The 121,589-nt window shown below is 58.8% G+C and overlaps 12 protein-coding genes and 2 long non-coding RNA genes across 25 annotated transcripts; 9 read left to right on the forward strand and 5 right to left on the reverse strand.

Annotated features, from left to right (window-relative positions):
• Positions 1 to 823: 823 nt before the first annotated feature.
• On the reverse strand, positions 824 to 6,222 carry LOC121060560 (histone H2A.V). The gene is made up of 5 exons (XM_040538465.1): positions 6,073 to 6,222; positions 2,803 to 2,880; positions 2,176 to 2,289; positions 1,675 to 1,804; positions 824 to 1,154 (listed from the first exon to the last, which is right to left on the reverse strand). Exons 1-5 carry the CDS (start codon positions 6,073 to 6,075, stop codon positions 1,093 to 1,095), a joined length of 387 nt encoding a protein of 128 aa, XP_040394399.1. The 5' UTR covers positions 6,076 to 6,222; the 3' UTR covers positions 824 to 1,092.
• A 5,467-nt stretch (positions 6,223 to 11,689) lies between these two features.
• On the reverse strand, positions 11,690 to 14,170 carry PURB (purine rich element binding protein B). The gene has a single exon (XM_040538425.1). It carries the CDS (start codon positions 14,168 to 14,170, stop codon positions 13,139 to 13,141), a length of 1,032 nt encoding a protein of 343 aa, XP_040394359.1. The 3' UTR covers positions 11,690 to 13,138.
• A 1,248-nt stretch (positions 14,171 to 15,418) lies between these two features.
• LOC121060597 (cytochrome c oxidase subunit 5B, mitochondrial) lies at positions 15,419 to 16,506 on the reverse strand. The gene is made up of 4 exons (XM_040538525.1): positions 16,346 to 16,506; positions 16,173 to 16,246; positions 15,824 to 15,923; positions 15,419 to 15,711 (listed from the first exon to the last, which is right to left on the reverse strand). The coding sequence occupies exons 1-4, from the start codon at positions 16,437 to 16,439 to the stop codon at positions 15,599 to 15,601; spliced, it is 381 nt and encodes a 126-aa protein (XP_040394459.1). The 5' UTR covers positions 16,440 to 16,506; the 3' UTR covers positions 15,419 to 15,598.
• A 1,648-nt stretch (positions 16,507 to 18,154) lies between these two features.
• KCNIP3 (potassium voltage-gated channel interacting protein 3) lies at positions 18,155 to 22,194 on the forward strand. 6 transcript variants are annotated; one of them, XM_040538532.1, is made up of 8 exons: positions 18,155 to 18,462; positions 19,889 to 20,013; positions 20,093 to 20,162; positions 20,257 to 20,327; positions 20,812 to 20,919; positions 21,093 to 21,197; positions 21,269 to 21,331; positions 21,526 to 22,105. In XM_040538532.1, exons 1-8 carry the CDS (start codon positions 18,360 to 18,362, stop codon positions 21,571 to 21,573), a joined length of 693 nt encoding a protein of 230 aa, XP_040394466.1. In that variant the 5' UTR covers positions 18,155 to 18,359; the 3' UTR covers positions 21,574 to 22,105. The 6 variants fall into 6 exon arrangements, with proteins under 6 accessions (XP_040394466.1, XP_040394465.1, XP_040394463.1 ...); XM_040538531.1 differs by having other exon boundaries at positions 21,269 to 22,105; XM_040538529.1 differs by having other exon boundaries at positions 18,380 to 20,013.
• A 400-nt stretch (positions 22,195 to 22,594) lies between these two features.
• Positions 22,595 to 42,487, forward strand: GMCL1 (germ cell-less 1, spermatogenesis associated). Its single transcript, XM_040538156.1, has 14 exons — positions 22,595 to 22,803; positions 23,662 to 23,785; positions 26,330 to 26,426; positions 27,201 to 27,298; positions 27,777 to 27,889; positions 28,512 to 28,577; positions 28,743 to 28,827; positions 29,038 to 29,128; positions 29,921 to 30,061; positions 34,426 to 34,495; positions 38,845 to 38,920; positions 39,724 to 39,869; positions 40,075 to 40,162; positions 41,115 to 42,487. Exons 1-14 carry the CDS (start codon positions 22,610 to 22,612, stop codon positions 41,241 to 41,243), a joined length of 1,518 nt encoding a protein of 505 aa, XP_040394090.1. The 5' UTR covers positions 22,595 to 22,609; the 3' UTR covers positions 41,244 to 42,487.
• A 729-nt stretch (positions 42,488 to 43,216) lies between these two features.
• On the reverse strand, positions 43,217 to 65,250 carry HK2 (hexokinase 2). Its single transcript, XM_040538155.1, has 18 exons — positions 65,070 to 65,250; positions 58,006 to 58,168; positions 54,028 to 54,176; positions 53,581 to 53,700; positions 52,452 to 52,547; positions 52,247 to 52,346; positions 51,803 to 51,986; positions 50,993 to 51,148; positions 50,611 to 50,844; positions 50,167 to 50,471; positions 49,508 to 49,656; positions 49,069 to 49,188; positions 48,861 to 48,956; positions 48,304 to 48,403; positions 47,920 to 48,103; positions 47,584 to 47,739; positions 47,013 to 47,246; positions 43,217 to 46,607 (listed from the first exon to the last, which is right to left on the reverse strand). Exons 1-18 carry the CDS (start codon positions 65,130 to 65,132, stop codon positions 46,463 to 46,465), a joined length of 2,754 nt encoding a protein of 917 aa, XP_040394089.1. The 5' UTR covers positions 65,133 to 65,250; the 3' UTR covers positions 43,217 to 46,462.
• On the forward strand, positions 62,156 to 68,667 carry LOC121060401. Its single transcript, XR_005814813.1, has 2 exons — positions 62,156 to 62,294; positions 67,949 to 68,667. It is a non-coding gene; the product is annotated as an uncharacterized LOC121060401 (long non-coding RNA).
• Positions 68,668 to 72,480: 3,813 nt separating this feature from the next.
• LOC121060552 lies at positions 72,481 to 76,639 on the reverse strand. The gene is made up of 3 exons (XR_005814861.1): positions 75,767 to 76,639; positions 74,547 to 74,687; positions 72,481 to 73,788 (listed from the first exon to the last, which is right to left on the reverse strand). It is a non-coding gene; the product is annotated as an uncharacterized LOC121060552 (long non-coding RNA).
• Positions 76,246 to 78,148, forward strand: FIGLA (folliculogenesis specific bHLH transcription factor). 3 transcript variants are annotated; one of them, XM_040538450.1, is made up of 4 exons: positions 76,248 to 76,645; positions 76,827 to 76,979; positions 77,404 to 77,550; positions 77,816 to 78,148. In XM_040538450.1, the coding sequence occupies exons 1-4, from the start codon at positions 76,424 to 76,426 to the stop codon at positions 77,834 to 77,836; spliced, it is 543 nt and encodes a 180-aa protein (XP_040394384.1). In that variant the 5' UTR covers positions 76,248 to 76,423; the 3' UTR covers positions 77,837 to 78,148. The 3 variants fall into 3 exon arrangements, with proteins under 3 accessions (XP_040394386.1, XP_040394384.1, XP_040394385.1); XM_040538451.1 differs by having other exon boundaries at positions 76,252 to 76,645; positions 77,407 to 77,550; XM_040538452.1 differs by lacking the exon at positions 77,404 to 77,550 and having other exon boundaries at positions 76,246 to 76,645.
• Positions 78,149 to 78,246: 98 nt separating this feature from the next.
• ADD2 (adducin 2) lies at positions 78,247 to 86,409 on the forward strand. 2 transcript variants are annotated; one of them, XM_040538453.1, is made up of 16 exons: positions 78,247 to 78,453; positions 79,049 to 79,218; positions 79,891 to 80,083; positions 80,690 to 80,828; positions 81,052 to 81,203; positions 81,296 to 81,376; positions 81,463 to 81,612; positions 81,699 to 81,842; positions 81,933 to 82,031; positions 82,715 to 82,891; positions 82,996 to 83,253; positions 84,076 to 84,195; positions 84,294 to 84,383; positions 84,484 to 84,640; positions 84,746 to 84,850; positions 85,745 to 86,409. In XM_040538453.1, the coding sequence occupies exons 3-16, from the start codon at positions 79,901 to 79,903 to the stop codon at positions 86,050 to 86,052; spliced, it is 2,163 nt and encodes a 720-aa protein (XP_040394387.1). In that variant the 5' UTR covers positions 78,247 to 78,453; positions 79,049 to 79,218; positions 79,891 to 79,900; the 3' UTR covers positions 86,053 to 86,409. The 2 variants fall into 2 exon arrangements, with proteins under 2 accessions (XP_040394387.1, XP_040394388.1); XM_040538454.1 differs by having other exon boundaries at positions 79,900 to 80,083.
• Positions 86,410 to 89,081: 2,672 nt separating this feature from the next.
• SNRNP27 (small nuclear ribonucleoprotein U4/U6.U5 subunit 27) lies at positions 89,082 to 91,739 on the forward strand. Its single transcript, XM_040538190.1, has 6 exons — positions 89,082 to 89,197; positions 89,772 to 89,892; positions 90,049 to 90,161; positions 90,297 to 90,376; positions 90,633 to 90,697; positions 91,375 to 91,739. Exons 1-6 carry the CDS (start codon positions 89,161 to 89,163, stop codon positions 91,427 to 91,429), a joined length of 471 nt encoding a protein of 156 aa, XP_040394124.1. The 5' UTR covers positions 89,082 to 89,160; the 3' UTR covers positions 91,430 to 91,739.
• A 1,050-nt stretch (positions 91,740 to 92,789) lies between these two features.
• On the forward strand, positions 92,790 to 97,348 carry LOC121060418 (proline-rich protein 36-like). 2 transcript variants are annotated; one of them, XM_040538189.1, is made up of 4 exons: positions 92,790 to 94,201; positions 94,295 to 95,038; positions 95,143 to 95,642; positions 95,715 to 97,348. In XM_040538189.1, the coding sequence occupies exons 1-4, from the start codon at positions 94,111 to 94,113 to the stop codon at positions 96,828 to 96,830; spliced, it is 2,451 nt and encodes an 816-aa protein (XP_040394123.1). In that variant the 5' UTR covers positions 92,790 to 94,110; the 3' UTR covers positions 96,831 to 97,348. The 2 variants fall into 2 exon arrangements, with proteins under 2 accessions (XP_040394123.1, XP_040394122.1); XM_040538188.1 differs by having other exon boundaries at positions 95,143 to 97,348.
• A 3,958-nt stretch (positions 97,349 to 101,306) lies between these two features.
• LOC121060417 (nascent polypeptide-associated complex subunit alpha, muscle-specific form-like) lies at positions 101,307 to 106,164 on the forward strand. Of its 3 annotated transcripts, none has more exons than XM_040538186.1 (3): positions 101,307 to 103,126; positions 103,181 to 103,571; positions 103,676 to 106,164. In XM_040538186.1, the coding sequence occupies exons 1-3, from the start codon at positions 102,644 to 102,646 to the stop codon at positions 105,361 to 105,363; spliced, it is 2,562 nt and encodes an 853-aa protein (XP_040394120.1). In that variant the 5' UTR covers positions 101,307 to 102,643; the 3' UTR covers positions 105,364 to 106,164. The 3 variants fall into 3 exon arrangements, with proteins under 3 accessions (XP_040394120.1, XP_040394121.1, XP_040394119.1); XM_040538187.1 differs by having other exon boundaries at positions 101,307 to 102,734; positions 102,828 to 103,571; XM_040538185.1 differs by having other exon boundaries at positions 101,307 to 103,571.
• Positions 106,165 to 108,524: 2,360 nt separating this feature from the next.
• Positions 108,525 to 119,769, forward strand: MXD1 (MAX dimerization protein 1). The gene is made up of 5 exons (XM_040538191.1): positions 108,525 to 108,872; positions 112,498 to 112,527; positions 115,531 to 115,645; positions 116,795 to 116,954; positions 117,037 to 119,769. The coding sequence occupies exons 1-5, from the start codon at positions 108,550 to 108,552 to the stop codon at positions 117,225 to 117,227; spliced, it is 819 nt and encodes a 272-aa protein (XP_040394125.1). The 5' UTR covers positions 108,525 to 108,549; the 3' UTR covers positions 117,228 to 119,769.
• The last annotated feature ends 1,820 nt before the right edge of the window (positions 119,770 to 121,589 follow it).

A 121,589-nucleotide genomic window follows, 5' to 3' on the forward strand; every position in this document is an offset into this window, starting at 1 on the left:
CACACCCATGTGTTTAGGACAGACGGACACCCCAGACCCCCTATATTTAGGGCAGACAGACATCCTGAACCCACGTGTATAGGACAGAGACACCGCAGACACACGTATTTAGGACAGACGGGCACCCTGGACCCCCTATATTTAGGGCAGAGGGACACCCCAAGCCGCGTATTTAGGGCAGACTCCCCGAAGCCCCTATAATTAGGGCAGACGGACACCCTGAACCCACACGTTTAGGGCAGACGGACACCCCAAACCCCCTATATTTAGGACGGACGGACACCCCAGGCCCACACATTTAGGACAGACGGACACCCCAGGCCAGTTCCCGCCCCACCCCGCCAGCTGCACAGGCTGGGGGGCGGAGCCTCTCGCCCCGCCCGCGCATTTGCATAGGGGGCGTGGCCACCTCTGTTTGCATTTGGGGCGGGAAAGCGCTGCACCCAGACCTCCGCCCAGGGCCGGGGGGGCCCCTGGAGGCCCCGGTGCCAGCGGAGGCCCCTGTGGAGGGGGGGAAATCTGGGGGGACACGGGGACACCCGTCCTCTGGGGACGCAGGGGGGGTGCCCCGCTTTTCCTGACGCCCCCCCCCCCGCGGGTGCTGCAACTCTCGGAGGCTGGAAAGGAGCCCCGGGTGGTTCCTGGCGGGACCTGGCTCCCCGTCCCGCTTCTCGGCGCGTTCCTCCAGCTCCGAGATAACGCTCTGGGGGCGTGGCGTTATCTCCCGCGGAAACAGCCCCACCTAAACCCCCCCCCCCCCCAGGGGCTTCCAAGAGCCACGGTGCACCCCCCCGGGCCCTCAACACCAGACGCCGACAGCGGGTTTTGTAAAAAATGGTTTATTCCGTTCCATTTTTGTATAAAACACACGGGAGAAACCTAGCCAATCAACACACGAATCGCCGCACGTGACAAGGTAACTTTTTGTCAAACTTTGAACCTAAAGACCATACAAATGTTTGCTCCTGTCTACAGTCAATTGTCTATGCTCTTCCATCGAACTATTCCTTAAAAAAAAATTCCACATATCCCCGGCTTTCTTCTGTCCCGGTTACAGCACGACAGGGAGGACGCGGGCTGGTTACGACTCCTTTACGCGGTTTTCTGCTGTCCCTTCTTCCCGATCAGAGACTTGTGGATGTGGGGGATCACGCCTGCGGGGAGAACAACTCGTCACGACGTGCTTAGCCGCCGGGAATTTCCTCTTCCCTCCCGTCCTGCCATAAATCTGCTGTCCTGGAGGGGGAGGCAGCTCCCCCCGCGCTAAAGGACGCGGGGTTTGGGGGGAGAGAAGCTGAGCGCTGAGGCCCACGCTTCGGGAAGGAGCGAGGCTGCCCCAGCAGAAGCCTCTCAGAGAGGTGGTGCGAGGATCTCAGCAGATCGTGGACCCCGCCCGGCACGCAGCGGGGCAGGCACGCCGCTCGCCACGCACCTGGGAAAGCCCGGATGGGAAAAAAAAACAAAAAACCAATCCAACAGCCCGTGAGGAGCAGCAGCGAGGAAGCCCGGAGCTGAGGGGCGAGCTCTTAGTAGCTCCCCAGCGCCGCCCGTCGCTGCCAATTCCAGCCCAAAGCGACCGCGCTGGCTAAGCGGGCTGAATTCCGCCCCAAATCACCCTCCTGCCTCTCCGCACGGCCAGGGGAAGGAGCGGAGGAGCCCCGCGGCCCCGCTTACCTCCCCCAGCAATGGTGGCTTTGATGAGGGAGTCCAGCTCTTCGTCGCCGCGGATGGCGAGCTGCAAGTGCCGGGGAGTGATCCGCTTTACCTTGAGATCCTTCGAAGCGTTGCCTGCCAGCTCCAGCACCTGGCGAGAGACCAGCAGCGCCGTGAGCCTCGGGGAGGCTCAGAGGGGGCTCAGAGCACCTCCAAGGGCCAGGAGGAGCCGAAAGCTCTTCCCTCTTCCTGGAGCCGGCGGGCGTGCGGAGCACTGGCACCGCGCCCGCCCGTCCCCGTGTCACCAGAAGTTTTTCCAGAAAAATCTTCCCGATTTTTTTTTTCCCCTCCCCCCCCCCCGTTACAAACCCAGCGGGAACCCCAGCCGCCTTCCCAAAACTAAAATCAGCGCAACAGAAGAATTGACGGGGAATAAAAGCAGGACAAAACCCGACGGCTTGGGATTAAACGCCCTCACAGGTCGGCCGGCTCTCGGAAGGCGAGCGGCCGCCGCGTCCTCACCTCGGCAGTGAGGTACTCGAGGATGGCCGCGCTGTACACCGCGGCGGTGGCGCCCACCCGCCCGTGGCTCGTGGTGCGCGTCTTCAAGTGCCTGTGGATGCGGCCCACCGGGAACTGGAGAGGAAGCAACGGAGACGGGGTGAGCACCAGGTACTGGATCCCTGCCCCGTGTGCGTGCCGGTACCGGGCTGCACCAGGGCCACTTTCCCCCAGACCCCGCCCCGGGACAGAGTTCCTACACCGAGATAAATTTTAGCCCCCATTTAACGACGAGGAGCGCTGCGCGCAGGGGAGAGGGGCACAGAACTGGGTGAAAGGACCAGCAGAGCCCCCCCCACGCGCTCGCTATGGTACCCCACGACCCCCAAAGCCTTCCAGGCCAGCCCCGGGACGGATCCTTCCCGCTGAGAGCCGGGAACGAGCGCCCCCGCCCCGTGAGGGCCTCCCCACCCCGCCACAGCCAGGGCGGCGCTGGAAGAAACGACAACAGCGGCACCCCCCCGCCGTCGTTGTGATAAAACAGGGGAAAACAAAAAAGGGGCTGCGGCACCCCGCCCCTTGGACGCGGGAGGTTCGTTACCTCCGCGATGTTTCACAGCCCGGGACCGCGAGGCGGCCGCACGTTACCTGCAGCCCGGCTCTCTGGGAGCGGGACACCGCCTTGGCCTTGGCCTTGCCGCTGTCCTTGCCAGCTTTACCTCCAGCCTGCGGAGACAGAGCCCTCGTTAGTCCTGCCCCTGCGAGCGCGCTCGCTGACGAAGCCACCTCGGTTCTCGCCCCCCACCCCGGGATAATTTTCCGCGCTTGCTGCCGGGCCCGCTGCTTTCAGAGCGGCCCCGGGCACGTTTCCGCTACCAGGCGAGCGGAATTTTCACGTTTCCTGTTACCGCTAGTTCCATTCTTTTCCCAGAAGGCGGCAAACGGGGGAAAACCAGCAGAGAGCAGTTGTTGTTCCGCAGCAGCAGCTGGGAAAAATCTAGGATTTGGGGTCGGTTCCTGTCAGGCACGCAGCAGCACCTTTCTGAACGCCAGCATTCGCGGCTCAGCACTGCGCGTTTCCAGGGCGATCCCTTCTCCTTGGAGCTTCTCCCTGCCACAGGCGCCCTGCAAAGCCCCGAGCGCGGCTCTGGGAGCCAGGGGGTGAACGAGGAGGAACCGGCCACATGCGGGCAGCTCTCTCACATCCGCCTAAACAGGATCACGGGAGCGAGGCGCTAATTAAAGCCTGAAGTCGCTAATTTTGACGGGAAGAGCCTCCCGGAGGCTGTGAGGGGCGCAGGGGAGGCAATTTTTAGTTAAGGTGAGGGCAGGCCGGGCCGTCCTGACCCCAACGCCATCCCATTCTGAGAAAGGATGGGAGCAGGGCTGGCTGCAACCGAGCTGTGGCCAGCCAGCAGCCGCCCGCCCCGCTCTGCCAGAAGCGGCCACAGGATCCGGAGCGCCCCAGGAGACGAAGGTAACGCTAACTGGGCACGCAAATCCCCGCAACAAGGTGCTGCCTTACCACGGGAAAGGCTTCGCTGTGCGGCACACTCGAGGTCCGTGTCCCCGCGCAGCGAGGCCGGCGTCAGAGCAGCCCGGTTCCACCACCCCGCAGAGCGGCTCCCTTTGGGCTCCAGCACAGAGCACAGAGACGCACGCCAAGCTGCACGGGGAAGGTGTTTAATTTGGAAGCGGAGCGGTGCTGGGCGAGGTGGCGGAGCCGGGCCAGCTTCCTGCAGCGTGAAGCAGGAGGCCACGGCCGCTCCTCCCTGCTCAGGGAAAGCTGGCACCTGGCAAGCGCGCGGCGTTTTGGCAGCCGGCACCGAAACGGGGCTTCCTCGGGGAGCGGCCAGCTCCGGTTCCTTCGGGAGGGCAGCGAGAGCGAGATTCCTTACACCGAGGGAGCTCAGGGAGACCCGTGCGAAGCATTTTGAGGCGCCACACTTGAGGATCCCCTCGCTGGTGCGGCTCTGGGAACCCCGAGCAGGAAGCGGAGCTCCTCGTGTCGGTGCAAGGCCTCCAAACTTGGCGCAGAAGACTCAGGGAAGGATATTTTCGGCTGGACTTCTCTTTCCTGGCGAGGCAGCTTTGGAAAAGAGCACTGGGTGCTCGCACTGCGAGCTTTTATTGGCCAGCGTCGCGACTTCCCTGTCGGGTCCCCCAGCTGGCAGCTTCCTGCTCGCTCATTATTCGAGCAGGAGGGGAAGGGGTCGGACACGAGGGGCCACGAGTCCCGAGCTGTCCCCATCCCGGGGAGGAGAAGCCTCGCGCCAGCTGCCCACCATCGCAGCTCATCGCAGCCTTCCTCCTGAGCCCGGGGATTTCTTCCTCTGCTCAGGAAGCGAGGCCGGAGGAGGCTGGCAGGTTACGCTGCCTGGCACGCACTGTCCAGAAAATCCCAGGCATTAACACCTGCGGTGCGTTCGGCTTTCACTTGAGTCCCTCACCCCAAGCAAACCAGGTCGAGCTGGCAGCCCCTGCCCATCTGGGGGGAACACGCTGGCCATCGACATCCCTGAACCCTGGAGTTTTCCTGAGGAAAAGCTCCGCGGAAGGCCGCAGCACTCATCACCCAGCGCAGGAGCAAAGTGGGGAACGCAGCCTCGCTAGTTTACTAGCAGAGAACCAGATTAATTAAATCTATCACCACTGCCTTTCTCTTCAGAGGAGTCAGGACCCGTTAAATCCAGGACGAGCCCTGGCCCCAGCAGCTTCACTCCCCCAGCGAGCAGGGGGAGGGTACACAGGTCCCTGTCGCCCCAGGGAGCCACTCGCTGGGAGCCCCCACGCACCTCGCTCTGTTTCTGAGGCAGCAGGGAGCTGCTGCCATCCCTTCTACAAACGTGTGCCTCCACGGTTGCGTTTTCAAGGAGAAAAACAAACTTTGGCTGCCGTTCTCAGCTTGGTTTCGCAGCACCACCGGTGGTGTTTACTGACAGCGCCCGTGTGACACCCGGCCCCACAGCTCTCCCTGCCGATGCCGCACTGAGCCGTTCTCAGAGCACGTTCCCCTACCTAAACTTGCCAAAAGAACAAGCTTCTCGTCCGCAGCCACCGGTTACAGGGCGCCCAGCAGCGCAGGGAGGCGAGGGTTGCATAATTTCACCCGGCACTTCCAGCTCAGCCAGCGCAGGCTCCTCCTTAGCCTAAGCCGCTCACTCTAAGTTACAGACCCCGGCACCGAGAGGCGGAAAGGGAGGAAAAAAAAAACCCAGGTTGGCAACCTCCAGCCCGGAGCTGCCACCCCTGCGTGTGCTTCGGGAAGAGCCAAAACCCTGACGCCCAGCGCGAGCTCCGGCAGCCGGGCCCTAACCCGGCAGCAGCACGGCCCCACGGGGAGTAAACAAGCACCGGGAGCAGCAGAAGCGGGACCTTCCCCACGAGTTTCAGGTGCCGCAGGGGGTTAAACCCCCGGCTGCCTTCCCCAACCCTCCCCGCCCCCCCCTCAGGAAGCCCCCGCGGAGAACGAAGGAGCCCAAACCCCGGCAACCAGCGGGGGCGGCAGGGCCGGGGCTGCCCCGTTCACCCCCCGGTGTGACGCGGCCCCGGGGGAGCCCGGGGGCACCGCGCGGGGCCTCTTCACGGGACCGCGGGGGGCTGGGAGCTGCCAGGAACCCGTGCGGTACCACGGGGCAGGCCGCCGCCGGGCCGGCGTCCCCGCGACTCCAACCGGGAGGGGACCGGGGGCGCTGCGAGCGACAACGGGACCGGGGACAGAGCCCGGAGGTCGTGACAGGGCCCGGGGCCTCCTGACAGGGCCGGGGCCCCCCGACAAGGCCCGGCCCCGGCCCCGGCCCCGGCCCCGGTCCCCCCGCGGCTCCTCCCCGGTCCACCCCCCGCCACCCCCGGGCCCACCGGAACGTCCCCGGGTCCCCCGGGAACGGGCCGAGCCCGGGGGCCGCCGTCGCCCCTCACCATGGTGCCGCCGCCCGAGTCCGCGCTGGAGCCGCCTCAGGAGCCGCCAGACAATGACCCGCCCGAGCGCGACGCCCGCCGCCGAGACCCCCGCAGCCAATCACGGCGCGCCGTGCTTATTTGAACGGCCCGCTCGGACCAATCGGCGAGCGGCTTCTTGCTACCCCCTCCCGACCAGCTCCCTCCGCTGGCCCCGCCCCTCGACCCGTTTAACGGCCGGTGGGGTTTTTTTTTTTTTAGCTTTGCACACGGCACGCAGGGCTGAGGGGAGGGGGCGGCGCGGGGGAGTGACGTGTCGGAGAGCCAATAGGAAGAGCCGATCCCGCTGAGGGAGGCGGGGTTGGGAGGATAGACATGCGGCGGAGCCAATGGGAGGGGAGAGGAGGCTTTCCCGCCCATTCTCTCTCCCCGCCCCCCGGGTTGTTTGTTTGGGGGGGGGGGGAGGGGGCGGCTGCGGGGCCCTGAGGGGAACCGGGGACGGGAACCGGGCAGCGGGGGCGGCCTCTGGAGGGCCCCGGTCGTGATCCAGGCCCCGTGGCCGTCGTCTGTCCGCCCGCCCGTCCCCTTGAGGGGCCCCAGCGCCGCCCCCGTGAGGAGAGGCCGCGGCTCCCAGCCCGGCCTGAGGGGAATTCACCCCCGGGACGCCGAGGGGGCGCCCTTGTGTGGTGTTTTTTTATTTTTTTTCGCAGGAAATTCCCCCAGTAAAAGCCGGTGATGCCCTAAAGGGGAGCACGGTGGGGCTGGGGTGGCCCCGGTGCCCCCCCCCCCCCGGTGCGGGTTTCGGTCGGGGCTGGGGTGCTGAGGGGCGGCTTTTCGCCCAGGGGGCTCAGAGGGGAAGGTCGCTGCTAACGGCCGGGATCAGTGCGGAAAAAGCCCCAAAATTCCTCCCGGGAGCCGCTGCAGGTCGTTGGGGTGGCTGTGATGGTAGGGGGGGAAAAAAGACTTCCCTGTTCCGTTGCGAAGCCAAGCTCCGGGCACGCACCGAGAGCCAGGGAGGGGAATTTTGTGGGGAAATTTGGATTTTAGCGAGCAGGACTTGGGATCGCGTGAAAGCTGCGTCGGGAGCGCAGCACAGGCCCCTGTGCAGAGGAGCTCTGCGTCGGGCTGGCTGTGGCTGTGAATTCTCCAAACGGGAAAAAAGAAAAATGGAAAGAGGCAAAAATCCCCCATGGAAAGAGCTGCGGAGCCGGACCTGCCCTCACGAGAGGGGGCGCCCCGGCTGCCTCCCCAGGATGTGCAGGACGGACACTGCCAGGGAGGATGGGGGAGAGGTAGGGGAGCCTGGGCCGGGGAGGAGGAGGAGGAATAGGAGAAGGAGAGGCCCCCTTATGCCTCAGTTCCCCCCCCCCCCCCCAAGCACTAAGCATCATGCCTCTTAATGCACCCACAGCATTTTTGGGGTGCGTGGGGGGGGCTCAGCAGCGGATCTGCCCCCCCCCCCCAACCCCACTGCCTGCACCTGCCCCGCAGACAACAACTGCTGCCGGCGCCTGCGGCCCCCACAGCTGTCCCTGGGGCTCGCCACAGCCCCCCGCAGCCTCCCCCGGCCCCCACCGGAGCAGCTGGCACCCGGGGGGGGGGGGACGCCACCGCTTCCTTTTTACGAGGCACCAGCACGGATCCGGCTCTGTGGACGGGGTCACGCCAGGTCCCCGAGCCCGGGGGGCTGCGTGCGGCGGTGGCGGCGGCGGTGACGGCCGCGGCTCTCAGTGCGCAGGCGGCTGCTGCCCGTGTCCTCAGATGAGCCCGCGCCCGCAGGGAGCCGCAGAGCTAAATGCGGCGCGGGCTGCGGCGCCTGCGTCACCGTGCGCGGGCCCGGCGTGGGCTGCAGCGCTGCTGGGGTGGGGGTGGGGGGGCGAAAACGGAGGGGGGGGGGGGGAGCACAGCCGTGGGCACCCGCACGTGCCACACGTATGCACCAAGCTTTGCGCCAAACCCTTTTTGCCCTCCCCCTCCCTCGACGGGGGCGATTCCTCGCACTTGCGCCCGCCAGCTGCACGCGATGCGCCTAACCCCCCCCCGCAGCCCACCCCAGCTGTCCCCACGCCTCGGGGGGGGGGGCCCCCCAAGGGGCTGCGCTGCCCCCAGAGCCCAGCTCGGGGACGAGGCGGCCGTCGGGGCGCTTCCGCTGGCACCAGGCACCCCACAGCAATCAGGAGCCCCTCACTCCCACCCCCAACCCCCCCCCCCCCAAAAGAGCGAGACGGAGGCCGGGTGGGTTTTTTTCATTCACTTTTCCGCATACTTTTTATTTGTTACAAACATACAATTCTTTAAATATAGACTGTAAAACTCCATTTGCAAAAATCTGCTACGGTAAGGAGTGCTCGCTAGCATGAGGAGTTCGTCACGTCGGGCGTCATCTTTGCTAGTGGTAAATCCAGGACCTGCCTTCGGCAACCGCCGGCCGCTCCCCGGCGCCTCCCGAAGCCGCCCCGCCGGCCGCAGAGGAAGGGAATGAGAATCGGCCCCGCTGCCGTGGGAGAGGGGGACGGGGCCCCTCCGGGCGCCGGCAGCCCCGCGCTGGGCCGCGTAAAGTGCATGGTTTGCTTTATTTTTTTTTTCTTTCATTAAAAAAATAAGAGGAATAAAACTTTCTTCTTTCGTCAAGGTACTTCGGGGTGAACGTTTTGGTCTCTCAGCAGATATTGCGGAAGCCAGGCCCGGCCCTGGCGCCTCTCCCTCTCTCTCTCCCTCTTTCTCTCTCTCCCCCGCTTTCTGCCTCCAGCTCTTGCGGAGTATCTGCCTCGCCCGCCCTGCGCCGACGTTCCACCTCCTCAGCTCTGCCCTGGGCGCGGGATGACCGCGTGCCGGGGACGAGAGCGCTCACCGTTCACCGCGCCGCGTGCAGGACAGACCCGCGCTCGTCCCCTCCGGCGGCCTCGTGCCTCCACGCCGCATTTTCGAGGCCGGTAACGCGCGGCCTCGAGCCTCGCGGCCGCCAGCGTCACCGCCAGCTCCCCGAACCGCGCTGCCCCGGGCGCGGGGAGAGCTCGGCGGGGGCCGCGAGCCCGCCGGCCTCTGTCGCCCTCTCTCCCGGCTCTCCGCGCGCCCGCTCCCGTCCGTCCCAGCGGGTGCCTTCCCGAGCGCCGCTCCCCAGCGGGGCAGAAGCCGGACGGGAGGTCCCGGCGCGCGCCGGGAGCTTACGCCAACACAAACCCCGAGCTCGCACACCGCGCTGCCTGACCGAGCCATCCGGCTCCGGGAGGAAGACGAGGGAGCCTTCCTCCCACAGCCTCGTCCTCGCGGCACGCCTCGCGCTCCCGTTGGAACCCCGCACGCCTTTCCCGTCGGGAAACCGCTCCCGGCCCCGCGGCGCGAGCCGAGGCCACGCTCCTCGGGCGAATATCTGCTGAGAGATTCCTTTGTGCATCGGCTGAAGTACCGTCATCACTCGCTCACGGTTCTTTTTTTTTTTTTTTTTTTTTTTTGCTTTTTTCTTTTTTTTTTTCTTTTCTAAAAGAGAAGTTGGCGAGGCTCTCGCCAACGAGAGGAACCGCCCCTCCCCGGAGAGCGGAGCAGCTCGGCGGCTCGCTCGCTCCCGTCCTCGCGAGTCATCCGAGGGCCGCTCGATGAGGGGATCGCGGCCGCCAGCCTCGTGCGCCCGTCGCCCTGTGCGGCCGGGAGTGTGGCGGGGACGCTCCGTGGTTTTTCCTTTTCTCTCAGGAGGGAGCGGGGAAATTGAAGCAGTTTTGACTTTAGTGGAGCCGCGGGGTTGGTTTTTTGTTTTTTTGGGGGGGGGTGATCCCCACAGGGACCCCTCTGCGGCCGCCTCGGGCTCCGGGCGATCGGCCCAGACGTCTCGGGTATTTACACGAAGTTTTTTTTTGGGGTGCTATACAAGATTTACATTGCCTTTTGTACAGCAGATGCTCTGATAGAGTTGCGCTCTCAAACCGTCCCTTCTGGGGCAACAGAAATCTGGAAGCTCCACCAATTTGGGATTTCCCCCTTCCGGAAAAAAAAATAATAAAATAATACAAACAACGTTTTGCCCGTTTTCTACCGAATCCAAACCGTAAAGAAAAAAGAAACAAACCCCAGCCCCCTGTGCGCACCCCTACGGGTGCGTGTGTCCGTACGAACGGCCGAACCGCCCGACCCGCCGCGCGCCGCCTCCGCCACGGGGACGATTTCGGGAGCGAGCTCCCGGAGCACGAAGCGGCCGCCGAAGCCCACCACGAGGAGCGCCTCCTCGCCCGCCCGCCTCTCCGAATCGCTCTGGCCGGCTGCTGGCAGGGTTAAAAAAAAAAAAAAAAAAAAACTGATTTTTGTTAATCATTTTGTTTTTCCTTTTTTTTTTTCTTTTTTTTTTTTTTTGCTGCGAGATTTCTTCCCCCGACGCGCTCTGCTCTTCTCACCTGTGTGCTGGAAGGTCAAATGGAGCTGCGGAAGGTTTCTGTACATAGATACATCGCTCGGCCGGCCTGGCGCCGGCAGGAGAAAGGTTTCCGGTTGCCAAAGCGAACGCCGTCTGCGGCGGTGGGTTGGACATTTTTTTTTTTTTTGGCGTACGTGATATTTGCCTCTTGCCTCTTCCACGTGTTTCCTAGGCAGCTATCGACAGCGTAGCCGGGCCCGCGAAGCCCGCGCCGCTACCACAGAGTAGAAAGGTAAGGCTAGTTACTGCAATTTCAGCCAAAAAAAAAAAAAAAAAAAGAAAGAAAGAAAGAATATATATATTTATATATATATATATATAATCCTCTTCAAAAGGAGAGGTACCGCCTGCATCTTTGCAAGAACCAAACTGGCTCACAGCAGCTGAGCAACAGAAAGTCCATCACCACCGAAGCGAGGGAACGAGATGCTGGTCTGCGCGCGGAGCCGGCGTCCTGGGCGGCGAGCGGGGCCGTGGCCGCCTCCGGCCTCCTCCTCCTCCTCCTCGCCGCCGGCCCGCGGCGCTGCGTTCTCCGCGGCAAAGAACTGAACGCGTGTGAACAAAACACATCGGTAAATACAGCAGGACATTACTGGAAACAGCTGCCTTACAGTACAAAATACAGTACAAGTGTACGGATGTGATTCGGACATCGAGAAATACTATTGCTCCCGTTATGATTTAGGAAACCGAGTTCTTTGCGACGGAGAAGAATTAAAAACAGGAAAAACGGAAGGAAAAGAAAAAAGTTCTCGTTAAAAATCCCTTAAAAAGACCCACGGACAACGGGAGGGCGGGATCGGGCGGCGAGAGGCGACGGCGGTGGCTGGCGGGCGGCCGCGCGGGGCCGTCCCCGTGGCTCGGGGCGGGGGACGGAGCCGATCCCCCCGTCGGGCCGCGCGGGGAGTCGCCGTGGGCCGTTCCTCGCCTTCCAATAAATACGGAGCGAACAGAGAGCGCGGAGAGGGGGACGCCAGCAGAAGGGATCGCCACAATAAATTAACAAGGCAGCTCAGAGGGCAGGCATGCACAGTTTCCAAAAAATAAAAATCATGAGAGGAAAAAAATTAAAAAGTCCTAGAGACTCTAGAAGGTGTCACACAGTAATACCTGAAACTTTGGAATGAACAGCGGGCTCCCCATTCAGTTCAAAGTTACTAGGATAACGTGGCTAAAAAAATACCTTTCTGGAGGGGCAGGACTGACCCGATTAGCTAAAAAAAAAAGACCATTTGAGAGTGAAAATCCATTTAATAACAGAGGTGATCGCTGAAAGGACCCCACTTTGATTCCGGAGCAGCTGGACGAGTCGTTGGCAGGAGCCAGTCTCTGGTGAAACGGCGAGGTGGTAAAAAAAAGAGGGAAAAAAAAGAGGGAAAAAAAAAAATCCAACGCCCCGGCCGCCGGGGTGTGCGGTCCCAGCGCTCGTCGGAGCTCCCACAGGTTGCGTCGCGCTAACGAGCCGGCCGGCGCCGGCCCCGCCGTTCACACGGCGTGAGGTACTGAGGAAACGCATCGAGTTCGTGTTAAAAAGCCGCGGGCGAAGACGCGCGGGTTGGGTTTTCTGCACCTGAGGTCGCCGGCGTCGCGCGGGCGCGTGCCCGCCGAGGCCTCCAAGTCCCCCGCGCGCGCGTGCGCGGCCGCCGCTCCTCCGCGCTCTCTCCCGGCCGAGCCAGGGCTTGAAAAAACCATCCGACGGCGGCGGCCCCGCTCGCGGCCGCCCGGGTAATCCTGCCTGGCCTTCCCGCTGCCAACCCGGCGCTCGCTCGAGCCCACCTTATTTGGAGAGGAGGGGAAGATCTCCAGCGAGCAGCAGCCGATCCGTCGAGCTTGCCTTGTGCTTTGTGCCTGCTTTTTCTCTAGCCTACCTCTCTTTGCAACCCCCATGTTAAAAAGAAGGGAGGAGGAAAAAAAATAATAATAATAATTGTCAAAAAAATCAAAACAAGAGAAGTGTTCCTTTATCTTCAGAAACCTGCCAGCTTTTCACTAGCTCAGTTACGGGTTCCAGTTCAGGCGCCTGGAGTTTTAACAGTTCGCATCCCAAAAACCAAAACGATTCTGTAAAGGGGGAGAGGAAAAAAAAAAGAAAAAGAAAAAAAGAAGAAGAAAAAAAACAGACAATGGACGTTGGTCCAGAGACGGCCCCCCCACATCGCATCTCGCTGCCGAAAGCTCGCCGGCTCCTTCGCTCCCCCCCGGCCCGGGCGGCGGTGACGGCTCCGGCGTGCGGCGGCTCCCCGGGGGGCGCCGGGATGCTGGTTTCGGTGGTGGCGGGGGGCACGACGCCGACACGGACAGAGGGGGTCGGGACGGGACGGGAGAGGAGAGAGGATCCGGGCGCCCCCGGCCCCAAAAAGCGCGGAGTCCTCGGGCTGAAGCAGGCGGGGGGTGGGGGATGAAAGGTGGGGGGGGGGGGGGGGGGGGTCCGGGCGCTCGTCCCGGCGGCGGCGGCGCGGGTCGGGGCGTGCGCGGAGGAGGGAGGGACGCGGTCGGTGGCTGCGGTCGGGCCGGTTTCTCTCTCCTCTCTCCGGCGGCGGAGCCGGGGGCCAGGGAGGGGGACTTGGAGGCGGGGGCGGGCTCGGGGCCCCCTTCTCCCCGTCGCGGCGAGGAGGGGAAGGGGGGTCCGGGGAGGACAGGGAGGGAAGAGGAGGGGGGAGGCCGGCGGGCGCTGGCGACGGGGGCTCAGTCGTCGTCCACGTCGTCGCCGTCGGAGTCGTCGCCAGCGCCGCTGCCGCTGCCGGGACCAGGGGGCCCGGCGCGGCGGTCGTAGAGCTTGTCCCGCTGGCGCTCCTGGATGTCGCGCATCTCCTCGGCGTAGCGGCAGAAGGCGCCGCCGAACTTGGCCCAGGCCTTGTAGGGGACGGTGATGGCGTTGCGGTAGGACGGCTTCACCTCGCTCACCCGCAGGAAGACGCCGTACTTGTTGCAGCCCACGTCGAAGAAGAAGCGCTTGGAGTCCACGGTGATGGAGGTGCCCTCGGGCAGCTCCCCGTAGAGCCCCCCGCCGCCCGGCCCGCCGCCCCCGGGGCCGCCCAGCTCGTCCTCCTCGCCCCCGTAGTCGTCGATCAGCTTGGCCAGGGCGTCGCGGAACTCGATCAGGCCCTGGGCGGGCAGCGCGATGGTCTGCCCGCTCTGCAGCCCGGGGGGGCCGCCGGGAAAGCCCCCGGGCCCGCCGGGGCCGCGGTTGACGGTCTGGCGGATGCGGAGGAAGCGCCCGCGCTGGTTCTCCTTCAGGTCCAGGTAGTACTTGCGGTTCTCCCGCACCAGGAACTCGCTCTTGAGGGCCCGCCGTGGCCCGGGCCCGCTCCCCTCGTCGCCGCCGGGGCCGGCGGCCTGCGCCAGCTGCTCGGGGCTGGAGGGCCCCAGCTGGGCGTAGTGCTCGATGAAGTCGCCCAGGTAGTCGCGGAACTCGGCGGCCACGGCCATGGAGAGCGTGAGGCGGCTCTTGGAGCCCCCGGCGCCCACCTCGGCGATCTTGAGGAAGCGCCCCTTGGCGTTCTGCTTCACGTCCAGGTAGAAGCGCTTGTTCTGGATGTCCAGCCGCTTCGACGCCAGCTCCTGCGTCTCCTGCTCGGGGCCGGCCCCGCCGCCGCCCCCGCCGCCGGCCCCGCTCCCTCCTCCGCCTCCTCCCCGGGGCGCCGCGAAGCCTCCGCCGCCTCCCCCCCCGCCGCTGCCGCTGCCGCCGCGCTCGCTGCCGCTGTCGCCGTCCGCCATCTTGCCCGCCCGCCCCGCGCCGGCCCTTCCGCGCGCGCCGCCCGCCCCGCTTCCGGCGCGCGGCCCCGCCCCTCTGCGACAGGGGTGACGTCACCGCCGCACTCCGCCGCGCCTCACGTGCTACCGGGGGGGGCGGGGGGAGGGGGGGAGCGGCTCCGCCCGCCGCGTCCCCGCGCGCCCTCTGCCGCCGGGAGGCCCCGCCCCCCGCGCGTGGCCCCGCCCTCGCCCCGCCCCTAAACCCCGGCGTGACGTCACCGCCCCCGTCCCGCCCCCTCCGCGCTGTCAATCACGCCCGCCGGCAGCTCCCATTGGAGGAGGCGCCGCGGAGGCCCCGCGCTGCCTCAAAGCGGGGCGGCCTGACGTCATCAGCGGCGCGCGTGACGTCACGGGCAGGGAGCACAGCGCGGGGGGGAGCCCGCCTGGGAGCCCCTGGGCCTGCATCGGCCGCACCCTTGGGTGCCCGAACCCGGCCTCTGCAGCCCCGGAGGCCGGGGGGAGGCCCCGCAGGCAGGGGCTGCACAGCGCCGGGAGCAGCGGGGCCGCAGCGAGCCCCTGGCAGGGGGCGCTGGGTGGAGGCCCCCGGGACTCCCGCGGGGATGAGGCCGCCCCGGTGCTGCCCCGCGGCTCCACCCCGCCCTGGGCCCCTGCCGGAGGCTGGGAGGAGCGGCACGGGCCTGGGGGACAGCGCGGTGACCTCCGTGGAGGACAGGGCGGCCTCACCTCCGTCCTCCCTGGGAAGGTGCTGGAGGAAACCGCCCCCCCCGGGAAGCGCCTCTGCCAAGGCCAGGAGAGCGGCCAGCAGGGGGGGTCCCCCTTGGGGGCCGCCCTGCTGAAACAACGCCTGCAGGGAGGCGGCCTCGCCACGGAGGGGACAGCGGAGGACATGGTCTGGGCGCTGGTGACGCAGCGGCACAGCCACAGCCTCCACAGGGATCCACCAGGGGGATGCTGAGGAGACCCCCCCCCACGCTTCCACCCCCCCCTCCCAAAAGGGTTTGGGGATAGTGACGGTGGTGTCACCACCCCACGACCTCGAATGTCACCTTCCAGGTCGCAAGCAAGCACCCAAGGGTGCCCTTCCCGTCCTCCCCCTTGCAGCTGGGGCGTTCCATCACCACCCCCACCACAGGGGGAGCACCCAAAGGCGAGCGACACCCCCTCACTGCCCCCACCCCAACACCCTGCAGCACCCTCCCGCACCGCACCCATGGGTGCTGCCCCCTGGTACAGAATGAGCGGGGCCAGGTCTCCACACACAACTCGTTTTTATACGAGGGGGGAACACAAACAACACAACAAGCGCCGTGGGGGCACGGCGCGGCTCCGAAAACTCCAGATGGGTGCTGGGGCCGGGGCGGGGGGGGGGGGGGGGGGGGCATCCTCAGGGTGCTGAGGCAGGTCCGGTGCGGCCCCCCCTGGGCCGGTCCCTCAGTGGGGCAGCTCGTGGGGGATCAGCTTGTAGTGGGCGCCGCAGGAGGGGCAGCGCTGCGCCTCCCCCTTGTGCAGCCAGAACCAGATGACGCAGCTGTTGTCCTCTTCACCTGGGGGGGGGGGAGAGAGCAGCTGGGACGGACGGACAGGGACAAGGGGACAGGGACAAGGGGACGAGGTGGGGGGGGACACAAAGGGATGAGGAAGGGGGGGGGGACTTACAGACGCAGCCCACGATGCGCTTGTCGCCGATGGAGGGCACGAGGTTGGGGTCTTCCTTGGTCCCCGCGTAGCGCTTGGGCCGGAACATGCTGTAGGGGTCCTGGGGTGGGGTGGGGGGGACAAAAATGGAGGGGGAGGGGACAAAGGGTGAGCCACCGGGACAAAGGGTGAGCCCCCGGCCCCATGAACCCCCCCCCCGGGCATTCCGCCCCCCCTCCCCCACCCCACATCACGGTGTCCCCCCGCTCTCGTGCCCCCCCCCCGACCCACCGGTCCCGGCCCCCCCCAAACCGGCCCCAGCCCCCCCCCCCCGGTCCCGGTCCCGGTCCCGGTCCCGCCCCCCGCTCACCAGGCCCTTGTTCATGGCCTCCAGCACTTTCCGCTCCAGCCCCGTCGCCTGCTCCTGGTCGCTGGCGAGGTCTCCTGCGGGAGGGGCGGCGCCGTCAGACCGGGAGCTCGCGGCCTCCCCCACCCCCGCCCGGTTCCCGTTCCCTCCCGGTTCCCGTCCCGGTCCCCGCTCACCGGGCGCGGCGAGGTGCCGGACGGGCGCGGCGCGGGCGGTGGCGGCGGGCAGGAGGCGCAGGGCCGCGCTCACCCGCAGTAACCTTGAGGCCATGGCGGCGGCGGCGGCACCCGGCACTTCCGGCGGCGGCGGCGGAAGCGGAAGTAGCGGCGCGGCGGAAGTGGCCGCTGGGCGCGAGTTGCCCGGGGCAACGAGCCCCGCCTGGACACGCCCTTGATGTTGTGGCCACGCCCCCTAGCAACGGGACACGCCCCTCGCAACTGGCCACGCCCTTCGTGGGTGAGGCCACGCCCCTAGCAACGAGGCCTGGCCTTGGCAACGGGCCCTGAGGGGGCGAGGGCAGAGGGTGGCCGTGGGCCTGCTTGGGGCCGGGCCCCATGGCAGTGGGGACGTGTCCCCTGGGTCATGGGGACATCATGGCCACCCTGCGCCGACGGGGACATGTCCCCATAACCCTAGTGACGTGGTGGCATGGTCCTGGTGCCAGACAGACAGACAGACAGAGCTGAAGTCCCCACAAACACACTGTGCCTCAGTTTCCCCCCATAACTCAGTTTCCCCCATAACTCAGTTTCCCCCCATAACTCAGTTCCCCCCATAACATAGATTCCCCCCATAACTCAGTTTCCCCCTGTGCCTCAGTTTCCCCCCATAACTCAGTTCCCCCCATAACTCAGTTTCCCCCCATAACTCAGTTTCCCCCCATAACTCAGTTCCCCCCATAACTCAGTTACCCCATAACTCAGTTTCCCCCCATAACATAGATTCCCCCCATGCCTCAGTTTCCACCCCCCAGCAAAGCCCAGGCTGGGTGCCAGCGGCCGCTCCCCGCACTGCTTACTCATCCCCATTGATCCCCCGTCAGGGCTCGTTAGCCACCGCTGCGCTAATTGCGTGTTGGCAAGTTGGCGCTTGCCAAGTTGGCTCCCCCCCTTTCTCCTCGGGGGTCCCGTGGGGGCACGAAGCCCTGGCCCCCGCGGCGGGGGCGGCCGCGCTCTGCTGAGCACGGGCTGTGCTCATCGCACCCGCGGGAGCGGCGGTAATGGCTCGCCCTTGGTAATACTGCAGGCGGGGATCGATGCCTGCTGGCAGCCATGGGGGCCGTGGGGGGGGCTGTTAATTACCCTGCTGGGGGGTAATTACTGCCCGCCTCGGCCCGTTGGGGGGTGAAAGAACCTTTTTTTGGCGTGTTTTTAATGGGGGGGGGGATGCCAGGGCAAAGGGGACACCCATGGGTGATGCGTGGGGGAAGACAGGTAGCAGCCGTTTGGCCCTCCAGCTTTGTTCGGGTCGAAGGAAGAAAGGAGAAAGTGTGGGGAAAAGGAGAAAATTAAAAAAAAAAAAAAAAAAAAAACAGAAAAAAAAAAAGAGAAAATATCGGGAAAGGAAAAAAAAAAGAGAAAATATTGGGGAAAAAAATGAGAAAATATCAGGATAAAGGAGGAAACATGGACAAAAGGAGGAGTTATTGGGGGAAAAAAAAAAAGAGGAACTGCTGGAAAAAAATGAGGAAATATTGGAAAAAGGCAGAAAATATGGAAAATAATGAGAAACTTGAAAAAAAAGAAAACGTTGGAAAAAAGGAGAAATTACTGGAAAAAGAACGTGGGGGAAAAAGGTGAAAGTATTGGTAAAAAGGAGAAAGTATTGGAAAAAAATGAGAAACTGTAGGGAGAATGATAAAATATTGGAAAATAATGAGAAATTACTGGAAAAAAATGAGAAGCTGTTGGAAAAAAAGGAGAAAGTATTGGGAAAAAGGGGAAACTATTAGAAAAAAAAAAGAGAAATTATTGGAAAAAAAAAAAGGAGAAACTACAGGAAAAAAGGAGAAAGTATTGGAAAAAAAACGAGAGACTATTGGAAAAAAGGGCGAGCACCGTGTCCGAAGCTGTGGGCGCGTGCCAAGGGAGGAGGGCAGGGCCGGGGGGGCGGAGGGCAGGGGACGGCCCCGCCGCAGCACCCGAAGGCGCCGCCGCTGCCGCCGCCACCCCGGGGTGCCCCCGGCCCGCCATGGCCATGCAGGGCATGGAGCTGTGCGCCGTGGCCGTGGTCATCCTCCTCTTCATCGCTGTCCTCAAGCAGTTCGGCATCCTGGAGCCCATCTCCGCAGAAGGTAACCCCCAGCCCCCTCCCCGGGCCAGGTTTGGATGCGGTTCGGTTTTGGGGTGCCCACGGCGAGGACGTGACCCCAGGGGACGCTCCTCATGGAGGGGCTGCTGGTGGTGTGGGTGCCTCTCTGGGAACCTCCATGGTGGACCCTGGAGGTTTTGGGGTGCCCTTCACCGCCGCGTCACGGCCCCGATGAGCACGCTGTGGCCCTGGTCTCCCCCTTGAGCACCCCAAAATGGGCTGCTGGGGGGCTCCGAGCACACGCCGCCCCCCAAAACCCTCCCGAGTGGGGTGCTGGGGAGCTCCAAGCCCGTACTCACCCCTATAGCGCATGGGGCAGGGTGCTGGGGAAGCCCCCTCTGATCCCCAAACCTGCCCATAATGGGTTGCTGGGGACCCCCCAAGCCCACCTCGACCCCTGAAACCCCCTGAGATAGCAGAATGGGGACCACCAAGCTTGCAGAAACCCCTAAAAACCCCCTGAGATGGGATGCTGAGGATCCCCAATCCCGCACTGACCCCTCAAACCCCCCCCCAAAACGTCCGTCTGAGGACTCCCAGGTCCGATCCCACCCCAGCCAGGAGGACGGGGGGCTCCACACCACCCCTCTGCACCCCAACGCCAGCCCGGCAGCCCAGTAACCCCCACGGCAGCCCATGGGGGTCCCCAGGGTGTCCCCCCCCAGTCTGGGGACACGCAGCACGACCGGGGCTCTCCCCAACCCTATCCCACCTTCCCCATCCCGAAGTTCCTGCTGTCCCCGCTCAGCATCGAACGGCTCCACGGGGGCTTCCTGGGCTGGAAACATTAACGAGGCATCATTTATTAATTACCTTCCGGCAGCACGGAGGGCGCAGAGAGCCGGGGCGGGGGGAGCAGGACGCGAGAGGCGGCCGTGGTGCGGGTGGGAGCCTGGGCACGGGATGCACCGGGATGGTTTGGGATGCTCCGGGATGGCCGGGAATGCTCCGGGATGCTCTGGGACATGTGGGGATGATCTGAGATGTTCCGGGACGCTTTGGGATGCTCCGGGATCATGCTGCCGGAGCGGGCACAGTCCAGCAGCTCCCGTGAAGCCCTCCGAGCGCTGACGGAGCCGTTTCCTCGCCCGGGCGGTGAAACCCGGAGCTCGCAGCAGATGGAGCCGCCCCGGGTGAGTTCCCCATCGTGATGGGGAGAGCTGCCAGGTTTTGCCAGGTTTGGGGGATTCCTGGTTTGTTCCCGAGCGCGGCCAGGTCCAGGCGGGTAAGGTGCGGGATGCCGCGATTTTCTCACCATCGCGTCCCCTCCCTGGGGACCACGGGGCGCCCGGCGTTCACCCCCAAAGCCACCCAGCTGGTGCCTGCCCCAAAACCCCCCGAAAAAGTCCCGAAGCTGTCGGTGAGGGGGATGCCGGGGGGGCCCCGCTCAGCCCCGCGCGTCCCCGCAGACAGCAGCGACAGCGACCTGGAGCTCTCGGCCGTGCGGCACCAACCCGAGGGGCTGGAGCAGCTGCAGGCGCAGACCAAGTTCACCAAGAAGGAGCTGCAGTCCCTCTACCGCGGCTTCAAGAGCGTGAGTGCCCGGGGAAGGGTCTCGGAGAGCGGCCGCGGCCCCGTGGGGCTCACCTGGCGCCCCTTCTGCCCCCCCCCAGGAGTGCCCCAGCGGCCGGGTGGACGAGGAGACCTTCACGCTCATCTACGCGCAGTTCTTCCCGCAGGGCGGTGAGTTGGGGTGCCCCGGGGCGGCATCACCCCCCCCAAAAAAAAAAAATGGGGTGCTCCCTCACCCCCCCCCTCACCTGCCTCCCCTCCCCAGATGCCAGCGCCTACGCTCACTTCTTGTTCAACGCCTTCGACGCCGACGGCAGCGGGGCACTCTGCTTCGAGGTGAGCAGCGGGGCGGCACCGCGGGGGGGACGCTGGTGCCACGGGGGGACGCCGGTGCCGCAGGGGGACACCGGTTCCACCACCCTCGGCGGTGATGAGGCTGCTCGGCTCGATGCGAGCGTGCCCAGCAGCGTGATTCATCAGATACGAATCACGGGGAGGGACGCGCGAGGAGGGATGCTCGGGCAGGGGCTCGGCGAGGTTTTGCGCGGTCGGGATCAGCCGGTCGAAACGGTGCCCCCCAAAAATCCGCAGCCCCGTCGCCGGCGGGTGCCGGGGGGCTGCGGGGAGCCTGCGGCAGCGGCTGGCACATCCCAGGCGATTAAAAATAGATAGGAGCGAGAATAGCAACGGGATCGATAGGAAAAGTCCCCGCGGTCGATGGCCACGCTGCGGTGCCTTTTGTGGGGTCTGGAATGGGGTCGCCTGCGGGTGGGATGTGTCCCGGTGCGGGGACCGCTCACGGCCACTGTCCCTCGGGCAGGACTTTGTCGTCGGCCTCTCCGTCTTGCTGCGGGGGACGGTGCAGGAGAAGCTGAACTGGGCTTTCAACCTCTACGACATTAATAAGGACGGCTTCATCACCAAGGAGGTGCCCCGGGGGATGAGGAGGGGGTTGGCAGGGGTGGTGGCACCCACGGGGACGTCCAGAGGGGGACAAAGCTGAGGGAGATGGGGCTGGGGGACGGAGGTGTCCTTGGGAAGGAGCACTGGGGGGTTTGGGGAGCTTTTTGTCACCCTGGCCCCGCTCTGTGCCCTCCCCAGGAGATGCTGGAGATCATGAAGTCCATCTACGATATGATGGGGCGCTGCACCCTGCCCGCCCCGAGGGACAGCGCGCCCGCCGAGCACGTGGAGCTCTTCTTCCAGGTGAGCCCGGCCTCCCCCCGGCACGCCGCTAACGGGGACGGGGACGTCCCCGCTGAGCTCTTCCCTTGCAGAAGATGGACAGGAACGGGGACGGCGTGGTGACCTTCGAGGAGTTCCTGGAGACGTGCCAGCAGGTGGGGCACCTGGGGGGGGCTTCGGTGCCACCTCCTCCTCCTCACCCCCTGTCCTCGTCCCCTCCAAAGGGACGTCCCCGTGGGTTTGGGGGGAGAGGAGGCTGCACCTCATGGGGTTTCCTGGGGGGGACACAAAAGCGCTGGTCCCACCAGGGGGCCTGGGGGCTGTGACCTGTCCCTCTCACCCCTCCCAGGACGAGGACATCATGAGCTCCATGCAGATCTTCGAGAACACCATCTAGAGGCGCTGCCGTGGGGCGCAGGGGAGGAACGGTTTTGGCCCCTTCAAGACACAGTGCGAGGCTAATAACGCTGGAGGTGCAAGAAACATTAAAAATAAGCAGGAAACGTTAAAAACAAGGAGAACGTTGCCAGCTTGTCCCCCTGAGCAGCCAGAGCCGCCCCTGCCAGCCACTTTTGGGGCAGAACTCCCCAAACCAGGGTCTCCCTGCCCCAGGGGACGGCCAGCGGTGCAGAAGACCTTGTCACAGCACAGAAACGGACACCTCGAGGATTCCTTAAAAAAAAAAAAAAATGTGACTTTGGGGAGGGGGCGGTGGGGAATGCCCCTGGGAGGGGATGGGGCAGGGCGAAAAACCCCAAAACATCCTGCTGAATGTGGGAACCCTCCTCAAATCCACGTGGGCTGGGATTGTTTTTTTTTTTTTTTTCCTTTTACTTTAAATAAACCAAGCGGTGACGACTGAGGGACCCGACACCCAGCTGCACCCCTCCAGCACCACCAGGGGCGGCTCACACACGGAGGCGAAGCCATTTGCCGGCTGTTTTCCCCCAAAAGATGGGGCTGGCAAGTGGGCGCCTACACCAAAGCGGGGCTGGCTGGGAAGGGTGACAGGGGGGTCCCTGTGCGGGTGGGGAACGGCCATTTTATTGGAGGAGGAGGAAGAGGAGGAGGAGAAGGAGGAGGAGGAGGAGGAAGGCCCCTGCCCTCCATGGAGCCCGCCTCCAACATGGAGCCCAGCTCCAGCACTGCGCATGCGCAAGGGGAGGGGCGCGCAGAGGGAGAAGGAGCAGAGGGAGGGGGCACAAAGAGGCAGCTGCGCATGCGCAAAAGGAGACGGTAGCAAAAGGAAGGGAGCACCGCGGTCGCGCATGCGCAAAGCGAGCGGCGCGCCGGCTCGCCCCGCGCATGCGCGCAGGTGCGCGGGCCGGCTGCTGCGCATGCGCAGAGCCGCCGGGGCCATGGCCGCCGCCGGCCGTTGCTGAGGCGCCGCCGCCGCCCGGCCGCCATGAGGAGGAGGCGGCGGCGGAGCGGCCATGGGCTCGCTGAGCAGCCGGGTGCTGAGGCGGCGGCGGGGCGGCGGCGGCTCCTCCTCCTCGCCGGGGGCTGGGGACGGCGGCGGAGGGGGCCGAGGGGGGAAGAGGAAGCGCGGCGGGGCCGAGGGGCCCGGGGACAGCGACAGCGAGGGGGAGGCCGAGCGGGAGGAGCGGCTGCTCAACGCCCCCCGCAGGTCCGGGGGGGTCCTGGGGGGGTTGGGGGAGGTTTGGGGGTTCTTGGGGGTGGGGCTTTGGGGGGTTCTGGGGCGGTTCGGGGAGGTTCTGGGAGGTTTTGGGGGCGTTCTGAGGTCCTTTGGGGGTGTTCTGGGGGCTTTGGGGAATTTTGAGGGGGGGGTTCTGGGGTTTTTTAGTGGGTTGGGGGGCTTTGGGGGGGTCAGAAGTTTGGGGAGGCTTTTGGGGGGGCTGAGGCTTTTTAAAAGGGGTTTCTGGGGCATTTGAGGGTTTTGCAGGGGTTCTGGGGCCTTTGGGGTGTTCGGAGGGGTTTTGGAGGGGCTCTGGGGCTTTTTGGGGGAGTTCTGGGGCTTTTTGGGGGGTTGGGGGGCTTTTGGGGGGTCAGAAGCTTGGGGGGGGTTTGCAGGAACTCTGAGGTCTTTTAAATGGGGATTATGGGGCTTTGGGGGGGGCTCAGGGCTTCTGGGAGGAGTCTGGGGCCCCTGGGGGGGTTTCTGGGGGCCTTTTAAAGGGGGGTGGGTTCTTCTGGGGCCTTTTAAAGTTTTTTTTTCAGCGGCTTATTGGGGCAGGGACTGGAGGTTGGGGGTGCAGGGGCTGCTGCAGGGTTTGGGGCTGAGGGGATGTGGCTGTGGGGCGTGTGGGGACCCAGCGAAGCTGCGGGGAGGTCGTGCAAAAAGGGGGGGTAGGGAAAAGGGCTGGGGGTGGGGGGGTTGTTTGGGAGCACCTCGGGGTAGGGGCAAACTCGGGTAGTGTCAAGCGTTTTGGGGAGAAAAAAGCCCAAACTGCGAAGTGCTCTGCTTAGCGTTTGTGTACAACGGGAAGTTTTCAGGGAGCGTGCCTCTGTTTGCTTTTCCGAACAGGAAGAAGCTGAAAAGCACCTCCAAGTACATCTACCAGACGCTGTTCCTGAACGGCGAGAACAGTGACATCAAGATCTGCGCGCTGGGAGAGGAGTGGAACTTGCACAAGATCTATTTGTGTCAGGTGAGCTGCTCGCTTACGGCACGAGCTACGATAAAGGGAGCTGATGAAATAATACCTCAACAACCCCTAAAACGATACCGCAGTACACATGGATGGAGGCTTTCCTCTTCTTTTCTGTTTTCCTCTGTTTCCCGCTCCGCACTCGTTCTGTGGTGGGTTCGAGCACCGTGCGTTGGGCTTTGGGAACCAACCTGAGGGAGCGCGGCTGTGGCCCCCTGTCTGCAGACAGCTTCTTCAGCTCCCTTTTGCCGTTAATTTTTTAATCCGCTTGCTTTAACCTTGGCCTGTCCTTTGTGAAAACTGCTGGAAGTTGTCTCTTGATGTCCTGAGAACCTGTTCTCGTCTGTTAAACGAGCAGCTGGGGGTCTCCCGTGAGGCTGCTGTTACTGCAGATCAAGGAAAGCGCCTCCAGGAGGGGTTTGTTCGTAGAGCACCCTCCTCGATTCGGCGTCCCTCGGGGAGGGACCCGCAGCGGGGCTGCAGCTGCGTCTCCAAAGCTGCCATCGAGCGACCTGTGGAGGTCTGCGCGAACGCCGCACGTGCTGTGCCCTGCTGATCTGGGTTTTGGTGCGAATAGCCATGGTTTTCTCTGCGCAGTGCTTCCCTTTGCTGCTGCTTTTCCTGGGACAGAAGTGGGGACCGAGCTTGGCTTTTGCCTCGAAGCCTCTAGCTCGGCTGCAGCCTTAACTTTAAAGCAGGAGTCTGACCTTGGGAGCAATTTATTTGAAGCCAGACGAGAAAATAGCTCCAGGTGCTCTGCCTGAAAACGTGTGTGCCTGTCTGCTAGGTGCAGTCAGACACAGCGCAGGGCTCTGAGTTACGAGGAGGTGTCAGAGTGGAACGCTCGGCAGGCTGGGTGCAGTTTTCCTGGCGTCACAAACGACAGCAGGAATGAATTCTGGCTTTTTTTTCTGTTGCGTTAACCAAATGTGGTGCAGGTACAACAATTCCTTACGTCGGCCAAGGTGGCGAAATTCCATTGTGCCCTTGGAGGAGGAAGCCTTTAGTTTGGCATGTGTTAGAGCATTTTAAAGAGCACCAACGAGGGAGGAGAGCCCCGATCGCTGGATAGAAGAGAAGGTGTGCTTTGTTGGGGCGGACGCAGCCTCAATTGCCAGCTCCGTTTTGACTCTACAGCTAACGAAGGGAGGATGTGAGCGGGCTGAGCGGCCGGACTCAAACAGGATAGACACACTGCTCGTTAGTCTGCTGGTAATTATGGGTGGTTTTAATTGTCGCTGTGATTCTGTTGGTGCTATAGCACGAATTCGTGAGGCTGCTCCTCCAAACCTGGTGCGAGTGGCTGCTGGCGATGTTAACTCACGTCCCTGGGTGCTTTTAGCAGGCTTTGAAAATGGCAGCGTTGTTCTGTAGAGGCCTCCTGCACGTGAGGCTCCTGCGAGGAGGAATTTCGTGGCTAAGTCGCCGTTCTTACAAGTTAGGTTTGTCTTGGAATTGATGCTCTGTCACTGGGAAATAGTTTTGGAGCTCAGAAACACCTCCGTAAATTACTCTTAACGAAGTTGTCTCCTCGTCTGCCTGGTTGAGCGGGCTGTCTCTGTCCGAGTGTTTCCCTGGTGTCTGAAGCTCCTGACTGACAGCCGTAAGAAACGGAGGGTTACCTTTTCCTTGCGCTGTTTGCTAAAATAATGAACTCGTCCTAAAAGCGAGGAGCCGATCTACGTGGCGCAGCTGAGGTAGCCTCGTGAGGTGATCCTGGCTCCGAGCGTAGCGTGGTTTCGGTGTGTGCGGTCAGCGCTGCGGGGGGCGCCGAAGGGGCAGGAATATTTCCGTCGTCAGGCAGTTGGGTGCTGTCCGCTGCCCCGGGCTGAAACGCTGAGTTACGAGGTCAGGGGATGCGGCACGGGACAAATAGACTTCATCTTTCTGGTGTCTCAGGTAAACTTCAGGGAGCGAAAGCATCTCAGGATGCGCGCGTCTGCCGCTGAGAAGGACAGTCATGAGCCCTAGCAGAGCAGTGTATTTCACCCCATTTGGGTGGAAACCAATCCAATTCTAGTTTTTTATGCCTTCCGCGTTATTATAAAGGTATATTTCCATAAGTGGTGTATGTGTCTGTGTCCTTGGTATGAGACTACAGCCTTGTACGTTAATTTGTACGTCTTGCGTGCTTCTTTTTTTTTGCTTTAATACCCAAACTGGCATTGCCTGATGCCTGCAGGATTTGTTGCCCACTGGTAACGTTGAGGACTTAGTTCTTGGACTAATTATATCCCCATCGGTGCTGTGGTTTGTAGGAGAAATGCTTATGCGGCTTTTCTGGCCCTCTAAAGCTCTTTACTTTGATTGTAGCTGTGCAGTCCAATTTTTCTGGATGCGTTTTCACTTTCAGGAATAAAGCAATTACCCGTAGCCCTTTCTCGAGTATGCCGGAATGTTTCAGCTTGTGAAATGTTCCCCTAACGCCTTTTGTTCGGCGTAGAGGGAAACGCGAACGGTTTGGGTTCCTGTGCTGCTGTGGGTGTTTTAATTTGAATGGAATCTCTTACCTGAGGTCTTTGTCTCCCGTCTCCCCTCATGTAGTCAGGCTACTTCTCCAGTATGTTCAGCGGATCCTGGAGAGAATCGAGCATGAGCGTCATAGAGCTGGAGATTCCTGACCAGAATATTGATGTGGAAGGTAAGAGGGAGCCTTTTATCTTGACCTGAAGGTAGCAGTTAGCTTGAACCTGACAAAAAGAATGAAAATAAAGCCCAGAAATTTAAAACTAACAGAAACTTGAGAGAGAGAGTCCGGTGCTCGTTTGGATTTGAGCTGAATTTGGGTCACTGGTAGGGCTGAGCTCACGTTGGTGCCTGCTGCTGAGGAGCTCGCCTCGGCGTTTGGGCAGCAGGGAGCTCTCGGGAGCAACGTACGTGACTTGTGGGAACCCCAGCGGTGGAGCACATCGCCTCCTCATCCGCCAGCTCTTGAAAAGCGTGGAGTGGAGTCCTGGCGGGGGACAGAGGCGAGCTGACAAAACATTTTCCTGCGCTTCCGAGCCCCGTGCAGTGAAGCAGCAGAGTTCTTCAGAAGAACTGCGGAGAAATGTTTGATGTGATAGGAGTATCTCTGCTTAACGCTGCTGATCGATTGCACGGAGGGATCGTGAGGTTTAGGTTCTTCTTATCTGGTTTTATTGCTCTCCGCATTGCTCCGTGACGTGACGTGGCAGCTATTTTGGGATGGATATTTTGTTGAGATAGTGAAATGGGCTGTATTTCATTACTTAATGGCGTGTTTTGTGTGTACCGTGTGTGTGCGCTTGGCTGGTAAATATTAGCTTTTTAGCTAAAGAGCAAATAAGTATGGTTGTAGAGAGCGTGCACTCGAGTGCCGTGGTTGTATTTCAGGCTTCTTTCAGCTCTCCAGGTTCAATGTCCTGTATTTGTTTGACAGCTGTCCTTTTTCCAGCTCTACAGGTGGCTTTTGGCTCGCTGTACAGAGACGATGTGTTAATAAAACCCAGTCGGGTAGTTGCACTTTTAGCAGCAGCCTGCATGCTGCAGCTTGTAAGTAATAAATGCGCGGTGTTTGTACGCTCTCCTGTCAGATAAACAGCTCGTAACACACACACACGTTCTGTTTCAGCCAGATAAATGAATAATTCTCGTATAGTAAGTGGAAAAGAAAGCCGAACACAATGCACTGGTTTTGTTTCAAAATGCTGTGGCTGAGACTCGGTTGGAATATTAAGTGAGATTTTGGGGATCGTATCTGGAGGTAGATTAAAGTAGGTTTTCCCAGCTCATTTGTTCTGCCCTGGAGGTATTCATCAAGCTGTTCTTTCAAGTGAGAGAGCCTTGAGAAAAACTTAAGCTATTTTTCTGGGGAACCATCTAGATAACGCAGCACAGGTCACTGTGGGGCGTGTGATTTGGGCGATAGCTCAGGCATGAAAACTTGTACGAACTGCATAATCTCTTGCACTTCCTGTTTGGAAAATTACACCTTGAATATTTGTGGTTATTTTTTTTTTTGTCTCTACAGGATGGCTTAATCCAGCAATGTGGTGAAACGATGAAGGAAACCATTAATGCAAAAACTGTGTGTGGTTATTATAATTCAGCGGGGACATACGGGTTAGACTCTGTGAAGAAAAAGTAAGAATTAACTTTCTCCATGCTGCTTTGTACGCTGCTAATTAGCAATGCGAGGTTATAAACAGTAAAATAATGCTCAAGTTAAATTCTGGTTTTTTAAAGCTGTCTGAATTGAGCTCTGCTCATCCTATTTAGTTTTCCAGTTTCTACTATAATCATCTGCCTTAATTTTAACGTAGATTGTAGTAGATCGATTGCCCTGTGCTGTAAATGAGTTAATTACTGAAGCATATTAGTAAAGACAATCTATTTTATCTTCAGCGTGGCAATAGAACAGTATTTGTGATTATAGACCGTTTTAGAGCGAAGCTGCTCTGATATTAAAAATGGAAGGTTAACTTTATCTTAATTGGGAGGGATAATTACGTGGTTGGGAGCAGAGTGCTGAGGTTAGAGCTGACTGCTCCCTTCTGCGGTGAATCGGAGCTTTTTGTGGTAGCTTTTGAGCTTCTGAATTTTGAGTTTAGCTTTTGCTGTACCCCGGGGGAAACTGATCCAGTGGGTGGCAGCCCTGCTGTGCAAAATCGGGTGTCGTGACCTAGAGGAGCCCGAGCAAGCGTTGCAGAAATGTTGGCGTGCGTAGGAAAAAACCGAAGGTACTAATTCCTTGCTTTTAACCTAGGTGCCTTGAATGGCTCTTGAATAACCTGATGACTCACCAGAGTGTTGAGCTCTTCAAAGAACTCAGGTATTCAGGCTTCAGTTAACTTTCAGTGATAAAGTACAGGTTTTACTGAAGTGTGAATCTCGCTGCACATAACCTCCTAGGCTGTTGATGCTTATTACCTAACCTTTCTTGTCTTTGTGCTGTCTCACAGAACTCTTACGATGTTTTGTGGTTTTTTTTTTTCAGCATAAACCTCATGAAACAGCTGATCAGCTCTTCTAACCTATTCGTAATGCAAGTGGAAATGGACGTGTATACTGCCCTCAAAAAGGTACTCAGCAAAGGCTCGTGCTCCTGTAGCAGCTGCTGTACGAAGCTGCCAGTTTTAGCCCTTTTGGTGTTTACTGCAGGTATTTAATGGGGCAGCCGAAACCGTTGTAGGAACGACTGCGTTACGAAAATGTCACTTTGATCATGAACGTGTTAATAATTCTTTTAAAAATTCTCCAGTGGGCTTACTGAGTTTGTCTGTTTCACCTAGTGGATGTTCCTTCAGCTAGTGCCTTCTTGGAACGGGTCTCTGAAACAACTCTTATCCGAAGCTGATGCCTGGTTTGCCAAGCGCAGGAAAGGTAGGACGGGGTGGATTGCCTGGGGTGGCCTTGGGCTGCCGCAGACGTGGGTTAGAAGTAAAATGTGACGGCCTGCCTCCATCTCCAGGCTTTCCCCTGTTTGCTCTGGGAAGGCTCGTCTCCGCCAGCAGTCCGAGAATCATGGGGTGCTTTGGGTTGGAAGGGAGCTTAAAGATCATCCTGCCCGACCCCTGCCCCCAGCCCCATCCAGCCTGGCCTTGAGCACCTCTAGGGCACCCACAGCTCCTCTGGCAGCCTGTCCCACTGCCTCACCTCCCGCATAGCAAAGAATTCCTTCCTAATATCTAATCTCAGCCCACCCTCTTTTAGTTTAAAGCCATTCCCCCTTGTCCTATCACCACGCTCCCTGAGAAAGAGTCCCTCCCGAGCTTTCCTGCAGCCCCCGTTAGGTCCTGGCAAGCTGCTCCAAGGTCTCCCCGGGGCCTTCTCTGCTCCAGGCTGACCAACCCCAGCCACTTCAGCCTGCCTGCTCAGAGATGGCTTTGTTGCTTTTGCTGTGGTACCGTTAGGGTGAGTTTCTGTTGCCTTCTCACTAGAAGGCACCGGTATTTTTCAAAAGAGGAAAAGTTTGGTCTGACGTTCCTGCTGAAAGGATTTGTGTGCGCGTAACTTCTTCAAAATAGAAACACCTGTCACCTTGATTTTTGGTGCTGTACGTGATTCTCCTGTCTGTTGTAACTTTCCCAGATCAATAAATTAAAACTCAAACAGAAATAGGACCTGGAAAAGACTTAGGAAAGCAAGTCGTAATCCGGGTGTGCTGCCTTGCAGATTTTGAGGATGACATTGCATTCCTGGAATCAGAGCAGGGGAACGCGTTCCTGTCGGTGTTCACACACCTGAGGCTGCAGTACATCATCAGTGACCTGGCATCGGCACGAATTATCGAGAGAGACTCCCTCATACCCTCAGGTGAGTGAGCACCCAGCTGATCGAGTTCCCTGTGCTTCTCGTCTGCCTTACCCCGGAGTAACCGGGGAGATCCGGGTGCGCTGCCTTGCCTCATCGCTTCCCGGTTGGTCTTCAAAGCCTAAATTGTGGCTGCAGACTCAGCAGAAGCTGAATATTTACATGCCTAAATGTCTTAATAGGCGCATACGTAGGTGTGTTAAGTGTTCTGTCAGTCTGTCAGGTTATCAAAATATGCTGTAATCAATACTCAGTGCATTACCAGGGTCTAAGTGACTCCAGAGACCCAGATGTGGAAAGAAAAATCCTCTTAAGAGAGCAAAACTTGCTGTGGCTCAGTTGTTTTCTAGCCAGTGCCTTTCTAAAAAGAGTTGGGCAGTTTTTAATAGGTTTTGGAATAATACCTGGCGATGAAAACAAAAAACACAGGACACTGTAAGCTCTTCTCCCATCTCAAAAGGCAAATGTTACTTGCTAGCAGATATTTAGGGTATTTTTAGAGGAAATAGGACAGGTAACTCCTCTGCTCTTGTTTTTTTTTCTCTTTGCACTTTGCCTGGTGTAAGTTATATCCCGTTTCCAGATCCCGGTGCTTTTTGAAGCCTGTAGAATGGATTTCCGTGTAAATGTTGCTGTAGCTTCCTGCTGTTAACATTATCAATAAATATCAAACGATCAAAAGGCCCCCCTCTCGCCTTGCTGCTGAAGTCTGAGTTCACGGGCAGGCTTTGCTCTTGGAGGCTGCACAAACCTGGCTGCTGACGGACAAATAAGGCTGGAAACGAGTTGCCAGGTTGGGGTCTCGCTTGGAAGTGCCCTCCCACTGTCATTCCTTCCTTTACCCTGTGAAGCAGCTGCCCCCTCCCCACTTTCTCTTTTTTTCTTCTCGGTTTAACGTGCTCCCTGTAGCAGTGGCCTTCTGGTGCTCTGCCTTGGAATTTGCCTCCTGGTATCCTTGTTCTGTATTTCACTCTGGTCTCTTACCCTAGTTGATTCCTAGCATTGAATTTTGCATCTTAACTCCTGGACAGGTTTTTTTTCCCCTCTCTTTCTTTTACACAACTTTGATTTTTTGTGCCTGCCCCTGCTCTACCTGTCCATTCACCTGTACCTCGGTGTGTCTGGAGGTGCAGGTGCCAGACATCAATTAAGGCCGCTTTATTGAGCTGTTTATCACTCTTCATTATTTGTACCTTCTTGACATCCGCGTTCTTTCTGTCCGTACTTGTAGCCCTGGGCTTGCTCTGGGCTTTTGCCACCCGTAAATATTTAACCCGTCTTTCAGTTACACTGCTCTTTTCCTGTAGAATTAAAAGGATTTCTTGATCTTAATCTGGCTCCCTCCTTCGTGCCTCCACAGATGGCAGCACCACGATACCTCGGTGCCAAAACGGGCTCAGTGGGGTGTTTGTTGTGAAGCCTGCTGGCCTGATCAAATAGTTTGACCCTTCTCAAACGTTTCGACCCTTTCCTTGTCGCTGAGATGACGCAGCGAGCGTCCCTTTACTTGGTTTGCCTCCCTTGTGCTGCTGTGTCCTGTCTTCTGCCAGAAATAATGGTTCAGTTGCTCTTCTAGCTGGCAGTCTTCCCTCACCAGGCAGCTTTCGATGGAGTGGATGTGGACATCTGCTGCTGCCTGAAGGCTCTGGCTTTCCCTGCTCCCAGTTCTGGCTCGGGTTAATACCTTAAGAGGTGGAGAAGAGACTTGTCTTCTACCCGAAACCTGACAAAGTAAAATACGGAGCAGCACGATTGTCGTGTGCTCCAAGTGTCTCTTAAAAAGTGTTCTGGGGCCAGCAGGGGGAGGCAGCGCACTACAGAGAGCTGCGGTGAGCTGGGGGCCGGGCTGGGGACGGTTTGGTCGGTTCTGCCCGGCAGGTGGGGCAGTTTTGGGGCAGCAGACGATGAAATTTTGCATTGTACGTAAAAACGTCCGAAGAACAGATCTGTTCTTCTGTTGCGGGATATTTGATATGCCTAAGTGATTTGGGAAGCAAATATGATCCGCCCTGCTAAGTGCTTTTAAGATTGATGTTGGCAGAGGTTAGAATGCAGGTGCAAAACCATTTTCGTTCTGTAACAAAAAATAAAACAGCGTCGGGCGATGACCCTGTAAACCCTCGCCTGCTTTACTGGTGACACGGCAGAATTGCAGGCCACTTGTGTGGGAAGTGTCGCCGTTGGCATGTGAGTAAGAAGGAAAACCAGAAAAACAAAAAAAAACAGAACCAGAAATCTGCCGGTGTCAGGCTGGAATTCCCTCTCTTCGTGTTGCTGTTACCATTTCCCAGAATGGCAGTGCTCAGCCTTTCCTTAATGTTCTTCTGGGGATAAGCAACCGTCTCTACACAAAACCAGCAGCCAGCTTTCTGTGCACGTCAAAGCAAGGGCGATCCCTAAATCGTTACAGTTTTAATTGCAATTGTGAAGGCGATTGCTTGTGCCTAATGAAAAGCAGAAAGCAATTTTCACGTAGTCACAGGGAAGGAGAGAACAAAATGTTTACATCTTCAGGGCTGAGCTGTGATGAATGCTGCAGCAGGGGCTCGGACACTTGGCAGTCGCACAGAGGGAAAGGCAGCTGATAGGTTTTGGGTGTGTGGTTAGTGCAGGCAGAGTATCTGGTGTTTGCTCTAGCTCTGATTATTAATTTAAGAACAAAAGGCCTGAATTCCAAGGGAGCTGGGAGCACGGGAGGGAGGGACGACAAACCCTGGAGCTCTCTGCGTGCACGGTGAAGTCGTGCTGCTGGGGCTCGGTGCTTGAGAGCCCTTGTGATCCGTTGATCTCTCTCCTTGCAGCCAAAACCTGTAGTAAGACGAGGAACTTTTGCTCATCAATTAAAAAGAGGCTTGGATAAGTATTGGTGGTGCCCTCTCGAGCAGAGAACTGCCCGGCAGCGGGCAGCGCGGGGGTGGTTGTGTTGTACCTGGGTAAACTGCCGGCTGCTCTGTGTTGTGACGTGTGAGCCTTCTAGATTATTCCAGGCCAGTGTTCTTGGGGAGGGAAAGAAAGAAACCGCGTGGTGAGTAGTGGAAAGAAACGGTGCAGTTCCTTCTTTGTGCTCTGTACGTGCGTGTGATACCGTACCGCAGGCTCCCAGCAGGGTCCGTTCTTGTTTGCGTGGAGGGAATGTGAGAGACACGTCCGTCGTGGGGCTGCTGAGCGAAACGTTCCTCCTTCTGTTCCACCTGGTCACATCTGAGCGTTTCCTGAGCGCTGTTTTCTCTCTTAACGTTTACAAGCTCACAGATGAGCTGCGGTTGAAACATGAAGCGGGAAAATGAGGGGTGTACGTGCGCATATATTAAAGAACAGAGAAAATGCCCTGCCTCCGGATTTTTTTCTCCCTTTTATCTCACTCATTCTGTTCCTTAACTGTGTAGTTTTCCATAAGCCATTTTTACACCTTCTGTTGTCCTTTTTGATCCCGTGGAGTCCAAATCTTGGCTTTTTAAGCTAGCAGGACAAGGGCTGGCTTAAAACTTTGTTGGGAACATCCAAGGAGAGCTCAGCAGCGATCTCGCTTCTTCCCCTTTTTATCATCTTCATCAGCTATCTGCTTTGTTCCGTGCTTGGGGTGGCTCTTGCTGTTCCTTTCATTGCAGTCCTTCCTCCGCAGCTTGTTCTCCTACGTGACCTTGCATACTTGCCCCTTTTGTTATCTCGACTAAGGACTTGCACACTGTGCTTTTGGGTGCCTGTGATCCCTTTTGTGTAACTGCCTCACAGACTATTAATTTGTGTTTTGCTTTATCTCTTGGTTGCAATTGTTAAATTACCATAGCTGATAAAACCTTCCCAGTGCGCTCAAAGCCCTGATTCAGGTTTATTCCTAGTAGAGGGCAACTTTCTCTTTTTCACACTTACCTGGGAAGAGTCACTGTTCCCTTTCCCTTTTATTTGTTTTTCCTCTCGCTCAGCTGGTGCAGAGCTGTGGCGGCGGCTCAGGAAGCAGCATTGGACCCGATGACCTCTCGAGGTCCCTTCCACCCCCTTACAGTTCTGTGGTTCTCCTTGGGGCTTCTTAACGAGCTCCTCTGCTTGACAGAACCGCGCGTGCCGAGCAAATCTATTCGCTTGCCTACTTCCTGGCGCTCACGAGTGCTTGATCAGACAAACGCCGTGCTGAGCGACTCGGTGGTAGGTGCTGGATCATACCTGTGCTGCTGCTGCTGTGGCCGGGGCCTGGAGGCGAACACCACGAGTCCCTTACCGCTGGTGGGTTAGCTCAGGCTGCTCAGTTAGCAAGCGTAAGCTTATTATTTCAATGTAACCTCATTTCTCTATTTCAAATGTTTGTGAACATCCCCCCCTTCCCGGCTCCGAAGACAACACCAAGCTCATTTATGTTTTTTTAATTTTAGAATGGCTGTCCTCTGTTTACAAACAGCAGTGGTTTGCCATGCTCAGAGCAGAACAAGACAATGATATTGGGTAGGTATATTACAGGATTTCCTTTATTTATTTCTTAAATCGGAAACCTTCCTCTCGTGTAAACTCTGCCATGTTCAGCGTTTGGAGTTGACGTTACAGAGGGGTGGGGGGGAAGGATATTTTGGTTTTAAACTGTTGTTCTCCGTGGAGCCATCTGTTCCTCGGGCTGGCTGACCTCCTGGCCTTTACGCAGTAAATTATAACATTTCTAGAGGTAAATGTTTGTGGTTTTTTATGTACTTTTTTCTTTTGTTGGTTTACACGTATCCCTTGCTTTGAAATACACACTGAGGCTGTGAAATAGTAACTTCTTAGTTTACGTTTTAAGGGTGATTTTAGGAAAAGTCCTGCAGATGCAGAAGCCGCCTTTCCTCTTCTGCTTCCCGGCTCCCTGGGCGAGGTGCACCAGCGGCTGTGGCGCGGGGTGAGCGGCCGTCTCGGTGCAGGAGGCCGTTTGTCACGTCGTGTTTGTGCAAGGGGTGGCTGCACGCTCGCCTTTGCTCCTGCCTCTGCCGTGCAGCGAGCGTGGGCTCAGCGCCCCGCCACCCGCTCGCCTCGTTCCCGTCTCATTTCACAGCCTTCCCCCTCCGGCGTCCGGCCGACCGCTCTCCCCGCTGCCAGCACCTCCAGCTTTTTCCAGCTTTTTCCCTTGTAGCCATCGAGGAAGCTCCACGACGTGCCACCAGCGTGCACGTGGTGCTTCTGTGCCCTTCGAAGGTCTGCGCGTGGCCGTACTTCGTGTAACTCCCCGACCCCGTGGGGTTTCTGCAGCCCCTGGTGGCTTGGGCAGCGAGGCACGCTGACTTTGTGTGCGTTACACCCGCGGGGGGGATCATGATCTGTTTCTTCTCCTTCAGCTTGCTTTTTGCCACGTGGAGCGGGTTCCTTGATCTCCTCTAAATATCGAAACGGTGGCGAGATGCAGCGGGGCACTTGTTCCTGCCTTTGTCTTCTGGTCTAGGTTTGAGCATGCTTTGTGGCAGACAGATGTCAGGTCGGGGAGCTGCGATACGTGTATTATTGCCTCTCAAACACCCATAAACAGCCTCGTTCATGTTCTTCCACCGGTTCTGTTAGCCCAGCCTTTGCTGTTCAGATGAGCACGCTTGATCGCGGAGCTGGGCTTAATTTATTAATTGCAATGTGAAGAGCGTAAGAGCCGGTGTCCTGAAGTGAACCAAAGGCTGTGCAGTCTGTGGCGGCGCTGAGTGGCCGAGTTACACGCAGGAGGATGGAAGAGTGGTACAAGCGAAGAGCAGGCGCTACCTGGATGCATTTGGCAGTGAGCCGTTAGGAGTTTTCCACCTTGGAGGTCTGGCCTGGGTCCTTACAGAGCGACCAGCCCCCAGCAGCCCTGTTCTTAAATACCTTTAGTCTGAGGCACTTCACCCTTTAGCCCTGTGGCAGTGTCTTCCATGGCTTAATTGTGTATTGTATAGGAGGTATTTCCGTAAGTTATTCTGTTCAATGTAATCACGTAACAGGATAACAACTCCCCAGAACTCTGGCTGGGGTCTTTTGACCAAGATCTTTAGGAAGTGGTTCTTTGGCAACAGCAGCGCTTTAGGAAGTGGTGAAGGACGTAGCTGTGAGTCTCTTCAGCTCCTGCAGTTTAAGGTAGGGGGGTCGTAGCTGAGTTCTGATACGCCTGTTGTCTTGAGAAGCCTTTTACTGTTAGATACATCAACAACTGTACAAGAAATGGTCACGCATCGTGACATCTGGCCTGCGCATTTCTGACTTGCAATATCAGAAACCGCAGGTAACGCGAGAGTGAGCACTGACAGTCGTCAAAACCCAGTCACAGGATAAGGTTGTGTTTGCTGCGTTTTGCTGCTGGCAGTGTGACCGTATGGATTGCCAGCCGTCAACATGTGCCGCTGGAAAGGCAGATCGTGCACGAGCTGAAGTGCAGCTGACTGGGATCACGGCGGCTCAAAACGAGAAGCTTCCGCGCTCGGCCGCGGTGCTGGCCATCTTGGTGACTCTTGGAATGCGCAGGGTGTTCTGTCAGGTCCTTCTTGTTTGTCTGGCTTTCTCTTTTGCAGCTTTTTTTTCGTGGCTAAAACTGCAAATCTCAGGGGGAGAGAGCTGCGCTCACAGAGCAGGTACCTTTCCACCCGAGTCTGTCATTCTGGCGTTCATCGCCGAGGTCTCTGTTGGCGGCAGCGGTGAGCGGTGGGTGAGGCGCAGCGTTTCATCTCAGTGCACCTCAGCTTCTCATGAACCCGCTGGTTTGAGGTGGCGTCCAGGTTGCTGTTTGTTTAGTAGCCAATAATGGCTAATTGTCTTTGAACACGCTGCTCTCCGGAGCCGTGTGGGAGGGAGATGTGTGCATGCAGAGCGCTCCCCGGGACCGCGTGGTGTCTGACGAGGCCGAGTCTCGCCCAAGCTCCTGCGACCGCTTCTCTGTTCTGCTGGCAAGCCGTGCTGACACCTCTGGTGAGGTGCCTGTGGTTAAAACTCGTCTCAGAGGGCAAGACGTGCGGCTGTTCCTTGTGTCAAAGCAAATAGTTTGGGCGTTTATCCCACCTGTAGCTAGAGGAGAATGAAGGTTCTGTAAGGCCCTGCTTTTACCCAGCTCTGCTCCCCTTCCTCCCACAGCTCCTGCCTGTCTCAGGCGTGTTTTTTCCCATCGAGGTGAGGATGAAGACTTGGTAAACTGGACAAAATGTGAGGTCTGGCTCCCGCTGAGCTGGAGTGAGGTCCCATTTTGGTGCCTCACCGCGTAATTCCACCTGCTGCTTCGGAGACTGCCGCTGCAGCGAGGTTAGGGTGCTTTGAAATACGTGCTGTGGCTTGCTCTTTCAATAACAGAGAGGAAAAGATGATGTTCCTCTTCTGCTTTGGTAGGTTGTATTTTGAAGGACTAAACGTTTTATTCCCTCTTTTAGAATTTGAGAATTTTGGAGGATAATACTGGAGTTTGTGCCACTGAAATGTGGCTGCTTGAGGTTTCCTCCTTGTGCCCAAGTGGATCACGTCTTTTTAACTTAACCTTTGTTCTGGGACAGTTGTGAGAGACATCTCTCAGGTCTGCGGCTGGAATCGTTGCTAGTCCCCTGGTCTTTTGGCAGCGTTCTAGAAGGAAATAGAATAACTTGGCTGCTCGCTAAGTATACAGTAGGCCAGGGGAAGTGGTTAAAGCTGGAAGTTTTGCATCTTCTGAGGCTGCTTGAGGAATTGAGGGGGGAATACTAATGTCTGTCTGAACATTATGTACGAATGTTTTTGAAATCTGTCAGTAATTAAACAGAAATAAATCTTTTATCATCGTTACTGGATTTAGGTCAGCTACATAACCAGTTCAGCCAGACAATGTGGAAGAAGCACGCAGGAGGCTCTTGGGTGAATTTGGTTAACATGACTAGCTTATTTGCTTAACTTGTTCATAAAATACTTAATCTTCCCGGATTAGATTTTACAGAAACAGGTAAAGTTTGTTCGGAAAAGCTACAGCTGCAAGTTCTTGTGGTGTACACACAGTAGGAAGAAAGTGCTGCTTTTCTTCTTGCTTCTCTGGCTGACAGCATGTTGTGTGACACCGGGGGGTTACAAGCACGTGGGGGTTGCCTTTCATTTGATTTATATCCTCATTTTGGGCACATTTCATCAGCCTGACTGCAGGCCTTTCTGGCAGCGGCTGTTTGTTTGGTTAGTGATGTAACCGTGTTTCACGTTCCGTGAGTACCATACCCCTGGAAAACTGCAACTGATTTTCCTTGGGCTGGATCTGCGAGGCTAGAGAATGTGTTCAAGCACCAGTGGAAGCTGCTGGGTGAAATAAGTTCACGTTTGTACAGGAGGACGGAATCGAGAGGCTTGCAGCGTGCTGCGAACACCAAGGGTAAACTTTTTTTAGACGAGTTGCATAACCAGCCACTTGAGAAATCTTTCAGGATGTCTCTTTGGGCGCTTCTGCATCGTGCTGCTGCTGAGCCGAGCTTGCAGCTGTTGCCCAACAGCGGCACTCGGTTCTGCGTGCGCCCAGCAAGCCGGACTGCTGCCTGTGGAAAGGGCATGTTAAGGGGGAGTGGAGAGCGTAATTCATCGCAAGAGCTAGACACAAAATGTCCTTATCTCGAGTGGTTCTTTCGTAAAAGTCCTGCCTAACCGAGGCGTAACAACCCGGTCTCTGTTGCAGGTTTGAAGTAGTTTGATGTTTGTGGGGTAACTCAGGTAGGAAAGGACCCTGAGAAGTCACCTGCACAAAGCCTCTGCTCAAACCAGGGGCGGCTGTGGGGTCAGGCCAGGTCACTCAGGCCTCTTCAGCTTTCCCATGCTAAAGTAACAAACAGAGCTGTTCGAATGGCCTTAAAGATGAACTGTTTTTTTTTTTTTTTTTGCAGGCCTCAAGAAATAAATAAAGAGGAACTGGAAGGAAACAGCATGAGGTGTGGTAGAAAGCTTGCAAAGGACGGTGATGTAAGTACGGCGTGCGGCTTAGTTAGTGCATAGCTGACATGTCTCAGACATGTTAGGTATTTTCAAAACACGTAGGTCTTAATTGTCAACCTGCATCAAGAAGGTGGAATGGAGGTGAAAGAAATTCCTTTGTTCTTCCTAGAAGGCCGAAAATGCTTGTTGTGTGTGAGATGAGTAAGGAGTTAGTGTTTTAATTGTGCTGGTGCACTGCAAGCAAGCCCATGTTTGGAGAAACTTGCAGTGTGTGAGGAGAGGGAACGTTGCCGTGACTTGTCATCTGGGACTCGTAAAATGCACGTGGTAAAAATAGAGCCATGTTCACTGACGCCTTTTTTTTTGGCGTGGAAAAGGAAGCTTTCTAGATCCAACGTGTAAAAACCAAAGTCAGAACCCCTGTGCGTTCCTTCTGTGTGTGTGTGTCTTTAGGTAAAAGGTCTTGTGGAAAAGTCTGAAGTCACTGAACTTGAGGGTGTTGCACTCAAAGGAGCATTTTGGGTGTGAACGGGACCCGCGGCTAAGTGCTACGCAGAACCGTGGCGCTGGTTTTGAGAACATAGAAGCATTTTATACGTGTGTGTGCAGCATGCTTCTGTGTGTCTGGAAGGCAGCTGCTGCTGAGCTCGTCTCCAAGTCATCAGTCTGCCCGGGCTGCCCGCTGACACCTGATGTTTCGGGTGGCTGTTCACAAGGCTCTTCTTAGCCTGAGAACCCCATTCCCACCTCTGACCTGATGGCAAGCAGCTCTTCCCCTGCCTGTCACAGCAAATGCTCAGCCTGCTTTGTTCTCTGCTTCTGTCCTTCAGTACTGCTGGCGATGGACTGGCTTCAACTTCGGCTTCGACCTCCTCGTTACGTACACCAACCGTTACATCATTTTCAAGCGGAATACGCTCAATCAGCCGTGCAGCGGGTCAGTCAGCCTGCAGCCTCGGAGAAACATAGCCTTCAGGTAACAAATAGCCAAGAATTCAGACCCCGTGGTGTGTGCTAAAACCTGTTGCCTCAACCAAGTCTTGCTGCCTGTGCTTGCGTTTAATTTTGTTGCCATAATGTTGGTTGTGTTTGAAAATGGTATTGTCTCCTTGGGAGAAACTTTGTGCTGGAAAAACAAAGTTCTGGGAAACTAAGTAACGTAACTGTTGTTATATCCTCAGGTTACGTCTAGCCTCTTTTGATAGCAGTGGGAAAATTATTTGCAGTAGAACAACGGGGTATCAGATCCTAACCCTAGAGAAAGACCAGGTACGTTTGTGGATTTTTGAGCTGTTGAACTTGAATTGCAGAGTCCAAGGCATTAAAAAAAAATATGCTGAGAAGTCAAGAGTGCTTTTGAAGAGCTGCTGTTCTTTTTGTTGCTGATGTGGAATGTAAAGTGCTGCTTTTATAGGGAGTGGAAGATCAAGCTAATGCAGGAAGCGTAAGTAGAGTAGGATATTGTGGATTTCATTAGTGCTGATATAATGAAATTAGTTCCCATGGTGCTGCTGAAACTACCTGCTGCTGGTGTCGTGCTCGGATGGCAGCTCGCTTTCCCAGACTTCCAGCACTGGTGCGATTACCCTTCTGAATAATAGGTCCATCAGACTGCTGCTTATTTAGAGGCAAATCTGGGGTTTATTTAAGGAGACTTGTATTGTAAACTGAAGACCGTTAAAAGAATGTCTGTGTGTTGTTCAAGGGTGGTATTTATTATTCTGTGCAAGAAAAATAAACAGAAACCTCAGAGAGGAGTTTTCTTAAGAAAATATACCCGTTTGGCTACCGCCAAGCCAATTCTTAGAGTAAAACAAAAAGAATTCAAACATCAAAATAGTTTGTTTTACAGAATGGGCTGTTAAGGATTGCCTGGATTGTTAAATCACCTGAAACCGAGAGTGGTAGAAGTGTCTCCAGCTTACTGGAAGTCTTCTCAGCCACTTCTTGCAGTTTCATTATGCCTGATGCAGAAGGATGGCAGCACTGGGACAAAGGACAAAGGCTTACAACCATTTTGAGAACATCTTATCAGTGTTAGCGTTATAAAATATCTGAAAGGAATGATTATCTTGATTTTTTTTAAATATTTTGATCTTTTTATACACAGTCATTAAAATTTATAGAATGATTGTTAGCATCCATCTTGTGTGCTCTTTGTACTTCCTTCTAAGGGAAGTTTTTGCTCACTATACAAACATCCTTTGTGTTTGCTTTACAGGAGCAGGTGGTAATGAACCTGGACAGCAGGCTCCTGATCTTCCCACTCTACATCTGCTGTAACTTCTTGTACACGTCGCCAGAGAAGAAGACGGACAGTGAGGCACTGCTGGAAAATTTGGAAAGCTGAGACCTCTTCAGTGGAACATAGTAGCACTCGTACGACTCTGTATACCTGCTTTAAGTTAATGCCCTGCTGACGCACAGAGCTTTGACAACAAAAAGGCCTTACACTGTAGCAAATGGTACATGGCCTTAGTATACTCCTATGCATATCTGAAGAGAAGATCAGAAATGATATAGGCCAAAACTAGTTACCCTGTATTCGTTTTTGTTTCTGTTCCGCATCTTCAGACAACAGCCATTCCATGTTTGAGAGATGTTCCGCTCTTATTTTTTTTTCTGGGTAAAAACTGAGCCAAATTGGAAATAGGGAATTTGTGTGAATGACATGTCGCTAACTTACCTGTCAAATTCTAAGCACACGCTGTAGGATGTATGGTTAGTTAGTGTGATTTTTTTTTTTTTTAATAACTGGTTTGTAAATACCAGATCCATAGTCAGCTTGCTTTTGTGGTCCTTTTCCAGAAGGGCCAAACACATCTGTGTAGTTGATGCCTGTCAACTTCTGTTATTTAACTGGACAGATTTCAAACCTGCTTGTTTTTTAAGCCATTACTGCATCTCATATAGATACTTTTCTTTCTTGTTTATCCGCCTTTTTTAATGTTGCAGCAAAAATTTCTCTTCCAGTTTTTAGCATGTGAATTTGCTAATTTGCTCATAAATGAATTTTTTTCCACCTACTGAACATAATCTAATGTACTAAGCATCATCTGAGTCTGTTATACAGCAGCAGCTTTCAGCTAGGATTCTGCTGAATCCTTGGATTCTGCTGAATCCTTCCTGTACTCACATAAACCAAATACCAATTTTTAAACATTGTTTTTTTTTGTGACTTGTTTTAACTGTTACATTGGGAATATATCCCCATTTTAGCTCAGGAACTTGTGACCTTTGAGTGCCTTTTGAGTAGTATGTGTTCACACAAACTTCACATCAGTTAAGCAAGGTCACAGGATCCAAGGTAAGAGCTGGGAACAAGGGATTCACTTTGAGTTGGTTTGATGAGCGAGTCAAGTATAAGAGGTACGCTGTATTTGTTTCTTGTGTGTGCTGGGTTTTGTTTGACTATTACAGTTTTGAATTCTTACATCAGGATTTTTGGATTCAAGGTGGGAATTTTGCCTCTTAAGTAGCCTATTTTTTTAATGTCAGAAAAGTATAAAACCATTTGTACTTTATAATGAGGATGAAATTATTAGGCAAGATGGAGAAACATGGCAACTTGTCAATAAATGACTTGAAGTGGAAGACTCACTGGTGTCTGTCCTTCTGTGCCAGGAATTGTTTTTTTTTCTATTGGATTCAGCCCATGGGTGCGCCTCTCTATCTTGCGTTCTTATTTCTTTGGACAAGAAGCAGAAGAATTTTAAGGCTTTCATCTGCTAGAGCATCCAACTTGGATTTTAGACACTCGAGCACTTTAGTAAAAAGCTTTTAAAACCATCACTGATTCAGCAGAAGGAAATCTGGGCTGCTCGTTACTGCCGGAAGAGAACAGGTACATTAAAATACCTGCTTTTCCAGGCCTGGCTGGTGGGTTGAGCTGCCCGGGGGCTCCTGCTTCATGCTGAGGGCTTGCCCTGCTGCAAGGTGCAGGACCGGATCCTGCTCTGCCCGTACACCCTGCTGGATCCCGGGGCTGGTTGCACCCACTGCCCTGCCCGCTCGGCGGGCGGTAAGATGGGGCAAGAGCTCGCACAGATGTGCGTTGATTTCTTTTTCCAGACATTGATGACTCCATCCCTTGATCTACAGGTCTCCGGGTCCCACCTCCACTCTCCTGGCTGTGTTGGGACTGTCAGGGTGAAGAAATCCCTGCCCAAGCGCTGTCTTTTGTCCCAAGGGATGAGGTCAGGGCTTGGTGATGGGGTTGGTGGTGCAGGTGCCCTTCCCAAGGGGTTGCTACAGAGTGGCAGGAACACAGAAATCCAAACACAGCACAACTTAGCCCAGAAAATGGGTGTGTTTTTTTTTTTCCTCTTTTTTATTTGTCACTGACTAGGAGCAGCAATTGTGGCAAAGGGGAGCTGAGAAGTACAACACCACACTCACGAAAACAGTATGAAAAGTACAAAAATAAGGAAGCCTATATATAATATCATTGCAGTCAATTACTAAAAATAAATATTGTAAACACGAAATAACATCAGGTGAATCTACAGTCACTCGTTTCTGCTAGCAGCCGGACAGTCTTTGGCTTTATTCAACTCCCCCTGCCCTGCATGGAGCCAACGTCTGCATTAAGATGCATTTTCTTTGTTTCAGGTTTGAAAGACAACAGCCTGAGAGGGATGTCACTTGGTGATTAATTTGATTCTCTCCTGCTCCAAGCTCCCTTGTGACCAGGAGTCACCCCTTCAGTGCCCACTCCTCTGCCAGAGCAAGAGAAGCGATGTGCTAAGAGGATTACTCCTCTATCAGGAGAGGAGAGTGTGGTGAGGTGGGGCACCGAGGTTCCCTGTTCCAGTGTATTTGGTCGCTGTTTTACCACAGCACCCGTTGCACGGGGACACGTGGATTTGGGGTATTTCACACCCATTACTGTGCACCCAGACATTGTCACCCTCCTTTCTCTGGCCGACAGCCTGGGCACATCCTGATTGCCTGGGGGGAGGCAACGTGGCCCCGAGCCACCCCAGGACAACCCCCTCTGGTTTGCCCCCTGCCAGCTGCTTCCAGGCCAGAGCTCTGCACCTCGGGAACTTTCAGGTCCTCCTTACAGCTCAGGTGACAGGAGATGATACGCGGCCTTTGGCCCCGAGAAAGGAAGAGGCAAATTGCAAGGCTTGATAGTCTGTTGCTTATAAAAAAAAAGCAGTAACAATAAAACCCTGTCCAAAGTACCCCAAGAACGATCCCTGGGGAGGAAAGGGTGGCATCCTGCCATGGGAGATGCCATTCTGTGCAGCCAGAGGAGGTGCCAGCAGGAAGGAGTACAAGGAAAATGCATCTGAATGGGGACAACCAAGCAAAACAAAACAAAAGCCATCCTACATCCGCAGAGCAGCGCGTCTCGCCGGAGGAGAGACGGGCTGGTCAGCCTGTCCGCCTCCGTACATAGATTTGATCTTCCCTTCATGTCAATAATTACATTTTCAGCTTCCCTTCTTCATTTTAAACACATTCACATAACGTGCCACAGCAACATTTTGGTGTGAGCTTACAATCAGACCACACAGCGAATGACCAACAGAGCCTGAATCCGCCACAAACGCAGGGCTGCCTGTGGTCCCCATCCTCCCCACCCTGTCCCCAAAACGACACTTGCAGAAAATGTAACCCAGACTGATGAAGCTGCTACGTGTCACAAAAGGGGCACAGCGGATAAGTCCCTAGGAGGTTAAAAACACCGCTGCTGTGGTACCCTTCTGCATGATGGAGCAGGTTAAAAACCTTTCTGTTCCAAGTTTTCAGCAGGTAAGACGTCAGTCTTCTCAGGAAATAACCACACACAACTGCTTGGTATCCGATTAGAGGATTTCTATAGCATCTTTAAAAAAATTATTTAATATCTTCTAAAACTTCCACTAAACTTGGTTTCTTAAATCACTTCTATACACAGTCAGATTCCGTTATAATTGTCTTGAGGTTCATAAAAAAATAAGCATTTAAAATGTCCAAAGAGCAATTTTGCTTTAGAATTGTGCTACTGAACTTGACCCCCCAACATAGAAGAGATACTTTTGGTAATAAGGTGACCCCAAGCAGTATAAAAATATACATAAAAATACCCAAAAACCTCTGTCCTCCAAACTGAAGGTCTGTTCATGGGAATTATTATTATTATCATTATTATTATTTTTGTATATCGCTGGATTTCGTTACCTTCCACTAAATATTTACAGAAACACACGTGCCCCTGCTCATTCCCTTCACCCCCAGGCTCTCCTGCTGGTGAAATTGGGGGCTGCTCTGCACCATGGTGCACACAGCCTTGGGAAGGGGCTGGGGTGACAGCCCTGGGTGGCATTGGGGTGACACTGATCAGTGGCATTGGGGTGGCACCACATCGATCAGGCCCTGGGTGCTGGCAGGGGATGAGGCTGCCGTGAGCTGGGGGTGACAGCAGGGACACCCTGCGAGGCTGGGGCCGGCTCCTTCGTCCCCTGCCTGCAGCATGGCCCTGGCTTTCTGGCGTCCCTTTCACTCCGGGGACAAAGGATTCCTGAAGTTCTCGCACAACCACCCTCTGAATTTGGGTCTTTTTCTCCAGTCTACCCCAAGGAAATTTTAAATTAAAAAGAAAAAAAAGAAAGGAAAGAAGTACTCCGTACCGTTCTTAAATGACATTAACATGACATGGAAGCTAAGCAACACACCCCCTGAGGCCAGGTACATGAAAAGATGTACAATCTCTCGAGATGTGGGCGCGTGGCGTGCCAACGCAGGCACCCCCTGATGGCTAGGAAGACGTGGAACTATTCTATGGACAAAGCGAGCCAAGACTCACCGCTCTGGCTGAGGACACAAATCCGGGATGCTTCTGCACGCCTTCTTTGCACGCGCGCGTGTGGCGGGGCCGCGTGCTAGTTGTGGGCAGGGGGCACACAGCCACAGTCTAGTAGGGTGCGGATGGGAGGTGGGGGCGTGGGGCTTGCCCCCTGCCTTCCCCGGGGTTATCCGGCTCCACCGGAGCCGCCACAGGTCCGCCAGGTCGGGCTTCGCTTGCTGCTCCATGCGGAGACACACGGCGCCTCTCGGTGCGGTTTCGCAACCCATGCTCGAAGACTTGCCATGACTTTCATGGAAATAACACAGCCATGATCAGGGTAAAAGACTAACGGAGGCCTTTAGCCCAATCTGAAAGAGGTTTGCTTTCTACAGCACGGACACACGATATAGATAAATAGGTACTGGTTACTGTAAAGTGACGATGCAGCGTTGGCATTACTCTAACGTTTCTGCCATTAGGGAACACATGAGCGGTCAGGAGGCGTGGGGAGGAGTGCTGGTGCTCAGCGTCGGCTGGGATGGGTTCACAGCTGAAGACACTTTTAGCTTTACTCGACACGCGGTTTTTACAGCTTGTGACCAAATGCCCCAGACAGCGTTTTGTACAAAGTGTCTCCAGTCCTGCCCGCGGCATCCCAAGGGACCGAGTAAAGCTAAGAGTCTGCTTGCGAGGGGAGGCCACGTGTGGGTGTGGGTGTGTGTACGGAGGGAGGGAATGGGGAAGGAAATTGGTTTTGTTGAAACCAAGCTCTTCGGCAAACCTCCCTCCTCCTACCGCTGGCCGGCCTCCCGGATGCGGCAAGCCACCGCCGTGATGAGCGCCGCGCCCTTGCCGCTGCCGTCCTCTGACTGCAGGAAGGTCACCTCGCACTTGGGGGACAGCTGCTTCACTGTCTCATGCATGACGGTGGAGAAGCTGTGGGGAAGGACAAGGACAAGGAGCTCGTGAGGCCTGCGGGAGGACGATGCGCCATGGCCGCCCTGCGTGGCCGCCCTGCGTGGCCGCCCTGCGTGGCCGCCAGTGGCCATTGCTGCGGGGGCTGAGGAGAAAGGCGGGCAGGGGAAGAAAGGATGGCTGAGGGCATGTGTTAAATCCACGCTGGCATTGCACGCCCAGAGCCAAACCTGGCCCCACCTGTGGCCCCCCCAGGCCAAGAATCCCCTCACCAGCCTCACCGGAGGAGGTTTTAGCAGACACCTACCCATGGTTGGGTTCAACCCAGACCTGGCCCCCCAGCCGTTAGGAAGCAGCCTCCCAGGCCAAGCCCCTGCTTCCCTCCCCAGCCCAAATCTCCTCGGATGACTCCCTCGAGTTACTCACTGTGGGTGCAGCTTGTAGAGCGTGCCGTCCACGCCGACCGTCACCTTGAGGAAGTCCAAGCCACGGTTCTCCCGGATCTTGTCCACCACGGCTGCCATGCCGGCCCCGCAGAGCTGGGCGGCGCGCCGGGCCACCACTGTGCACACCTCCTTCACAATGATGCTGTCATCGCACGTGCTCTCCAGGCCCAGGTGCTGGAGGATGGAGCGCACTTGCAGCAGGGCCAGGCAGTCGCTGGGGAGGACACGAAGTTTGGGCAGCGTTAGGAGATGGGGACAGCTTGGATACATGGCTTCCCCTTCCTCATCCTCCTCCTGCACAGCCCAGGTGCTCCTGGCTCAGACAGCACCAACCCAAGGGGCTTCACAGGCAGAGGATGGAGGAGTCCGTGTTGACACCCGCAAGTGCAGTTTCCCTGTTCCAACACCAGCACTGCCTGGATTTGACCCCATTATTTGAACTGTATTGCGCCCTGGTGCTGAGCTGAGCGCTTGGGGCTTCTCCCACAAGACCTGGGAACGCTTCCCCCAAGCTCCAACCTGCAGCAGCGAGGCCAGGATCGGGTGCTCACCTTTCTATCTGGGACAGGAACTTAGTCTCAAAGATCCCTCTGGTCTTCAGCCTCTCAGAGATCCGTCCGCGGAAGAGCAGCCCTCGCTTGGTGAAGTCCATCAGGATGTTCCGTACAATCTCCCCCAGGTACATACCGCTGATCATCTTCTCAAACCTGGCACAGAGAAGGCAGGGCTGAACCTTGGGGCACGAAGGATCCGGACGGATTCACCAAGAGGCAGATGGGGCAACCCAGAGCTGTTCCCGGACACCTCATCTCCACCTTCTGACACCTTGCCATAGGGACACCGGAGGCAAAGGGACACTCGTCACAGCCCCCCAAACCCCCACGCACCTTTGTTTCCCAGGGTTGAGAGACAGCTCATCCACGGCCAAGTCAAACTCTGTTCGTATGTCATCCAGACACCCGCTGTCGCCGAAGGCGCCCCACTCCATGTTGATGCACATCCTGCCCTCATCGCCTTCCACCAGCTCCACGTTCCTCATCTCCTCCATGTAGCAGGCATTGCTGCCCGTGCCTGCAGGGAGAAGAGCATTTGTCACCGGGGCAGATGGTGAAAAGCAGGGTGTGCAGGCAAGGCAAAAGCCTTCAGACACCCTTTTCAGTGAGATCCCTTTTCAACGAGATCCCAAAAGAGGAGGCGCTGGGAGCAGGCGGCGGTTCCTGACCAGGGTCAGGGTGAGCGGAGGAACCCCGTAAGAAAGCTGCAGCTCTCACCGACTATCAGCCCCACTTCACAGTATGGATCTTCATAGCCACACGTCATCATGGTGCCGACCGTGTCATTTACCACCGCCACCACATCCAGGTCGAACTCCTAGAGGGAAGCGGTTGCACATCTTACCGCTGGGGGACACAGCTAGCTGTGCTGCTCCCAGGGTCGGGAAGGGACCTGTGGGCTTCCTACGGCCCCACGCTTCTGCCAGTGGGTGCCTGGGGCTCAGGACAGCTCCAGAAAGATGCAAGCAGAGAGGAAGTGGCATGCTGGGACAGCCCTACCAGAAAGAGACCTTGGACCAGGAGCCTTGGGCAGTCTGCACGGAGGCAGCAGTGTCCCCTCAGCTCATGGGGATGTCTGCTCCTTCCTGGCCAGGAGCTGGCTCCTAGCTCCAGGGCCTGAAAATCCAACCTCTAGCAATGACTAAGGGTGGTTGTTAAGACTCAGACACTCATTAGCTGTGCTCAGCCCATTAATTTGCAGCCCAATTAAAGACGCCAGAGAGAGTCGGGATGTGGGAGTGAGAAGCTGGCTTCTCAGCGGCGCGGCTGCTCACCTCTCTCCTGTGGATCGCCTCCTTCAGCAGGCTCACCACATCCTCTCCCTCACAGCCGGTCGCTTTGAAGCCTTTTGTCCACTTGAGGAGAATCCCCTGTGGTGTAAGAAAAACAGGGTAAATGGGGAGGGAGGGGGGCACCCCCTGCCCACCAGCTTGTGGTGGGCACCCTTAGGTCTCTGCCTGTGGATGAGTGGGTTGGGTGTACCTCATCCAGGCTGGTCTGCTTGCAAGGGAAGGAGAAGGTGAACCCCAGCGGGAGCGAAACGCCCTTCATTCCCATGTATTCCAGGAAGTCAGAGATGCAGTGGACAATGTGGTCGAAGAGCTGGGTGCACAAAGATAGAGGAAGCAATTACAACCACAGTGAGGAACACCAGCCTGCTCAACAGACCCGAAACAGCAACCTGTGGATGCCACGGGGACACTTCCCTCCTCAGGGTGTCCCCAGAGCCCATCTGGCTCCTTCTAGAAACACTCCCCATCCCTGAGTACTGCCCAAAGTGGTTTGCAGAGCCCAGAGTGTGACTTGAGACATCTCTCACTGCTTGTGTACTCCCAGAGCCTGTGGTTGGCTGGCATTGGGCATCTGAGCTGCTGCTGCTGCCACCCCAGGGCATCCTCTGCCTTCAGCAGCCTGTCCTCACCTCCTCGCCCGTCCCCTGCATGATCTCCAGCGGGATGGAGTAGATCTTGTTGTGCATCTCCACGCCGCGCCTCATCCCGTTCCGCACGCGCACCAGCAGCACACGGAAGTTTGTGCCCCCCAGGTCCAGGGCGAGGAAATCGCCTTTTTCTGAAAACCAGAAGAGATCATCAGGAGAGAGGCCCCAACAGAGAGCACCGTGGACATGGCCCAGAGGCTGATCCCAATCTGCCTTCATCCTGGGAGGCCCAGAAACTGAGACCTGGATGGGAATGGGTTGGGAATGGGATAGGAATGAGCTGCAGGTGGAAAGCAGGAAGGCGCTGGAGAAGTTTCTCCAGACCTCAGGAGACTCCTTGCCAAGAGGCAGGTGCACACCCAAGCCACAGACAGACCTGGGAGCACAACCCCAGACAACAGCGGTGAGAAACGTGCAGCAGTGTGAGCACACCCAGAGCACAGCTTTTTGTCAGGTGCAGGCTGGCCTGGAGGCTCTTCCCAGTATTGTACTGGAGGCTCAAGACCTTGGTGCCACTCACACGGTAAGGAGGGAAGGACAAAGGTTCCAGCCTCTCCTGGGTGGTTTGAATATTCGAGCCAAGATGCTCCTTGCCCTACCCAGGGCACGAGCAGGTCGGGCTGATCCACAGGGTGTCTCACCTGTCCCATCTGGAGTCGAGCACACGTAGGTGGGCAGCATCTTCACCGTGGCCTTGGCGTGCGTCTCCTTGCCCAGCCCCTTCTCCATCTCCACCCTCATCCTCTGCTTCACCTCCAGGAGCTGCTCGTGGCTCAGTTTGAGCGCCTCCAAGATCTTCTGCCTCGCCTTGTGCTGGGCGGCCAGCCTGTAGGCCACGGCTGTCACCATGGCTGCCCCCTTGCCGCTGCCGTCTTCTGACCTCACGAAGCGGATCTCGCAGTCGGGCAGCAACTTCCGCACCGTCTTATGGAGGCGCCGGGCAAAGCTGTGGAGGAGGAGGAAGAAGACGACTCGAGTGAGCCACCACAGGTCGCATCAACCTCTGGGATGGCAAACGACGAGGATTTGGGATCCAAACGGATCTGGGTCCCCACTGGCCTCTCGCCTACGCTTCGAGGACTTACTGGGGATGCTTCTTGTAGACGGAGCCGTCCACAGCGACCGTGGAGCGCAGCCGGTCCACCCCCTTGTTCTCCTTGATGCGCCGCAGCACGGCGGCCAGGGTGGCCCCGCACAGGTTGGCTGAGCGGGTGGAGACGATCTGGCAGATGCGGTGGGTGGCCAGGCAGTCCTCGTGGGATGGCTCCAGGCCCAGCTTGGTGAGGATCTCGTGGGCTTTCTGCAGCCCTTCTTTCTCCCTGGACAGACAAAACAGAAGGGATTCATGCCTAGAAACCCAACTTTTGCCACCTGAGGTGTCCCAGTTGGCCCAATGGGTCCGATTTCTCCCAGTGTAGATGTCAGGAGGTGGGCTGGGACCCTAAAAAACATCCAGACCCTACTTACTTCTCGATAGCGGAGACGTATCTGGTCTCGAAGTGGCCGGTAGTGCGCAGGTCTGATGTGAGCTTCCCCCTGAACAAGAGCCCCTCCTTGGCCATCTTGACCAGGATGAGCCGGACCAGCTCTCCCATGTACATGCCACTGATCATCTTCTCAAACCTGCCGAAGGGGTGAGCACGAGATGTGTTTGTTCGGTTACTGGAGGTAGCCACCAGTGGTGTAGGCATGCAAAAATCGGCTGGTGCCCCAAAAAGAGGGTAGACTCTGAGCTATTCAAGGCAGTGGTGTGCCTGTGCCCCCGCAAGAACCAAGGCCAGGCTGGCCTTACACCCTCGGCTGTGACACCGCAGCCTTCCAGGCACAATCTGGGTGGACTTTTTCCGTATTTTATCCTATCACCAAGAAATTAAAGGCACGTTGATGGGCATCCTCCTGCGAGGAGGGCTTAAGGCTACCTGAGGGGCAGAATTTCCCCTTAATCCCACCACTGCTGCCAGCTGGGTTGCTACCCAGGGAAGTCTGTAGGACTTGGCTGTGAACATTAGGTGGTGGTGTTCGCTTTTTGATTATTCCATTGGCAGGGGGAAGGAAACAAATCAGCACATCTGAGCGGAAGGCTGACGAGGGAAGCGGGCGTTAGGGGGCTCACAGCCCAAATCTCAGACCCCTCCCCTGCTTGTGCTGCTGAAGCTGGCAGGGTGGAGGACGACATGACCCACTTAACTGGGATGACCGCATCCGTCCCCCAGTGCCAGCATGACGGGAGGACAAAGCAACGCGGAGCAAAGCCCACGGAGCCAGGAACCTGCTTACAGCTGCTTGCCGGGGTTGAGCGAGCCCATGTCGATCTCGTGGTCGAACTCCGTCCTGATGTCGTTGAGCACACCGTCGTCGCCAAAGGCACCCCACTCCATGTTGATGCACATCCTGCCCTCGTCCCCCTCCACCAGGTCGATGTGCCTCATCTCCTCCATGTAGCAGGCGTTGGTGCCAGTACCTGAACCAAGCGTGGTGACTCGGTCACGTGGAGGTGACAAAGGGTGCTGGGTTCCCCTTATTCTCCATAATTAGCACCATATAAAACACTAAAACGTCTCCTTGGTTCACATAGAAGAAGAAACAGGCAGTGCTGTTTGCTTTTAAGGTCACTATCGCCTTTCTCGCTCCCCAAAAGACCCCGAAACCCGCAAGGAATAGGATCCCCTTTGGGAGCTGCTCAGGATGAACCCGAATTCTCCCCCGCTCAGCCCTGCTCACCAACAATGAGTCCAACTTCGCAGTTGTGGTCGTCGTAGCCACAGGTCATCATGGTGCCCACGGTGTCATTCACCACGGCCACGATGTCTATGTCAAAGTCCTGAAATGGAGAAGAGGAGGCTGAGCACCATCGAACCCGATCACAGCACCTCTGCAAACCCCATGCACCCCATCCCATCCCCACAGGACCTGCATGGCTCCTTACCCCTCGCTTCTTGATGGCCTTGCGCAGCAGGGACACCACGTCCTTCCCCTCCACGCTGCTGCACTTGAACCCCTTCGTCCAGGTGACGAGGATGCTCTGCGGTGGGACAGCAATAACCAGAGCTCAGTGGGACCTACGCGCCTCATGGTCCCCAGATCACCAGACCCAGTGCCCGGATGGACAGACGGACAGCGCTGCAGGCAGAGTTCCCTCCCTGTTATCTCCTGCAAGCCATTGCATCAGCAACGGTTTCCGCATCCCGGTTTATGGCCACGGGCCCGTGAGTCACTCGCTCCCTCCTGCCGGGAATGTGACCTTGGCGGCTGGGTTCATGAAGCCCTGGAGCAGAACCAGCCCTGACGCACACAGCGGATTCATGGATCCGTGTGCTATGGGATGCATCTCGCTGCCCCACCGGCAGAGGCACCGGGACTGTCCCCATTTGGGGACGGCAGAGCTGTCACTGTCACCCAGAAAAAAGGTGGGGGCATAGACCCAATTTGCAATCTCCGACAGCAAATTTTCAACCCAATTGCTGGGGGTGTTTTGGCAAGAGGCAGGCAAACAGCCGCCCGCCTTACGGACAGGCAAACCGAGGCATGGAGTGCAACGAACTGGGTGCGACCGCGGGGCCGATGCTTCCTCCCTCAGCAATTTATCCTTTTTACAGCCCTCGCTGCCCCTGCGAGGGAAGCAGACATCCTTCCTCATTGCCACCACCACACCCCCGGTGCAGAAGTCGTGCCCTGCCGCCTGGGCAGCGTGGAGCCGCCCGGACCCAACCCCTGACCGTGGCGAGCAAGGAAAAAACAGCCCCCGGGAGCAGGAGACGGCGGCATGTGATGAGCAGAGCAGAGCCACGTGCCTCGGGGCTCGCAGCGAGGTCGAGGGCGCGGATGTGATGCTCGGCACGTCCGTGCTGTGCAGCGCTCGGGGCTGCTGCTGCTTCGCCGAGCGCCGGCTGCGCAGGGGGACGGCTGCTGTGGCGAGCTCAGCATCACCCCCCCCGAGCCCTGCGCATCCCAAAGCGCTAAGGTTTAGCGGTGGGGATGATCTCAAAGGGGTTTTTTCAACCTAAATGGTTCCGATTCGGTGCAGAATGAAATGCGGAGCAGATCCCGTCACCCACCTCATCCAGCTTGGTCTGGTGACACGGGAAAGAGAAGGTGAAGCCAAGGGGCAGCTTCTTGTCCTTGATTTTCAGCTTCTCCATGAAGTTGGCCAGGCACTCGGCGATGTGGTCAAAGAGCTGAAAGGTTGAAGATGTGCATGAGAGCAGTGGTCGTGTCCCGCGTGCCGGAGGGGCTGGTGTCACCCTCTGTCCCCCACAGCATGCCCGCACGGTCCCGACCTGGCGTCAGGGATCTGGAGCTCCAGGCAAAGAGAGGCAGGAGCTGGCCGGAGCAGGGAGAGGCCACAATGGGAGCAGCCCCAGCCCCAGGAGACATCTCTGTGGCTTGGAGCAACCCGGCTCCTTCCAAAGGACGGAGCCACCATGCGCAGGGTGCCTTTCTCTTCTGGAGGGCTCCCCAGGAGATAGGGGACGGGGCGTAAAGGAGGGGAGGCTGCCACCCACCTGCCCCCCGCTGCCTCGCATGAGGTCCTCGTGGATTTCGTAGATCTGGCTCTCCATCTCCACTTTCTGCAGGCCGTTGTCGGACACCTTCACCCGCAGCACGCGGAAGTTGGTGCCGCCGAGGTCCAGCGCCAAGAAGTCGCCGTCCTCTGCGAGGAGAGAGCCAGGAGTTAACAGGGCTGGGTCCCTTCGGCAGCATCCCGGAGCACAATGCCCAAGCTGGAGCTGCAGGGCTGGCCGGGGGGAATCCTGCCCCCTCCCCAGATGTGGGGCAAGGTCTGGAGCCCCAGGACGAGGTGGGACGTATCCTGATCCCTTATCTAGGGGAGCGCTGGTCGTGGTGGAAGCAGGACTGGGGGCTCTGCAGGAGGAACCCTAAGCAGCCCCATCCAGGCAAGTCGATGCCCAAAACACCACCCAAAAACGATTCAGTTCCTGGGGAAGATGCCAAAGCAGTGCCATAAGGGAGGTGGCACCAGACTGTCCCCGACCCTTTGGTGCAGGGATCCCGGAAGAGCTCCCACGTCCTCAGCCCCAGCAACCAAAGCCCTGCTCTGAGGCTGGAACACGCCGCGCTCTCCTTCCTTGAGCTTGGCTAAAACTTTGCTATGGGGGGGGGACTGCTCAGGGCTGTCCCACAGCTGGCTGCCCCACACTTGATTTTTTTTTTTCCATTTTGATTTTTTTTTTCCGTTTTACCAAGCACTACAGCAACTCGCTGACGGATTTAGGATAAACTGAGACCTGGGGCGCAGGAAAAGCGCCCAGCTGGCTGTTTCAAAACCCTAGTGGTGTGGGGAGAGGGCTGGGGGAAAGCCCTCCATCAGCACTGTTTGGTTTCTGCACACATTTAAATGTGCTGTGCTGGCTCCCCTGGGCAGATTACAGTGCCCGGGGGCCGCATTGTGCCCGACCCTGCTTTTACAAAGGGGCTGCGGATGGAACAAAAAGCGTGGTTTATTGGTATTCCAGGGGGAGCGGGCAGCCAGCACCGCTCGGCCCCGGCCAGGCACCGCAGGCAGTGACAGACCCCAAGGGTGGCCTGGAAGTGGTTTCACGGGGCCTTTTTAACCAGGGGTCTCCCACGAAGTGGTCCTCCCTCCGCAGGAAGGGGGGATCGGTGGCGAACAGAAATAGGACGGCAGTCCTGAGGTGGCGATGTCGGGCAGCTTTGGTGCGATGGATGAAGGAACAGGGAGGTTTGGGGGGCTCGGGGCTGCTGGACTGCAAGGTGGGGTCCTGTCACCAGCCCTGCCCCAAGCCAAGTGCTCAGGCTGATTCTGGGGTGGTTTCATGCTCATTTACCAAGAACGGGGTCTGCAGGGGCTCCGCACGGCCCTTGCTTCATCCCTGGAGCAGCGCAAGCACCCCGGGAGAGCCGTCAGCTCAAAGCACCCTCGGATAAACCTCGGCACGGCTCGGGGCCGGGGCTGCAGGGGGGTCCCAGAGGTGCCCCAGGTCCTGCCCACGGTAGGGCCTCCCCCTTCCCTTCCCCATGGCCCCCTCGGATGGGTTTACACAGCAGGTTTCCTTTTTGCAGCACAGCATTAGGGCACTTCAGCCCCACAGACCCTTTTTTGTGGGGGGCAGCCCCACGCCTTGCTCTTTCCCTTCCCGGAGGCTTGGAGGCCGAAGAGCAAGAATGGGGCTGTCCCCTTGTCCTGCCCAGGTCCAACCTTCCGTGGGAGGCCCAAAGCAGCCTTTCCTCGACCCTACAAAGAGCAGCCATCACCACAAAGCAACGACAGGACGTGCCCATGGACCCCCAGGAACAAAACACCAGCTGCAAGCCAGAGAGGTGTGAGCAGTGGTCGGCTTTGCAGGAGGAAAAAAAGGCAGGAAAAAATGAAAACCAGGGAATTTCTCTCCTGGAAAATTCCAGGATCTGGGCTAGATAATGGACTGAGTTTGCAAATGTCACAGCCACGTCCTCCCTCAGATTAGGGCCTGGTTAGGCGATAAGGTGCGGGCGGCGATGCCGAGCTCCCCGACCAAACAGGAAGGCAAATGCCGAGCTCTGATTCCAGGCACTGTTTGCTCTCAGCCCCGAAGACCAGCGTTTAATTCCTTTAAACACACCCGTGCTGCCTGGAAGGAAGTGCTCAGGCTGTTAACTAAGCGGGCAGGGCGCTCTGCCCTGCTTGGAAATGTTTTCTGGCCGGGCTGGGGCCAGGGAAAGCGAGCGCCTTCCCCAGGAGCCGTGGGGTTTGGAAGCCTTCCTGGACCTCGAGGGGTCAAACTGATGGTGTCCGAAGTCTCCTTCCATCGGCGTGGCCTGGGACCTGAAGTCCCTTTCGATAGCGGTGGCTGGGGATCCAAAACCCCCTTCCATCGGGGCAGCAGTAGCTCAGCACTGGGAGCACAGAGGGGCTGTAGATGCATCGGGCTGTGCCATACTATTTTTGCACCACCAGGGATGAACCAAGCGGCTTGTTTCGGGCACAATCAGGTCCCGCGAGCAGCAGGAACAGCGTGTGGCTGAGCCCACCGTGCGCTGGAAGAGAGCAAGGAGGTGCCAAAGGCAAAGGAAAAACTCATTTTGGGGCTGTTTGCTGCCTTCAGGTAGTGTTGCCTGGGCACCGCCGTGCCCTCGCCCTGCGTCTCCTGAGGGCACGACCTTGTGTTTGGGTAAGCCCCTCTCATCCAGCCCCGTGGAGCGGGCATCAGCCGGCCTAATCCGACAGCAGAGACTGTGCGGGAGCATGGGGAGGCAGGAAGGGCAAGGACGCTTTGCAGGAGGTCGGTGCAGAGCCCTGGGAGCCTCAAAAAATAATTTTTTTTTTTTTAAAGGAAAACTGCATCCCTTCATGCAGCAACATGCCCCTTGTCACCCTAAACTGCCACCGAAGAGCGGTGGCGATGACACTGGCTTGCTCTGGGAGAGATATCCTGGTGGAAAATTGTTTTTTGGGGGGTTTTATGGTAAAGTTTTTGCTCGTGCAGCCAGCAGCAGCAGGCGCAGGCTCTCCCTGTGTCACCCTGCCTCTCCTCGGGGAGCACTGCCACACACGCCCCACTCGCTCCCGCGCCGCTCCCATCACCTTTGGCTGCCGTTGTTCACGTAGCCGGGGGCAGGATTGGGGCTATCCCTGTAATTAAGGCATTCTCAAATATTTAAAGAGATCTAAATCTCAATCCCGGGGCAGGCGGCCAGGTCCGGCTGTCGGCGGCACCGGGGCGCGGGCGGGCACGGGGCCAGCTCCTGATGCTCCTTGTGGCTCCCCAGGGACCCGAGAGCGGCAACCTCCCCCCTGCACCTACACCCATCCATCTCCTATATATCAGGACCTGTGTCTGCAGGTCTGACCCACACCAGGATGGGTTTTTTCCAGCAGCTCCCTTTTTCCCTGCTTTTTCCACCGACGTTTTATAAGATCCCATTGAAGGTGCCGGAGCTGAAGAACATCTCCAGCCACCGAGCCCAAGGAGGAGGTGCTGGCAGAAGAAGTTTGGTGCAGGATGAGCAAGTCAGAGCCCGAAACGGGAGCCGTGCCTGGCCAGGAACGTGCTCCATCTCCTGGCTGAGCGGGGTCTGGTCCCTGCCGGGAGGCCGGAGGCACGTGGCAGCATGCAGAAAGGCGCATTGTGAGGCTCCGAGCCTCCCCAGCACCTTCTCACGCGGTCTCCACGGTGTTCAGGGCTTGCTGGCAGCACAGCCGCCTCCAGCGCTGATGAAATGCGATGAGCCGGACCCGTGACAGCCCTGTCCTGCCAGGATGGGCACGTGAGGGCTGAATCCCACCCTGACCCACGCCGCCACGAGCTGGGAGCCCCCTGGTCCCCGCACAGGGACCCGTTCTGTGCCAAGCACCCCCCGGCACAAGCAGGACCTCCCTTTGGGCAATGCCAGCCCCGTTCCTGCAGCACTGCGAGGACAAGTGTCCCCTGGCACATGGTGGCACCTCCAGGGCCACCTCGCCGTGGACAGCCGGCCCTGCTCGGCACAGGGGGAGCCATTTCCCGGTGCCGTTCCCATACCTGTGCCGTCCGGGGTGGACCTCACGAAGGAGGGCAGCATCTTCACCGAGGCGGTGGGGTTGGTGTCAGCTCCCAGCCCTTTCTCCATCTCCTTGCGGAAGCGCTCGGACACCTCCTGGAGGGTCTCCTCGGAGAGCCGCATGTGGTAGAGGTACTTGTCCACCTGAAAGGTGCAGAGAGTGCAGGAGGTGAGCGGGACAGGGGGGACCTGGGCACAAACCCTATGGCCAGAGGAAGCGCTGCCAGCAAGAGCGGGTTGCCCGTGCCAGGGGACAGCTGGGACCGTGCTGCTGCAGCAGCTTCTCTGCATGCAGATAATACTCGCCATGGCCCTGGCACATCTTCCTGAACACCTCGGGGTCACAAAATCGTGCCTCGTGCCCTTTGCTGCAGCACCACCAGACGGGGATGCGGGAGAGCCAAACCCCCAGCACCCTCCCAGCCCATTCCGCCAGAGCCCCAGTCACATTGCAGCAGCAGCAGGGGCCTGATTCTGCCCCTGAGTCAAGGCCTGGGGCCATGGAACAGAGGATGGCTGTGACTCAGCACCTCAACCCGCTCTGAGTAGGCTGCTGGTGGGGAATTCACCCCATTTATTTAATTTCCTTGCTATGCTGGTCGTTCGTTCCCTGCTGGGGAGCCCTTACAAAGGGTTATGGAGCTGGCTGCTGCTCAGTGCCCTACAGCAACACCCAGTGCCCGGCTGCCCCTACAAGTGGCAGCGAAGCACCTCGCTCTCCCCTTGGGAGGACAAAGGGAAAATCCCGACCCTGAGCCAGCTGCTGGCGCCGGGCACGCTCCTGTCCGTGAGCTGGGCAGGGCCGGCAAGCGGAGAGGCGGACAGACAGACGGACCGCCAGCTCCCGAGCTGTGCCCCATCTCAATTAAGTTCACTTAACGTTAATTAAAGGGCAGCTGCAAGCCCTGCGAAGCCAAAGGAGAACCCCACCCAGCTGCTCACCTGTCTGCAGGCACGTACCATGGGGTCACCCCGAATCCGGCGTGCCTTTTATTCCTCCTAATGGCGGAAATTGGCGTTTTGCGGGCACGTAACGAGCGCTGCCCTCGCTGCCCTGCTCCCCTGCCTGCCCGGGGCTCTGTCTTGGGGCTGCTCGGCATCCCCTCCCTCCAAAATTTCGGAGCCTGAACCCTGCTGAAGGGGCTTGGAGCGGTAGGCGGTGGGTCCAGCCTCCTCCTTGTGTCCTGGTTTTTGGCCAGGATGCAACCCAACGCCAGGAATGGGTGACCAGAGCCAGAGCAGATGTGAACCAGGAGCAGCCCACGAGGAAACGTGCCCTTCCCCACCCCCCGAGCCTGTTTGCCTGCCCCTCCTCATCCATCTGGGGAGCAGGAAGGCAAACGCCCGCTGCTTCCCCTCCCGTTTGCTTTCCCCAACCTGCTGCCTACTGAGCGGGGCTGGGGTTGTGGCCGCTCGCCTCCGCCCGCTGCCTCCTCCACGAAATTCCCTCTGGGACCGCCCCAGCGGCTGTGGGTCGATGGCACTGAGCCGGGCCGGGTGGCCCAAGCCCATGGGACCGCGTTCTGCTGGGCTGTGGGCGCCTTTCCCCAGCCACCGCCCCGCTCCTTCGGGTGCCTCGGGAGCACCTCGCGCCGCCTGCGGCTCTGGAGAAGCAGGATCCAATCTTCCTCCTGCCTCGCCTTGCCTTCTGCAGCCTCAGGTGGCTTGGGGGCTCCTGGTAAAGATACGCTGAGTGGGGGGGACGTGGTTTTGGGGCAAAATGTACCGAGAAAGCTCCTTTAGGTCAGCAGTGCAAGCACCACGCCACCAGTGCTTGTGGCACTGCTCCTGAAGGGCAGCACCACGGTGCAAATCTCTCTCCCATCCTTCCCTTGGACCTCGTGTGATGGGGTCTCATCCCCATGGGGTCACAAAAAGCTGCCAGCACCCTCCTGTCCCCTTCATCCTTCCCACAGGAGCTGGGATCTCAGCATCCTCCGAGGGCAGCTCCCTGCCCTGGTGCAGGGCACAAGGTTGCGCCTCCCCTCCGCAGGACACGTTCCTCATGTCCTCCAGAAATAATCGGCGGCGCGAGATGCAGGGTGACCTTCCTCTAATCCCCGAAGCTCTTTAAACCCTGGATCATCTTCTCCTACAAACGTAGACCCCGTCCCACTTGGCGGCTGAGCCAGGTCAGGGAGGCCAGGGCAATGTGGGCGCTGCGGCACCTCCCCGGGTCCGGGCGCCCACGCGCAGCCGGTCCTGACCCAGGGCTGGGGAACACGACGGGACCCAGCCTCCAATAAATGGGGTCACTGGTCCCAGTATGCCTTCCCTGCTGGTACAAACTAGGAGATGGAGGACGGGATGGGCAGGAGGCTCTGCTGCCCTTCCTATGTGCTCCGAGGGAGAAGGAAAGCTCGAGCTGTGGGGGAAGGCCTGGATGGTTTGGGTGGTGCTGGAGGGGCAGCTCCATGAGCTGGCCAGACGATGATATTTTCTGACTTTTTTTTTCTCCTAATGCGCCAGATGTTCCCACCAGGGTGTCCCTAAGGGTTTGGAGCTGCAAACACACAACCAGGAACAACTTCCTTCCAGTTCAGGGAAAGTTCCCCGGTGCTCGGACCCTGCCTGGGCGCGCGGGCAGCAGTGATTTGGGTTGAGACGCCCCAAAAAGAGAGAGGGAAAAAGGAAAAGGATGCTCTGTGACTCGTGGCGGCGGGGCTGACACTGCTCAAGGGTAGCAATAGCAGCGCGATTACGGCTTCCGGTGAGCGCCACCGCTTCCTGCAGCACTGCAGGGACGGCCGGGGCCCTTCGTGCTCCTGCAGCGCCCATGTGGCCGCTGGCAGCCGTGCCCCCCGCTGGGAGGGCAGCCCTTGGAAGACTTAGTTTTTTTTTTTTTTTTTCCCAAAATAAAGCGTCACGGGGTCGGTCCCCTCCGGTTTCCAGCCGGATGCAGCCATACCAGGAGGATTCGTGGGGGATGGTGTGATGCCACGAGGGGCTGGCAGCGTGCTGGGGTGGATTCTTTGCCTTTTTGGCAATGGAGAGTCAAATATTTGTTAGGATGGAAAACATGGCCCAGTTCGGAGAGGGCTTCAATGCTTTGATGAACAGAGTTGGGCCAAGGGAGTGCTCCTAAAAACTACAAGTGCGCACCCCCAGCCCTCCCCTGGCCTCCTCCTGACCTTACCTTTTCCTGAAATTGACGAATTCCCTTTTCCTGAAATTGACGAATTCCCTTTTCCTGAAATTAATGAATTCCTGCCCCAGTTTTGACACAACCACAGCCTTTCCCTTGGCAGACACCGACCTTTCTCCAAACGCTGCCCGTCCCCGAGCCCCCCACCTCGGGGGACCGGGGGCTGACGCCGCACCCCCCCCCTGACCCCAGCGGCACCCATGTCCCTCGCCTGCTCCCTGCCTGCCGAATTCAACCCCGCGTGACCCCCCCCGGCGCTGCCAAGCCCCCGATGACACAAGCCCCGAGTCATTTCCAGCCGCAGTGACTCAGAACCTTTCCTGCTCAGCCGGTTCCTCCCAGCCCTCGGCCAAATCCTGCCCTGCAGGAGGAGCAGGGTGCCCGTTCCTCAGCCCTCTGCATCACCAGGAGCCGGCGAACGGGGAGCTGTCCTCATCCATCCCCCTCTGCCAACCCCACCCAGCTAAGGGCAGCCCCCCAAAAAAGCATTTGAACCCGAAAATGGCCCTGTTTCCAGCTCGACGCCCTGAAATTGGGCTGCTCCCACCGCCCTCCAGCCAGGGAAGAGCAGCAGGAGCTGGTCGTGGATCATCCACCCTGCACACACCCTCCTCCCTGCCAGCACCCCTCTCCCGTTTTAAACTATCCGAGCCCCCCCCTTCGGATGCTGCCCCCCCAAAAAAGGGGGATGCAAAGGCTGGGAGCAGCATGACACAATGGGGAAACTGAGTCACATCCCAAGGCAAACGGGAGGAGGCTCAGGACGGGGCTGCACTGCAGCACCCCGAAGGGCAACAGAGGCCAGGGAGACTGGGCAGGCTGTCTGTCTGTCTGTCTGTCCGTCTGTCCCGCCGCTGACCTTGCTGGGACGAGGAGAAGCCACAGGATGGCTTCCAGGAACCTGCAATCCCAGCGGGCCCCTCCCACAGCTGCAAAAAAAAGGGAGACGGGGCGAAAGGAGCGACATAAAATTAATTTACTATCGCAAAGGATAAAGGATGGAGCAAAACCCGCCACCAGCTGGGGCCAGAAAATGGAGTAAAATGAACCCGACCTCTGTTTTTCCCTTCTTTCTAAGGAAAAGTACTGGTGAGGAAGGAAAGCTGCCGGCCCGATTATTTCGTGGTGAGTCACGAGCCGCCCGCTCCCGCTGTCACCTTGCTGGCACGGGGCTGAGGCCGGCACCAGGAAGCCCAGGGCCTGGCACATCCCCGGGGAACGTGGTCGGGCAGCGGCAACTTTCAACCCGGGGTGGCAAAGGACGCGGCCCAGACTCACTGGGGTTTGCACAACCCCTGGGAGGCGAGATGGGTTCGGGCCCCGACCCACTTCCTGGCCAGCTGGAGCAAAGCGGAGGAGTTCGGGGCCACCAAGCGGACCCCCAGGGAAAGCCAGGTCGGGGAAAAATGCAAAGAAAAGTACGATTTTGGAGCGGTTTTGAAGGCCTTTGTCCCGCTGCGGAAACAAACCACAGCGCTGGGAAAGGGCACTTCCTTCCCACATCCGAGGCTCTTTTCTGCCTGATTCGGAGCAAAAAAAGGCGCACGACCCAAGCACGCCCTGGGCAAGTGCCCTAAAATCTTTTCCCAAATACAGGCTTGAACTCTGGGATTAGGTTTAAGTTTGGCACTTACAAAAATCACAAAATCGCAGCTTTCCAAGAATTCCAGCCGCTACATTTCTCCATGCTGGGTACCTGCTCAGGAGGATTTGCAGGGCAGGGACTGATTATCTGCCCTCCCAGCACGGATGCCCCCATCCCCTGCAGGAGAGCCGTGCCGAGCTCCAAATTCGCAAGAATTTTTTTAAAAAACAACACCAGCTGCAGTTCTGGTTACTTTCTGGGGCCAAACGTGGCCGTTTTGTCCCACACCTCCACCACCCGCTTTGTTTGGGCTCAGGAGCAGAGGGAATCGCGGCGGCTCCTGGGCACGCTGCGTAACGAAGCCGAAGGCGCTCCACAAACCCCCCCGGCCGCCCTCCCTGGCTCCTGATAAGGAACCCGAGAGCTGACCCGAAGCCAAAAACGCAGCGCCGGGGCCACGCCGCTGGCCTATTTCTGCCGCTGGGTTACACAACCCTCTCCCGTGGCTCGCGCGCTTGCACAACCCCACGACACTTGACACAGCCAGCGGAGGGAGAAGACGAGCCCGTCTTTCTTTATGGCTGGGAAGTTATTTCTATGCATGTTTTTTATTTTTTTTTCATCTTTTTTTTTTTTTTTCCGCACCCTTCTTTGACTTCCTATTTCCCGCAGCCTGAGGGCCGCCGCCAGCGTGGCGGGTTTCGCCTCTCCCTGCCTGCTCCGCTTGCCGCACGTCCTCTCCTCCTTCCGAGACGGGAGCAAGGAAGCTGGGGCTCCCCGCGGCCGGGCGCTTTCGCCGTTGCTTCATTTTCATTTCCCAAAAACCCCACCAACTTCCATGGGAACTGCAGCCCCAGCTCGGGACACGGCGGCCGAACCCCCCCCGGCACCCCCAGCGGAAGAGCCCCGTACCCACAGCCCCAGCGGTGATTTTTTGCCCCAAATCTTTAATTTAACGAGAGCTGCTCGCAGCCTGCCCGCCCGCCCTGGCCAAACAAAGGACGGGTGCGGAGGCATCGCCGCTCGCAGTGCTCCGAGGTGCAGGCGCCGAACACGCCGGTGCTGAACGCGCCGTGCACCACCGGGACGCCTCCACTTGCATTCGCAGTCCAAGAGCACGCTCCGGTCCTTGTGGGGTCAGAAATTAAGGGTGGCTCCATTTCTACGTGGTTAATTAAGGGGGTTTAATTCCCCCGGCCATCTCCACGCCAGCCCCCCGTGGGCTCCCCAGGCCCCCACGAGCCCCCTGGTGCTGGTGGTGCCGCGATCCCCGCAGGATGCTCGGGGGCCACACGTGCTACGGGGGCGGCCGGGCGAAAAAACCTGTGGGGAGCGGAGCGGGGGGACCCCCCAACCCCTGCCCATGGGGGGACACATGGGGACACACGGGGACACGTGGGGACACGCGGGGCCCGCCATGGCACGTCCCGCACGGCGACACCGCCACCCGCCCACCACGGGCCCACGGCCCCAGCGACACCACCCTCACCCTCAGCTCCTTTTTTTTTCTGGTTTCCCCTTTTTTTTCTTTGCTTCCCCTCCTTTTTCCCCCATTTTTTCTTTCTTTTTCACTTTTTGCCTTGCTTTTTATCTTTTCTTTCTTTTTAACTTTTTAAACTTTCCCCCCACTTTCTCCCCCCTTTAAATATACTTTTTCTTCCCCCTTTATATACATTTTCTTTCTTCCCCTTTTAATTTTTTTCTCCCCCTTTACATGCATTTTTTCTTTCTCCCTTTATATGTATCTTTTCTCTCTTCGCTCCTTATATATATTTTTTCTTTCTGCCCCCTTTATATATATTTTCTCCTCCCCCTTCATATATATTTTTTTTCTCCCCCTTACATTTTTTCTTCTCCCCTTATACATATTTTTTCCCCCTTTATATAATTTTTTCCCCCTTTTGTACTTTTTTCTTCTCCCTTTTCATATATATATATATTTTTCTTCTCCCTTTATGTATTTTTTTCTTCCCCCTTTTAAAATATTTTTTCTTCCTAGTTCATATATAGATATTTTTTCTCCCCCCTTTTCATATATATATTTTTTCTTCTCCCTTTATACATCTATATATTTTTCTTCCTACTTTTTAAATATATTTTTTTCTTCCTACTTTTTACATTTTTTTTTCTTCCCCCTTCACACGTATATTTTTCCCTCCCCCCGTACACATGCATTTCCTTTCCCCCCTTTACGCACCCGTCCCTTGCTCCCCCTTTCACACTTCCATCTATTCCCCCCCCCCCCGCCCCGCTTCACGCGCACACGCTAAATTTTCCAACTCTCCCCCTCTCCCCCCGGCCCCCCCCCGGCCCACCTTCTGCGCCTGGTCATGGCTGAGCTCGGTGAAGAAGTAGGCGAGGAGATGGGACGCGATCATCGCGGCGCGGCGCGGAGCGGAGCGGAGCGGAGCGGAGGCGGCCCCCAGCAGCGCGCACCGCGGTGCCCGCGCGCGCCCCGCCGCCTCATTGAGGATTCCCCCGGCCCCCCGCCCCCCCCACCCCGTGACGCGGCCCCCGCGGCGCCTCCCCATTGGCCGAGCCGCGAGGGTGTGTGGCGGCGCGCGCCGGGGGCCCGCCCGCCGCGGGGGGGAGCCCGAGGGAGGGGGGGCGGGAGGGGGTTGTGGGGGGGAGAGGGGGGGCGGGGGGGGGGGTTATGGGGTGGGGGGGCATGGGGGGGGGGCTTATAGGGGGAGATGTATATTGGGGGGGGTATAGGGGGGATGTATATGGGGTGGGGGTGTATGGGGTGGGGGGGGTATAGGGGGAGCTTTATATGGGGTGGGGGTGTATGGGGGAGAGGTGTATGGGTTGTGGAATTATGGGGTGAGGAATTATGGGGTGAGGGTTATGGGGGGGTGTATATGGGGTGGGGGTGTATGGGGTGGGGGGGTATAGGGGAAGATGTATATGGGGTGGGGGTGTTTGGGGTAGGGGGCTTATAGGGGGAAATGTATATGGGGTGGGGGTGTATGGGGTGGGCGCGTATAGGGGGAGCTTTATATGGGGTGGGGGTGTATGGGGGAGAGGTGTATGGGTTGTGGAATTATGGGGTGAGGAATTATGGGGTGAGGGTTATGGGGGGGTGTATATGGGGTCGGGGTGTATGGGGTGGGGGTGTATAGGGTTGGGAATAATGGGGAGGGGTATGGGTGGGAGATGTATATAGGGTGGGGGTGTATAGGGTGTGGAACTATGGGGTGGGGGTGTATATGGGGTGGGGGAGTAGAGGGGGAGATGTATATGGGGTGGGGGTGTATGGGGTGGGGGTGTATTGGGTGGGGTGTATGGGGGGAATGTATATGGGGTGGGGATGTATGGGGTGGGGTGTATGGGTTTGGGGGATGTATATGGAATGGGGGGATATCTATGGGGTGGGGGATTATGGGGTGGGGGAGTATTGGGTGGGGGCATATGGGGGAGATGTATATGGGTTGGGAGAATGTATATAGGGTAGGGGTGTATGGAGTGGGGTTGTATGGGGTGGGGGAATGTGTATGGGGTGGGGAGAGTATGGGGGGGAGATGTACATGGGGTGGGGAATTTATGGATGGACATGGGGGTGTAAATGGAGTAGGGGTGTATGGGGTGGGGGAGTATGGGCTAGGGGATGTATATAGGGTGGGGGGTGTATGGGGGGGATGTGTATATCAGGTGGGGGTGCATGGGATGGGGTTGAATGGTGTGGGGGAGATGTACATGGGGTAGGGTTGTATGGGGTGGGGGGTTTATGGGGTGGGGGCTTTATGGGGGGAGTGGGGAGATGTATGGAGTAGGGGGATGTATGGGGGGGATGTATAAGGGGCGAGGGTGTGAATGTGTGTGGGGGCAAATGGAATGGGGGATGAACGGAGTGGGGGATGTATATGGAGTGGGGGGGCAGGGGAGGATGAATGAGGTGGGATTATTGGGGGATGTTTATGGTTAGGGGGGCGTATATGGGGTGGGGAGATGAATGGAATGGGGGCTGAAGGGGGAGTGAATGGGGTGGGGACTGTACGGGGTGGGGTGAGTGGGGTGGGGGTGAATGGAGTGTGAGGGGGAGTGTATGTGGGGTCTGTATGGGACTGGGGGGTGTATAGGGGGTGTAGGGGGATGTATATGGGGTAGGGGGTGTATACGGGGTAGGGGGGACTAATGGGGTGGGGACTGCATGGCATAGGGCTTGAATAGGATTGGGGGCACTAATGGGTTGGGGAGCGAATGCAGTGCTCGGGGGGGTGCAGGGGGTGGTTGGGGGGCACCAGCCCGTCCACGGGTGGGCGACCCCATCCTTCTCCCCCCGGTGCCTCGTCCCGCGGGGCTTCCTGCTGGCCCCGAGGACGTGCAGGGCCCTGAGGACACGTGGGGACCCGAGGCCGTGTCGCAAGGAGCCCTGTGAGGGCCAGGGCACGTCTGGCACCGCCAGGCCCTGGGGCAGCTCGCGGGGCTGGGGGCAGGCGTTACCCAACCCCCCCCCCCCCCCCGAGCTCCCCCCGCTCCCAGCTCTGCCCAGCTCCATCCCTTGGCGGCTTTGCCTCGTGGGATTTCTTTCCGAGCGGTCATTTACATTGTTTTATTATTTTTTTTTCGGGGGAATTGAAACTGCATTTCAAAGGAAAGAGAGGGGGAGCAGCAACCCGCAGAGGCCGCGAGGAACAAACCCGCGCCCGACGCCTTTTATTTTTCTGGGCACTCCGGCCCTTCCCGACCTTTCCCACCAAGCGAGAGCCAATGTGGGGCAGGTTTCAGCTCCGGCTGCCCCGTGGCAGGGGATGATTCCTTTTAATCTTTCTGGCGTGACTCCATTTCGCTTCCCCCTCTCATCCAGCTTTCCGCTAAAGACCCAAACTCTCTGCAGTTAAGCCGAAACGAAAGCATCGCCAAGCCTAAAAATAGCGAGGCACATCTGTCTGCTTTTTTTTTTTTTCCACGTGTTTTACGAAGGAAGAGGCTCTACGTGCAAAATCAGGAGCCCGGCCGCCATCTGCCCTGCCCCAAAACTCCCCCAAATTTGCCTTCCCTAATCCCAACCTCCCCAAAACCGGCTGCGAGGGCAGCACGGGAATTCTTTGCACATGAAGCAGGAGCCGGTCTCTGCCCCGCGCCCGTCTCCAAATAGTTTTCTGTTAAAGGGAGTTTGTAAAGTGAATATTCCACCGTGGTTCACGATTCCTTTCACACCACAGAACTCAAAATCCCAATCTCCATCCTTTAGAGCCGGCCGTCCCAGCCCTGTGCAGACTGGCAGGAATCTGGCAGCGTTTCAGCGCCGCGCTCCTGGGCGATTCCCCTAATGCCATTCCTAAAATGACAGCGGCAAAGGCAGCGTGCTCGCTCTGAAGGAGGGCAGGATCCCGGCAAAGGAGGCTGCGCTGAATCAGCTCTTTGCCCACGGCGGGTCACGGCGACGGCACCGGTGCCACTTTATCCTGGGGAAACTGAGGCACGGATGGGGATGGCCGCAGGGAGCCCGCGTGGCACGTGGTGGCCACGGATAATCTGGGAGCCGGCACTAATCCTGCCCCATGATTCACCCGCATAGTTTCCACCATCTCGTTCGCCGTGCACGCCACGCGTCCTGTCCCAAAAGGAAACCCCGGCCGGGGGAACGCCAACGGAGACCATTTGTTCACCTCGGAAAGCTTCAGCTCGCCGGCACCCAACCCAACTCTCCCGGAGCTGGAAATAGAAAACCAGTCTGATAGCTCGGCTTTCTGGGCAGCCCACACCAAGCCCTGGCTGTGCCAGTGGAAATCCATCCATCTGTCCTGCCGATGCTCATATCCAAATTCCCACCTGCTGGCACCGAAAAGCTCTGGCTGCGGGTGGTCCCCAAGGGGGCTGGGGCTGCTCGTGGACGGTGCTGTGCAGCCAAACGGGGCTGAGCTCTTTGTTTTGGGGTGGCACGGTAAATTGGAGGAGATTTTGCCGCCACCCTCAAGCTTTCGCACGTGTTTCGCCTTGCTCTGGTTCTTTTCTGTCTCTGCCACCTTTGGGTGTAAGCCTGGGAAGGTTTCTACAGGGGGCTGCTACAGGGGATGGGGAGCAGGGGCTGCTATAAGGGACGGGGAGCTGAGGCTGTCTCAGCACCAGAAAACGCAATTTGCCCAACAAGGGAAAGCTGCTGCTGCCCCTGGATGCAATGGGGAGAGAAGAGATCAGAGCTGCTGCCTCCGGGCATCGCAGTCCCCAAAGCCTCAGGAAGGTCCCCAAAAGCTGGAGGTGGTTTGGGAAGGATGCTGGACCCATAAGCATGATTTTCTGGTGCCCCTCTGAAACTGGTGTGGCCGAATTCACAGAGAAATCGAGCAGCCCCTCACCCCAGAGGGATCCTGGCTCTGCTCCTGAGGTTGGAGAAGGGTGCGGCCCCGATCCTGGCAGCTCCTGCAGGTCAAAAGTCCCGGCAGGGCCACGGGGCTGTGAGTCACGCCGCCCCCAGACGAATGGCCCTGGTGCCCGGCACTTTCCCAACCAAACCTGGTTTTGTCACCAAACCTGGCCTGTGCCGTGCTGGGGACCTGGCGCCTCCCAGGGGAGCATCCCTTCGGCCCCGCTGGTGGCACCCCGGGGACTGAAGGTGGGCGTGAGGATGCTGGCTCTCTTGTAGGGTTTGGATGCTCAAAACCGTCCTTTTTTTTTTTTTTTTTTCCTGCTGCACCACCTGGTTTGATAAAATTCAAAGTGCCCCTGGCTGGGCAAAGCACTGGAGACCACCGCGAGGAGCCCCCAGTGCCCCTTGGGGGGGGTCGGAGGCGCTGCTGTTGCTCGGCCCGCAGGGATTCCCACGGGCAGGTCCCAACCCGCTCACCCTGCGCAGCGCCTGGTGCTGAGCATCGATGTCGGGAGAGCAAAGCCATGTGTGGACGCCCCCCCCAAGCCTTCCTTGCTGCCGCAGGGGCTGCACAGCGTCCTGGCAGCGTGGGCAGTGGGCGAGGGGCTCCAAACCCGGCTTGGTTTGGGCAGCTCCAAAAAAACCACAGGCTGGAAGCAGTCAGAGAGCTCAGGGAAGGGTTAAGGAGCCTTTGGGGGCTCGGGGCAAACCCCCTCCTTTGGGCACCATCAAGGGCTCCTTTTTTTTTGTTTAACGTTTCCAGCTGCAATAATGTCAAAACAGCAGGGGAACAAAAAAAACAAAAAAACAAAACAAAACAAAAAGAAAAACAAAACAAAAAAAAACAGAACACACTCTTCCACGGAACTCCGGAAGGTTTGGCAGCTACGTGCAAGCAGCGCCCAGCATCCTCCCCCTGCAAGGAGAAACGTCGCGCCCCCTCCGGACGTTGGGGCAGCGAGAGCGCTCCGCTTTCGCGCAATCACGTGCCTTCCTTGAATTCACGCTGTGCTGAAAAGCGCCCCAAATCTCACAGCTGTGTCAGCTCCCTGCATGGCTCGGGACCATGGGGCTGGGGCCAGCTCTCTTCCACCCTTCCCTAAATTCTTCAGAATCGGGGTTTCGTGGAGCATTGCCCAGCGGTGTGGGCGCAGATCCTCCTACGGGAGGAAGCCGGCTGAAGCAGCCGCACATCCTTCACGCCGGGGACATCGCAGCCAGTCCCGAGGCTTAAAAAAAAACACAAAAACCCACAAATCTGGGGATAAAATCCCCTTACCTGTGCGCAGCCCTTCCCGCTCGCCGCCGCCATCGTGCCCCCCTGCGCGGTGGCACCGGGCGCCTTTTGCTTTGCGGGGAGCAGGGGGCAAGAGGCAGCTTTATCATCTCTGATCCCCAGCTCTGCGCGCCAGCGCCCAGGTCATTGGCTGGGCACCGTGGGGATAAATACAGGATTTTAGCAGCCATGGCTTTAATCCCACGCAAAATAATGGAGAGGGGGTGATGGAGCTGGGGAGCAGCTCGGGGCAGCTCCTGCTGCATGCCCCAAATCCTGCCTGGGTGTTGCCGGCGCAGGGACGCGGCTCTCCAGGACAGGGTCGCCTGGGGATGCCCGGTCCCCCGGGGGCTTTTGGCGGGCATGCCGGTGGCTCGTGGGCTGGGCGTCATTGTCACAGCGGCCGCATCGAGTGGGTCACCGGGTGTCACACCTGTTTGCACGGCCAGAAATAGAGGCTGTGTCACTGGCCAGCCCCGTGGCAGCGGGGACAGTGCGGTGACATTGCAGGCTGCCCTGATTTTTGGTGTGGTTTTACTGATTGGTCCTCTCCCTTTTATTTTATTTTTTTTTGCAATATGTATTTGCAAGGGGATATTTGTAGGGTGAGCCCCAAACCATGCCGGGGCAGCCTGGATCCTGCTAACACCCTGCAGGTGATGCAGCAGCTGGGAGACGGGGTTTGCACGTGTGCATGTGTGCACGTGTGCGTGCGGGGCAAGGGCACACGTCCGCCCATGCGGCTCTCACAAGAACGCCCTGCGCCGCTCCACGACAGCTCCTCAGCTTCTCGGGGGGGCTTTTCGGGTGGGATTCAGGTAGGGGGAGATGCTGGGGTGCCAGGGGAGGACAGAGCAGTCGCAGCAGCCGTCCCCAGCCCGCAGCCCCGTGCTCCGTCCCTACGTGACCGCGGGCATGCACGGCCCCGCTCCGCGCTCCCGGAAGAGGAGCTGGCGAGCAAAGAGGTTTAGGGCTGATGCGCTCCTTAATTCTATCCAACAGGGATTAACGAGGCGGGAGGGAGGGCAGCACCGGCCACCACAGCCGAGTGGAAGAAATCGCTCCCAGCAGTAACCCAAGCGTGCAGCGAGCAGCGTGATTTTCCTGCCCGGCCATGCAGAGGGAAGGGCAAGGCAGAAAATGCCTTTGGGGAGGAGGGGAGGCAGCCAGCGTGCTGTGCTCCCCGCATCTCCCAGCCTCGTGGCCTCTTTTCTTCCTGTTCCCACTGGGGACGTCCCCACGGTGCTGCAGGACCCCCCCGGCACCTGCTCATGGTGCAGCAGGAGGAGGGAGGCAGGAGTATGGTGGTGCTCAAGGGATCCAGAAATCACCTTTTCGGGTGTCCCAAAGGTGATGCCCACCCTGTGGTGCAATTGCAGATCTGATGTTGCAGCCAGAGAAGGGATGGGGATTGTTTCTTGTCTGAGGTTTCCCCATCACAGGCTCATTGCTGGGGAAGCAGGAGCTGCGGGTGGGCTCGGGCACCACCCAGACATGGCAAAGTTTAAAGCCAGCCCCAGAGCTCGGTCCCTGCTCTGGGCCCGGCACCTTCCCTTTGTAAGGTGAGGCGCTGGCTGGGGAGAGTGCAGCAGAGCTGAGCCCCATCCATCTCCATCCCCATCCCCATCCCCATCCCCATCCCCATCCCCATCCCCATCCCCATCCCCATCCCCATCCCCATCCCCATCTCTATCCTCATCCATCCCCATTCCTGTCCCTGTCCCCAACTTCATCCTCATCCATCCCATCCCCTTCCCTATCCTTGTCCCTGTCCCCATCCCTGTTCCTGTCCCCATCCCCATCCTGTCCCCATCCTCATCCTCATCCCATCCCTTTCCCTGTCCTCATCCCCATCTTGTCCCCTTCCATCCTCATCCCCAGCCCTATTTCCATCCTCATCCTCACCCCCATCCTCATCCATCCCCATCCCTGTCCTCATCCCCAACCCCATCCAACCTCATCCCCATCCTGTCCCCATTCATCCCCATCCCCTACCCTGTTCCTGTTTCCATCCCCGTCCCCATCCCCATCCCCATCCCCATCCCCGTCCCTGTCCCCGTCCCCGTCCCCGTCCCCATCCCCATCCCAGTCCCCATCCCATCCCCATCCCCATCCCATCCCATCCCCATCCCATCCCCATCCCACCCCACCCCATGTGGCCCCTGGGGACAGCCCTGCTGGCAGCAGCACCCAGCACAACCCCGCCGTGCTCTCCGCAGCCGCTCCACCTCCCCCCGAGCAGACCCAACTCCCACTGGGGCTTTTTGGCAACGCTTTCGCATTACAGAAAACCCTTTTATCTCCCCCAGATCACTGTGCAGGAGGAGGGGAAAGCCAAAGTGCCCCTCCTGAGCGTGGCTTTTAGTTCGCTGACACAGAAATGCTTCTTCCCGCAGGGGAGGACAGAGCCGCCTTTGTTTGGGCCCCGCTGCTGCTGCGGAGGAGCTGGAACCAAGTCCTGGGCGCTGGCGGCGTGACAGTGCCGCTCCTGGCACGTCTGCACGGCAAGCATCGAGGAAAAGCAAAACGTGATTGGGGAGCGTGGCTGCAGGGGCAGGACCCACTTTCCCAGCACATGCCCATGGATTTTTGCCTCCTTGCATGGTCCCAGCATGGATTTTATTTTACGGGCTGCGTTTCACCTCCCTCCGTCACACAAAAAGCTGGGTCACGAGGAACTGAGCGACCCTAAAGTGTCCCCCACTGCCCCCACCCCACTTAATCCCCACTGTCCCCGTGCCCGACAAACCCCATTACTGTCCCCGCCGGCTCACTCAGGGACAACTTGAGCGTTTGGGGCTGCGTGGCTGGGACCGATCCTGCACAGGACCCAGCATTGGTGGGTGGCTGGGGACTGGGTGCTGCGCTGGGAGCCAGCCCCAAACCTGAGCCTGCGCGGCTGACGGCTCCCCCAAAGCCAGCCATGGGCTTCCCCGCATGAATCCCTGTTCAGATTTCTGCCCCGAGCAGCTCCTGCAGCAGGAACCTTGGCCAGGATGGGAACTCCGCGGCTCTTCCTGGAGCTGGGCCCTATGGGGCTGAGATAAGGTGCTGTGGGGCTGCTGATACGGTTTATCACCGTGGCACCTACGGTGGTGGCTTTATTGCTGTGATGGCAGGAAAAAGCCCTTTATGTCAGCAGGCTTTGCCTGCACGAGTTGATAAAGTCGATGTGGTTCGCCTTATTGCCACCTGAATTTCCCCTGCTCCTGGGGACCAGAGCTGCCCATGGGTGAGGAATTGGGGCTGCCGTGTGCAAGGGGTCTGAAGTGTGGGATGTTGGAGAAATTTGGGGATTTCTGCTCGTGGAGCTGCTCAGCATGAGCAAAATTGCTGGACAAAGCACGTCTGAGAGCTCAGGGGGGTTCTCCCGGGAGCTGCTCCTGCAAATCCACGAGCGGCGGAGTCAGGAAAGGCTGGGGGCTGCATCGGGGCTCTCATCGCTGTGCTGAAAAAAAATTGGAAAAGTGACTTCCAGGCTCCTACCCTGGGAAAAATGCACCCCGATGTCATGTTGCAAATGAGCCAAAGCTGGGCATGACTGCAGCTGGTCCCCAAACGGTCCCCAAAGGGACCCCAGGGGGATGCTGACCTCAGGGGAGATGCTGATGGGGTTAGCTCCCCGCGTGTAGGTGCGGAGGCAGAGGAGCAGCATTTACACCATCATAAAGATTTTGCACAAGGCTCCGGGAGCAGATGAGGCCACACCACGACTGGCCGTGCTGCCCTGAGTGAGCAGGGAGGAGGGCGCAGCCCAGCCCCATTGGGTCCCGGGGGGATTTTCACCTCCGCACCATGCTGGGACATGCCACCGACCTCCCAAAGGGGCTGTTAAGGGGATTTTGTCAGCCCCCGGCTCACAAAGCCCCCCTCCGATGGCTTGATGGAGGCATTTTCAACCCGAAGGCACAAGGGAACGGAGGCCACGTGGCACTGAGGCTCGGGTGGAGGCCGGATGGGGACGCAGCAGCCCCGGCTCCCAAAGGACGAGCACGAGGCAGGATCCGGACCGCAGCCCCCGGGCACCACGGGGCCAGCACGAGGCTGAGGCTCCCTCAGGATCCAGCACCCCTGTGGGGTGGGGTTCGGGCTCCTCCCCGATGGGCTCTGCCCTCCCTTGGGCAGCGTTTGGGGCCGTGCCAGGGCAGATGGTGCTAATCGTGTGTCAGCAGCTGCCCCGCTGCAGGATACAGCCCCGGCGCTCACCTTCCCCCTTCTGCTGACCTTCCTGGCGAGGGTAATTAGAAACCTCCGGGTAATTTTCCAGTCTCGTGATAACAGCAAATGTCAGCCCCCGGCGGGCAGCGGGGCCGGCAGGACGGACGTGGTGCTGGGGGTGTGGTGGCCCTGGGGACAAGAGACCTGAGGCTGGCTCCCTTATGGGGTCTGACAGCTTTCCAAGCAAGCTGCAGGCCAGGGATTGTTCAGGACCCTTTATTTTTTGGGGGCTGAGCTCTCCAGGGTGGGGGGAGCCCCGTCCTGGTCACTCGAGGTTGCCCCTTGTTGGGAGTGAGCCCCAATAACCAGGGCTCCCAATAGCGGTGGCTGCTAATAAGTATGTCCCCAACATCTGTGACCCCAATAAGCCCCTAAAACCAATGTCCCCTAATAATCATGTCCCCCAAGAACTGCAACCCCTAATAACTGTGACCCCTAATAACTTTGACCCCCTGAGAACCATGACCCCAATAATATCACCCCTACTAACTGTGACTCTTAATAACGGTGACTCCCTCAAAACCATGACCCCCTTATAACCATGGCCCCCAGTAACCCTGACCCCCAATATCCATGACCCCCTATATCCATGACCCCCAATATCCACATAACCCCCAATAACTGTGACCCCCCCAAACCCTGACCCCCCAAAACCATGACCCCCCTATAACCATGGCCCCCAATAATCCTGACCCCCCAATAACCCTGACCCTCCTATACCCATGGCCCCAATAACTGTGACCCTTAAGAAGTGACCCCTAATAACCACGACCCCAATAAACAATTCCCTACTAACCTTGCCTCCTAATAAATGTGACTCCTAGTAACCGTCACGCCTGTTAACTGTGACCCCAATAACTATGACCCCAATATCCATGACCCCAAATAGCTGTGTCCCTCCAAACCATTACTCCCAGTAGCCATAACCCCTCTATAGCCATGGCCCCAATAACTGTGACCCCTAATAAATGACCCCTAATAATCCCGAGCCCTAATAAACGTGGACTTCCCAGTGGAGTGAGTCTTGCAGCATCGTCCCCCACCCCATCCTCGGTCCCCTCGTGTCCCTGGGGCATCCCATGGCACAAGCATACCCCAAAACCTCCCCATGCCTGCACCAGCAGGGGAGATCTGGGGGCTCGAAGCCCCATCCCCACTGACGCGTTTGGGTTTGGGGATTTCTGTCCCCTGGGATGGTGTGGGCTCACCCCAAATGGGATTTTCCAGCAGTTCAGGAGGAGGCTGCGAGGACCAACACTGCCATCTACCGAGACCTGCCTCCCAGCCATCACACAACGCACATTTTTATTGCCACCCCTAAAAATAAAAAACCCTATTCCTGCATTTTTGGGGACACGAGACCTCCAAAAACCCCATTCCTCCCTTCTGGGCAGTGGCTGCCCATCCCTGGCGCATCGGGGCTCATCCACCACAAGGCCCCAGTGCCCCCGGGGGCGTTTTAGGAGGGGATTTTGGGGTCACGCTGCACAACTCCAAGGTTTTAGGGTTTGGGGTTTTGCAGGGACACCAACAAACCCCGGACGTTTTCTCCAGTGACACCCCCACCCACCCCCTGCTTGTGAGAGAGCCCCCAGACGTAAAGCCCCCAAATACTGGAGCCTTGTGGCCTCTCCCCATTTAACAGGAGACTTTAGGGCCGAGGGATGAGCTTGGACAGTCCCAAAACCAGTATTAATTCGGGCAAAGCAGCTCCCCCGCCCCACTCGTTAGCCCCAGCTGGGCACCAGGTGCAACCCGTTAGGCAGGGTGTGTATTTAAGGGAATTTTGGGCCTTTTGTGGGTATTTTCAGTAGGTGATTGTGTTGTGTGTTGGGTGCAGGCACCGGTTCCTCTTTTCCCTGGTTATGGGGGAGCAGAGCGGGGCAGCAGGGGTGCCGGGGGTCCTGCTGGCCACACCACCCCCTGAGGTGCTGGGCACGGTGCTGAGCCAGCGCCACGGCCCCCTGCCATGCGTGGCCCCCATCGCCCGCCTGCGCCGCGGCCCCACGGGGGGCTACGAGGCAGAGGGGGACCTGGCGGGGGTGCTGGAGCGGCGGCGGGTGGCCAACGCCAAGGAGCGTGAGCGGGTGAGGACCCCCCCCCCAAAAAACCTCATCCCTCACCCTAAAATTCAAACCAGATTGATCCCAATGGAGCGGTGATGCTCGTGGACGCTGAGGAATGGGGTTGTGCTTTTCCACCCGAAGGGGAACCCCAAAAAATAAAAAGGGGGGGGTCACCCCCCCCATTTTTTTCCCCCCCGTATAGATCAAAAACCTCAACAGTGGGTTCTCGGCGCTCAAAGCCCTTGTGCCCCTCGTGCCCCGCGACCGCAAGCCTAGCAAGGTGGACACGCTCAAGGCCGCCGCCGAGTACATCCGCCTGTTGCGTGGGGTCCTGCAGGACACGGGGGGCCTGCAGGTGGGACCTCCCCCTCCCCCCCCCCAAATCTGTGGGGGTGGCTTCAGGAGTGCAGCTGGGGGGGTTAATTTTTAGGGTTTTGGGGAGCGAGTGGGTTTAAAAGTGGCTTTTTTGGGGTTTCATTTGAGGGTGGCTTTTTTTTTGGGGGGGGGGCTTCGCTTAAAATTGGGTTTTATTTAAAATTGGCTTTTGGGGGTTTTTCATTTAGCAGGTGGCTTTGGGGTTGCTCTGGGCAGCCTAACCCACACAAAAACATCCCCAAATCCCCCAGTTACTACTTCTGGATGAAAATCCTTAAATTTTTGCAAGGATTCTAATTTTGGGGGTGTGCCTGTAGTTTTCTTTCCCCTGTCCAAGCTTCACTTTTTTTGTCCTTTTTTCCTGTTTCTTTGCCTTTTCACCCTGTTACCCCGGTGGCCCCCAGCAGCAGGAGGACGGAGTGGCGCAGGTGATGGGTGACAGTGGGGGGGTGCTGCTGGGGGCGGACTGGCCCCTCTCTGCCTCCCCGTGTCTGTGGGGTACCCCCATGCCCCAAACCTGCCCAGGACCGTCGCGGCAGAGTGGGGAGCTGGTGAGTTGGGCCATGGGAAGAAATTGGGGGGGGGTGATGGTTTTGGGGTCCCCCAAAGGTGGGTGTCCCATGGTGAGGGGGTGGCAGCACCCACGGGGGCTTACAGGGAGCCCCCCACTCGTGTTTCTTTTAGAAACATCCAATTTCTGTCTACAGAAATAAGGATTTGCTTAAAATCAGCCTTTACCCCTCCCCCAAAATATTCCAGTTGCTCCAAAATAATGGAAAAAAAATATATTTTTTAAATATTTTTTTTCTTTTTAAGGTGCTTCCAGCCAACCCCTAAAATATAAATCTGGGGGTGTGCTGCAGAGGATGGTGCCCTGAGAGGGTGTCCTGTGACCTGCGTGGGACGTGGCGATGTCCCTGCACAGATTTTGGGGTCCCAGAGCCGGGATGGATCTGACCCCCCCGAGCTGCCCCCGTGTGCGGCGGGGTGTTGGTGTCCCCAGAGTGCTGCTGGGGCGGGGGGGCGACAGGTGTAATTGCTCATTAAAATATAACTAGGAATTAGCACCGTGCTCAGGTAGCAGGGCTCGTTAACAAGCCCCTCCAATTAATCTCCAAATAAAACCTGACTTTTTTTGGGGTGGCAAAAGCCTGGCTTTGTCTCCTTACCCCCCCGCCCCCCCCCCCACTCCTCACCCCCCCCAGCTGTTTTATTGCAAAAATTGAGTTTTCCGGCGTGGGTCCTCCCCTCCCAGGCCCCCCCCCCACCTTCCCCAGGGCCATTTTGGGGTTGTGGCAGCAGAGGGAGCTCGGCTGGCGCAGGGAGGTGGCCTTTGTCATCGCTGGTGGCGCTGGAGGCTGGCGAGAGGGGACCGCGGGCGTGGGGGCGCGGGGGGGAGGGAAGGGGCCCCCCCCCATCCGGGGCTGTCACCCGTGGGAGGATGCTCTGAAGAGGTGGGTGAGGCGCGGCAGCCCCCTGCATCCCGGATTTGGGGTGTGTGTGGGGGATTTGGGGTGTTGTGCACCTGCTTTGCCCCCCCCCCCAAGGGAACGGAAGGGGGGGTCGCTTGGGGGGGATGCTGTGGGAGAGGGGATTTGGGCCCAAAATAAGGGGGTGGGGGGGAAGCAGCGGTGGTGCTGGGGGGTCCACCTGCAGTGGGGTGGCGGGCACCTGCGTTTGCCTCGCCCCTCTCCCCCCCCTCCCAATTTTCTCATTTCTTTTGTCTGGATGCGTACGGATACAGCAAGGGGCGGGGGGCAGGCCTGCCCCCACCCCCATCCTCCTGCACAACCTGGGGATGCCCCCCCCATCCCCATCCATCCCCTGGCGATGATGGGGGGGGGGGGGGTTACGGGGCTGTGCCCCCCCCCGGGAATCACCTATTTTCCAACACCCCCCCCCCCCATCCGCCATCCCCAGCGCAGGGCTCTGCGGCTGCCGCAGCGGCGCTGGGTGCGGCGCGGGCGGGGGCGATGCTGCGGGGGGGCCCAGCCCCATTTCCCCCCCCCCCCCGTAGCAAATGATGCGTTTCTGCCCCCTCCTACCCAGTGGCCACAATCGCGCGTGGATGCCCAGGAGGATTTCTGGGGGACCCAGGAGCTTGGAGCTGCTGCTCGCCACCCCCCTGCGACCCCCCCTCTGCGCTGGGGTGGGGGCCACCGAGGGCCCCCCCCAGGATTTTCAGCTTAGGAGCGGCTCCTGGTGGAGGTTTGCTGCAGGTTGGTGGCGTGGGGGGGTTGCGTGGGGGCAGCAGGCTTGGCTAAAAACACCTTTTAGAGGGGGATAACGCCCCCCCCCCCCGGATTTGGGGGGGGGGATAACGGCCCCCCCAGGATTTGGGGGTGCACGCAGCAGCCTGGCTTTGGGCAGCAGGCACACGTCGATGCTTGGCGTGGGCGATGCTTTGTATTTTTTTTTTTTTTTTGGGTGGGGTGCGTGGGTGCCAAAATATCTCCTTTAAAACACAGCAGCGAGGTGCTGGGGGGGGATGCAGTGCTGGTGGTTTGGGCTCTGCGGTCACCCACCTGCTGCCATCTCCCCTTTTTTGTGCCCCCCCCCCCCAAAATAAATAAATAAAATAAAAGGGTGGGTGCTGCGGGGGCTTGGGGGCTCCATTTGGTGCCGTGGCTCCCACGGGTGCACTGAGCTGCCCATTCTCACACGGCCCCCCCCCGGTGTCCCCGTCACACCGAGGGCCCGGTGCGGTGCCGGCAGGGCGGGGACCACCGGGGGCTTATCAGCGGGGCGCAGGCGGGGGCTGTTCTCACCCCATTTCTTCACAGCCCCTATTTTGGGAAGTGCTCGCCGTGGGGAAGCCTTCTGGGGGGGCTGCGGGGCTGGGATGTGGGGGGTGATTTGGGTGGGGTTTGGGGACCCAAAATTGTCCGCAGGGCCGCCAGGATGAGCACGGCCGCCAGCCCCGAGCCCCTGCCCTCGCCCCCCGCCCCGGGACCCCGATATTTCGACCGCTTCACCGAGGGGGACCCCGAATACCTGCGGGAGCGCAACATGGCGGCTGACCTGAGGCAGGACTTCAACATGATGGAGCAGAAGAAGCGGGTCACCATGATCCTACAGAGCCCAGTGAGTGGCCGTGTCCCTGGGTCCCCATCTGTACCCCCTGTCCCCATCCACCCCTCTGTGTCCTCATCCGTCCCCCCTGCCCCAAAAGCGACTGCCACCCCATGATGGCTCAGGGCATGTCCCCACCCGTCTGCTGGTGCCACCACAATGGTGACATCGCTGCCACCAAGCTTGTGGGGCTGGTGGCACCGTGCCACCAAGCCGGTGGGGTCGCTGGCACCGCACTGGTGATGCCACCGTCACCACGGTGCCGCTGCCTAGCTGGTGGTGCCACCGCTGTCATGGCACTGAGCTGCTGGGGCCATTTCCACCAAGTTCGTAGTGTTACCGTCACCATGCCACTAAGCCCTTGGTGCCACCGTCACCATGACACCAAGTCCGTGGTGCCGCCTCTAAGCCCTTGGTGCCACTGTCACCATGCCACCAAGCCTGTTGTGCCACCGTCACCATGCCACCATGCCGGTGGTACCACTTCCACCAAGCCGATGGCACTGCTATCACCCACCCGGTGGTGTCCCCACCCCGGTGCCACCAGCCGGTCCCTTTTTGGGCACTGGTGTCCCTTCCCCTGGGGACCATGATGCCGGCGGGGCCGGGGCACTGCAGTCTTTTAGGGAGGAGCTGGAGAGCCTCATCCAGGAGCAGATGAAGAAGGGGAACAACTCGTCCCACGTCTGGGCCCTGCGGCAGATCGCAGACTTCATGGCCACCACATCCCCCGCTGTCCTCCCCACCTCGCCCATGGGTACGGCTGCGCGTGGGGCAGGGAGGCAGGAAAGCTTTTTGGGGAAAATGAAACCCATTTGGCATTCTTGAAGGTTTTTATTTAGTTTGTGGGATTTTAGGGGAGAAAACGCTCCCTAATGGTTGTTTTTTCTTGTAGAAAAGCTGGGAAATGGTGCTGGGGGTTGGGGAAAAAAAAAACAAATGACGTTGTCCCCTTGTTGTCACCTGCTGTCCCTGCCCAGGGCTGGCCTCCGTGACACCCATCAACGACCTGCATGGCCCCGACGCGCCGGCCCTGGCCAAGGGCGAGCGGCTGATGCGCTGCAAAGTGGGCAGCATCCATCGCCTGCTCGACCTCTATGGCTGGGCGCAGCTGGGGGACGCCTCCGTCACGGTGAGCGCTGCCCCCCCCCCGTGCAAAATACACCCCATTTTATTATTTTTTAAAATTTTATTTCCCTGCATTTCTTTTTTTTCCCCATGCAGCTGCGGGTGAGCAAGGAGCAGGAGCATTTCTTGGTGGCCCCGCAGGGGCTGGCGTGCAGCGAGGTGACGGCGGCCAGCCTGGTGAGCGTGTCCCCAGCCCCCCGGGGGGGGCGTTGGGGTGGGGACAGGGCCGTGACAGGCTCTGAGCCACCGTATCCCCGCTGCAGATCAAGGTGAACGTGCTGGGGGACGTGGTGGAGCAGGGCAACACCGGCTTCTCCCCCGATGCCCGTGCCTTCAGCTTGCACGCCGCCATCTACGCCGCCCGCCCCGACACTCGCTGCATCGTCCGCCTGCACACGCCGGCCACCGCGGCGGTAAGGGGGGGTCTGGGGGCACCGTGCTGTGTTGTGCCGTGCCATTCAGTGCCGTGCCGTGCCGTGCCATGCCCGCTGTGCCCCAGGTGTCGGCCATGCGCTGCGGCGTGCTGCCCATCTCCCGCGCCGCCCTGCTCCTGGGGGACATCGCCTACTTCGACTTCCGCGGGGAGGTGGAGGACGAGGCCGACCGGGTCGAGCTGCAGAAGTGCCTCGGCCCCACCTGCAAGGTGGGTTTGTTGGTTTTTTTGTTTGTGTGTTTTTTGGCCCCCTTCCCTGACCCCTGCCACCCCACTGATCCCCTGTGCCCGGTGCTGCAGATCCTGGTGCTGCGCAACCACGGGGTGCTGGCGCTGGGCGACACTGCCGAGGAGGCTTTCTACAGCATCTTCCACCTGCAGGCAGCCTGCGAGGTGCAGGTGAGAGATGGTCCCCAGGGTGGGCACTGAGCTGGGCACAGCCCCTGCTGCTGCTGCGGGGCCCTGGGACCGTGCACGGAGCTGTGTCGGGTGTCCTGGTGCAGTGCGAGGTGCTGAGACCGTGCACTGAGCTGTGCTGGCTCTTTGCTGCCAGCATGGTGCTGCTGATTCATGCACTGTGCTGTGCGTGGCCTCTGCTGCAACCACAGGGCTCCAGGACCATGCACTGAGCTGTGCCAGGTCTCGGTGTCCAGCGTGGTGCTTGCAGAGTGTGCACTGTGTGAGCTCTTTGCTGCCAGCGTGGGGCCCTTGGTCCATGCACTGAGCTGTGCACGGTCTCTGTGATTGGTGCAATGTCCTGGGACCATGCACTGAGCTGTGCCGTGTCCCTGTCACTGGTGCAATGCCCTTGGTCCTTGCACTGAGCTGTGCGTGGTCTCTATGTTCAGTGGGGTGCCCACGGTCCATGCACTGAGCTGTGCATGGTCCCTGTCACTGGTGCAATGCCCTGGGACCACGCACCGAGCTGTGCACAGTCTCTGTGACTGGCACAAAGCCCTCGGTCCATGCACCGAGCTGTGCACGGTCTCAGCCACCAGCACTCGGTCCCATCCCGTGGACATGCTCAGTGCTGCGCCCCCCCCCAGCTGCTCCCTGCAGCCTCTCCCCGCGTCCCCCTGCAGGTGTCGGCGCTGGCGAGTGCGGGCGGCGCCGAGAACCTCATCGTGCTGGAGCGCGCCAAGCACCGGCCCCACGAGGTGGGCTCGGTGCGCTGGGCCGGCAGCACCTTCGGGCCCATGCAGAAGAGCCGCTTGGGCGAGCACGAATTCGAAGCCCTCATGAGGATGCTGGACAACCTGGTGAGCACCGCGGGAGCACGCCGCCTCCCCTCGCCCCCCACCAGCAGAAATGCCCTAACCCCCCCCCAAAAAAACACCTCCTTTGACACCATTTTGCTTTGCAGGGTTACCGCACCGGCTACACCTACCGCTACCCCTTCGTGCAGGAGAAGAGCAAACCCAAAAGCGACGTGCTGATCCCTGCCACGGTGACGGCCTTCGTCTTCGAGGAGGAGGCCACCCCTGTCCCCGCGCTGCGGCACCACGCGCAGAAGCAGCAGAAGGAGAAGACGCGGTGGCTCAACACCCCCAACACCTACCTGCGAGTCAACGTGGCCGAGGAGCAGCAGGGCAGCGCCGGCAGCCAGAGGACAAAGACGACGGTCTGGGGCCGGGGGTTGTTTGGGAATAGTCCTGGCTTCGTGTTCCAGGGGGAAGCACCAAAAAAAAAGGGAGGCAGGAGGTGCTTGGAGCATTGATTGCATCAAAATTTGGTGTGCTTGAACCCCTAGGGGTCCTCCACGAGTGGGAAATGCTGAAGTTACTGACTTTGGTTAATTCCTTTATTTGCTCCAGAGTAATTTTTGTTTTCGAAGTCCACCTCCAGCACCCAGTGCCATGGGCTTTATTGGGGTTTGCTTTCCATAATATGCATTTATTGGGGACTGCTCTCTCCACACCACTCATTTATCGAGGTTTCTTCACAACATGCATTTATTGGGGTTTGCTCTCTTCATGACATGCGTTTATCAAGGCTTGCTCTCCACAACATGCATTTATTGGGGTTTGCTCTCTTCATGACATGCGTTTATCAAGGCTTGCTCTCCACAACATGCATTTATTGGGGTTTGCTCTCTCCACACCATGCATTTATCAAGGTTTCCTCTCCACGATACCCATTTATTGGGGTTTACTGTCCTCACACCATGCATTTATCAGGGTTTCCTCACCATGATACCCATTTATTAGGGTTTGTTCTCTCCACACCACGCATTTATCAGGGTTTTCTCTCCACAACGAGCATTTATTAGGGTTTACTCTCTTGATGCCATGCATTTATCAATGTTTCCTCTCCATGATACGCATTTATTGGGGTTTACTGTCCTCATGCCATGCATTTATCAGGGTTTCCTCTCCATGACACCCATTTATTGGGGTTTGCTCTCTCCACACCACGTGTTTATCGGGGTTTTCCATCTCTGCAGTGGTTGAAAGCAGACGAGGTGGAGAAAGGCAGCAGCGGGACCGCGATCCGCATCGAGAACCCAAACCAGTTCGTGCCCCTCTACACGGACCCGCAGGAGGTGCTGGAGATGAGGAACAAGGTGCGGGGGGTGGGGGGGGTGGGGGTGCTCCGACTTCCCTGGGCACGGGGCTGTGGAGGAGCAGCATTTCCCTACCTCTCTCTGCTTCTTGCCTGCAGATCCGGGAGCAAAACCGGCAGGACGTGAAGTCAGCTGGGCCCCAGTCGCAGCTGCTGGCCAGCGTGATCGCCGAGACGAGCCGCAGCCCCGTATGTCCCCGCCGCCCTCGTCCCCATCGCCCCCATCGCCCTGGGTCCCTCCCCGTGCCGGGGGGGGTGACTCCGCTCTGGGGGGTGTGTGTGTGTTCAGTCCACAGAGAGTCACTTGGCGGATGCGGAGGCCAAAGATGCGTCCCGAGAGGAGCCCCCCGCCGAGCCGGAGCCCCCGAACCCCTTCAGCCAGCTCACGGACCAGGAGCTGGAGGAGTACAAGCAAGAGGTGGAGAGGAAGAAGCTGGGGCTGCACGGTACGAGCCGGGGAGGGGAACGGGGGCTTCACGGATCCCAAAGCTCCTTTTGGGGTCTGCAGCTATCAGACCTGGTGGATGGCAAGTCTGTCTGTATGCTTGCAGGCGAGAAGGACACGGTGGTGGAGGAAAGCCAGGGATCCCCCCAAAAATCACCCCCAGTGTCCGCACCGCAGAGCCCGGCCCCGTCGCCCACCAAGCCCTCGGAGGGTGAGTGGGGGGGCGAGCACCCGCGAGCCCAGCAGAGAGGAGCAGGGGGTCTTCATCCAGCCGCTGAAGCAGGGGGATAAGGAGGGGCTGCAGCAGAACCCCCCCATGAGACGCAAATATAAACGTCACCGCGTTTGGGGGGGGACACGTGCCATGAAGGCACCGAACCCACCGCGTCCCTTTAGCATCACGGCCGGAGGATTTCGGCGTCCGCTGGTGGCTCTGTGGGGTGGTGGGGGACACCCCCTGCTCCCCCCTAAAGCACCGACCCCAGCAGCATTCTGGCATCGCAACGCATGTTGGTTTTTCCGTGGGTCGGGGCGTGGGGGCGGGCGGCTCCTGGCTGTCTCATCGTGTCTCATGGTGTCTGTCTGTCTGTCCGTGTCTGCAACGTCTTCCTTTCTCTTCCCTCCACGTGTCGCTTTCACCCAAGGAGTTACCTCTGCCCCTGAGTGCTTGTCGCCGTAGTAAGTACGGGGAGGCCTTGTGCCTCGCCGCGCTCCCCGCTCGCTCGGGGGGGACCTTGCTCTCCGCGGCCTGTTCCGCAGCGCCCCGCTCAGGGTCTGCAGGAGGAAATGCCTTGGGTTGCCTCGTTTTTTTGGTTGCTGCCCGCTTTTATGTCCAGCAGCGAGGCCGGGAAGGAGGGCTCAGCTCTGCCCCGGCTCTCCACCCCACTGATGCTTGTCCTGTGGGGGGGAAAGGCTCAGGGAAGCGGCGCCGATAGCAGGAGGGGATCAGGCCTCAGTGCTTTTTGCTTACAGGGGCCTAATCCTGCTCTTGCCCTTGGTAAAGTGTGGGGAGGGGGGGTTTAAAGTTGGCTTCCAGCCTCAGTAGCTCTCTGTAGCGTCAGCCAGCGCTGCCCTGGCCCTCATCTCTCCCTTTCCCCTTGCCAAGGTGACAAGAAGGCAGAGGACGGCCAAGCACCTGCCGACTCCGCCACTGAGAAGGAGCCGCCACCAGCGGTGGTGAATGGGAAGGAGGAGGAGCAGAGCACCGAGGAAAGCCAGGGCAAAGGGGGGGACCAGACGACCACCCCGGCCAACCCCGACGTGGATGCCCCCAAGGAGAAGAGCGAGACGGTGACCAGCAGCCCTGTCTCCCCCGAAGGCTCTCCCTCCAAATCACCCTCCAAGAAGAAGAAGAAATTCCGGACCCCGTCCTTCCTGAAAAAGGGCAAAAAGAAGGAAAAGATCGAATCTTGAGTCTCCTCCGAGGCTTCCCACTGCCGGCGCAGCCGAGCATCCCTCCCGACGGCTCCTGCGTCGTGCGTCTGGCCGAGGCGCAGCCGAAAACCCTGGAGGCTCCCAGGGTACTCCCGGCACGAGGCACCTCGTCCCACGACACCCACTTCGGAGGCAGCCACCAAGCTTTCGAAAGATTGTGGCCCCTGTTTGCCGCTTGGGGAAATACCCACTGCCATCTCCCCGCTCCCACGAGCACTCCCTCCTCCCTCCTGGGCACGGGGTTTGTTTTTCCCCCCCGCTGCTTGTAGAGCCTCCGTGCAACGTGGGGCGCAGCCCGGATACGCTTGGTTTTGAGAAAGAAAAGGGTGTTTTGTCGTCGTCTTTTTTTTTTTTTTAAATTATTATTATTATTGTTAACCTTTTGTTTCAAGCTCCGCTGGATTGGCGCTGGCTTCGCCCATGGCACAGCTTTCCGCTGGGGTGATGGGATCGAGCGGGATGCCGGAGGATTGCTCTCCCCGAAGGAGAGGCCGAGGTGGTGGGGCTAGGGCCCTTTCCTTCCTGGATTGCAATCTTCCCCCCCCAGGCTGGAGAGCCCCCTCCAGTCCCCTTCTCCTGGTGCCACGGTCTCACACGTTTGCTGCCTGGTGAAGAGCAGCGAAATTTCACACTGCTGGGGAAGCCCCCGCCGCACCGCACCCGAGAACGGAGAAGAAAAAAGAGCCTTGGGGAAGCTTCCGTTGTTATTTAAAACTGAGCAAACTTCACTCACTAAGTGCTACTTTGGGATGAACACACGCTGCCGATTCACTTCTGTCAGAGGCACCGTCGTGGCGGCCGCCCCGCTCCCCCCGCACCGCGTCACGGCGATGCCAGCATGCGGACGAGGCTGTGCCCGCGTCGGCCCTGTCGGTGAGTGCCTGTCCACGTAGAGAGCACGAGAGTCACGTCTGAAGCCAAACCCCTGCTTTTCCCTAGCTCCGGACTCCCAAGCACAAGCTGAAACCCTCCTTGGTGTTTCCTTCCCGCCCAGCCTTGCCGCCCTGTGAGCGTCGTTACAACCTCCTGGCAGAAAGAAGGAAAAGCAGCGATGCTGACTTGCTCCACGGCCTCTCCACTATGGGAATTTAGGGAACAAAGCCGGCCTGTGTCCCATCACGAGCCACGGGGCTCCTGTGGGGCTGGGGCTTCCCTCCACAGCTCAAACCTCGGACTGGGAGTGGGGCTGTGGCGGGGAGCCCCCCAACCTCCTCTCTGAGGGCACTGGGTTTTCCCAAACAATGTTCACCCTGCTGTGTTATTTCCAACACCATGTTTGCATAGTGTTCTCACTGCTGCAAGGCAGCTTTTGGCTTTTGTGTCCCCCCTGGAAGAGCAGAAAGGCAGCCGTAGGCGAGGTGGATTTTTGGTGGCACTTGGGAACACCTCAGGCAGGGAGTGGGGCTGGTGCAGGCAGCTGGGATCAAGCGGAGGAAATGTGTAAGCAGGGGTCGGTTTTCTTTGCAGGGCTGTAGTTTGGGGCGTGCCAGGGCGTGCCAGGCAAATTCTGAGTGGAATAGTCAAGTGCAAAAATACAAACCTGGCAGGAATGTTCTCCCCCCATGCCTGGAGCTCCAGGGCAGACCCGAACCTGGATTTTGGAGCCTGGGAGAGCATTTGCCCTGCCCAATGTCCCCAAGCTGCAGCGCTGACGTTAGAGCCAGGGCTCCAGAAAGGGTTGGGAGGCTCCTCTGGCTCCCAGGGGAGCCTGAACACCTAAATTCGATATCTGAGAAGGACGGTGTGAGTCCATGTGCTGTTGCCTGTGTTCAATATATAGTGTATATTCAGCAGACTGATGTGCAAACCCCAGGCCCCGCTCTGTAACCGTTCCTGTAAGGTGTAGTTTACTGCCAGTGATTTCAAGGGTCCTGGGGACCACGTTCACCACCTGGCAACCATGCAGGGCTGCAGCGGCTCCCGGGGCAGTTCCTGAATCCCAACACTGCCTCACTGCCCACCGCAGACCCCACGGCTGTGTGGTGAAACCCGGGGCACTTTGGGCAACGCATGCAGTGCAACCCACGCGTAGGTACACGAGGAGAAAGGCTCAGAGGGCTGGCAGCGTGATGTGCAGCCCCACTGCTTAGCTATTAGAAAGAGTCACAGGATCCCTTATTACAGGATCACAGCAGCGTTACAGCTCCCCTGCCTGCCAAAGCCTCCCCATCCCTTCCCATTTTGCCCTCCTTTGCCTCGCTGCTTTCTTCTTGCCCATTGTGTGAAGCCAGCCTGGGCAGTGCCAGGGCTCAACCGGCCCCAAAACGCAGTGGCTTGTTTTCAGGGCACCGTCCTGGCTGTGGCTGGAGCTGAGCCATCCCCTGCCAAGGTCCAGGGAGCAGCCTGGAAGCAGAGAAAGATGTAAACTATAGGATCACAGGATGGTTGAGGTGGGAAGGGACCTCCAGAGACCGCCTAGTCCAACCCCCTGCTGAGCAGGATCACCTAGAGCATGTTACACAGGATGGCATCCAGGCGGGTTTTGAATATCTCCAGAGAAGGAGACTCCACAACCTCTCTGGGCAGCCTGTTCTAGTGCTCTGCCACCCGAAGCGTAAAGAAGTTCATCCTCACATGGTGATGAAACCTCCTGTGCTTCAAAGAGGCCTCAGGGCACCGCCATGGCCAAGTGCGGCACGGGAAGAAGCCGGAAGGCTTGACAGGGCCCACACCCGTGCCGTGGGGGTTCGTGGCCGAGGGGGGAGGCTGGTGGGTGACGGCTGGTGCTGGGTGCGCTGTGTAACGCCTGCCTGTAAATAAACCCGAGTTCAGCACCCGCTGCGCTGCGTTGTCGGCGACGGGAGTGGGGACGCCATGGGATGGGGTGGGGGGCATGGCTTCCCAGGATGGGTTGGGGGGGGGTCCCGGCCTCTCTGCGGGCCTGGCCACGTATTCTTCGCCTCTGGAGGCCGAGCGGGGCTCGCCGAGGCCGGGTTGGGGGCGTTCAACCCCCCCCCGCCCGTGTTGGCGGCGGAACCAAAGCGCGCGGGCGCCGTTTCCTGACGGAGCCGGGGGGGAAACGGAACGCACCGGACAGCGGAAGCCGAGGGAAGTGCAGGCGGAAGTGAAGGCCCGCCGGGCGGCGCCATGGGCCGCAGTCGCTCCCGTTCGCCTCCGCGGCGCGGTGAGGGGAAGGCACCGGCACCGGCACCGGGACCGGGGAGACGCCGGGGAGCGGCCCCGGGGGCACGGGGAGAGGCGGTGGGGAGGGCATAGGCCTCTGGGGGCCGAGGGTGGGGGGAGTGCAGGGCCCGACCCTATGGGGCCTGCTGCGGGGAACGGGCCCGGGGGGCGCCGGTGGGACCGGGCGGGGCCCCTGAGCCCCTCTGAGCCCGGCCGGGGCTCTGGTGTGCGGGTGCAGTGCCTGGAGGTGGTGAGGGGCCCGGTGTGGGCAGGGGGTGCTGCTGCCTGGGGGTCTGGGGGTGTGTGAGGGGGTTTAGGGGGATTTGTGGGGGCTTGCGGGGATCTGGGGGGGTCTCGAGGGATTATGGAGGACTCGGGGGGTTAGCGGGGGCCTGGGGAGTTGTAGGGGGGGGTCTGGGGGACTTTGGGGGAGTTTAAGGGGGCTTGGGGGGGGATTTGGGGGGATTTAGGGGGTCTTTGGGGGGGGGGTTGTGGCCGGGAATTAACGGGAGAAGCTTGGTGGCAGTGCAGGGGAGAAGGGGGAGCCGCCTTTCTCCTGCTGTGCCTCCCCGCAGACCGCAGGCGCTCGCGGTCCACTTCGAGGGAGAGGGAGAGGAGGAGGAGGGAGAGGTCGCGGTCCCGGGACAGGGACAGGAGGAGGAGCCGGTCTCGCTCCCCACACAGGAGACGGTCCAGGTGAGGGAGAGAAAATGGGGGAGAGGGGCAGAACATGGCGGGGGGATGTTCTTGGTTCCAGCATCACTGTTGGGAGGGAGCGGAGCGCGGCACGGGGATGTTCCCAGCACCCCGTTGCAGCCGTGGAGCTGAGGCCTGTGCGTGTTGCAACGTCAGGTCGCCGAGGCGGCACAGATCCAGCTCCTCCTCCCCACCGCGGCTGAAGGAGAGGCGAGACGAGGAGAAGAAGGAGATAAAGGACTCCAAGGGCAAGGAGCGCCAGATCACGGGTAAAAACGCAGAGTCCTGGTGTGTTAACTCACCCCTGGCTCTGTTAGATTGTGGCCAGCACAGAAATATTCTTTATTCCTGGTCGATGTTTGTGGCTGCAGGAGGTGAACTCTGATATCTCGTTGCCTTTTCAGAGGAAGATTTGCAAGGCAAGACGGAAGAGGAAATCGAGATGATGAAAATGATGGGGTTTGCCTCTTTTGACACGACAAAAGTGAGTGCAGGCTGGGATCAGCCGGAGCGCCAGGCTCATTCCCATGACGTTTGTACACCCAAGCACGAGTCCCGGCTGTCAGGACGCCCAAATTGAGCGTGGGGCTCACCCTTTACAGTCCAGAGCTCTGGCACTGACTTTTTTTTTAACTTGTCCTGTGTTAACCACCCTCATCCCTCCCATGCGGGTGCTGTCCGTTTCCTAGGAAGGCTCGAGGCGGCGCACTCGGTTTTTGACCCTTTCCCTTCTCTTTCAGGGGAAGAAAGTAGACGGTGCCGCGAACGCGTACGCCATCAACGTGTCGCAGAAGAGGAAGTACAGGTTTGTGTCTCAGTACGCCGGGAGGCTCACTGTGCTGTGGCAACTGCACCGAATTGCCACGCTTTTCTGATATAAAATAACCTTGTTTACGAGGTAAAGCAGTTCAGAGGAAGCTTAAATCCAAGCTGCTGTCTGTAGGCATAAGCAGGGGGCGATCTGTTTTCTTTTGCCCTCGGTAAAGGCAAACAGTTTGGCTGGCAGAGGTAGGAGGCCTCACGTTTTTCAGTAAAAACCCAAAAGCAGGAAGACAAAGAGCGCACAAGCACGTGGCACACGGACAGGACGTGCTGGAGGCAGCCAGCAGGGCAGAGCTTGGCTCTCCTGCTTCTTTGGCTAAAGAAAGACTTTGTTAACCCCGTTATCTGCGAGGCAGCTGGGGTGTGGAGCCTCCAGAAGGTGTGTGGCCAGGCTTCAGGTCGAGTCCTTCTGTCATAGCTGCTGAGCTCCAGGTGCTCAGCCCCTGATCGAACGCGTCGGGTCTCAACAAGGTCAGGCAGAGCTGGTTTTGTGTTTTGTTTGCACAAATTGGTGGGGAATTGGATTCCCTGTGGCTTCTCCATGCTGTCACAACCCCCGTCAGCCATTTTCTGATCGCCGGGGGTCAGAGCTGGGAGCCCCCTGGGGTTTCGGTGCTCCTGGCTCGGCTCCCGATGTTGTTTCCCTTCCTCCCGCCGCAGGCAGTACATGAACAGGAAAGGAGGCTTCAACAGACCGCTGGACTTCATCGCCTGATGCTGGGCTCACTCTGCGACCCGCGAGGAACGGCCCCGCTGCCGAGCAGCACCGCCTCTCGCACCTGCTGGTGGCTCAGAGACGGGCTTCCGGCTTCTCCCCGTGAAACGATTTTGGGGTTATTTATAGCGAGATCGGGTCTCCTCCCCCTGCCCTGTTGGAGGAGGGGGTCACACGCACGTGGTTTCCTGGAGCCGTTGTTTTTTGTTGCGTTCGGTATGGTTTGTTCCTGCCAGTTGTGTTTTTCCCATTGTGTTTTTATTTTAAATAACTCAGTGTTGTCCATTGCAATTAAAAACTGTATATATTTTTTCTTCTCTCTAACTGTGACAACACCACTCGGGAATAAAAGAGGAGGCAGCTGGGGCCACCCAAAGTCACCACATGCAGCAGCAGCATTAACAACCCATCTGCATTTGGGGCAGAAAAGTGTCCATTTACTTTCTCTTCACATATTTATGGGCTAAACCCCTTGCTTGGGCAGGGTTTCTCACCTCAGAGCTACACTTTCAAGCCTCTTGTGGGGGTTCTGTCACGTCCTGCTCAACAGAAATTACCACGAGCAAGTCTACTGTGACAACTAAGAGAACGAGATGTATGGATATTGCTGAGCTCTTCTAGATTGTACCAGGTAGGAAAGATACCTGTGGAGCAGATGTTAAGAGCATAGCACTAATTAATTAGATTAGAAGTGGAGGAAAGGCATTTAACGGTAGTAAAAATCAGTTACCATGATGTTCAAAGGAAGATTCAGTCTGCTTAAGGAGAAAAAACAACACGAAAAAGAAAGAGAGGAGGACGCGCAGCACGGGAAGCTTCTCACAGAAAGGAGCTGCATTTTGGGTAAAAATCTGTCCCTTTTTATGTCATTGAGACATACGAGGGCGTAGGACACCAGCACTTCAGGTAACCAAGAGATGCTGTGCGTTTCTATCCGTCCCCCTGAGACAGCCACTAGGTGACGATGTTTCCAATTTTCTTTAGAGAAACCTTGCTTTCTCAGGCCCACGTGTCCAGCTGCACATCAAGGACGCCCCTGGCTCCCAGGCGCAGCTCCCAGGCCGAAGGCCGAGCTCCCATCCGAACCCCCAGCCCAGCAGACATTGCTCCTGTCGTTGTGGAGCAGCCGTTTCATGTCAGCCTTTTCTCCTGGCAGGCAGCTTACCGCCGTCAGTGCTGCCATCGGGGCGCCCGAGAGCCGTGTGAGGTCAGCAGAGAGTCGCTGTCAGCCTTTGAGCTCACAAAGGTGGGTGGCCGTAAGTGCCCTGAGCGTCCAGCTCGCATTGAGTACTGCTGGTGGCACTCAAGGCATGGAGGTCTTGGTGGTGGAATAGGAGATGCCGATGTCCTGCTGGTGGAACAAGAGACGCTGACGTCCTGCTGGTGGAAGAGGAGACTTGAAGGTGCTGCTGGTTAGAGGTGCTTAGGAGTGGGCAGCCTCCATCCCGGTGGCCGAGCATCTCCACGGCAGGGAGGCCGCGGGCAGCACGAGCCAGCCGCCCCGCGGGCTGACAGCAGAGGCCCCCGGGGATGAGACGTGCCCCACCTGCCTGGGCCTGCTGGCCGAGGCAGCACCTGAGTCCTGCGGGCACAGCTACCGCTGCTGAGAGCTTGAACCTCTTGTAAGTTTAGTCTTGGCAAAGAAAACCCATCCTAAGTGCATTTGCCTTTCAGGCATTGGTAAGTTGGCCCTCCTGATGTATTTTCACTGCCCCAGTAGTGCCTCTAATAATGCTACTGTTAATTAGTGCTCTACCCTTCCGATCTTTTACTAAGGTAGCTAGAGAGAAGTGCAGATACCTATTTATTTCCTGGTAATACCTGTAAGAACCATCTATCTACATCTTCGCCAGATTCATCATAGCGCTCTTGGTACTGGTGATCTGTGTTGATCTGGAATAAAGTGCAATCGGTAGCACGCCAAGTGTCCATGCCCTTGCATCTAACAGAATCGTACAAACCCCTGTTGTGATCTCTCTCTAGCTGTGGGCTGGCTAAGCTGTCCTTTGGATGGTGAAACTGGGAAATCATGGGGATGGGAAATGACGAGTGGGATGAGAAATGATTGCTGGGATGGGAAGACTTCCTTGGGCTGGAAATCCATGGGGCTAGGAAATGAAAGAGATGGGAAATCTTCCTTGGGATGGGAAAGCTTCCGTGGGAAGGAAAAGCATTGGGATGAGATACCTTCCTTGGGGAGGACGTCATCCTTAAGGAAAGGCATTGGGATGGGAAATTTTCCTTGGGGAGGAAATCACTGGAAAGGAAAAGCATCGGGGTAGGGAAATCTCTCTTGGGATGGGAAATTATTGGGATGGGAAATCTTGAATGGGGTGGGTAAGATTCATTGGGGTAGGAAATACTTGGAAAAGAAATCCAAGGGATGGGAAGTCTTTGGGATGAGATCTCATCGGATTAAGAAACGCTTCGTGCTGATGGGAACTATTTTGCATGGGAATCTGTTGGGCCGTGAAATTGTCGGGATGGGAAATCACCGGGAGGATGAAAAGTCTTGGGATGGAAAAGTCTTGGGATGGAAAATCCTTGGGAGGGGAAAGTGTTGGAGCGCGAAACCCTCCTGGGCCTGGCAAATGATGACTGGGACGGGAAAGGCTCACGGGGATGGAAAATGATTGCGCTGGGAAGCCCGCTGGGGTAGAGAAACTGCAATCATCACCAAGATGGCGGCGAGGGGCTGGTCAGCCGTTGGGATGGAACCCCCGTTGGCCGGGCTCCCCAACGAACCGCCCCACTCTCCAGCGACCATGGCAGGTAGAGCAGCGGGCTCCCGCTCCTCCCGGGGCTGCGGCCCTGCCGGCGAGCCCAGCGCCCGAGAGCTCAGCCCAGCGCCCTTTTTCCTCACAGAGAGATTCCCCAGACGGCTGCCGCCGGTGCCGCAGATGCCCAACTCCCCCTTCGTTGTCCCAGCTGAGCCGCCAACGGTGGCTGCCTGGCTGCTGCCCTCCTTCCCCGGAGCGATGGCGGTGCCCTTGCAGCCCCCCCAGGTACCCACCCTCCCCTACGCGCTGCCCCAGGCCACCGTCTGGCACGTGGTGCCGGGGGTCCAGGGGCAGGTGCTGCAGCTCCCAGCCGTGGTGCAGCTGCCGCCTGGGGGGCACCTCCCACCCGAGGGGCACCACCTGCAGCTGGTGCAGCTCCCCACCGTGGGGCATAACCTGCAGCTGGTGCAGCTCCCCGCCGTGGGGCATAACCTGCAGGTGGTGCAGCTCCCCCACACCGCTCCTCCCTGTGCCCCTGTCTGCCAGTGGGGACAGCCCATGGTGACGGGGACACTGGTGCCCCACCATGCGCTGGGGCTGGGGCCCAGGGCCGTGCTCCACGGGGAGCCCCTGCACCCCGCAGGCACCTGCCTGTTGCAGGCCCCCGCCCACCGCAGCCCCCCGCCACCCCTCGTCCCGGGGCCTCGGCTCCGGGGGCAGGCGCTCCCCACGCCCCGCACCGTGACCAGCAGCCAGGGGCAGCTGCCGGAGCCCTGCGACCACGCCGTGGGGCTCAGCAAGGACCAGGGGCCCCCGCTGCCTCACCCCACTCCCCCCGAGCCTTTCCTGGCTCCATCGACCTGCAGCACCCAGACGGCGACGCCCCATGGTGAGTTTGGCGCTGGCACAGCCGGCCGGTTGTCGCCCCACACCCATGAGCCATGGGAAAGCTGACATCGCCCGTCTTGGGGGATTTTCTTGCTTCGTCCTCAGCGGCGACAGCCCCGGAGGTGCCTGAGGAGCCCCCGCAGCTGCCCGAGCTGGGCCCTGATGCCTTCGCCGAGGCCTTTCCAGAGCTGGCAGGGGACAGCCAGCAGCTGCAGCACGTGCACGACCAGCTCCTGGCCGACCTGGACATCCCCGGCATGGAGGAGCTGCTCAGCTGGCTCGAGGCCGTGGAGCCCCAGGACGCCTTCCCCGGTGTCCCCAGCAGTCCTGCCCTCAGCCGCTTCCTCTCCCAGCTGCCCGACCTCTCCGAGGACATCGAGGAGCCGAGCACGCAGGGACTGGAAGCCACAGGAGCCCTCGGTGAGGTACCCTCAGCCCCTGGGGTGTACCCCGAGAAGGTTGGGGGTGGGCTGTCGGTGCAGTCCCCTGTTGTGCCGGCAGTGAGCCCCCCCCTCAGCTCTGCAGCCAGTCCCCTGCCCAGTGCCCGTCGTAGACCCCTACCCAATCCACCCCTGAGTCCCCCCAAGAGGTCCCCTGACACCCAAGTCCTCAGTTCCCTTAGTAGACCCCTGCCCAAACCCCCCCAGAGTTCCCTCAAGAGCCACCCCAACTCCAAGGTCCTCAGTGACCAGAGGAGACCCCTGCCCAAATGCCCCCTGGGTCCCCTCAAGAGCCCCCTGGCTGCCCCTGCGTCCACCGGCACCAAGCGGGGGGCCAAGCGCCCCGCGCCCACCAGCACCCCCGGGACAGCGGAGCGCTCCCAGCACAAGAGGCCAACAACAGAGAAACCCCCCGGCAAGGAGAGGAAGATGCTGCTGGGCCAGGGTGTCGAAGGCCCCAAGACGCCTTGCCAGGGACGCCGTGCCAGGGACGCCGGGATGTCCAAGGCCCCAGGACGCCGTGGCAGCAGCAGGCAAGAGGGCAGCGGCACGCAGCAGCCAGCGACCAACAACTCCCGGGCGCGCAGCAAGAGAGCCCGAAGCCCGGGGGCTGCTGGGGGGCAAGGAGCAGCGTCGCCGCCTCCCCGCAGAGCACGGCTGCTGCCGGAGACTCCGAGCGGGGAGCCCCGTGCCGTGCGGCCCCAGGACAGGCTCTGTCCCCAAGCCGTCAGGGCCAAGACGCTGCAGCGCCAGCACCTGGGGACAAAGACCCCCAGCGAGACTTTGCAGCCGCTGGGGGCCAGGGCGAAGGCGCTGGGGCCAGTGCGCCAGCTGCCCTGTGCGCAGCCGCAGCCCACCTCCGGCGGCCCCAGCAGCATGCCCAGGGCCCCGCCGACAGTGCCAGGCTCCAGCGCTGCGCCCGCTGCCCCCCGGTCCCCAGCTGGCGGCAAAGAAAAGGTGGTGCCGGCACCGCCAGGCAGCACGGCGTCAACAGGGGACGCTGCCCTAGAGCAGGCGCCCAGAGCGCCGTGCCTGCCAGCCGCGGGGGGCCAAGCGCAGCGGGGGGCTCTGCCCGCACAGCCACGCACGCTGCAGCCCCCGGCACGGCCCCGCGTGGACTACGTGCCCTGCGTGGGGCCCTGGGCGGGCAGCCACGCGGCGCCCACGCCGCTGGCGGAGCAGGAGGCGTCGGTGCCCATCACGCCGCAGCAGCGTCCTGAGCGGGAGCGCCTGAAGAAGCTGGCCCAGGAGGAGCGGCAGCGGGCGGCCCAGCAGATGAAGATCGGCCCTGCGCAATTCTTCGCGCAGCGGCAGAAAGACAGGGCCATAGCCAAGTATTACGGCTACCCGTGAGCCTGCGCTCCTCGACGGCCCCTGCAGCACCCAGTGGTGCTGAGCTCAGCACGCAGGCACAGAGACCTCTGCAGGCGCCTGCTCCAGCTTCAGCCGCGCTCTTCAGCCCTTTCCCCTCTCGCTTGCCCTTACCCTTCTTTAGTGCTGTAGCTAGGCAGTGTTTCTCACTGTCAGGGATGGGCAACGGCGGGGGGGATGGGAAATGGGGGGGTCACGAATGAGTGTTGGGAGTGTTGCGATGGAAGCTGTTGGGCTGGGCAATACCTGGGATGGGCAAGTTTGGGCATGGGAACTGCTTGTTGGGACACAAAATGGCAGGGATTGAAAACTTATTTCTTCTTTTCTGGTCCTTTCTCTGCTTTATTGCCTTCTTTCTTAAATTACTCTAGTGTAGGTGTTCACTCAGCAACGCCTCTGCCTGCAGTTGTTCTGGCAGTGGGATGCCGAGTGGGATGCAGCCCGCTCCCGCTGCCCATGCTCAGTCCGTGAATGGATGTGGGCATGGCCAGCACGGACGGGAGAAAATGGGTGGATGGGTGGATGGGTGGATGGATGGGTGGATGGATGGATGGATGGATGGATGGATGGATGGATGGATGGATGGGAGTTGGGAACTGAGCCTTGGGATCAGCAATGGGAGGTTGCTGGGATAGGAAATGATCAGGGGGATGGGAAGTCATGACGGTGATGGGAATTCATTAGTGTGAAATGATGGGATGGGAAATTGCTAGGACGGGTGATCACGGTGGTGATAGGAGATCATTAGGCTGGGAAAAATTGTTTACATTAATAAATTTTATTGATTGTCTTTTTAATTTATTGTATTATTTTTATTATTTTCTATTCCTTTATTATTAAACTCTTTATCAATGCCTATGGGTTTTTATTTTCCTTCCGATTCCCTGCATGTTCACTCAGGATGGGGGGACATGAGCGAACAGATGTGTCGCTTGCCCCTTGCCCTCTTCAGTGTTCCCCACTCAGGGATGGGCAACATGGGGATGGGAAATGGGGGGGTCCCGACCGAAGGCAGGTTGCACAGCCCCAGGAGGTGGCAGCACAGCCCCAGGAGCCGCCGGCCGCAGCTCGGGCTCTTCTCATCCCGGAGAGGAACCGCGGGTGGGGCAACGTGAGGCCCCAGGAAATATTTGCCTTTTTTCCCCCTAAACAAAAAAAAGGGGGAAATGGGGCTGGTGCCCCCTTGCTGCTGCACCCTATGGGGACACCGCAAAGACGTCTGCGGGGAGGGTCCTGATGCCTAAAAGCCCTCTAATTCCCAGCAAACACACGAGGTTATCGAATAAATTAAGACGTAGATGAGTGCGTCCAGCCCGGGACTGGGGCCTTTGCTGTAAAAAAATGTGGGATTGGGATCTTTACTATCAAGATTGTGGGATTGGAGACTTTGCTTTTAAAAATTGAGGGATTGGAGACTTTGCTTTAAAAAATTGAGGGATTGGAGACTTTGCTGTAAAAAAAAATGTGGGATTGGAGCCTTTGCTATCAAAATTGTGGGGTTGGAGCCTTTGCTTTAAAAAGTTGTGGGGTTGGAGCCTTTGCTATCAAAATTGTGGGACTGGAGACTTTGCTTTAAAAAAATGTGGGGTTGGAGACTTTAAAAAATTGTGGGGTTGGAGACTTTGCTTTAAAACATTGTGGGATTGGGGTCTTTGCTTTAAAAAACTGAGGGACTAAAGGCTAAAGGGTTTTAGAAAGGTGTGCCCCGATCCTGGCAGTGGAGATCCCTAGCAGACTACCTCAGTGTAGGGCCGTCCTAGGGAACAGCAGGCTGAAGACCACCATCTAAAAGCAGCAGTAACCAGGTGATCCCGATCTCTGGGTGAGCTGTGAGACATGCGGAAAGATTTCAGCTGTCCTCCAGGCGAGCACATTGTCACCTTGCTGCTGCCATGCTGGGATAACGGCTCCGGTGTCCGTGCTGTGTCTGTGCTGTGTCTGTGCTCTGTGCTGTGCCTGTGCCCTCTGTGCTCCGTCCGTGCTGTGTCTGTGCTGTGTCTGAGCTGGGTCTGGACTGTGTCTGGACTGTGTCTGGGCTGTGTCTGGGCTGTGTCTGTGCAATCTGTGCTCTGTCTGGGTTCTGTCTGTGCCCTGTCTGGGCTCTGTCTGGGCTGTGTCTGTTCTGTGTCTGTGCTCTGTCTGTGCTCTCTGTGCTGTGTCTATGCTGTGTCTGTGCTGTGTCTGAGCTGTGTCTGGACTGTGTCTGGGCTCTGTCTGTGCTCTGTCTGTGCTGTGTCTATGCTCCGTCTGTGCTGTGTCTGGGCTCTGTCTGTGCAGTGTCTGTGCTGTGTCTGAGCTGTGTCTGGACTGTGTCTGGGCTCTGTCTGTGCGATCTGTGCTCTGTCTGTGCTCTGTCTGTGCAGTGTCTGTGCTCTGTCTGGGCTGTGTGTGTGCTGTGTCTGTGCTCTGTCTGTGATCTCTCTGTGTTCTGTCCGTGCTGTGTCTGTGCTGTGTCTGGACTGTGTCTGGACTGTGTCTGGGCTGTGTCTGTGCAATCTGTGCTCTGTCTGGGTTCTGTCTGTGCCCTGTCTGGGCTCTGTCTGGGCTGTGTCTGTCTGTGTCTGTGCTCTGTCTGTGATCTCTGTGTTCTGTCCGTGCTGTGTCCGTGCTGTGTCCGTGCTGTGTCCGTGCTGTGTCTGTGCTGTGTCTGAGCTGGGTCTGGACTGTGTCTGTGCTGTGTCTGAGCTGTGTCTGGACTGTGTCTGGGCTGTGTCTGTTCTGTGTCTGTGCTCTGTCTGGGATCTCTGTGTTCTGTCCGTGCTGTGTCCGTGCTGTGTCCGTGCTGTGTCCGTGCTGTGTCCGTGCTGTGTCTGTGCTGTGTCTGTGCTGTGTCTGTGCTGTGTCTGGACTGTGTCTGGACTGTGTCTGGGCTGTGTCTGTGCAATCTGTGCTCTGTCTGGGTTCTGTCTGTGCCCTGTCTGTGCTCTCTCTGGGCTGTGTCTGTTCTGTGTCTGTGCCCTGTCTGTGCTCTCTGGGCTGTGTCTGTGCTGTCTCTGTGCTCTGTCTGTGCTGTGTCTCTGTGCTTTGTCTGTGCTGTCTCTGTGCTGTGTCTGAGCTGTGTCTGGACTGTGTCTGGGCTCTGGCTGGGCTGTGTCTGTGCTCTCTGTGCTGTGTACAGGCTCTGGTTGGGCTGTGTCTGGGCTGTGTCTGTGGTCTGTCTGTATTGGCCTCCTTTCTCCCCAGTTCTTCTCAGAGCCTGTCTTCAGATGAACAGTCTCAGTCCTTTGTCAGCCATCCTGAGACAAGCCACCACCCCGGATGGGACCTCTGAAATCAGAGGGTGCACCTTCCTGTCTGTGGTAGCAAGAACTCTCCGCTAGGCAACAAGATCCGGGACGAGCCCCTAGACTGTGAGAAAAATCTCAATAATTTTCTTCAGACAGGATCTTCTGTGAAGCTTTTTTATTCGCGATTGCAATGGCGGGCGTCCTGCAAGCAGGAGCGCGCAGTAAAAGTTTATCATAACTGTGTATTCCCTACTACCCGACTCCTGATTTCTCCCCTGTTTCTTCATTGGCTGAGTACTACAGGTTCACAGCCTACTCGACGCACTACTATACCATATATGTACAATTTTATTTGACCAACCGTTAATTTCTCCTTACCCTTTTATTTTTTCCTTCTTCTCTTGTGACTTGATCTTTGCTTTTACTGATCTCGCACTGCTCATCCTGTTTTTCTTAGCTATCCTCATTATTTTGGGACAGTGGGACCTTCCCCTTATCTGCTTAACAGATTCCCCACTGCTATGCCACACAATCACTTTTGAATATGCAAGGTTAGTGGATTTTTTCCACTGCAAAAACACCTTCTATTGCAAAAACACAACTTTGTTTCTCACAAGGAGAAAAAACAACACGCCTAAAGTCGAAGCCACATACTAGAAAGAGAGGAGGACGCGCAGCACGGGAAGCTTCTCACAGAAAGGAGCTGCATTTTGGGTAAAAATCTGTCCCTTTTTATGTCATTGAGACATACGAGGGCGTAGGACACCAGCACTTCAGGTAACCAAGAGATGCTGTGCGTTTCTATCCGTCCCCCTGAGACAGCCACTAGGTGACGATGTTTCCAATTTTCTTTAAAGAAACCTTGCTTTCTCAGGCCCACGTGTCCAGCTGCACATCAAGGACGCCCCTGGCTCCCAGGCGCAGCTCCCAGGCCGAAGGCCGAGCTCCCATCCGAACCCCCAGCCCAGCAGACATTGCTCCTGTCGTTGTGGAGCAGCCGTTTCATGTCAGCCTTTTCTCCTGGCAGGCAGCTTACCGCCGTCAGTGCTGCCATCGGGGCGCCCGAGAGCCGTGTGAGGTCAGCAGAGAGTCGCTGTCAGCCTTTGAGCTCACAAAGGTGGGTGGCCGTAAGTGCCCTGAGCGTCCAGCTCGCATTGAGTACTGCTGGTGGCACTCAAGGCATGGAGGTCTTGGTGGTGGAATAGGAGATGCCGATGTCCTGCTGGTGGAACAAGAGACGCTGACGTCCTGCTGGTGGAAGAGGAGACTTGAAGGTGCTGCTGGTTAGAGGTGCTTAGGAGTGGGCAGCCTCCATCCCGGTGGCCGAGCATCTCCACGGCAGGGAGGCCGCGGGCAGCACGAGCCAGCCGCCCCGCGGGCTGACAGCAGAGGCCCCCGGGGATGAGACGTGCCCCACCTGCCTGGGCCTGCTGGCCGAGGCAGCACCTGAGTCCTGCGGGCACAGCTACCGCTGCTGAGAGCTTGAACCTCTTGCAAGTTTAGTCTTGGCAAAGAAAACCCATCCTAAGTGCATTTGCCTTTCAGGCATTGGTAAGTTGGCCCTCCTGATGTATTTTCACTGCCCCAGTAGTGCCTCTAATAATGCTACTGTTAATTAGTGCTCTACCCTTCCGATCTTTTACTAAGGTAGCTAGAGAGAAGTGCAGATACCTATTTATTTCCTGGTAATACCTGTAAGAACCATCTATCTACATCTTCGCCAGATTCATCATAGCGCTCTTGGTACTGGTGATCTGTGTTGATCTGGAATAAAGTGCAATCGGTAGCACGCCAAGTGTCCATGCCCTTGCATCTAACAGAATCGTACAAATCCCTGTTGTGATCTCTCTCTAGCTGTGGGCTGGCTAAGCTGTCCTTTGGATGGTGAAACTGGGAAATCATGGGGATGGGAAATGACGAGTGGGATGAGAAATGATTGCTGGGATGGGAAGACTTCCTTGGGCTGGAAATCCATGGGGCTAGGAAATGAAAGAGATGGGAAATCTTCCTTGGGATGGGAAAGCTTCCGTGGGAAGGAAAAGCATTGGGATGAGATACCTTCCTTGGGGAGGACGTCATCCTTAAGGAAAGGCATTGGGATGGGAAATTTTCCTTGGGGAGGAAATCACTGGAAAGGAAAAGCATCGGGGTAGGGAAATCTCTCTTGGGATGGGAAATTATTGGGATGGGAAATCTTGAATGGGGTGGGTAAGATTCATTGGGGTAGGAAATACTTGGAAAAGAAATCCAAGGGATGGGAAGTCTTTGGGATGAGATCTCATTGGATTAAGAAACGCTTCGTGCTGATGGGAACTATTTTGCATGGGAATCTGTTGGGCCGTGAAATTGTCGGGATGGGAAATCACCGGGAGGATGAAAAGTCTTGGGATGGAAAAGTCTTGGGATGGAAAAGTCTTGGGATGGAAAATCCTTGGGAGGGGAAAGTGTTGGAGCGCGAAACCCTCCTGGGCCTGGCAAATGATGACTGGGACGGGAAAGGCTCACGGGGATGGAAAATGATTGCGCTGGGAAGCCCGCTGGGGTAGAGAAACTGCAATCATCACCAAGATGGCGGCGAGGGGCTGGTCAGCCGTTGGGATGGAACCCCCGTTGGCCGGGCTCCCCAACGAACCGCCCCACTCTCCAGCGACCATGGCAGGTAGAGCAGCGGGCTCCCGCTCCTCCCGGGGCTGCGGCCCTGCCGGCGAGCCCAGCGCCCGAGAGCTCAGCCCAGCGCCCTTTTTCCTCACAGAGAGATTCCCCAGACGGCTGCCGCCGGTGCCGCAGATGCCCAACTCCCCCTTCGTTGTCCCGGCTGAGCCGCCAACGGTGGCTGCCTGGCTGCTGCCCTCCTTCCCCGGAGCGATGGCGGTGCCCTTGCAGCCCCCCCAGGTACCCACCCTCCCCTACGCGCTGCCCCAGGCCACCGTCTGGCACGTGGTGCCGGGGGTCCAGGGGCAGGTGCTGCAGCTCCCAGCCGTGGTGCAGCTGCCGCCTGGGGGGCACCTCCCACCCGAGGGGCACCACCTGCAGCTGGTGCAGCTCCCCACCGTGGGGCATAACCTGCAGCTGGTGCAGCTCCCCGCCGTGGGGCATAACCTGCAGGTGGTGCAGCTCCCCCACACCGCTCCTCCCTGTGCCCCTGTCTGCCAGTGGGGACAGCCCATGGTGACGGGGACACTGGTGCCCCACCATGCGCTGGGGCTGGGGCCCAGGGCCGTGCTCCACGGGGAGCCCCTGCACCCCGCAGGCACCTGCCTGTTGCAGGCCCCCGCCCACCGCAGCCCCCCGCCACCCCTCGTCCCGGGGCCTCGGCTCCGGGGGCAGGCGCTCCCCACGCCCCGCACCGTGACCAGCAGCCAGGGGCAGCTGCCGGAGCCCTGCGACCACGCCGTGGGGCTCAGCAAGGACCAGGGGCCCCCGCTGCCTCACCCCACTCCCCCCGAGCCTTTCCTGGCCCCATCGACCTGCAGCACCCAGACGGCGACGCCCCATGGTGAGTTTGGCGCTGGCACAGCCGGCCGGTTGTCGCCCCACACCCATGAGCCATGGGAAAGCTGACATCGCCCGTCTTGGGGGATTTTCTTGCTTCGTCCTCAGCGGCGACAGCCCCGGAGGTGCCTGAGGAGCCCCCGCAGCTGCCCGAGCTGGGCCCTGATGCCTTCGCCGAGGCCTTTCCAGAGCTGGCAGGGGACAGCCAGCAGCTGCAGCACGTGCACGACCAGCTCCTGGCCGACCTGGACATCCCCGGCATGGAGGAGCTGCTCAGCTGGCTCGAGGCCGTGGAGCCCCAGGACGCCTTCCCCGGTGTCCCCAGCAGTCCTGCCCTCAGCCGCTTCCTCTCCCAGCTGCCCGACCCCTCCGAGGACATCGAGGAGCCGAGCACGCAGGGACTGGAAGCCACAGGAGCCCTCGGTGAGGTACCCTCAGCCCCTGGGGTGTACCCCGAGAAGGTTGGGGGTGGGCTGTCGGTGCAGTCCCCTGTTGTGCCGGCAGTGAGCCCCCCCCTCAGCTCTGCAGCCAGTCCCCTGCCCAGTGCCCGTCGTAGACCCCTACCCAATCCACCCCTGAGTCCCCCCAAGAGGTCCCCTGACACCCAAGTCCTCAGTTCCCTTAGTAGACCCCTGCCCAAACCCCCCCAGAGTTCCCTCAAGAGCCACCCCAACTCCAAGGTCCTCAGTGACCAGAGGAGACCCCTGCCCAAATGCCCCCTGGGTCCCCTCAAGAGCCCCCTGGCTGCCCCTGCGTCCACCGGCACCAAGCGGGGGGCCAAGCGCCCCGCGCCCACCAGCACCCCCGGGACAGCGGAGAGCTCCCAGCACAAGAGGCCAACAACAGAGAAACCCCCCGGCAAGGAGAGGAAGATGCTGCTGGGCCAGGGTGTCGAAGGCCCCAAGACGCCTTGCCAGGGACGCCGTGCCAGGGACGCCGGGATGTCCAAGGCCCCAGGACGCCGTGGCAGCAGCAGGCAAGAGGGCAGCGGCACGCAGCAGCCAGCGACCAACAACTCCCGGGCGCGCAGCAAGAGAGCCCGAAGCCCGGGGGCTGCTGGGGGGCAAGGAGCAGCGTCGCCGCCTCCCCGCAGAGCACGGCTGCTGCCGGAGACTCCGAGCGGGGAGCCCCGTGCCGTGCGGCCCCAGGACAGGCTCTGTCCCCAAGCCGTCAGGGCCAAGACGCTGCAGCGCCAGCACCTGGGGACAAAGACCCCCAGCGAGACTTTGCAGCCGCTGGGGGCCAGGGCGAAGGCGCTGGGGCCAGTGCGCCAGCTGCCCTGTGCGCAGCCGCAGCCCACCTCCGGCGGCCCCAGCAGCATGCCCAGGGCCCCGCCGACAGTGCCAGGCTCCAGCGCTGCGCCCGCTGCCCCCCGGTCCCCAGCTGGCGGCAAAGAAAAGGTGGTGCCGGCACCGCCAGGCAGCACGGCGTCAACAGGGGACGCTGCCCTAGAGCAGGCGCCCAGAGCGCCGTGCCTGCCAGCCGCGGGGGGCCAAGCGCAGCGGGGGGCTCTGCCCGCACAGCCACGCACGCTGCAGCCCCCGGCACGGCCCCGCGTGGACTACGTGCCCTGCGTGGGGCCCTGGGCGGGCAGCCACGCGGCGCCCACGCCGCTGGCGGAGCAGGAGGCGTCGGTGCCCATCACGCCGCAGCAGCGTCCTGAGCGGGAGCGCCTGAAGAAGCTGGCCCAGGAGGAGCGGCAGCGGGCGGCCCAGCAGATGAAGATCGGCCCTGCGCAATTCTTCGCGCAGCGGCAGAAAGACAGGGCCATAGCCAAGTATTACGGCTACCCGTGAGCCTGCGCTCCTCGACGGCCCCTGCAGCACCCAGTGGTGCTGAGCTCAGCACGCAGGCACAGAGACCTCTGCAGGCGCCTGCTCCAGCTTCAGCCGCGCTCTTCAGCCCTTTCCCCTCTCGCTTGCCCTTACCCTTCTTTAGTGCTGTAGCTAGGCAGTGTTTCTCACTGTCAGGGATGGGCAACGGCGGGGGGGATGGGAAATGGGGGGGGTCACGAATGAGTGTTGGGAGTGTTGCGATGGAAGCTGTTGGGCTGGGCAATACCTGGGATGGGCAAGTTTGGGCATGGGAACTGCTTGTTGGGACACAAAATGGCAGGGATTGAAAACTTATTTCTTCTTTTCTGGTCCTTTCTCTGCTTTATTGCCTTCTTTCTTAAATTACTCTAGTGTAGGTGTTCACTCAGCAACGCCTCTGCCTGCAGTTGTTCTGGCAGTGGGATGCCGAGTGGGATGCAGCCCGCTCCCGCTGCCCATGCTCAGTCCGTGAATGGATGTGGGCATGGCCAGCACGGACGGGAGAAAATGGGTGGATGGGTGGATGGATGGATGGATGGATGGATGGATGGATGGATGGATGGATGGATGGGAGTTGGGAACTGAGCCTTGGGATCAGCAATGGGAGGTTGCTGGGATAGGAAATGATCAGGGGGATGGGAAGTCATGACGGTGATGGGAATTCATTAGTGTGAAATGATGGGATGGGAAATTGCTAGGACGGGTGATCACGGTGGTGATAGGAGATCATTAGGCTGGGAAAAATTGTTTACATTAATAAATTTTATTGATTGTCTTTTTAATTTATTGTATTATTTTTATTATTTTCTATTCCTTTATTATTAAACTCTTTATCAATGCCTATGGGTTTTTATTTTCCTTCCGATTCCCTGCATGTTCACTCAGGATGGGGGGACATGAGCGAACAGATGTGTCGCTTGCCCCTTGCCCTCTTCAGTGTTCCCCACTCAGGGATGGGCAACATGGGGATGGGAAATGGGGGGGTCCCGACCGAAGGCAGGTTGCACAGCCCCAGGAGGTGGCAGCACAGCCCCAGGAGCCGCCGGCCGCAGCTCGGGCTCTTCTCATCCCGGAGAGGAACCGCGGGTGGGGCAACGTGAGGCCCCAGGAAATATTTGCCTTTTTTCCCCCTAAACAAAAAAAAGGGGGAAATGGGGCTGGTGCCCCCTTGCTGCTGCACCCTATGGGGACACCGCAAAGACGTCTGCGGGGAGGGTCCTGATGCCTAAAAGCCCTCTAATTCCCAGCAAACACACGAGGTTATCGAATAAATTAAGACGTAGATGAGTGCGTCCAGCCCGGGACTGGGGCCTTTGCTGTAAAAAAATGTGGGATTGGGATCTTTACTATCAAGATTGTGGGATTGGAGACTTTGCTTTTAAAAATTGAGGGATTGGAGACTTTGCTTTAAAAAATTGAGGGATTGGAGACTTTGCTGTAAAAAAAAATGTGGGATTGGAGCCTTTGCTATCAAAATTGTGGGGTTGGAGCCTTTGCTTTAAAAAGTTGTGGGGTTGGAGCCTTTGCTATCAAAATTGTGGGGTTGGAGCCTTTGCTTTAAAAAGTTGTGGGGTTGGAGACTTTGCTTTAAAACATTGTGGGATTGGGGTCTTTGCTTTAAAAAACTGAGGGACTGGAGTCTTTGCTATCAAAATTGTGGGGTTGGAGCCCTTGCTGTAAAAAATGTGGATTTTATTTTTGGTCTTTTGAAGGTCCTGCTCAATGTTTTGGGCTGTCACAGCGGAGACGCCTTCCTAAATCCCAGCCTCGTTGGGACTTGGGGCACCCCAGGGACGGTGACACCCGAGGGACGGTGACACCCCGGGCACGGTGACGCCGCCAGCGGCCCGTAATCTCCCCGTCGCGCCCCGTCCCGCCGGCCGCCTGCTGCCCCGCGATAAGGCCAGGGATTTCCGAGCCGCTGCGCTTCGTTAGGGCTCCGCTAATTAACCCCCCCCCACCTTGGCCAACCCTGGGCACAAAAACCAGGGGAAAAAAAAAACACTTTTTGGGTACAGGAGGAGGCAGGAGGTTTCGGGATGAGCTGGTTGACTGCAGTCGCCCCGAAAACACCAGACTTTTTTTTTTGGTGTGTTTTGTTTCATTTTTTTGGGGGGGTGACGCCCCCGGCCCCCCCCAGCCACGTTTATCTGGTTCTCTGGGGTGAGTCACCCCGGGGCAGGGCCGGGTTTTGGGGTGTGGGCCCCCCCCGCACCTCAGTGGGGCCTTGTCTTAAAGGGGGGGGCCTTTTTTGGGGGGCAGGGGGCCCTTTTGGGGGGCAGGGGGCCCTTTTGGGGGGGTTCTGTTTTGGGGTGTCCCCAGCTTTTGGGGGGGTCTCTTGGGTGTTTGGGTTGTGGGGGGTGCTTCCTTGGGGGCACCTGGGGGGGATTTTTTGGGGGGTCCCTCCTTCTGGGGGGGGATTTTGGGGTTCCCCTGTCTGGGAGGGGTCCTGATTTTTTTGGGGGGGGGGGGCCTGGGGGGGTTTCGGGCCTGTGGGAGTGGCCCTGGCCCCGAGGTTTGGATTTTGGGGGGGTCCCAGCTTCTGGGGGGGGGGGAGGTCTTGGGGGTACCCCTGCCTGGGGGGGGATCCTGGGGGGGGTCCTGGGGGGGTTCCCTGCTTTGGCCCTGGGGGGGGGATTTTGGGGGGGCCCTGCTCCGTGGGGGGGTCATGGGGGGGTCCCAGCTTCTGGGGGGGGAGGTCTTGGGGGTGCCCCTGCCTGGGGGGGGGCCCTGGGGGGGGTTCCCTGCAGGGGGGGGGCCTGGCCCTGGGGGGGGGGGGCCTGGGGGGGTGTCCCCACTCCCCGGGGGGGCCCCTCCCTTCCCCGTTCCCACTTGGCCCCGCCCCTCCCCTCTCCCCTCCCCCCCCATTGGCCACCCGAAGCCGGAAGCGCCTCACCCCCTTCCCCCCCCCCCCCCCCCCCGCCAATAAACCGAATCCTCCCTTCACCCTTCCGCATCCCCTCCCCTCTCCCACCCAATAGCGCTCGGCCTCCCCCCCCCCCGGCTCCCGCCACCCAATCAGCGCCCGAAGCCCGGAGGGGAGGGGAGGGGCGGGCGGGGACGGCGCCCAATAGCGCGGCGCGGGGGGCGGGGCTTAAACAGCGGGGCCGGGCCCCCGAGCTCCGCTCACCCCGGCCCGGCCCCGGTCCCGGGCCCCGGAGCGCGGCGATGGCGGCGGCGGCGGCGGCGGCGGCGGCAGCGGGGGGGGGAGGAGGAGGAGGCGGCGGCGGCGGCGACCCCGGGGGCCGCATCCAGCTGCTGCTGGCGGCCGCCGAGTTCCTGGAGCGGCGGGAGCTCGGGAACGGCTCTGCCCCGGCGGCTTCCTCCGGCGGTGCCGGTGGGTCCCGGGAGGAGGCTCCGGTGTTAGCGGCGGCTCCTTGCCGGGGTGGCCCCGCCGAGGCCGAGCACGGGTACGCCTCGGTGCTGCCCGGCGGAGAGCGGAGAGGGGCCAGGAGGAGGGCGAAGGGCAGGAAGAGCGGAGGGGGAAGCAGGTAACGGGGGGGGGGGGGGAGGGGGCGGCCGTTACCGGGGGGGTACCGGGATTTGGGGGTGGGGGGGGGGGCTTGGGAGTCCCGGTGGTACCGGGGGTGGGGCTGGCGGTGTCCCCACGTTATGGGGTAGGGGGTGAGGGGGGGCTTACCGGGGGATACCGGGGGTTGCCGGGGGTTACCGGGGCCTCTACCGGTGCCCGGGGGTGGGGGCGGGTTACGGGGATGTTGGGGACCCCGCTGTCACCGGGGGTGGGGGCTGTCGGTGTCTCCCCCGTTATGGGGTAAGGGGTTTGCTGGGGGATACCGGGGGTGCTGCCGGTGCCCCGGGGTGGGGGCAGGTCCCGGGGGGGGGGGGTTGAGGACCTCAGGGGGATTTTGGGGACCTCGGGGGGGCTTTGGGGACCCCGCTGTCACCGGGGGATCAGCCGTCGGTGTCCCCGGTCGTGGGGTAATGGGGGAGATGGGGGCCCTTGGGGACACTGCTGTCACCCGGGGTGGGGGACGTGTCACAGGCAGGGGGACCTGGGGGGACCCCGCTGTCACCGGGGGATGGGGAGCTGTCGGTGTCCCCGTTATAGGGCAGCGTTGGGGTGGGGGAACACTTGGGGACACCCCTGTCACAGGGCACGGGGCCGGGCTGGGGGCCTGCTGGGACCCTGCAGCCACCGGGCCCTCGGGACCCCCCCGGGACACCCCCCCCAAGCTGCCCTAAGCCTCCTCCGCCCCAAGGGGCTCACCTCAGGGACCCTAAAACCCCTCCAGGGGACCCTAAAACCCCTCCAGGAGACCCCAAAGCCCCCCTGAGGACCCCTAAACCCCCATCCAGGAGACCCTAAAAACCTCCCGGGGATCCTAAAACCCCTCTAGGAGACCCTAACGCCACACCACACCCCCCCACCGAGGACCACAAACCCCCCCCCCCCCGGGGTACGGGGCCGTCCATGCCGGGGGGGTGCCCCGCACGTCACAGGCTTGGGGCCGTGACGGGAACCTCCCTTCTCGGGCGATCCCGTCCCGACAGGCGCGGCCGTGACGTGGCAGCCGGGTCCCGGCACCGGGGCCGCGGGAGCATTTCGGGCTCAGAGGGCGGCGTCGAAAGCGAAACCCGTCCCGGTTCCCTTTAGGGGATGAATCCTGCCGGGGTTTGGGGTCGGGCGCTGCTGTGGCTCGGCGTTGGGGGGGGGGGGGGTCGGGGTTCGGGGCTGAGATAAATCCCGTTTGGGTTTGGGGGTCTGCCGTGTGGTGTCCACCCCAAAACCCTTCCGGAACCTGGGTGCCAGCTCGAGCCTTGTTTTGGGGACGGACCCGTAGGTGCTCGTCCCCCACCCCGCTCCCTGCCTCCCCAAAAGGAGGGGACCCTCGCATCCCTTGGGGGTGCCAGGCGGGTGTCGACCCCAAAAGGCGGGGACCCTCGTGCCCCACACGGTGGCAGGTGCTGGCCCCAAAAAGAGGAGACCCTCGTGCCCCCAGGGGTGGCAGGCGGGTGTCAACCCCAAAAGGGGGGGGACCCTGTGCCCCCTGGGGTGCCAAGCAGGTCTCGGCCCCAAAAGGAGGGAACCCTCGTGCCCCATAGGGGTGGCAGGTGGGTGTCAGCCCCAAAAGGAGGGGACCCTCGTGTCCCCCGGGGGTGGCAGGTGGGTGTCAGCCCCAAAAGGAGGGGACCCTCGTGTCCCCCGGGGGTGGCAGGTGGGTGTCGACCCCAAAAGGAGGGGACCCTGTGCCCCCCGGGGGTGGCAGGCGGGTTTTTTATGAGCGGTTTCGGTTGCAGACCCCCCTCCCGGGAGCCTTCCCCCCAAAAACGTTCCCCACCCTAGCCCAGGGGGAGCCACCCCGGCCGATTTGGGGGCGCAGCAGAACGAACCCGATTCGTTTTCCCCCGCCACCTCGGCGCCGGCCGTGTCGCCGAGACCCCGTTAGCAGCGGCGACGCCGCGCCGGGGACCGGGGCCACCTCCGGGGACTTCGGCCCCACAACAGGTCCGGCCGGGGCCGTGCCCGCGGCTGTTTGCCCAGGGCGGAGCGGTGCTGAGCTGGCACCAGCACCCTCCTGGTCCCCAGCGGGTTTGCGTGCGCGACGCCGGCGACCTTCGGCGGCTGCGGGGACGGCCGGGACGCTGCGGGCACGACTTTTTCTCTTTTTTTTTTTTCCACGTTTTCCCCCCCCCCCTCTTTTCCTCCAGTTGGGGCTTTTTAAATTTTTTTTCCCCCTGCTTTTGGGGCGCCCGAGGGGTTTTGTTCCCTCCTCCGATGCGGGGTCTGGGGTGGGGGGGGGGCGGGGGGTGCGCAGCGCCTGCTCCCAGGTTGCTCTCCGGGGAGGTTTGGAATCGATTCCTCGTTTGAACGAGGATTTGGTGAAGCAGAAGAGCAGAAGACGTCCGCACGGAGTCGTCGGAGGAAGCCAGGATCCGGCCGTGCCCATCCTCGCCCTGCTGCCCGGGGGAGGGCTTCGTAAATCCCTTTCCGGGGAATTTAGGGTGCAGGAGAGGGGTTCTCAACCCCCCCCAAAGCGGGGATCCGGAACCGAAGTCCCCCAACTCCCCCACCTCCCCCTAAATCTTAGGATGTGTGCTTGCAGAAAGATAAAACCCACCCTAAAAGGAGCAGACCGAGAACGGCCCCGAAATGAAGCCACCGAAGAGAAAATGAATTTATTAATGAAAGGGGAACTTGAACGGGGAGGTCCACGGGAGATGGAGAGCGTCCGCGTCCCCGGAGCGTGCGGGGTTTGCGCACCTGTAGGTGCTTTTCTTTGGGTGTTTTTAGGCACAAATTCACGTTTTTCTTGTGAGTAAGCGGCCCCCGAAGTTCTATAAGGGCAGCTCCGCGGCGCGGCCGCGTTAGGGCGCGCTGGGTGTTGGTGGCGAGAAAATAAGTCTCGGTAAGACCTGGGGATGGTCTGTGAGCAGGTTTAACACCGGTGCGGGGCTCGGCATCGCGTCTGGCCTCCTGCTAACGCGGGCTTTGAGCAGGGATCTCTGCCTGCACCTCGCCTTTGGGATCACCCCGCATTTTGCAGCGGCGGGGACGGGAGCGGGCGCGGGGCTCCTCTTCCCCTGCTGTTCCCGCGGGAAGCCTTTAGGGAGCTGCTTGGAGCCCCCCGTGAGCCATTCACCAGGGCTCCCGAGCTGGCCGGAGGCCCGGTTGCGTTCTCGTGGGCTCGGTGTCGGGGCCGCGTTGGGATGGGGCAACTTCCCTCTTCCTGCCCGCAGATACGCACGTCGGCGCTGGGCCTGCGGACGCGCTCTCGGCGCTTCGTCTTCTCCGTGAAGCCTCCGCCACGAGGCTGGAGAGTTTTTGGGCGCTGTGTGCTGTCTGCCCCGAGCCACGACACCGGGACGCCTGCGTATTCCCGGTCCTCGTAGCCAGAAAGTCTCTAAAAACGAGCCTCGCCCCGTTAAAATCCCGTTTTAGGGTTTTCCTCTCCCGTTTATTGCCGTTCATCGGGGTAATTCTCCGTCGTGCTGGGCCGTCGAGTGTCCCGTGCCCGGTTCCCACCCGGTTTGATGTCCCCACCGTCTCCGCCGTCCCCGTTCCCCCCCGAGCAGATCCCAGCCGTGGTGTTTGTTCTCGCACCGCGCTCCCCTGCAGGAGCTGACGCCGTGTCCTTTTTTTTTTTTCTCTTCCAGGTCGACGCACAACGAGATGGAGAAGAACAGGTGAGTGCTGGGGGCTCGCTCGGACCCGAATTTGAACAAATCCCTTCTCTTCCGCCCCATGTCGGGGCCATCTGGGTCCTGTCCCCGAGGGAGAAGCGAGCGAGTGCCCGCGGGCAGCGGGATTTGGGCATCGGAGCCGGGGACGGACGGGACGGGGTGCGCGGGCGGCTCGCGGCGTCACCCGTACGGGGTGCTCAGGCTCCAAGTATTTCCTGTCCCTGGGCGTGCGATAGATGGGGATGGTGCTCATCTCCCGCCCCGCTGGCTTGCGGGGACGTGGCTGCCTTCGTCCCCGTTGGAGGGGGGATTTCAGCCCTGCGGGGGATGCCCCCAGCCTGCGGTGCCTGAAGCAGCGTGGCCGAGTGTCCTGAAAGCCGTGCGAGCCCCCAGGCTGTGGCTCTGCTCTCGCCGTGTAGGCAGGAGGCATTCGGAGCACCTCCTAATGACGTTGACCCCAAAAGGCTTCAGTTTTGGGGTAGGAAGGAGCAGGGCTGCGCTACGTGGGTGTGAGGACGCCTCCCAAAACGCTCCGGAGGCGCTCTCCAAATACCGCTCCGATCCGCAGGGTGCAGCAGCGGCGAGCTGGAAGCCTCCTTCCGAGGAAGGTCCCGCGCGTGTTAATTGCTGTGGGGCTTCGTAATGCGCCCTTACGGGCTTTAATTTAAACCCTGTTTAATTTAAACTCCGTTGAAATTGAACCCCTGCGCAGCTCTCCCTGCTAAGCTACCGGAGTTCAGCCGGGCTGGAAAATTTCGTGTAGGTACAAAGCTGGAGCTGAGCGTAACCGTGATTATTTGGGACAGGCTGGTGAGGTCTTTGTAGGGCCGAAGGGTGGCTTTGTGTCCTTTAAGGGCTCCTCTTTTCCTCTCTTGGGCTTGGGTGAGGCTCAAATGTTGCGGGGCCGTGTTGCCTGCTGCCAGCGAAGGGCTCGCGTGGACTCGGTTGGTTTGTACCCGGAGGCAGAAATGTCCCCGTCCTGAGCAACGTGAGTTAGGGACGGGCAGGGCCATTTCTTCCTCCTTTAAAAAGCCTGAGAAAATCAGCATCTGATTACCGAAAAAAAAAAAAAAAAACAAAAAACCCGCAGAGGACGTCAGGCCGCGTTGCACCCCTCTTGCAGCGGCGCCGTGTTGAAATCCCGTCGGCCGCGTTGCGCCACGAGCACGGAGAGCACGGTCACCTCCCGTCCTTCCGGCCCTCCGCACGGGGAGACGAGGTGCAGGGCGACGTGCCCCGTCCTCGTTAGGTGCTGCTTCGAGCTGTCCTCGTTAGGTGCTGCTTCGAGCTGTCCTCCTGCAAACCCCGCCGGGGTCGAGCCGAGGAATCGTGGCCTCGGTCTGCTGGCGCTGCCCGCTCGCCCTCCTTCGTGCCAGGTCCCCGTGATGCTTTTTTTTTTTTGTAAGCACGGCAGCGGTTTGGGTTAGGTAAAAGCTGAAAAAAATGGTCTTTAGCATACGCTGCACCACCTGGAAGTGGAAACCGAGGGGTGTTGTAATCCGGCAAATTGCTCAGCATCGGCAAAGCCGAGCGGGTTGCTGCTGCACCTCCTCCATCCCATCCCATCTGGGTGTTAGCACCGAGGCGCAGCTTCAGCTCAGCCCGAAAACGGATTTTTTTTTTTTATTTTTCCAATGATAGGTCTTCCGGTGCCAGTTACGAGGTGCTGTGTGGAAGAGAGTTAGCTGAGGACCCCGATTTTGTTGCCGCAGCTCAGCGGGGCTGGCTCCTCGCCCTGAGACCGTGCAGGTCGATGGCGCGGTCGGACATCCCCGCGCAGCTCCGCTCTGCTTTTCCCCCTGCGACTGAAAATCAGCTCCCGAGAGGCTCCTCTCCGAGCCCGTCGGTGTTTGGGATTCCCCCCAACGGGCGTGTTTTGTTTGCGTTGGTATTCAGCAGGCACTTTGTGTAGGCAAATGCCTGTTTACTCCCGGCGTGCCCCGAACGAGATAGGCAGGTCGTTGCAAAATCCTCGCTCGCAGCTGCCTCTGTCAGCTTTGGCTATTTCGAAGACCGGTGTTGCAACCTAAATGTCGGGGCTGGGGCGCCCAACGCGAGGCAAACCGGCCGTGCTGGGAGCACCTCGGCCGCCGAGGGACCTCCTCGGGCACCCAGAGCTTCACCCGCGGGTGCAGCAGCGGGGCGGGAGCCGTAAAGCGTCAGCCCGGGTGTTAGGGCAGGTGAAATCCTACTTAAAACAGGTAAAGGGAGCGCTGCAGGGGACGCGCTGGGTTTGCAGCTCCCTGCTGCTGCCCTCGACCTCTTGAGGCACGGCTGGAGCCCGGCGAGGACCGGAGGCACCCGTGGGTGCAGGTTTTTGGGGAGGAGACCCGGGGCAGGGAGCTGGTGGCGTGGGCAGGGGGCAGCACAGGATTTGCCGGGGGGCTCGGCCCCGTTAGCGCTCCGCAGGTCGGACCCAGCCTGTCCCGTGACCGTCCTCCTCTCCACAGCACTTAGAAGACCGAGAGGCGTGTCGGCATCGGTTTCTCATGGCCGTGAGCCAAAACACAGCGTCCATGAGCCAAAACTCCCAGCTGATCTTTGTCTTCATCCCAGTATCTCAAAACAGGTCCCCGAGCCACCGGGGCCGGGGATTTTCTTAGAAGAGAGCGGAGCGCTGAGCTCATGGGTGCAGGTCCTGAGCCTGGGAGCTCCTCTCGCAAGCTGGTGGATGCCTGCTGAGCTGGCCGCGGGGTTTTTAGGGGACAGAGCAGGCAGCAGAGCGAACATCTGGTTTAATGGGCTGCCCTAAACGGGCCAGAACCTGCAGAGACCGAGCTGATACCGCAGGTCGGAGAGAAATTCCTCTCGTTCTGGTTTGAGAGACCGGATCTCGGAGCAGCGTGCTGGGAATAAATGGTTTTCTGAGCCCAGACGGGCAATTGCTCTCGTTTATCATCTGGCTTGGCTTTTAACCACCCCCATTGTCTGTGTGCAGAGGTTAAAAGTCGCCTGGGGAGCACGCAGCCGAACCTTCACCATTCAATTCAAGTCAATTTCTTGCAGGCGAGCCCATCTGCGGTTGTGCTTGGAGAAGCTGAAGGTGCTGGTGCCGCTCGGGCCCGAAACCAGCAAACACACGACCCTGAGTTTACTAATGAGAGCGAGATTGCACATAAAGGTGAGCCCGGGTAGGGTCGGGACCGCGGGGGTAACACACCAAATTGTGCCCCAAAAAGTGTGGGGTGCGAGAGCTGCCGACGTTGCGCTGCCGGATGGCACCGACTGAACCCCAAAGTGCAGAGGGCTCAGGGAGAAGCTTTTCCACCCCAAATTCCCAAAGCCTTTGCGCTGGTGCTGCAGCGGGGGGAAGCTTTGTTCCCATTAGACGAGCGCCAAGCTCAGTTTCGAGAGCTGCACCGCCACACGTGGTGAGGGGTTGGGGGCATCCGGAGCCTCAAACCTGGCTGGGGTTGGTGCCAGAGGTCAGTATTGTTTTCCCCGCAGTTACTGCAGCAAGTCTGTGTAAAAACCTTACAAACAGGCTCGTGGGCAGCTGCCACTGCTCTAAAGCCCAATTTCCACGTGTTTTATACAGCAGAGCTGCCCAGAGGCCTTAGGAACGAGACAGGTTCAAAGTACTGGCTGCTAGAGGTGGGAGGATGTTAGCAGGACCTCTTGTTTTCTTTTCCAGAGCATTTACAACTTTATTGTTTGTCCTTTAAACTTTGACTCAACAGAGCTCTCGCTGAGCGCGTTATTTAGTTTTATGGACCAACAGATAACCGGGGCGGTGCAGCGGGAGAGCTCTGGCGTCAGCCTGCGTGCAGCCAGCGACTTATCAGAGACTGAAAATATATAAATAGGGTTGGGCCGGCTCCAGTGCCGCCGTCTGGAGGAGGAAACCTCTCACGTGTGTGCGGTTTGGATGTCATCGGGTCTGTTTGGCCCGGCTCTCCGGGCCAGATGCTGCTTCCATTTCCTCCAGGCTGCGGGAGGAGGAGAGCGGTGCATGCGTGCGAGGAAATTCTGGTTCATGCAGCTCGGGCTGGGTATGGGCAAGTTTTTACTGGTCCCAGTCGTGCAGTCCTTGGGAAGAGATCCTCTGTGTGACAGTAGACACGGGTCACTGGTGCCTGAAATGGCGTGGAGCTGGCATGGCGCAGAGCGCATGGCACCGGGGAACAGCGGTTGTTGCTGCACCGGGCGGCCAAAGCCGGGGGTTCCCAGGGAGTCTGAGAGGTTTGGGGTCATTGGGATGGAAAATATAGGGGCTGTGGGCTGCGATGGGTGGAGGACGTAATGCCGTCTGGTCTCTTCACCTCTGCAGAAGCTTGAAGACAACGACAGGAAAGCCCTCCACCAAATCGACCAGCTGCAGCGGGAGCAGCGGCACCTGAGGAGGCAGCTGGAGAAGATGGGCGTGGAGAGGCTACGGATGGACAGCATCGGATCCACCGTGTCCTCGGAGCGCTCGGACTCGGACAGAGGTGAGAGGGCCCGCGCCGGTGGGCGAGCAGCACCGGGGGGTGTCTCGTGGCCGTCCTGTAACGCCGCCCTTTCTGCTCGCAGAAGAGATAGACGTGGACGTGGAGAGCACGGACTCGCTGCCCGCAGACCTCGACTGGAGCAGCAGCAGCAGCCCGAGCGACTCGGACGAAAGAGGGAGCCTGCAGAGCGTGTGCAGCGACGAGGGCTACTCCAGCTCCGGCGTGAAGAGATTGAAGTCGCAGAGCAATCAGAAGCCGTGCCCCGCTCTCTAAGGAGCGACTCCCGGAGCTGTTCCGCCCGCCGCTCTCTCCCTGTTGGATCTCGTTAGGTAGGACACCGGACCCGCACTTCTCCTCGCACGTAAATCTTGCACCACCGACAGAAATGAAGCCCGCTTTGCCGAAGTCCCGAAACGGTGCGTGGGGAGCACGCTGCCCTCCGCAGCACGCGTCCCATTGCATCCGCTCGCTTCTCTTCCCGTCGGGAAACTCATCTCGGTGAGACCGCACATTCCAGCCAGACCTCGACGCGCCCGAGAATATCGCAGCGGTAACAGCAACGCCAGGAGACCTCGGCTGTTCTTCGTCTTGCTGTTACCGCCCGGTATTCTGGATCTGCGTGGTGTGTTTGCCCAGCAATGCCACGTTCCTAATGATCAGCAGCAGGGCCCAAACGTGCGTTGTTGGGCAACGAGCCGAAGGGAAACCCAAAGGGAAACCCAGCCTTAGGTAGCTTGGATCCAGGAGAGGGCAGAGGCAGGTCTGCAAGAGGAGAGTTTCGGCTGCGAGCTGCTGGAGCGTTACTCAGAGGGCTTCGGGTAGGACCCCTTCAGCTTTGACACGTCTCAGAAATTCCTGTAGTCCCTAAAACCAAATGGTACGATCCTCGTCCTGTGCAATGTCTGACCTCACGCGCTACGGCCGCGTATTTTACTGTTCTAGGCGAGCGTTCCTAGGACGTCCTTCATGCGTCTTGTCTCGGGGATAATTTTTTCTACCTCGGAGAGATGAACAAAGATTATCTCCATCCCTTTAGCACAAAAAAAAATAAGATGATGCCTCAGTTGTTTTCTAGAAGCGACGCTTGGCCCCGCTCACACCCCTCTCGTGGAAGCTTAGCAATAACTGGCGGCCGAGTGCTCGCCTTTCCCAGGACGCGGCTCCTGGCGAGTCCCCACGGGGTGCCGCTGGCGTTAAAGCACTTGGCTGGCCGGTGGGGTTGTTTTTAGGCACTCAAAGAGGCTTCCCAAGGTTTTTGGAGCTTCCCAAAGCTTTTGGTTGCCGCCTCAGAGAGGTAAAACCAAACACGAAGGGAAAGGACAACCCCCTGCCTCGCAAGCCGTGGTTTCCGACCCTGCAAACACGCTTGGGTCAAAGCTAACCGGAGCACACGTAAATGTACATAGACCACGCGAGCTATAAATAGTATTTATTCCTTTTCTTTGAAACTGGTGTAACAGAGATACATTCTGATGACTTTTATAGATGTTCTGGAATCTTTGTAGAGGTCCGCTAACGGAGAGAGAGAGATTTCTTTTCTTTTTTGGCTCGAAACGTTTGAAGCTGTTTCTATTCCGCCCACCCAGCAAACCTCTGGCGACGAACACCGAGCGCTCGGTGCAGCACGCCGACCTCCTGGCCCCGCGTTCGGCCACGAGCAGCTTTGTGGCTTTGCTCTCCAAGGGCTCCGGAGCTCCTCCAGGCACCAAAACCCAGCCTGCCGTCGTTAAACACTCCCGTGAGACACGCAGTTCCTGAGACTTTGCTCGTCAAGCTGCCAAAAGCCACTAAAACACTCAAAGTGCAAATGAATGAACTAGAAGTCGTCTATTTTTATTTTATTTTTTAATCCCTAAGCTATTTTTGGATCATTTGAACTCTTTGAGAAGCAAGAGGATGGGAGACGGGGCTAGTGGATCGCTAAAATCTCCGAAGTCTGTGCTCTACTTGTGCGTGCTAGGTTTTGAAAAAGAAAAAAGAGCACGAGCAATGTTCCTGGAGCAGCTGGAGCTGTCTGACGCCCAGCAGATTTGCACTGATCTACGCCTCGTGTAAGCCTTCTGCACTGGGAGAAGTCCGAGTCGTCCCGAGTCCGAGAGCGGGCTCGAAGCGGTCCACTTTAAAAAAGACAAAAAAAAAAACATAAAAAGACAAAAATAAGAGGACAAAAGCCACGAGGCAAGCTGAGAGGCTGCCCTTTGAGGTCTGCCGCCCCGCTGCACGACGGCTTGGGATCTTTCCAGCTCTTTTTCCCTCCCCCAAAGCGTTGCAGGTGCTGCCTCGGTGCCTCCCAGCCCAGCGCTGCGGCTCCTGCTGCCTTCGGGACGGGAACCACAGCATTGAGTCTTCGGGAAAGCACCGAGAGAGCAAAATGCTGTTTCACGTTCAGTTAGGCGTACCGAGTCTTAAGGCTTTGACTCTGTAAATTGGTGTGTGTGTGTTGTGCCTTTTTTGGGTTAACGGCGTTGTTTTGGTGAAATGCTGTGTGTTTTGTTTCATTTTCCTTTTTGTTTTTTTTTTTTCTCCCGCTATAAAGCAGTAATTATTTGACCTTTGCACTCTTTGGACGTGCTCCTCTCCAGCTTGACGGCGCCGAAGAGCTCCACCCTTGGAAAACGATGCACTAAAGTCAAACGGGTGCAAGGCGGAAACCCCGGGCTTTTTCCCCAAAACTCCCGGCGGGGTCCACGCCCGGTCGGCGTGCTCAGCGGCCCCGGTAGCGCCGCTCTCAGTTTTGCCAGCCTTTTTCCTCGAATTCACACCAGCATTACTAAGAAATAAGCTGCAGCAATTAGATTTTTGTAGATTAAATAAAAAGAAAGGGGGCCGCGAGGAGCCGCTCGTGCCCCCCCCCCGTGTTTACGATTGCACAGACGTGTGAGCCCAAACCACGCTTTTTTTTTGGGGGGTGTTTTCCTTGTGGAGGAGCGGATCCGGCGCAGATGGCTCTTATTTTTGGGGAGAGCTCGGAGCTGCTTGCGACGGGCAGAGGAAGGGATCGGGCAGCGTCCTGCCGCGGTCCTGCCCGCGCCGCTGCTCTTCTCCTGGGCATTAGCGGCCGCGCGCCGCCCCGGCACCTTGCTCCGTCCCGCAGCACTTCTGCCCCCCCGTAGCAATAGGTACGGGCTCGGCCTCCCCCCCGCAGCCCTGTTTTTGTAACTGATTTCAGGTTTTGACACTGTACTGTAGCGGGAGGAATTCTGCCTTGGCCACGCTCCCTCTCTGCTTCCCTGGCAGCGCTTGTGGGGTTGCTTCGCTGCCCCAGGTGCCAGCAGCCGGTTTCCCAAAGCACCTGGACCGTCCCCGTGCCCCTTCCCATCCCACACCCCACATTTCGGCCAGAAGAAATTCAGCAGAGGCGTCTCCATCCCCCTGCTGCACGCCTCGTGAGCCTTCCCGACCCTTTAAGCGGTCTGGGTGTGCTTTTGCTGCCTTTTCTTTGCCCTTTCCCTATTTTTTTTTTCCCCATTTTGCTTCCAAATTGCCCCCAAACCAACTCCCCCTTGCCCGGCTTCCTCACCGGCTTTTATTCCCGGACTGAACGGGGCAGCAGCAGATGGGAGAAGGCAAATTTTGGTTCCGGCCGTTCAGCTCCCGGTGTAAATACCCCGGCGTTCCGCCTCCTGTGTCGAGACCACCCAATGGTGCTTTTTTATTACAGTTAGCACAGGCGATTTTAGGAAGTTTAGAGGTGTTTTAGGAGCGTCTTGCTGTGTATATGTATACTTCTGTATTGTTTGACTGTTAGACAATAAATTATTTCATTACCAAAGCGAGCCGCCTGCTGCTTTCCCAACCGAGTGGGGGGGGGGTGCCCGGTGGTGTCCCCCCCCCCCCTTTTTCCTGGGGTTTGGGTTTTGAGACCCCAGTGTTGCCTGGTGTGGGGGGGGGGCTCAGCTCTGCTCCTTCCCTTCCTCCCCCAGCGGGCAGAGCCGGGCCCCAGGCTGCTCCCAGGGGGGCTGTGAAGCCGTGCGGGGCTCAGAGATGTGTTTTTCCAAGCAAAACGCCCCGTTTTGCTCATTCTCCTCCTTTTTTGGGGCAACGGTGAAGGCTCCAAGCCTGGCAATGGCTTTTCTGCAGAGCAATTTGGTTCCAGGCAGCCGGGGCTGGCTCCGTCCAGCACCACATCCAGCACCCTGCACCCTGCCCGCAGCATCCTCCACCTGCACCCACCAGATCCTCGCAGCACCCTGCGTGCCCCGTGGTTGCCTCCAGCAGCCTCGATCTTGCAGCTGGCACGTGCAGCCTTCATCCTGCGCCTTTCTCCTGCATCCTCCACCCTTTATCCCATACCCCTCACCCTTCATCCTGCATCCTTCACCCTCTACCCCATACCCTTCACCCTGCAGCCTCCGTTCTGCATCCTCCACCCTTTATCCTACCTCCTTCATCCTTTATCCTGCATCCTCCACCCTTTATCCCTCCTCCTTCATCCTGCAGCTTTCTATCTCGCATCCTCCACCCTTTATCCCGCGTCCATCACCTTTCATCCCACCCCCTTCTGCATCCTCCCCCCCCGCCTCCTTCACCCCTTATCTCGTGCCCTTCACCCCGCAGCCCACATCCTCCACCCTTTATCTCGTGCCCTTCACCCTTCGTCCCACATCCTTCCCCCTTTCCCCTCCATCCTTCCCC

This window comes from Cygnus olor, chromosome 27 (assembly GCF_009769625.2).
Source record: "Cygnus olor isolate bCygOlo1 chromosome 27, bCygOlo1.pri.v2, whole genome shotgun sequence".
NCBI classification, from domain to species: Eukaryota; Metazoa; Chordata; class Aves; order Anseriformes; family Anatidae; genus Cygnus; species Cygnus olor.

Bases quoted from the DNA above. Each gene is read 5' to 3' on its own strand.
- PURB (XM_040538425.1), bottom strand. From the start codon at position 14,170: ATGGCGGACGGCGACAGCGGCAGCGAGCGCGGCGGCAGCGGCAGCGGC.
- MXD1 (XM_040538191.1), top strand. From the start codon at position 108,550: ATGGCGGCGGCGGCGGCGGCGGCGGCGGCAGCGGGGGGGGGAGGAGGA. The intron at 108,873-112,497 runs GTAACGGGGGGG...TTTCTCTTCCAG, and splicing joins AAGAGCGGAGGGGGAAGCAG to GTCGACGCACAACGAGATGG. The intron at 116,955-117,036 runs GTGAGAGGGCCC...TTCTGCTCGCAG, and splicing joins GCGCTCGGACTCGGACAGAG to AAGAGATAGACGTGGACGTG.
- GMCL1 (XM_040538156.1), top strand. From the start codon at position 22,610: ATGGGCTCGCTGAGCAGCCGGGTGCTGAGGCGGCGGCGGGGCGGCGGC. The intron at 28,828-29,037 runs GTACTCAGCAAA...TGTTTCACCTAG, and splicing joins TGTATACTGCCCTCAAAAAG to TGGATGTTCCTTCAGCTAGT. The intron at 38,921-39,723 runs GTAAGTACGGCG...TCTGTCCTTCAG, and splicing joins AGCTTGCAAAGGACGGTGAT to TACTGCTGGCGATGGACTGG.
- SNRNP27 (XM_040538190.1), top strand. From the start codon at position 89,161: ATGGGCCGCAGTCGCTCCCGTTCGCCTCCGCGGCGCG. The intron at 89,198-89,771 runs GTGAGGGGAAGG...GCCTCCCCGCAG, and splicing joins CCGTTCGCCTCCGCGGCGCG to ACCGCAGGCGCTCGCGGTCC. The intron at 90,162-90,296 runs GTAAAAACGCAG...TTGCCTTTTCAG, and splicing joins CAAGGAGCGCCAGATCACGG to AGGAAGATTTGCAAGGCAAG.
- LOC121060560 (XM_040538465.1), bottom strand. The intron at 1,805-2,175 runs GTGAGGACGCGG...GTCTCTCGCCAG, and splicing joins TCGAGTACCTCACTGCCGAG to GTGCTGGAGCTGGCAGGCAA. The intron at 1,155-1,674 runs GTAAGCGGGGCC...TTCTCCCCGCAG, and splicing joins AGCCACCATTGCTGGGGGAG to GCGTGATCCCCCACATCCAC.
- KCNIP3 (XM_040538526.1), top strand. From the start codon at position 19,630: ATGGGGAGAGCTGCCAGGTTTTGCCAGGTTTGGGGGATTCCTGGTTTG. The intron at 20,163-20,256 runs GTGAGTTGGGGT...TCCCCTCCCCAG, and splicing joins GCAGTTCTTCCCGCAGGGCG to ATGCCAGCGCCTACGCTCAC. The intron at 20,328-20,811 runs GTGAGCAGCGGG...TCCCTCGGGCAG, and splicing joins GCGGGGCACTCTGCTTCGAG to GACTTTGTCGTCGGCCTCTC.
- FIGLA (XM_040538450.1), top strand. From the start codon at position 76,424: ATGGGGGAGCAGAGCGGGGCAGCAGGGGTGCCGGGGGTCCTGCTGGCC. The intron at 76,646-76,826 runs GTGAGGACCCCC...CCCCCCGTATAG, and splicing joins ACGCCAAGGAGCGTGAGCGG to ATCAAAAACCTCAACAGTGG. The intron at 76,980-77,403 runs GTGGGACCTCCC...GGTGGCCCCCAG, and splicing joins AGGACACGGGGGGCCTGCAG to CAGCAGGAGGACGGAGTGGC.
- LOC121060597 (XM_040538525.1), bottom strand. From the start codon at position 16,439: ATGGCCTCAAGGTTACTGCGGGTGAGCGCGGCCCTGCGCCTCCTGCCC. The intron at 16,247-16,345 runs GTGAGCGGGGAC...CCCCTCCCGCAG, and splicing joins CCGGCACCTCGCCGCGCCCG to GAGACCTCGCCAGCGACCAG. The intron at 15,712-15,823 runs GTAAGTCCCCCC...CCCCCCCCCCAG, and splicing joins GCGCATCGTGGGCTGCGTCT to GTGAAGAGGACAACAGCTGC.
- LOC121060417 (XM_040538185.1), top strand. From the start codon at position 102,644: ATGGCGGCGAGGGGCTGGTCAGCCGTTGGGATGGAACCCCCGTTGGCC. The intron at 103,572-103,675 runs GTGAGTTTGGCG...CTTCGTCCTCAG, and splicing joins CCAGACGGCGACGCCCCATG to CGGCGACAGCCCCGGAGGTG.
- HK2 (XM_040538155.1), bottom strand. From the start codon at position 65,132: ATGATCGCGTCCCATCTCCTCGCCTACTTCTTCACCGAGCTCAGCCAT. The intron at 52,548-53,580 runs GTGGGTGACGGG...GTCCCACCGCAG, and splicing joins ACCAGACCAAGCTGGATGAG to AGCATCCTCGTCACCTGGAC. The intron at 49,657-50,166 runs GTGAGACACCCT...TCTGGTTTTCAG, and splicing joins CTCGACTCCAGATGGGACAG to AAAAAGGCGATTTCCTCGCC.
- LOC121060418 (XM_040538188.1), top strand. From the start codon at position 94,111: ATGGCGGCGAGGGGCTGGTCAGCCGTTGGGATGGAACCCCCGTTGGCC. The intron at 94,202-94,294 runs GTAGAGCAGCGG...TTTTCCTCACAG, and splicing joins CTCTCCAGCGACCATGGCAG to AGAGATTCCCCAGACGGCTG. The intron at 95,039-95,142 runs GTGAGTTTGGCG...CTTCGTCCTCAG, and splicing joins CCAGACGGCGACGCCCCATG to CGGCGACAGCCCCGGAGGTG.
- ADD2 (XM_040538453.1), top strand. From the start codon at position 79,901: ATGAGCACGGCCGCCAGCCCCGAGCCCCTGCCCTCGCCCCCCGCCCCG. The intron at 81,204-81,295 runs GTGAGCGCTGCC...TTCCCCATGCAG, and splicing joins TGGGGGACGCCTCCGTCACG to CTGCGGGTGAGCAAGGAGCA. The intron at 84,196-84,293 runs GTGCGGGGGGTG...TCTTGCCTGCAG, and splicing joins TGCTGGAGATGAGGAACAAG to ATCCGGGAGCAAAACCGGCA.